At 45.5% G+C, this 144,179-nt stretch overlaps 8 protein-coding genes across 8 annotated transcripts; 7 read left to right on the top strand and 1 right to left on the bottom strand.

Annotated features, from left to right (window-relative positions):
• Positions 1 to 18,137: 18,137 nt before the first annotated feature.
• On the top strand, positions 18,138 to 20,137 carry PtA15_9A24 (uncharacterized protein; the record flags this gene model as incomplete). The annotated part of the gene is made up of 5 exons (XM_053172439.1): positions 18,138 to 18,296; positions 18,377 to 18,928; positions 19,018 to 19,550; positions 19,634 to 19,970; positions 20,060 to 20,137. 5 exons carry the CDS (start codon positions 18,138 to 18,140, stop codon positions 20,135 to 20,137), a joined length of 1,659 nt encoding a protein of 552 aa, XP_053023455.1.
• Positions 20,138 to 48,403: 28,266 nt separating this feature from the next.
• On the top strand, positions 48,404 to 49,093 carry PtA15_9A23 (uncharacterized protein; the record flags this gene model as incomplete). The annotated part of the gene is made up of 1 exon (XM_053172428.1): positions 48,404 to 49,093. The coding sequence occupies one exon, from the start codon at positions 48,404 to 48,406 to the stop codon at positions 49,091 to 49,093; it is 690 nt and encodes a 229-aa protein (XP_053023454.1).
• Positions 49,094 to 59,537: 10,444 nt separating this feature from the next.
• PtA15_9A22 (uncharacterized protein) lies at positions 59,538 to 61,940 on the top strand (the record flags this gene model as incomplete). Its single annotated transcript, XM_053172417.1, has 4 exons — positions 59,538 to 59,761; positions 59,885 to 61,025; positions 61,097 to 61,262; positions 61,360 to 61,940. The coding sequence occupies 4 exons, from the start codon at positions 59,538 to 59,540 to the stop codon at positions 61,938 to 61,940; spliced, it is 2,112 nt and encodes a 703-aa protein (XP_053023453.1).
• An 8,150-nt stretch (positions 61,941 to 70,090) lies between these two features.
• PtA15_9A21 (uncharacterized protein) lies at positions 70,091 to 70,327 on the top strand (the record flags this gene model as incomplete). Its single annotated transcript, XM_053172406.1, has 2 exons — positions 70,091 to 70,233; positions 70,315 to 70,327. 2 exons carry the CDS (start codon positions 70,091 to 70,093, stop codon positions 70,325 to 70,327), a joined length of 156 nt encoding a protein of 51 aa, XP_053023452.1.
• A 29,781-nt stretch (positions 70,328 to 100,108) lies between these two features.
• Positions 100,109 to 103,003, top strand: PtA15_9A20 (uncharacterized protein; the record flags this gene model as incomplete). Its single annotated transcript, XM_053172395.1, has 2 exons — positions 100,109 to 100,420; positions 102,620 to 103,003. The coding sequence occupies 2 exons, from the start codon at positions 100,109 to 100,111 to the stop codon at positions 103,001 to 103,003; spliced, it is 696 nt and encodes a 231-aa protein (XP_053023451.1).
• Positions 103,004 to 111,617: 8,614 nt separating this feature from the next.
• On the top strand, positions 111,618 to 112,420 carry PtA15_9A19 (uncharacterized protein; the record flags this gene model as incomplete). Its single annotated transcript, XM_053172383.1, has 2 exons — positions 111,618 to 112,100; positions 112,163 to 112,420. 2 exons carry the CDS (start codon positions 111,618 to 111,620, stop codon positions 112,418 to 112,420), a joined length of 741 nt encoding a protein of 246 aa, XP_053023450.1.
• A 291-nt stretch (positions 112,421 to 112,711) lies between these two features.
• On the top strand, positions 112,712 to 114,268 carry PtA15_9A18 (uncharacterized protein; the record flags this gene model as incomplete). The annotated part of the gene is made up of 6 exons (XM_053172372.1): positions 112,712 to 112,988; positions 113,065 to 113,195; positions 113,313 to 113,404; positions 113,474 to 113,873; positions 113,972 to 114,159; positions 114,232 to 114,268. The coding sequence occupies 6 exons, from the start codon at positions 112,712 to 112,714 to the stop codon at positions 114,266 to 114,268; spliced, it is 1,125 nt and encodes a 374-aa protein (XP_053023449.1).
• A 28,175-nt stretch (positions 114,269 to 142,443) lies between these two features.
• Positions 142,444 to 142,814, bottom strand: PtA15_9A17 (uncharacterized protein; the record flags this gene model as incomplete). Its single annotated transcript, XM_053172361.1, has 3 exons — positions 142,444 to 142,571; positions 142,698 to 142,776; positions 142,809 to 142,814. The coding sequence occupies 3 exons, from the start codon at positions 142,812 to 142,814 to the stop codon at positions 142,444 to 142,446; spliced, it is 213 nt and encodes a 70-aa protein (XP_053023448.1).
• Positions 142,815 to 144,179: the final 1,365 nt, after the last annotated feature.

The following is a 144,179-nucleotide window of genomic DNA, read 5'->3' as shown; positions in this document are numbered from 1 at the left end:
AATGAATATACCAACATTTTGAGGAATTTCGTCTTGTAGAATCCACATCATTTGCGCCTGGTATACGGCGACAGAATTGGTTGCTCCTTGTGGTAATCTGGTAAGCTGAAATCGTCCCAGAGGAGTTTCAAAGGTGGTTAATGGCCTAGATTCTAATGATAACTCTCTTTCATCGTAGCCTCCCATTATATCTCCCAGACCGTAGCAAGCTCTCCCGGTAAAAGATTCAATTAATTCTTCCGGTGAAGGCGGTATTCCAGAGTCCTTAATTGTTACTTTATTGAGTTTTTGTAAGTCGTGGACAATCCTGAGCCTTCCATCTTGTTTTTTGACGCAAAAGACCGGGCTAGAGTAAGAGGAATAAGACTGCTCATAAAGACCTGTTCGGATGCGCTCCCGTACTAACTCTATGAATTGATCTTTAATTGCGGCAGGAATTGGAATAGGTCGCTGCTGCCAAGGTTCGTGGGCGATGACGGGAATGATGTAAGGTTTCCCGTAAGTGTGTTTGAGAAGTCCTCTCTCTTCCTCCCGAAAAGCAAGTCCTCCCTGCCGCATTACGATGATATGTTTGAATAATTTAAGTTCTTCAGGTTTGAGCCACCCGGGTGGACCAAAATTAATGACTTTAAGGCGGTCTTCTGTGATTTTCCAAGTAGGGGTAAAATTAGGCGGGTGAGGAGTTAAAGGTGTTACATAAGGATCTCTAGATAAAGGAGGACTACATAAGGGTGAGTTTATGTTCTGCGGCATGAACTGATTTACTGGCTTGATTTTTTTTTGACGTTGATTTATATTTTGCCGCAAACACTAACTTTTCTTCTACACTATATTTGGGCACCTTCCAATCACCTACTTCTGGAAGGTGCCAGAAGCTAAAAAATGACTCGAAGTTGTGGCGGAATTGACAGGAAAAGTGGTCTCGTATTTTTGGTTTGATGGGTTTAAAATTGGAACCAGGTAAGTCTGACCATTTTTATTTATTGAGAGGGATTCCACACCGCTGTCCTTGAATTGAATAGTAGCTGAGACGTCTATCAACCATGGTTTTCCTAGTATAGGCTGTACCGCCGCAGAAGAGACCCAGAAATGCACTTCTTTCGTAATATTTCCTACTTTAACCGGTACATTTTCCGCAATTCCCAGAATGTCACTCTTGTGTCCGCCAATACCGCGCAGTTTCATAGGTTTTTGAGTAATTATAAGCCCCATTTTCCCCGCTAGATCCCTAGGTAAAAGATTAACTTGAGAACCGTTGTCTAAGAGCGCCTGAATTTGCTTCCCATTAATGGTGACAGCAACATATCCTAAGGGGCAAGCGTAATGCGCTGGACCGCTATCTTGCGCTTCCTCCTCTTCGTCTTCAGAGTTGACGTCGACAGCGTTGGTTGTCTTAGGTTGATCTATAGGAACTCTTTTAGGACTAATCTTCTTTTTGAATGCATCCACGGCGCCGTTAGATATGGCAAAAACTTCTCCAATGGTGAGTTGAATTTTCTCATTTAACATTTGTGAGACCAACTTCTCTTCCGTGTCGGGGAACTGTGTAGCTAATGGTCTTTCCACATAGGTTTTGCGGGCAGGTTTCTCCTTTGTTGGCGCGCTGGTAGAGTCCTGAGGCGTGAGGATTTTAACCTTCTTCGGTGCAGGGTTTTCTTTTCTTGAAGATGCAGGAAGAGGAACTGGGTCATAATCATCCTGTCGAGCAATCTCCAAGATCCTCTCGTCGTCGACGTCCATGAGCTCTTCCTTTGTGTTTCTGACTTTTTTTGCTTTCGAATTGTCTGACCCTTCAGGATATTCTGCACCACTTCTGGTTCTCTTTCCAATGTCGCAGTCAAAAGTGTCTTCCTCCGCATATTCAACCTCCTCAAGCTTTCCAAAAGAGGTCTGGACTTCTGGTGCGCTATCTTCCTTTTTTCCCGTATGCGTTCCTGGCGGTAGATTGATAACTCCCGCTGTTTGTGCTCTGCTTTGGTGATAAGTGTCAACTACGGTTTTAAAAGGCCTGGTTCTATCATAAGGTATTTGAGTTCCGTCTGGTAAAATAACATTGGTTCCTTCCTTCTTTACTAATCCGTTGATTTCGTCCAAGTTAACTTGATTGCACCTGTGGATGGTATGTCCAATCATGTGACAGTAATTACATTTATAGCTAGATGGGGACCGGTCTAGTTGGGCGGGTTTATAAGGAACGTGACTTGACAACACAAATGGAGACGGCTGCTTTTGTACATTCCAGCTAGAGAGGCTTTTAGTAAGTTGATCCATAGCATTATCTTTTGGTTGAGCTTTCTGCGCCGGTGGCTGAATTGTTTGAATTTCTTTCTGAATGTTTTCGTCGTTTAAAATAGCCATAGTCCTAAGTTCTCTATTAATATAGTCCAAGATAGTGTTATACGGCGGAAGAATGTGAGATCCATCCAAGGCCATTTCCATGTGGTTATCTCTTATGAGTTCGCGGTTTACGGCGATCCGGATAGGAAAAGATAAGCAATTTAGAACCGAGTGCCTGATTTCTTCCGCGCTAACCATGTGTCGACAGCGTACTAAGTAGGCTACTAAGTTTTCTAGCTGGATACTGAAATCCTGGAACTCCTTCTGGGTTTTGATTCCCTTCGCCATCGTGGTTGAAATAAGTTTGTCCAAATCATTCCTTGTGTACTGCAGAAGCGGAAGCATTTTTCCCCAACGTTGAACTAATTTAAGCTTGAGTTTTTCCCAGTCGTGTCTTTCCCGCTCTGCCATTTCCTGTACTTCTTTGATTAAAGATTCCCCTTCCAAGAAGAATATAATTTGTAGAGCAATATCAGATCCTTGGGCGCCATCCAATCTAGCCGCATATTCCAGGCGCTTAATAAAATCTCCAATGTCCATGTTTGTACCATCAAAGATAAGTCCTTTGGCGCCAGCTTTGATTTTAACTGGTTTCCTTCCAAATGGTTCTTGGTTATAGGCGGGGAGCTGAATGCTAGTTTGTAAGAAATGTGGCGTAATTTGAGCTGCTGCGCCTGATTGGCGAGTCTGGTTTACGTATTGCGGCGCAGGGCGGTATTGACTGTTTAAAAAGTTATTTCCTAGGAGTGGATCCAACGCTGCGCTTCCTGTGGTCGAAGGGCTAGTATTTCTCATTGGTCCAGGATTAAATGGCACTGAGGGCGCTTGATTTGATGAAAATGTAAGCCCGCTATTCACTATTGGCATAGCTCCGACGTTCCTCGGCGTAACTGACAATCCAGCGTTCCCCGGCGGAACCGACGATCCAACGTCCATCGGCGCAGGCGCTAATCCAACATTTGCTTGTCTAGTATTTCCTCCAAACGGCGGAATTTCCATATTAGATAAATGGAACCTAGGGTACGGTCCGGAGAAAGAGCTTCGTCTGCCGGCGTTAGGCATTTCTTGCGGTATTTCTACGGTTAAGTTTCTAGAGTCTACTAAGTTGATGATATAGTTATTTAAGGTAGAAAGACTTGGGTGCGTCGAGTTTAAAGGTATTTCAGAAGAATTCTAGGTCGGAATTTTGTTTGAAAAGATTTTAAACTAAGAGTAAGAGTAATTTTTCTACTAAGATCAATAGAATTTTTAGAGTAATTTTTAACTAATGTAATTATTTAGCCTAGAAATGACGAGACTATAAATCTAAAGATCTTCAGGCCACTGTTGGGACACCACTTGTGGAACTACTCTTTGGGGGAATAGAGCTTAGAGAGGGATGAGTGCGTGAAAAGCTGCCTCTCAGGTTGGGAGAGTAATATGGGACAAGAATAAGAGTATGGACTCTTGAAGAAAAGTGTGGCTGATGAAGTATTGAGAATAGTGCTTTCTAGACGAAGTCAAGGGGGAAAATATACTGTAAAATATGTGGTAAAATAGGCTATGTAATTCTTATTCTGTGACCAGGGATGCAAAGTGACAATCTGATGGGGGACAAACAGAATGGGCCAAAAGGCTCTACATTTATAGTGAGGGGACAACAGGTGGTTCTGAGACGAAGAGAAAGATGGGAACAGGGTACAAAAAGCCTCCAACAAGGTGACAAGGCAACAAACCAACAAGGCATCTACTACATGGCTTGGGATGACATAAGAGGAAAACAATAACCATGGCGCATCAGCCGCCATGCATCTGAGAAAGAGTTACGCCTTGCTGGAATATAGAGGAGTTAATTCTAGTGAACACTCAGGGTCCTTCCTAATAGTCTGGCTCTGTTTGATGGTGGACTTTCTCCCACTTTGACCTGATTTTGTACATATTTTATTACCCATTGTGGAGGGCCATCCATGAAAGTGAATACTGAGAAGTTGAGGCGCCTTGTAGAGATGGTTCTAGGCTATTATGAAGTGTCTGTGGGCGTTTGGCGGTGATTCCTTCCTGGTGAGTGTCTGAGTGATGTAATAAGGTTTTGATTAGGCTCACCACAGCGCACATTTGCTAACCACCATGAGTTGGAGGAAGCGGAGGCGGCGTTTTATTCGGCTCGTCAAGGCAACAAATCAATCAAAGAGTTTAACATCTTATTCAACTCCCTTTTGAGGCCTTTGGTCCTGGATGATTGATCGAAATGTAAAGCGTATGATAAAGCGATCGACAACAATCTTGTCAAGCTGGCGCTCATCAGAGGTCCTTGGAACGATGTAGTGGATTTGAGTGAAAAACAAGAAATAGCGGTTTTGGTTTCCAGGAATTTGGCCGGGGTGACCAAGATTCTTGACCCTAAGTTCAACCCATCTCGAGCTGCTAATCCTCCTCACCGACTTCCGACTCCGGCTCATCATCCGCCGCCTAAAGTTCCTGATGGAGATGCTATGGACTTGGATGAGGTGGCCGCCGCGATGAAGGATGCAAATTTCTCTTATGCCGACTTCCGACAAGAATGTGTTGATCAAAACGTCTGTATCCGTTGCGGTGGCGCCTTCGACGATGCTCATTATCAAAAACGGGGTTGTACGTTGGGGTCGGAAATGAAAATGGATATGTCGGATATGCTACAGTTGTGGAAAGACTGGGGAGGTTTGGTTCGAAAGAAGAAATCGGGAAGGCAAAGCTATTCTAAGTGGGCCCCAGAAAATCTCTCTTGTCGACTGCAGTCGGGTTATCGCTGCGAGAAGCAGCGGGCTCAGGTGGACGACTCTCGCTCATCTACTCCGGTCGAGCACCCTGATAAAGGGAAGAAGAGGCAGTCTTTGGCGGAGGTGGATGGATTGCCATTCAAGAAGCAATCTTCCGACAATTCTAGTCGGGAGAAGCTGGACAACCCCGCCTTATCGGCTGATGTTATCAATATGGATGATATGTTGGCGGGGGAAGTTTTCTTCAACTCCTGTATGTCGCAAAAGATGAGTGCAACGGACTGTAAGCAGACTCATTTCGTTAAGAAAGCCGCTCGGGCAGATAACCGCCCCTTCTTTAATGGGTCTTTACTAACTCGTGATAATAGTAAAACTGATGTTTATGTTTTGGTTGATTCTGGTGCTTCGGCTTCTTTTATTGACATTAACTTTGCTAAGGAATCGAAATTAAAAACATTTGATATGCCAATCAAGGTTCAATGTAAATCCTTCGACGGATCGGCGGCGACCTCCGGCGAGATAGTATCTTATGCAAAAGGGAATATTTTGATCCCCGCCGTTTGCGGTTCTTTTCTTTCTTCTCAAGTGACTCTTTATTTAACTACTCTAGCCTCTGCTAATGTTATATTAGGAAATTCCTGGTTAACAGATTCAGGCACGTTTGTTGGAGGGTCTGACAGTGATGTTGTAATGTATGATAGCGTGCAAGAGATTTGTGATTCCTCATGTAATGAAGCTAAGTTGCTTACCCACGAGTTTGCCAATGTTTTTGTCACAGAGAGTTTGGCACGCTTGCCTCCACACCGAGGGCAGTTTGATTGTAAGGTTAATCTGAAGGAGGGAGCAATCCCTCCGTTTGGTAAGATGTATAATTTGAGCAAATCGGAAAGAGACAAGTTAAAGACTTACGTTGACGAGAATTTGGCCAAGGGTTTCATTAGATTGTCTTCTTTGTCGGCGGCGGCGCCCATCTTTTACGTAAAGGTGGAGGGTAAAGCCAATTGACCGTGTGTAGATTATCAAATCCTCAACAACATGACGGTCCGGGATTCTTATCCTTTGCCGGTTATTGCTCACCTCCTCAAAAATCTACAAGGGTGTAAGTTTCTTTCAAAGATCGATCTCAAGGCGGCTTTTAACCTACTGAGAGTGGCGGAGGGACACAAATGGAAAACAGCCTTTAGAACCCCATGGGGGTTGTATGAATATCAAGTCATGCCGTTTGGTTTGGCTAATGCTCCCGCAACGTTTCAGCGTTTCATTCAGCACATGTTGCAGGAGTATCTGGATGTCTGTTGTTTTGTGTATATTGATGATATTCTTATTTATTCAAAGACAAAGGATCAGAATTTGTTGGACTTGCGACAAATCTTGCGGAAGCTGCAGGAGTTTTCTTTGAAGGCTTCTTTGCGGAAGTGTGAGTTCTTTTGTTCGCAAGTAACCTTCCTGGGTTTTGATATTACTGACCAGGGGTTGAAGATGAATAATTGTAAGCTTAATACTATAAATGACTGGCCTTTGCCGACGACGGTTCGAGGTCTTAGGAAATTCCTGAGATTTACGAATTTTTATAGGCACTTCATGCCAAGGTTCTCTTTGGTGGCGGGTCCTTTGACTACTTTAACTCAGGATAAGTACAGCGATTCAACCTTGCTCAATTCCAAAAGTGCCGTGGTTGCCTTTGAAGCGCTAAAATCTCTCTTTATAAAAGAGCCTTTACTGCTTCATTTTGATTTTGATAAAGACAGGGTGGTTCACGTGGATAGCTCCGGATACGCAATTGCGGCGGTCCTCAGTCAGCCTAATCTCAAGGGTGATTATCTCCCTGTCAGCTACTATTCTCGGAAGTTGTCGGACAGGGAGCGCTTGTGGAAGATCTTTGACTTGGAATTATTGGCAATTGTCTTGGCTTGCCAGGAATGGCGTGCCTGGTTGATGGGAACGGTTAAACCTAAGGTTCCGATCCGGTGCCCCGGGTTCGGGTATTGCCTTCCCGAGATCCGAACCCGGCGTATCCGGACCCGACACCGGGTACCCGGCGGATATCCCCAAAAATTGTGATTTCGAGGCTCTGAGGTGTGTTTGGTGGGAATCTGAGCTCTTCTGCGTGAATTAACGCTTGACCATTGCTTCCACGACCCAGAAATGGCCCCCAAACGCGCCGCTAGTGACTCTGCACCCATTGAGATCGATTCAGCCTCGGAAGACGAACCAACAACGCGGCCAGTTGATGCTGAACCCAAAGCTTCCGGCAAGAAAAGCTGGGTTTGGCAATATTTCAAGACGACTACCACGAACGATGCGTCTTTCAACGTGTGCCAGGTCAACAAGACCCCCGGAGGTAGAGACTTATGCCTTAAAAAGCTTGCCGTCGACGGGAAGGGATCAACCAAAAGTATGATCAATCACTTGGACCGCTGCCATAAAATACACAAAGGAAAATCGGATACCGGTGCAATCACGAAGTTCTTGAAAAAAGGGAAATTACCAACAAAACTCAACCGCGACTCCTTGACTGCCACAGTTGCCCGCTTTTTCATCAACTGTAACATTCCTTATATTGTTATCGAAGACAAGGAATTTCGCGAGCTCCTTCGACTCTGCAACCCAGAAACAAAAAATCTTATTTGTACTGCAGACACATTGGCTTCGTTCATTCAGCTAACCTTTCAACAGGGACAACAAGTCCTCTGCGAACAGCTCCGCGGAATCAAGTCCCAAATCAGCCTAACCTGCGACACCTGGACGTCCCTAGCAACCAATCAATCCTAGGAGTAACAGCACACTGGATTGACAAGAATTTTTCTCTTCGGTCGATTGTCTTAGCTGCTTGGATTGTTGATGGAACTCACGCTGGAGTTAATCTAGGAAAGCACTTAATAGAGGTGCTGAAGTCTTTTGACATTACCAATAAGGTATTCTGTATCACAGCCGACAATGCGACAAACAACAGCACAATGAGCTCCTATATATCGACTCAAATTCAGTTCAATAGTCAAAATTGTATGCTTGGTTGTATGGCGCATGTGATCAACCTCGCCGCGCAAGCAGGAATAAAATCTCTCTCCCAACCACCGCCACCACCACCCGAAGTTCCGCAGGGACTATCAAGCATCCTCAATGATGAACCAGTGGCAGATCCGATAGAATTCAAAAGCGTTGTTTCTCGAATCAGCAGCCTCACAACCTTCTTAAAGCGCTCCCCTCAAAAAAAAGCTGCATTCTTAGAAATCACTATTCGCTTGATGGGGAAAAAATTATTGATGATTGATGATGTAGCGACCCGATGGAATTCGAAGTTTCACATGCTCAGGAGGGCATATAGTCTTCGAGCTTGTATTGCGGAATTTTGCGAAGCCCACAACTTGAGTGAGAAGTACGACCTTACACCAGGGGAATGGGATAAAGTCAAGCTACTCTGTAATTTCTTGGAGCCTCTTGAAGAAGCAACAGATACAATCTCGCCCGAAAAAACTCCGACTTTGGTCCTTGCAGCACCGGTATACATTTGTTTTATGGAAAAGCTTACAGAGGTACGACTCTTTTCAATCTCGTCTAAGCTTGTATCAGTATTAATAATCATTGTACTTGTCAAACTTTTCCTAACGTATAGGCTTCTAAGAAATATGGCGCTCAGGGACTGATTCCGGCCGCACAAGATATGCTCGACAAGCTGAAGGGATATTTCAATTCAGCAATCAACAAACCTGTTTATCTATGCTCAACTTTGCTTGACCCACGCATCAAGATGGACATCCTTTCTCCAGAAGTCCTTGCAATGATGACTCGCAGCAGGAAATCAATTATCAACGACTTTCGGAGTGAAGCCAAGAAGTACATGAATAACAGATACAACAAAGACCACATAACAGACGAACCTTCCGAAACAGCGCCTAAGAACACATTGAAGTCTAGCCTTTTCAAAAAAAAGAAACGAAAGATGTCGTCGCTGGATGAAGAGGTCGATTACTATCTGAGCTCTGAATGCAAAGAGGAATCTTGCGATCCTCTAGTCTTCTGGAAAACGCACTCCAAACAGTTTCCAACCCTTGCGACAATGGCTCGAACATACCTCTCGGTACCTGCATCCAGTGCTCCAACCGAGAGAGCTTTCTCTGCCGGTCGATACATCCAGGACTATACACGAAATCGGATGAAAGTCGAAACTCTTGAGTCCCTGATCTGTCTAAAAGACTGGCTAGCTGAAGCCATCATCAATGTCAATACCATCAAATTACCAACTTTGTAGCTTTTTTTCTTTCATATATCAGTTGTCTTTGCAAACAAAGTAGTCAGAAAGTCCTCTCTTTTGAGAGGTTCCGCTGCCATGTTGCAGCAGAGGATTGAAGGCGAACAATGTCTCTCCTCTGCCCCTCTCCTAAGTATACAGAAATACCCGACCGGATACCGGGTATCTCTGGACCCATCCCGTGACCCGACCCGACCCGGTATCCGGTCGGGTATCACCGGATCATCGGGGTCCGGATCGGAACCTTAGTTAAACCCGTTACCATGTACTCAGACCACTCGAACCTCTTATACTTTAAAACTGCTAAGTACTTGTCACCGAAGCAGGCTCGCTGGGCTTTATTTTTGGATAATTTTAATAGGCTGATCTATCACATTAATGGTTCTAAAAATCCAGCGGATGGGCCTAGCCGTCGCAATGACTACTGCGAGGGGAGGATTGTAAGTGGAGACGCGAATTTGATTACTAAACGTATGGTTTCGTGCAGTGCAATCAGTGACGGAATGGCTGGCTCCCCCTTAACCTCTCATGATTTATTCTTCCAGCGGCCAACTCAGGCGCTGTTGTCTTATTTTTCTCCATTCTATACTCCCAAGGAATTGACTAACAGACATGTCTTGTTGACTGACGGTGTTTATTGGCACAACAGCAGAGTTTGCGTGCCAATCTCCTTGCAAGGCAGGATTTTAGTGATGTATCATGATACGCCCGCTATGGGCCATCCGGGCATCGCCAAAACGTTGTCAACCTTGACCAGGACGTTTTCCTGGCCGGGGGTGAGGTCATCGGTTATCCAGTATGTCAATAGTTGCGATTCTTGTCAGCGTGTGAAGGCCAGGCGAAGGGCCCCGGACGGCAAGTTAGTTTCCATTGTCGCGACTCCTAAACCCTGGAGCGTGATTGGGATGGATATGATTGTAAAGTTACCTCTGTCTGGGGGATTTGACTCTATCTTAGTTGTGATTGATTTGCTTAGCAAGCTGACGCATTTTATACCGTGCAAGGAGGCTTCTTCTTCGGCGGTTTTGGCTTCATTATTTAAGAAGCATGTTTTCCGTTTGCACGGTCTTCCAGACAAGATTTATGGTGTTCAAAGTTGGTTTGCATAATTTTATGCATGCATAAATCATAAAATCATAAAAATATTTTGGTGAGGAAATTTTGTATCACATAATCAGACAGTCATATCCCCTGCAAAAAAGATTTTATGATTTTATGATTTATGCATGCATAAAATTATGCAAACCAACTTTGAACACCATAATTGTGTCTGACAGGGGTTCTGCCTTTGTTAGCGATTTCTGGAGAGAGCTGATGAAATCTCTAAGTGTCAGGTCGGCTCTTTCCACGGCTTATCACCCACAGACAGATGGGCAAACCAAGCAAATGAATCAAGTGGTCGAAGATTATTTACACCATTTTTGTTCATACTCTCAAGATAATTGGGACAAATTCCTGGACATGGCGGAATTCTCCATAAATAATACGGATTCAGCAAGTCTGAAAATTTCACCTTTCTTCTTTTCTTATGGTTTTCACCCCTGATTTAATATTATGACTGAGAACACGGGCCGCAAGAGTTTAGATGACTTCATAGCTGACTTGCAAGTGACCCAGGAAACTGCGACTGAATGTCTGCGACAAGCGCGGATTAAACAAGCAGAATACTATAATAAAGGTAAGCAAGAGGCTCCGGTGTACCAGGAAGGCGAGCAGGTTTTGTTGTTGCAAAAGTTCATTCAATCACGTCGTGTTAACTCAAAGTTAGACTACAGATACATCGGACCATTCAAAGTTATTAATATGGTAGGCCCGAACGCAGTGGAATTAGATTTAGCCGCTGATTATCCTAAACTTCATCCTGTATTTAACGTTTCCTTGCTGACTCGTTATGTGACTCCCTCAAGCGTTCCAGGTCGGTTGTCAAATTTGGGTATTAAGGAAAAGTATTACACTGATGAACAAGTTGTAGACTGGACTAGGATTAAGGCCGTTCTCGATGTCAGGATTGTTTCTAAGGGTAAGCTGGATTATTTAATTGCATGGCACAATTCAACGCCGGGGGAAGACACTTGGGTGTCTCAGAATCACATTCCAGTGGCTGCTAATAAATTTCTGGACGAATTTCAAAGTTTGTCGGAGATAAAGAAGAAAAGGAATAACAAGAAGAGTAAGGTAAATGTTAATAAGGAGTAGTAGGCAAGGCTTATTTTGTAACGAATATCTTGTTGATTATGTATTAACACGTTCTTTACTTGTTATCCGTTAAAGCTGACTAACAGGATGATCGGCGTTGGATCTCCTTGGCTTTTGTAATCAGATAACATCGCGCATGATTCATGACGTCTTTTCATTAACATTCATGTCGTCATCGTATGCTTCCGCAAACTTTGTCTTTATCTTTTTCTCTTTGAATCCGGTTGTTCTTTCTTTCCTCTCTTTCTCCATTGGAATATTCTTTATCATCATTTCCTCAGAAATCTAAATTATCATTATCAACAAAATCAAGAACAAACGATCTGAGTTATCCTTAGAAGGTTTCTATTTGCACATTGCTTAGAACCTTACATCTAGTTACTATCCAAGCATTGGCGAGTTGTCCTCTTGGATTAAACTTCATAGCCAATAAATAGTGAATTGGTAGTAGCCTGATCCTCACACTTACCCCATAGGGGGGGGGGGGGGGGGGGTATGGATATATGTTCAACTTCCAACTAATTCCGATCTTGCCGACCTCAATCGACCCAAACCTGGCTTGAATCCTTGATCTGCAGCTTCAGTATGCCACCTGTTGGACCTGTCAAACGGCTCGTCTGATCCCGGTGCCACTATTTACTTGGACTGATTGATGTAAACAGCAGCTGTCAGATCGTGCCTCGCTGCCACCAAGGCCGTCGTTTGAGCTGGACGGCGTGTGCTTTTGCTATTATTCAATTCGGCCCGATCTGAAGTCGACCCTTGTTCGATGCCGTTGTCCGTGGGTCTAGCTGTCAGGGTGAATAGGAGTCTTTGTTTCGCGTTTGGGGTCTAAGTGAGTGGTCCTCTGAGGGACTGAGAAGGTATAAAAGAGGCCTCTTCCCAGTGCCTCTCCTCACTTGCTCATCATCCCACCCATACTATACTACCCTTGTGATGACAGCAATCCGTAATAGAGCCTCGACGTTGGGGGCTCTTCCCGCATTTTTCTTTCCGACTAGCTTATAGTTTTCGTATTCCATTACCGGCCGCTGCCGCCCAGTCTATACCGCGCCAGTGCATAACCTCATTGTGGCTCTGTTGAACTGAAGCCCGGCTTGACGCCTTCAAACAATTGGCGGATTCGAGAGGCCGTCGTGTCCACACAAGCTTTGGATGCTGGTTGATCCGGATCCGCCGTCAATCAGGTGAACAAAGTAAGTTTATTAATTTCTATCCGACCATGTTGGGTCCTGGTTGATCCAGATATCCGCTCCTGGGTACTGATTGGCTTGATCCCTTCAAACGATCCGCTGATTTGCGGGCCCGTCGTGCTCGCTGCCAATGCCCAGATACTGACCAGCGCCCGGATAGTGACCAGCACTTTTGTGATCGATCCGACTGACGCCGAGCAGTCCATCCAGCTCGAGTCAAACACATAGTTGTAGTAGATAGTATTGATCTAACCGTTGTAAAGTGACCTCTTGCCGAAAAAAAAAAAAAGGAATCCAAGACGGAATTGAAAGCCCCCTCCCCCAACTTAGCAGGTTGTCCTCAACCTTGAAGAAAGTGAGTTGAGAGTTGGGTCAAGAAAAAAAAGGGAGTAAAAAAAAGAGTGAGTTCTGAAGGAGTGAATTTAAGTTGGAATTTGTGATTGGAAAAGAGAGGTGGAGAATAGAAAAAAGTTAAGGAAAGAAGAGTGGAGGGAGGAAGGTGGGAAAAGAATGACTAAATAACAGGAGTGAGTTCCTCCCCCAACTTAAAAAAATGACTGATATGATGGTCTTTTTGCTTGTTTGGACAGTTTAGTCTCATGCCTAGGAGGTAGAGATTTTTGTGAAATTTTGAGGGAAAGTAGTATTGAGAGTGAAGGAAGGAGGAAGTTCATGAAAGAGTAAGTCGTGAAAGAATGGGGGCTCCTCCCCCAACTTGAAAGATTTAAGCCCCAAGAATTTGAGAATTTAGAGCTGATATCCAGTTTTGATAATTTTAGAAAAGAAAAAGAGAAAAATGAGAAATTGTTAACCAATTCCAACAAGGAGCCTTGGGTGGTTGAATGCGGCCTGAAGTTTTCCAAAGTGATCCAGTGGAATCTTGAGAGTTGGTTGAAAAATGAGCTTCTTGAGTAAGTAAAATAAGAGAAGAAATTCTTTGTTTTGTGATTTGGGTTGAGATAGGTTGTTAATGGATCTGTCCAATTCTTGTTTTGTTTTTAATTCATTCCTGGTGATATCCGGAGGAGCTGGGCCCAATGGATGGAGTCTTGAATATTTCTTCAGCAGGTGGACAAAGCGGATTCAGCTTGACTGAAATTTGTGGGTTTGTTGGTTTTAGATTGGTAGGATGATTATCTGGGTTGCATAGACTGATGATGTTTTTTTCCTTTGCTTCAGGGGCTGTAACTGCGGTCCCTGGGTCTTGAGGTAAGGGTTTGTTAAAGGATCCTTCATGTTGATCCAAGTGAGGTTTGAAAAGGTGCTTGTTGAAAATCTTGCTTTGAATTTTGTGAATATGTTCAATCCAACTGATTTCAGTGGAGCATGGAAATTGTGGATCTTGCTGAGTTGTTTCTGTAAGATGGGAATCTTCAATTTTTGACTTATATTTGTTGTTGAGTTGATGTGGCTGATGATCCAAGGTTTTGATTTTCTGAACAGATTGATCTGAGATTTCTTCCTGATTCACGCTGATAGCCGTATTCACCCTGTCAGAGTCAAATTCCAGTATCTCAATAACAGTGTGTTTAAGCTCCATTACTGTATCCATGAAGTACACCATTGATGGTTTCTGGTTTGTTGCCATATCTGATAGCTGGATTGTTGAAGCTGTTGTTTCAAAAACTGATTCCTGAGAGTAAGTCTGTGGTTCTGTTTCTGTAAGTTCTGACGTAGGTTTTGTAACATTTGTTATTGGTTCCACCATATCTGTCACAGGATTTGTGATTTCGATTGCCGGTTCCAGGACGTGTTTGAGTGGTTTTTCTGAGAATTTGAGGGGATAGTTGTAATCCGGAGATAACTTTAAGCCCTGAGTGTTTGCTTGTTTTTGGAGTTCAGTAAGCTCTTTCTGCAGGTGTTGGATTTGTTTCCGGAAAACTTCCTCTATCCGCATAACTTCCGTTTTGGCAGCGGCAACCAGGTGATTCCATTTGGTAACTTCATATTTCCCACTTTTCCCTTTTCAAAGCTGGCCGTTGTTGAATAAGGTTTGTTCGATGTTTTCCTGACTTTCTCTCGAGAAGGAACTTAAGAATAAAACACTGGCTTCTTCTTTCTTCCAAACCTGGTAGGATTCCATCATGTAATTGAGTATTGCGTTGAATTTTCCAAGGTATCTTCTGTAAGTCTGGTAGTTTAAGATTCCTTGTTGGGCCTGTAGTCCTGCTACCTTGAATAGATCCTTCTTGGTGTACAAAACTGAAGCATCAAATTCTCCCCAGGTGTCAATCATTGCCGTACGCAGGGTATCCCAGTCGCATTCTTCGTAACCGTCCATATCCTCGATTTGGCACTTCAGTTCCTCTGTTTGTATGAATTGTCCAATCTGAAGAGCTCTTTGAAATTTTGTTGAACCAAACCAATCTGCTCCCCTTTCGTATCTCCGTAGGAAGTCAAAGAATTGATTTCCATTGTAGAATAGTTCATTGTCCTCAATAAATCCTGGTGGGTAATTTGATTGTTGATAGGTAGACTGATAGTGTTGTTGTTTTTGAGGCCAATAATATGATGGTTGTTGATAGAAAGGATGATTTTGCTGAACCGGTATCCAAGGATGTGGTGACTGAGCAGTTTTTTGTTGTTGTGTCATTGTTTCTTGTGAAGTGCCTTGTTTTGGTTGAGTTTCATCTAAGTCAGGTAAGTCCTCTTCAGTGGGATATCTGAATTGATTATCTGATCTTGTTTTGCTTTCTTTCCTTGTTTGAGTTGGCATTGTAGTTATCGTATTCCCAATCATAGCCGGAGTTCTCGTAAATGGTCTTGTCCTTGAAGTGGTTCTTGAATTAATTGTATCCTCAAAATCTGTTACGCCAAACGCTATATTCATGTTGATTGTTGTTGATCTTGTAGTTTCATATTACAATGATCTGCTGCTAACTGTTACTATGCTCTGAAAAAGAAACAAGAATATCTGGTCTCTGGTCTCTTTACCAGGGCAAATTGGGGGTTTTCTTTTGATAATTGATATAAATAACTTTACCGTTCTGGGAGTGTTCTTCAAAAAGTATCCTAATTATCTGAATCCTTAGGTACGACACACCGTCTTTCAGTATATAATTGGCTGCTTCCTTTGAGTGGGTTCCAGAGTCTTTCTTCTAATGGTATCTAATTATCCGGATCCTTTGGTACAACACACCGTCTTCCAGTATATAATCAGCCGCTTCCTTCGAAAAAACTCCTTTCAGGTCCGGTAGTTATGTGTTCTTCTCTGAGGTTTGTGATTGGTCCTTTGGATGGTTCCTAAAATTTTACTAGTTGTCCAACAGAATAACTGAATATGCCATTGAGTTTGATAGATTTGGTGATGAATTTGATTCCTTTAGCCGCACAGAGTTGAGATCCGTTGACAAGGTTTTGGTATTTTGATTGAAATCGGTTATACGTTGTTGATCGAACAAGATTATCCTATCACGTTGGGGACTCCCTTGTAAGACTCAAAAGTGCTCCTGAGAACCTTTTGCTGAATGGAGAAGGGGATGATGGAGGTGCAAACTCTGCCCTTCTATGCTATCAGTCAACAAGACCCACCAAGCTAAGCTTGGCAAGTTTTAATCAAATGATAGGTCTGGTCTAGTTCCAGATGAAGTTGTTCGATGACAGGTATGTGAGAGTTGAGAGTGAGTTCAGTAGTTATTTGCAAATATGAGGGTTGTGGGGAGGTATAGATGTGATGGTAAGTGTGAAGGTGGTATGTAAATAACTGGGGAGTACTGAGTTGAGGAGCTGACAACTGGGGAGGAGAGAGCTCCTTATATAGACAGAAGTGGAGCCCCAGAGGGCTTGTGGGTTAGGGTTTCAGCTGATCTGGACAACAGGGTGAGGGATTTTAGCTGGTGGGAGTAGATACAAATGATGTCATACTGTGTCAGGGGTACATAAATGATGTCATAAGAATGCAGTAGGGCCGCATGAAGGCTGCGTAAAGTGACAGTAGACTGCATGATTTGACAGGTGGATGCAGGGTGTGCATAAATGAAGTCTGAGGCTGCAGAGTCAGTGTGTGATGACATCATAATATGGAAATAGAAGAGTACTTGATAATATGTAATGATTGTATTCTGATGGGGAGATGTATGTTTGTATCCTGTGATGTGTATAAGCATAATTCTGTGATCCTTGTCTTGAAGCTTGTGACAGGTTGGTGACTGGGTATGTTGAACGTGTGATGGGTGTCCCGTGTCCAAGGAAGTGTAGGTTCCAAACCAGAGGGGCTCCAGTGACGCTTCCAGTGGTGACTAGGGGTAAAATTGGCCATAGAATCCATTTGATGGTATCTTGAGGCCTAGTATGAGTAATTATGTGACTTAGAAAAAACTTTTTATTTTTCCACTTTTCCGTCTACCACACCGTGGAATCCTCGGGGCCATCACAAGGTGCCCCCATGATCCACTTGGTGGAGATCAGGTGAACGTGTGGACCAGCAGCCGCTGGTACAACCTTGTGCAGGGGCACTACGGAGAATTCACAAGGATTCCTCAAGATCTCCTCGTCAAAGGACTCCCCGGGTGTAGGAGAGGCTTATAATGAATAATGTCTGCAGGCTGGCAGACAAAGGAAGGATTTTCAATCCTAAAAACACAAAAACACAATTTAAAATTCACCAAAATATGTACAAGAAAAACTGAATAGGCAGTTTTCTTGGCAGTACTGATGGGCACCCTCCCCCAAGTTTTTGAGGCATGAACTCCAAAACTGATTGAAGGAATCCGTTTTGGAGGTCAAAGGAATCCTGGAGGATATTCCATTGCACTGAAGATCCAATTTTGGATTTTCTGATAATATGCACAATTGAATATCCTATCTGCAACAATTGGGTGGCTACAGGTGTAGGATCTGCAGATATCTGCAGGCTTGTGAATCCAATATCCACAAGGCATGATGGTTGTAATTCCTTGGTTTACATTCCTTTGCGTTTTTTTAATTTTAAAACATTAGCACAGCAAAAATGATAAGGATTGGGGAGATGAGACCAGTGCCATTTGAAAGCTGAGATTGAGAAGTGTAATTTGGCTCTGGGGCAGGTCCACAGGAGCTGAGGGGGAGGCTGGGTGATGCTAAGTATTATTCCTCCAGCCATTGGTGATTTCTTTCTCAGCCAAAATTTTGACTTTGTGCACAAGTCCCTCCCTGCGGGAGGGGCCGCTTCGCGGCCAGCCACAGCGAACCTCCCACCAGGGGGGACTTGTGTCAAGTTAGTGCCACGCTGAGCAGCTAAGAAAGGAGATTACGGACTGCCATGAATGTATATTCAGAGAATGCTGTCGAGTGACTCTGAAAGTGGGCATTTCGAGTGTGTGGATATCTCGGAATGTTTCAGCGTTGTATTAATCCCCCGAACAATTTTGTCCGAATAATTTGGACCAAGCTCCGGGCGGCGGAGAGCACTTGCAACCAAAGCTAAAAATTTTATCAAGGTGGCCTGAGATGCCTGTCAGTCTTCATTCTCACTCTGGCCAGTTCTGCAAACATGCCACCGGAACGCTCGATTCGGTCATCCGGACTGCTATAGACCGAGGTTTTATCAGTTATGGCCTTTCCGAGCATATGCCGCGAGATCGGGTTCAAGATCTTTATCCAGAGGAGGTTCGTTCGTCTCAAGCCAAGACTTCTGTTGCTCAGCCGGTGGATCAGCTCTGACCTGTCATCGTATCGATCCCATCCAGAGTGAAATACAGCCTTGCGAACTCAGCGAGCAGTTTGACCGTTTTATAGCCGAAGCTGGTCGACTCAAACAACTTTATTCTTCTAAGATCGGTCTTCTGGTTGGAGTAGAGACCGAGCTGATCGAACCGTCGAACACCTTCGAGCTACTCGACCGGACCCTCGCTCGGCATCGTGATATCTTAGATTATCTAGTCGGGAGCGTCCACCACGTCAACCAAATCCCAATCGACTTCGATCGGCCAACGTTCGATCAAGCCGTGCTGTCTTTTGACTCAAAAAATCACTCACTCGAGCCAGTCTATCAGCTTTGCGAGGCCTATTTCGATTCCCAGTATATGCTGATCAACAAATATCGACCTGAGGTCATTGGGCACTTCGACCTTTGTTTGCTCTTCAACCCTGACCTCGACCTTCAAGCAGCACCCGCGGTATGGACTAAGGCTGAAAGAAATATCAGACTCGCAATCTCCTATGGAGCTCTTTTTGAAGTCAACTCGGCGTCAATCAGGAAGGGGTGGTCGACACCCTATCCAAGTCCACCAATCTTGCAAGTAGGTTTCTTCACTCTATTTGCACTCTTCTTTCAGTGGTATTATCTTCACTGGAATCCAGCTTATCAAAAGCGCGATACTTTGATCAGTTAATCATAGCATTGGATGGCAGATTGACTTTATCTGACGACTCTCATGGATCCGACCGGGTGGGATTGAACTACGACAAGAGTTTCGACTACCTGAAAGCTCATAATGTTCCAACCCTGTGGTATCTGATTCCTGCATCTGAGGACAACCCAATCCTACAGCCAAGGGGAAAGGTTTCGGCGGTACGAATCCCCGGACTCTGGTGGCAGCATCCGTTTTGGTCCCATGTAACGTCACCAAATTATGTAACCGCAACTTCCGCCAGTGATCATTTTGAAGGTCTCAGCCAACATACATCTTCTTCATGCTCATCGATGCCAATCGAACTCGCCAGTCTGAACTTTCAACCAAGCCAAGATACCAACAAGAATCCAAAGGGCGAAAGATTCAAATGGAGTCAGTTCCCGATTGATCGATTCACAAATCAAACCTGGTTTATTGTTTCAAGTTCATTACCATTTTGGAAAAATAAGAAAAATGCAACAATCAGTTATTCCAATCTGGATAACGAAGCATCAAGCGTGATGTATGAGTAAGCATCTTTCTTAGAGTCTTTTGTGCATTGGACAGGTTTGGTATGAATTCTCAAACATACAACTTTACCACGGAAGCCAGTTTGGTCGAGTATCACGGATCCCTGACAGATAAACCTAGCTCGAAACGAAAGCAAATCGAAGGAATTGATCGGCCGAAAAGCGACAACAATGAGGAGGACCAATTAGTAGAATGGAGGTGGAGAGGGAAGGGACTGTTGAGATTGCTAAGTAGTGACTGGCAGGTGATTGGGTATAATCTGTCGGGCTCAGGGAACGGGTTTGATGATGGGAAAAACTCAGGACCAGATTGGGTGATCACATTTTTCCGCCAGACTTTGCTCACACCTACTGGGATCGATATTTATTCGAGAAGCCCGTCCTCTTTACCAAACCAATTGAAGGAACAACTGCTTCAAGTGAGTTCCTCTCTCAACTGTTTAGGTTTCTGTTCAGCTTGGACAGTCACATACAAGAACGGGTTTCTGATGTACAACATATTTGTTAGGCCATTCGTGATCACCCATGCAATGTCGTGTCGAGCTTAGTTGATTCGATGTTTGATATACCTCATGACCTCCCTTGACCGATACCTATTCTCCCCAGGGCGAGCTTGTCTTATTTTTGCTTGACCAGAACACCCAGAAACAGAAACATCTCGAGCTGCCCAGCCAACTAGACACTTTGAAAATTGTCCCAAAGACTGTCTGGCCGAAGGCAAAAGCAGAGAGATCCAAAGTTAGGCCCATGTTTGGAAATCTTCCTAGAAGTTCTTTTGATTCAAGAAGAGATCCATTGAAGCGAAGATGAGAATTTCGTGTTTGGCAGTGTAATGTTTAAAACACACTGCCCTTATATGTTATAAAACAAATTCTCTTAAGATAATATTTTGTAAGTAAGTTGTCATAAAGCTTGGCCAATGGCAGTATAATTCCAAATTATCAGGCCAAAAGATGATCTTTTACGTGATGTAAAGGGACATGCTGTGATTATTCATCCAAGTTACTTAAATCCACACAAATGTGGAAACCTAGATCTAAGTTTTGGTGTATTTCTAATTTAATAAGAACACAACAGAAGAGCACATAATTTGCACAATACACACAGCAGTTGAAAATATCCCCAAAGACCCAAAGGCCCTATGGATGAACCTCCAGCTGTGCCAGAGCAACAAGCAAAAAAGGGCCCGTTGTGATTGTTGCTGTTTTTGAGCGGATCACCAGGGGGGGGGGGGAATGGTGGCACTTTTCAGAGTGCCAGATGGGAATTTCTTTCAGGAAAACTGCCAGATATGAGTTGTGGGTCAGTTTGAAATCAGTCGTGTGCTAGCTTGATATTATTTTCAACTGATATCACTCTCTGCTGTAGCTGTGCTTGTATAATCTGGTGAGTTAACATCACAGCATGAGGCTGTGGCAATTGAGATACTTCTAGGCATACTTTCTTCGGTAACCATCAAACATGCCATCTGTTGTAGCAGTGTAATTCATGCTTAGTCATAGATATTGCACAAAGTACTCCTTGGCAACTACTCAGCACCTGTAGGGGAGTACTTTCCGGCCTACAACAAGTACTCATCTACAGGTGCCAGGTGCGGGTGCAGGTTCCAGGATCTTGGGCTGAACAAAAGGCAATAATTTGGTACAGGTACTTTCCATACACCTGTGACCCGGGGGTTTTCTTGTTTGCACCAAATTTGTACTGTTAGATTACACGTAATACAACAGGACAACTGCTGTGATGTGAGTAAAATTGACCTCTGAGGGTCTGGTTGTAGGAATCCCAACAATTGCACAGCTCTGACTGGAGGAATGCCTCCAATCACAGGCTGCCTCTTCAATTGTAGTGATTCCTCCAGTCAAAAATGTTGAAACTGAAACTGCCCAGGGTCCATTTCTCTCCCTTTCACACATCTGTCACTCTTTCTTCCTCCCTCCAGATGAATATGTTTGTTCACATTCTGCCCACAACTTGTCCCTCAGTTGTACTAGCTACAAAGTAGAGATGGCACTTAAGTACCCGTTTGCAGGTACCCGGTACCCGCTGGCAGGTACCTGGAACACCCACTCAGCACCCGCCGGCGGGTGCCGGGTGCGGGTGTGGGTGTCAATATTTTGGGAAGGAAAAAAATGGGTACCCGCCCCTCCTGGTGGGCCATTTTGGCCAGAGATATTGTGCACAGCACATATGTATATGCATCATATATATACATATTACATAATATGCCCGCCCGACCTGGTCTTGGAGTTTGGCTGAAGCTCACCGCTGCTACATATCAACTCAGAACCTCGCCATGGCCGCCCACACCAGGAAGCGTCGCAAGCCCCCCGGATCAACCAACTCCTCAAGCCCTAGCATATCTTCCCGATTGCAAAATCCTCACCCACAGGAACAACAAGGAAGGAAGACCTTAGTCGTCGATGATTCTGATGAAGACCCAACAGCCACCGATTGTTCAAAGTCTCAGGGAATGACCGATGAGCAAGGGCTAAGTAGGTTTTCTTCTTCTTTAAAACTGTCATTCATTGGAATATACAATTCGTGAAACAACAAATGGTTTTTTTTGCAGAAAGGGCACTGAGAGTGCATAGCAACCAACTCAGCTCGTGTTACACTTCCTATAATCCACCGCAACTGTTGAATCAACTTGACAAAAACAATCGCAGGATGATATCATACTCTTGTAAGATGTCAGTAGGTATTTCTAATTGTCTCTGGTTGATCAATTGGCGAACTGAATCTGCTGGATTCTTTTCAATTTGAAGGTGTGGTAGTACCATTCACCGTCCAATCCATGACACATCTCCGTCTAATCTCTTGAAGCATGTTGCAACTTGCCTCAAGAAACAACAAGATGCCAAGAAGAATGAACAAAATCTGGCCGCTGTGGGAGTCTTGGGCACTGGTGATATTGATCCGCAGGAGGCAAGTCTGGCATTTTGTTTTATAATCCATTCCCCCATTCTAGTCTGACATGAAAACCCTCACAGGTGCCACAACTCTGTGCAATCTGGTGTGCTGAGGCTGCTCAACCGTTTTTGGCTCTCACTGAAACCTTGCATCAAGCTCTCTTACACCCCAAGGTTTTCAAGAATTTACCAACAAGAAAGACAGTGTCTTGTGACATTGGCAGGTTATATACTGCAGTTCAGGAATCATTCATTGAAAAGCTTGAGGTATTTTCTCATTTCATTATTTGAATTTATCTTCCCCACCTGATTTGATCAATAATTTTTTAGAAGCACAAAGGGGCACTATATTTAGGTCTTGACTGTTGGCAGTCACCTAACGGTTTCGAAATTTTAGGGACAGTTGTATATTGCTTGGTTGAGGATGCCGCAGGTTGTTATGATCTAGAGGCAATGCCTCTTGACTTTGTGTTGTTAAAATAAAGTCATACTGGAATCTATCTCGCTGACACCGTCCGGCTTATCGTGGAGAAATTTGGGTTGCAGAACAAGGCAAGTTCATTACTTCACATTTCTACTTGCTACGCTGCTGACTGTGCAATTTTTGTGTCACAGATATGTGGTTTTGTCACCAACAATGCTTCCAATAACCAGAAAATGATCGACGAGATCCGAAAATTCAAATGGCCCCAAATCAAAGGCGAGGGGCAGTGGATTAGATGCTTTGCTCCCATAATGAACTTAATCGTTCAGGTGGTATTGCGTCCGTTTGGCAGCTACAAAGAAAATAAAAAGAACAACTACTTATCAATCAATGATGTTTCCGACGAAGACAAAGACAATGAGGCTGACGAGCAGATCAAAAGGTATTCTCTTGGTTCTTTCTTCTCACTTGATCTCACTTCATTGATTTTTGTTTACTCATTGCTCACAGGTTTAACATAGACGAATATAATGAGGAAGATGAAGACAAACCAGGCAATGACAAAGACATATCCGTGGATGACTCAATGCTGGCATGCAATCTTATCAATGATGAAGATATTGAATTGGAGGAAAGCGATGAAGAAGAAGATGACCTCTACACATCTCAATCGTGTAGAAAAACCCTAGCTAAGGTAAGCGCTCATTCAATATTGTCTTGTGTTGAATTGTAACTGATTGACAAATTTCCAATCGAAGTTTCGAGCAATTTCTCGGAAGCTCAATAAGTCCCCAAACTCAAAGGCCGTTTTTGTGGAGTTCTGCCGGGAAAACAAATGTCCAAAGCCTCACAACATCGAACGCGATGTGAAGACCCGGTGGAACTCCACTTTGGTGCAATTGAATGGTATCTTGCGATGTTCGGAAGCAATGTGAGTTCTTTTGATTTTTTTCCTCTAAGTTGTTGACAACTACCAACATCAAATCACTTGCACAGCATGGAATGGCAGAAGGACAGACGCCATGGACCTCCTTGAGAACATCAAATCACTCAGACCAATTTAAAATTAGCGCAAGACCTGGTTGAGGTCCTTGAGCCGTTCCACAAAATCACTCTTCAAGTTTCAACTTGGGGGGCCGCTCAAATATCGCAAGTTGTTGTTTTTATTGACCACATCACTTCCCATCTATCAAATGCCATTTCCAACAGGCAAGACGGCTACCCTCCAGCTTTGCAAAATGCCTGCCGTGCAGGGTTTCAATTAACAAATAAGTACTATACGCTCACAGACTGCTCTCCGTTGTATCAAGTGGCTATGGGTCGGTGATTTCTTACTTCATCTTTGATTAGATAGATAACTCATACATGTTTTGTTCTTTTAAGTTCTGCATCCATCTTTCAAAGATGAATATTTCAAGCTTGCCAAGTGGCAGCCTGAGTGGATCGACGAATGGATCCGGCTTACCCGGGAGATGTGGGAATCCTATTACAAGCCTGCAGCTCCGCCAATCTTATCCCAAGAGCCCAATACTCATCACAAGGTTAGTCACTGATCTTACCTCACCCGCCATCATCTCAGATCTGATTCCTGCCAAAACAGCCTCCAACAGGGATTCTTGCTGGGCTCAGCACTGCCTCCAAAGCGCGTTCAGCAAACACCTTGACTGATCCCTCAACATATGGCTTGCCGGCGGGTTGCATCTTCAGGATGGATCACCGGTTGACCCCCTGAAATGGTGGATTCAACAAGGACGCCCCGGGAACAATCACGGAGGCCTCCTTTGTAGAGACTGTAAAATGAAGATGTGTCTGGTGAGAGTCGAACTCACGACCTCAGCTATGCTGAGACACATACTAGAGTGCTGCCTTTACCAACTAGGCTACAGACGCTTGTGGCTGCCAGCTGGGTGGTTGGTTGGTAGTGCTCATGGGTCAATCCAACAGCCCTCCATACTGTGGTGATACATCATGGTAGCAGACTAACAGACAACTCAACACCCCCCCTTGCTACATGATGGGAAGTGGGGATTGACCCCAAGAGAGAGTGGGAATGAGACCCAGGAAAGATGATCAGCGTAGGGATTGAACCCGTGATCTAGATGTAGGCTTATAGGGGTTTGCGTGGTCTTACAAGTAAGCATTCACAAATTCATCAAGTCTCTATTGTAAGCGAGTAGCGCTCAGGTAGCTCTGGGCTCATAACCTGTAGAGACTGTAAAATGAAGATGTGTCTGGTGAGAGTCGAACTCACGACCTCAGCTATGCTGAGACACATACTAGAGTGCTGCCTTTACCAACTAGGCTACAGACGCTTGTGGCTGCCAGCTGGGTGGTTGGTTGGTAGTGCTCATGGGTCAATCCAACAGCCCTCCATACTGTGGTGATACATCATGGTAGCAGACTAACAGACAACTCAACATCCTTCAGATGGCACTCGACGTGCTCAGCTGTCCAGGTTTGTAGTTTTACTCATTGTTTTTGTTTTATTTCTTTGATCAATCACTGACTCAAGTTCATCTTCATCAGCTACAACTGTAGATGTTGAAAGGTCCTTGCAATTATGTTTTGGCTTGAAGGCACCGGCTCAACGCATCTTCAGTCACTCGGGGAATGACTGTAGCATTTTACTCGAGAAATGGTAAGATTAAACCCGGAATCTTGCATCAATGGAAGCAACAACAGAGAAAAAAGAGTCATCAGAATGAAGAGTAGTTAGTAAAAAAGTTGAAAAATTAAATAAATTTACTTTTGATATATTGCTAAAGAAATGAGAATGAGTTTTTGAGTCGAGTAGAAGGTGCTTTACAAGCAAGTACTTGCCCCTACACCCGGGTACCTGCCCCCAAGCACCCGGGTACTTGCCCTGGCGGGTGCGGGTGCGGGTGCGGGTGTCCAGAATTTGCAAAATTTCGGGCGGGTACCCGCACACGCAATGGGTACCCGTGTGCGAAAGCCCATCTCTACTACAAAGTCTGCTCATCTGGATAATCAAAACACCATCAGTTCTCTGCGCGCTGTGGTGGCCATATGGGTACAGGGCCTCAAGATCAAGGCACACGGACCACACATCAAGATCAGCAAGACCCCACCAACAGCTTCCATACCTCCAAGGATTCCTTCCCTCCCTCTTTTCTTTCTTTCTCTTCTATTATTCTCCCTTCTCTTCCTCACTTCTTTATTACTTTGGTTGTTTTCTTTTTCTTTTTGTCTTAGACATTTTGTCCTAGGTATCAGTGGAGTGGGTTGGTTTTTGTTTTGAGTTTTGCTTGTTTTTTTTTTTTTTTTTTTTCTTCTCTTCTTTTGTTTCTCATCCTCTCATCCTAGTTGTACGGGCGCGGCGGGCACGAGGGCTTGTTGCGCGGCATGTCGCAGGCCTGAATCCAAGTTCAGCTAAACTTGGAGGAAGGATCCGCATGGTATCCACCTCCAAACAATGAGGAATATCATCAAGTTTTGAGTTTTTGAGTCTATTGATCCGGATCGTGTTGATCCACTCCTGCAGCTTTCTGAGTTTGAGTACAGGAGTCTTTCTGAGTTTTCCCCCCCCACTACCAAGATGGATGAATTTGCAATGTCGTATATTGATCAATATAGTGTATATTGATCAATTTATATTGATCAATTTTTTTTTTATTATTCTTCTTGATACCTTTCTCTGTTTTCCATGTCTCCTTAATACCATTCTATAATCTCTCTCCTTCCCCTTGTGTTAGCTTCAAGCCGCAGGAATTTTTTTTTTGCCTGATAACATTCATAAATTTCTAAAAAGACATTGCTGTCAAATTTTCATTCAAAGAAAAAGGTGCGACAAAGAGAGGGACAATCACAGGGGAGCTTGGATTGGACCAAGGAGCTTTTAAGATGTGGGTCAAGGGTTGAAATGCTCTGACTTGATGATTTGATTTCAAATACAAGCAGAGGAAATATGTAGTCACAACTAGAGAGCCCCCTTGCAAGATCCAAAGGGGGCCTAAGTGACAAAACAAACAAAACAGACATCTCACATGAGATGGAAGGAGAGATAGACACATGTTAAAGAAACATTAACATGTGGAAGGCATTGTAACTTAACAATGGAAAGAGAAAATACACATCACAATCTTGTGATGGAAAGCATCAATAAATAATTGATGGAAATAAATACCACATCACACAGTGTGATGGAAGATGATAGATTAAGAAAAAGGGGGGTTAGGGCATCACTAATCAGTGATGGAAAAAGGAAGACTGTGAGCAAAGAAGATGAGCCAGAATTCTGACAATTGCAAGTTTTAGGATTAATCCAGGGTGGCTGAGGGGTCTCAATTTTTTTTTTCTTTTTTTTTTACTTCAACAATTGATCTGTTATCAGAAGTCTGCAAATTGACTTTTTTTTCAAAAAAGGAAAAACATTGACCCCTGACCCCTCTCATGATACCATCCTGCACACATTTTTAATTTGGTTGGTTCAACTTGCTCAAGATATTGCATATCATACTTGAAGTGTTACATGCATAGGAGGCCTTTTTTGAAATTAGTTTACCATGGTTTAGCATATTTTTGTCAGGTTCTTTTTTTTATCTACTTTTGTTATCAAACAAAGATTAATGAGGAATATTTCCACATAAAATTTTGTTGGACTATTTTTCTGAATATAAAACCCAGGAATAATGTTTTTGGGGTCAGATCCATTATGCAGCAGCTGCAATCTGATCAGTTGCCAAATCTCACTACTTTGTTAGTTTCTTGGTTTTTCTGCAACTATATCTCAACACAGCCTGGGAATTTTTCCATGAAATTGCTACCAAAATTTTGAAAAGCCCCCATAGATTCATTGTGTACCTTGAATGACCACAAAATCCCCAAATGTAGCTGCTACAATCTGATCAGTGGCCAAATATCACTAATTTGGTAGTTTCTTGCTGTTTCTGCCACTATATCTCAACACAGCCCAGGAGTTCTTCCATGATATTGGTTTCAAAATGATCAATAGTCCCCAAGGATTCATTGTGTACCTTAAATGACCACGAAACTCCCTAATGTAGCCCCTACGACCTGATCAGTTGCCAAATATCACTAATTTGGTAGTTTCTTGGTGTTTCTGCCACTATATCTCAACACAGCCTGGGGGTTCTTCCATGATATTGGTATCAAAATGTTCAGTAGCCCCCAAGGATCCATTGTGTACCTTACATGACCACAAAACTCCCAAATGTGGCAGCTACAATCTCATCAGTTGCCAAATCTCACTAATTTGGTAGGTTCTTGGTGTTTATGCCACTATATCTCAACACAACCTGGGAGTTCTTCCATGATATTGGTTTCAAAATGATCAATAGTCCCCAAGGATTCATTGTGTACCTTAAATTACCATGAAACTCCCTAATGTAGCCCTACGACCTGATCGGTTGCCAAATATCACTAATTTGGTAGTTTCTTGGTGTTTCTGCCACTATATCTCAAAGCAGCCTGGGATTTCTTCCATGATATTGGTACCAAAATAATCACATGCCCTCAAACATTCATTGAGTATCTTTGATGACCACAAAACCCCCAAATGTAGCAGCCACAATGTGATCAGTTACCAAATATCACTAATTTGGTAGTTTCTTGGTGTTTCTGCCACTATATCTCAGCGCAGCGTGGGAGTTCTTCCATGATATTGGTACCAAAATGATCACATGCATCTGAAGATTCATTGTGTACCTTGAATGAACTTGAAACCCCCAAATGTAGCAGCCACAATGTGATCAGTTGCCAAATATCACTAATTTGGTAGTTTCTTGGTGTTTCTGCCACCATATCTCAGCACAGCGTGGGAGTTCTTCCATGATATTGGTACCAAAATGATAAAGATGAATTGTGTACCTTGAATGACCACAAAACCCCCAAATGTAGCAGCTCCAATGTGAATGGTTGCCAAATATCACTAATTTGGCAACTGATCACAGTGTGGCTGCTACATTTGGGGGTATTGTGGTCATTCAAGGTACACAATGAATCTTCAGGGGAATTTGATCATTTTGGTACCAATACCATGGAAGAAATCCCATGCTGGCCTGAGATATAGTGGCACAAACACCAAGAAACTACCAAATTAGTGCAACTGATCACATTGTGGCTGCTACATTTGGGGGTTTTGTGGTCATCCAAGGTACACAATGAATCTTCAGGGCCATTTGATCATTTTTGTACCAGTATCATGAAAGAATTCCCATGCTGCGCTGAGATATAGTGGCAGAAACACCAAGAAACTACCAAATTGGTGATATTTGGCAACTGATCACAATGTGGCTGCTACATTTGGGGGTTTTGTGGTCATCCAAGGTACTCAATATATCTTTGAGGGCATTTGATCATTCTGGTACCAGTATCATGGAAGAACTCCCATGCTGCGCTGAGATATAGTGGCAGAAACATCAAGAAACTACCAAATTAGTGATATTTGGCAACTGATCACATTGTGGCCGCTACATTTGGGGGTTTTGTGGTCATCCAAGGTACTCAATGAATATTTGAGGGCATGTGATCATGTTGGTACCAATATCATGGAAGAACTCCCATGCTGCGCTGCGATATAGTGGCAGAAACATCAAGAAACTACCAAATTAGTGATATTTGGCAACTGATCACATTGTGGCTGCTACATTTGGGGGTTTTGTGGTCATTCAAGGTACACAATGAATCTTCAGGGGTGATTCAACATTTTGGTCCCAATATCATGGAACAAATCCCACGCTGCGCTGAGATATAGTGGCAGAAACATCAAGAAACCACCAAATTAGTGATATTTGGCAACTGATCACATTGTGGCTGCTACATTTGGGGGTTTTGTGGTCATTCAAGGTACACAATGAATCTACAGGGGCATTTGATCATTTTGGTACCAATATCATGGAAGAACTCCCATTCTGCGCTGAGATATAGTGGCAGAAACATCAAGAAACTACCAAATTAGTGATATTTGGCAACTGATTACAATGTGGCTGCTACATTTGGGGGTTTTGTGGTCATCCAAGGTACTCAATGATTTTTTGAGGGCATTTGATCATTCCGGTACCAGTATCATGGAAGAACTCCCATGCTGCGCTGAGATATAGTGGCAGAAACATCAAGAAACTTCCAAATTAGTGATATTTGGCAACTGATCACATTGTGGCTGCTACATTTGGGGGTTTTGTGGTCATTCAAGGTACACAATGAATCTTCAGGGGTGATTCAACATTTTGGTCCCAATATCATGGAACAAATCCCACGCTGCGCTGAGATATAGTGGCAGAAACATCAAGAAACCACCAAATTAGTGATATTTGGCAACTGATTGCAGTGTGGCTGCTACATTTGGGGGTATTGTGGTCATTCTAGGTACACAATGAATCTTCAGGGCCATTTGATCATTTTGGTCCCAATATCATGGAAGAACTCCCATTCTGGCCTGAGATATAGTGGCAGAAACACCAAGAAACTACCAAATTAGTGATATTTGGCAACTGATCACATTGTGGCTGCTACATTTGGGGGTTTTGTGGTCATTCAAGGTACACAATGAATCTTCAGGGGTGATTAAACATTTTGGTCCCAATATCATGGAACAAATCCCACGCTGTGCTGAGATATAGTGGCAGAAACATCAAGAAACCACCAAATTAGTGATATTTGGCAACTGATCACATTGTGGCTGCTACATTTGGGGGTTTTGTGGTCATTCAAGGTACACAGTGAATTTTTGAGGGCGTTTGATCATTTTGGTACCAATATAATGGAAGGACTGCCACGCTGCGCTGAGATAAAGTGGCAGAAACACCAAAAAACTACCAAATTAGTGATATTTGGCAACTGATCACTTTGTAGCTGCTACATTTGGGGTTTTTGTGGTCATTCAAGGTACACAATGAATCTTCAGGGGCATGTGATAATTTTGGTACCAATATCATGGAAGAACTCCCATTCTGCGCTGAGATATAGTGGCAGAAACATCAAGAAACTACCAAATTAGTGATATTTGGCAACTGATTACAATGTGGCTGCTACATTTGGGGGTTTTGTGGTCATCCAAGGTACTCAATGAATTTTTGAGGGCATTTGATCATTCCGGTACCAGTATCATGGAAGAACTCCCATGCTGCGCTGAGATATAGTGGCAGAAACATCAAGAAACTTCCAAATTAGTGATATTTGGCAACTGATCACATTGTGGCTGCTATATTTGGGGGATTTGCGGTCACAAAAGGTACTCAATGAATGTTTGAGGGAATGTGATCATTTTGGTCCCAATATCATGGAAGAACTCCTATGCTGTGATGAGGTATAGTGGCAGAAACACCAAAAAACTACCAAATTAGTGATATTTTGCAACTGATTGCAGTGTGGCTGCTACATTTGGGGGTATTGTGGTCATCCAAGGTACCCAATGTATGCTTGAGGGCATGTGATCATTTTGGTACAAATATCATGGAAGAACTCCCACGCTGTGCTGAGATATAGTGGCAGAAACACCAAGAAACTACCAAATTAGTGATATTTGGCAACTGATCACATTATGGCTGCTACATTTGGGGGTTTTGTGGTCATCCAAGGTACTCAATAAATCTTCAGGGCCATTTGATCATTTTGGTCCCAATATCATGGAAGAACTCCCACACTGTGCTGAGATATAGTGGCAGAAACATCAAGAAACTACCAAATTAGTGATATTTGGCAACTGATCACATTGTGGCTGCTACATTTGGGGGTGTTGTGGTCATCCAAGGTACACAATGAATGCTTAAGGGCATGTGATCATTTTAGTACAAATATCATGGAAGAACCCCCACGCTGTGCTGAGATATAGTGGCAGAAACATCAAGAAACTACCAAATTAGTGATATTTGGCAACTGATCACATTGTGGCTGCTACATTTGGGTGTTTCGTCGTCATTCAAGCTACACAATGAATCTTCAGGGGCATGCGATGATTTTGTTACCAATATCATGGAAGAACTCCCATGCTGCGCTGAGATATAGTCGCAGAAACACCAAATTAGTGATATTTGGCAAATGATCACATTGTGGCTGCTATATTCGGGGGTTTTGTGGTCACACAAGGTACTCAATGAATGTTTGAGGGAATTTGATCATTTTGGTACCAATATCATGGAAGAACTCCCATGCTGCGCCGAGATATAGTGGCAGAAACACCAAGAAACTACCAAATTAGTGATATTTGGCAACTGATCACATTGTGGCTGCTACATTTGGGGGATTTGTGGTCATCCAAGGTACCCAATGTATGCTTGAGGGCATGTGATCATTTTGGTACAAATATCATGGAAGAACTCCCACGCTGTGCTGAGATATAGTGGCAGAAACACCAAGAAACTACCAAATTAGTGATATTTGGCAACTGATCACATTGTGGCTGCTACATTTGGGGGTTTTGTGGTCATCCAAGGTACTCAATAAATCTTCAGGGCCATTTGATCATTTTGGTCCCAATATCATGGAAGAACTCCCATGCTGGCCTGAGATATAGTTGCAGAAACACCAAGAAACTACCAAATTAGTGATATTTGGCAACTGATCACATTGTGGCTGCTACATTTGGGGGTGTTGTGGTCATCCAAGGTACCCAATGAATGCTTAAGGGCATGTGATCATTTTAGTACAAATATCATGGAAGAACCCCCACGCTGTGCTGAGATATAGTGGCAGAAACATCAAGAAACTACCAAATTAGTGATATTTGGCAACTGATCACATTGTGGCAAAACACCAAGAAACTACCAAATTGGTGATATTTGGCAACTGATCACAATGTGGCTGCTACATTTGGGGGTTTTGTGGTCATCCAAGGTACTCAATATATCTTTGAGGGCATGTGATCATGTTGGTACCAATGTCATGGAAGAACTCCCATGCTGCGCTGCGATATAGTGGCAGAAACATCAAGAAACTACCAAATTAGTGATATTTGGCAACTGATCACATTGTGGCTGCTACATTTGGGGGTTTTGTGGTCATTCAAGGTACACAATGAATCTTCAGGGGTGATTCAACATTTTGGTCCCAATATCATGGAACAAATCCCACGCTGCGCTGAGATATAGTGGCAGAAACATCAAGAAACCACCAAATTAGTGATATTTGGCAACTGATTGCAGTGTGGCTGCTACATTTGGGGGTATTGTGGTCATTCTAGGTACACAATGAATCTTCAGGGCCATTTGATCATTTTGGTCCCAATATCATGGAAGAACTCCCATTCTGGCCTGAGATATAGTGGCAGAAACACCAAGAAACTACCAAATTAGTGATATTTGGCAACTGATCACATTGTGGCTGCTACATTTGGGGGTTTTGTGGTCATTCAAGGTACACAATGAATCTTCAGGGATGATTAAACATTTTGGTCCCAATATCATGGAACAAATCCCACGCTGTGCTGAGATATAGTGGCAGAAACATCAAGAAACCACCAAATTAGTGATATTTGGCAACTGATCACATTGTGGCTGCTACATTTGGGGGTTTTGTGGTCATTCAAGGTACACAGTGAATTTTTGAGGGCGTTTGATCATTTTGGTACCAATATAATGGAAGGACTGCCACGCTGCGCTGAGATAAAGTGGCAGAAACACCAAAAAACTACCAAATTAGTGATATTTGGCAACTGATCACATTGTGGCTGCTACGTTTAGGGGTTTTGTGGTCATCCAAGGTCACCAATGAATGCTTGAGGGCATGTGATTATTTTAGTACTAATATCATGGAAGAACTCCCACGCTGTTCTGAGATATAGTGGCAGAAACACCAAGAAACTACCAAATTAGTGATATTTGGCAACTGATCACATTGTGGCTGCTACATTTGGGGGATTTGTGGTCATCCAAGGTACCCAATGTATGCTTGAGGGCATGTGATCATTTTGGTACAAATATCATGGAAGAACTCCCACGCTGTGCTGAGATATAGTGGCAGAAACACCAAGAAACTACCAAATTAGTGATATTTGGCAACTGATCACATTGTGGCTGCTACATTTGGGGGTTTTGTGGTCATCCAAGGTACTCAATAAATCTTCAGGGCCATTTGATCATTTTGGTCCCAATATCATGGAAGAACTCCCATGCTGGCCTGAGATATAGTGGCAGAAACACCAAGAAACTACCAAATTAGTGATATTTGGCAACTGATCACATTGTGGCTGCTACATTTGGGGGTGTTGTGGTCATCCAAGGTACCCAATGAATGCTTAAGGGCATGTGATCATTTTAGTACAAATATCATGGAAGAACCCCCACGCTGTGCTGAGATATAGTGGCAGAAACATCAAGAAACTACCAAATTAGTGATATTTGGCAACTGATCACATTGTGGCTGCTACATTTGGGGGTTTTGTGGTCATCCAAGGTCACCAATGAATGCTTGAGGGCATGTGATTATTTTAGTACTAATATCATGGAAGAACTCCCACGCTGTTCTGAGATATAGTGGCAGAAACACCAAGAAACTACCAAATTAGTGATATTTGGCAACTGATCACATTGTGGCTGCTACATTTGGGGGTTTTGTGGTCATCCAAGGTCACCAATGAATGCTTGAGGGCCTGTGATTATTTTAGTACTAATACCATGGAAGAACTCCCAAGCTGTTCTGAGATATAGTGGCAGAAACACCAAGAAACTACCAAATTACTGATGTTTGGCAACTGATCACATTGTGGCTGCTAAGTTTGGGTGTTTTGTGGTCACACAAGTTACTCAATGAATTTTTGAGGGAATAAGATCATTTTGGTACCAATATCATGGAAGAACTCCCACACTGTGCTGAGATATAGTGGCAGAAACATCAAGAAACTACCAAATTAGTGATATTTGCCAACTGATCACATTGTGGCTGCTACATTTGGGGGTTTCGTGGTCATCCAAGGTACACAATGAATCTTGAGGGCCATTTGATCATTTTGGTTCCAATATTCTGGAAGAACTCCCATGCTGGCCTGAGATATAGTGGCAGAAACACCAAGAAACTACCAAATTAGTGATATTTGGCAACTGATCACATTGTGGCCGCTACATTTGGGGGTTTTGTGGTCATCCAAGGTACCCAATGAATGCTTGAGGGCATTTGATCACTATGGTCCAAATATCATGGAAGAACTCCCACACTGTGCTGAGATATAGTGGCAGAAACATCAAGAAACTACCAAATTAGTGATATTTGGCAACTGATCACATTGTGGCTGCTACGTTTAGGGGTTTTGTGGTCATCCAAGGTACTCAATGATTCTTTGAGGGCATTTGATCATTTTGGTACCAGTATCATGGAAGAACTCCCACGCTGTGCTGAGATATAGTGGCAGAAACACCAAGAAACTACCAAATTAGTGATATTTGGCAACTGATCACATTGTGGCTGCTACATTTGGGGGTTTTGTGGTCATGCAAGCTACACAATGAATCTTCAGGGGCATTTGATAATTTTGGTACCAATATCATGGAAGAACTCCCACGCTGGGCTGAGATATAGTGGCAGAAACACCAAGAAACTACCAAATTAGTGATGTTTGGCGACTGATCACAATGTGGCTGCTAAATTTAGGGGTTTTGTGGTCATCCAAGGTACCCAATGAATGCTTGAGGGCATGTGATCACTTTGATACAAATATCATGGAGGAACTCCCACACTGTGCTGAGATATAGTGGCAGAAACATCAAGAAATTACCAAATTAGTGATATTTGGCAACTGATCACATTGTGGCTGCTACATTGGAGGGTTTTGTGGTCATTCAAGCTACACAATGAATCTTCAGGGGCATTTGATAATTTTGGTACCAATATCATGGAAGAACTCCTATGCTGAGCTGAGATATAGTGGCAGAAACACCAAGAAACTACCAAATTAGTGATATTTGGCAACTGATCACAATGTGGCTGCTACGTGTGGGGGTTTTGTGGTCATCCAAGGTACCCAATGAATGCTTGAGTGCATGTGATCCTTTTGGTACAAATATCATGGAAGAAATCCCATGCTGCTCTGAGATATAGTGGCAGAAACACCAAGAATCTACCAAATTAGTGATGTTTGGCAACTGATCACAACGTGGCTGCTACATTTGGGGGTTTTGTGGTCATCCAAGGTACCCAATGAATGCTTGAGGGCATGTGATCACTTTGGTACAAATATCATGGAAGAACTCCCACACTGTGCTGAGATAAAGTGGCAGAAACACCAAAAAACTACCAAATTAGTGATATTTGGCAACTGATCACTTTGTAGCTGCTACATTTGGGGGTTTTGTGGTCATTCAAGATACACAATGAATGCTCGAGGGCATGTGATTACTTTGGTAACAATATCATGGAAGAACTCCCACATTGTGCTGAGATATAGTGGCAGAGACATCGAGAAACTACCAAATTAGTGATATTTGGCAACTGATCACAATGTGGCTGCTACATTTGGGGGTTTTGTGGTCATTCAAGATACACAATGAATCTTCAGGGGCATTTTATAATTTTGGTGCCAATATCATGGAAGAACTCCCACGCTGTGCTGAGATATAGTGGCAGAAACATCAAGAAACTACCAAATTAGTGATATTTGGCAACTGATCACATTGTGGCTGCTACATTTGGGGGTTTTGTCGTCATTCAAGCTACACAATGAATCCTCAGGGGCATGCAATAATTTTGTTTCCAATATCATGGAAGAACTCCCATGCTGCACTGAGATATAGTGGCAGAAACACCAAGAAACTACCAAATTAGTGATGTTTGGCAACTGATCACAATGTGGCTGCTACATTTGGGGGTTTTGTGGTCATCCAAGATACTCAATGAATCTTTGAGGGCATTTGATCATTTTGGTATTAGTATCATGGAAGAACTCCCACGCTGTGCTGAGATATAGTGGCAGAAACATCAAGAAACTACCAAATTAGTGATATTTGGCAACTGATCACATTGTGGCTGCTACATTTGGGGGTTTTGTGGTCATTCAAGCTACACAATGAATCTTCAGGGGCATTTGATAATTTTGGTACCAATATCATGGAAGAACTCCTATGCTGCGCTGAGATATAGTGGCAGAAACACCAAGAAACTACCAAATTAGTGATATTTGGCAACTGATCACATTGTGGCTGCTACATTTGGGGGTTTTGTGGTCATGCAAGCTACACAATGAATCTTCAGGGGCATTTGATAATTTTGGTACCAATATCATGGAAGAACTCCCACGCTGGGCTGAGATATAGTGGCAGAAACACCAAGAAACTACCAAATTAGTGATGTTTGGCGACTGATCACAATGTGGCTGCTACATTTAGGGGTTTTGTGGTCATCCAAGGTACCCAATGAATGCTTGAGGGCATGTGATCACTTTGATACAAATATCATGGAGGAACTCCCACACTGTGCTGAGATATAGTGGCAGAAACATCAAGAAACTACCAAATTAGTGATATTTGGCAACTGATCACATTGTGGCTGCTACATTTGGGGGTTTTGTGGTCATCCAAGGTCACCAATGAATGCTTGAGGGCATGTGATTATTTTAGTACTAATATCATGGAAGAACTCCCACGCTGTTCTGAGATATAGTGGCAGAAACACCAAGAAACTACCAAATTAGTGATATTTGGCAACTGATCACATTGTGGCTGCTACATTTGGGGGTTTTGTGGTCATCCAAGGTCACCAATGAATGCTTGAGGGCCTGTGATTATTTTAGTACTAATATCATGGAAGAACTCCCAAGCTGTTCTGAGATATAGTGGCAGAAACACCAAGAAACTACCAAATTAGTGATATTTGGCAACTGATCACATTGTGGCTGCTACATTTGGGGGTTTTGTGGTCATCCAAGGTACTCAATGAATTTTTGAGGGCATGTGACCATTTTAGTACCAATATCATGGAAGAACTCCTATGCTGCGCCGAGATATAGTGGCAGAAACACCAAGAAACTACCAAATTAGTGATATTTGGCAACTGATCACATTGTGGCTGCTACATTTGGGGGATTTGTGGTCATCCAAGGTACCCAATGTATGCTTGAGGGCATGTGATCATTTTGGTACAAATATCATGGAAGAACTCCCACGCTGTGCTGAGATATAGTGGCAGAAACACCAAGAAACTACCAAATTAGTGATATTTGGCAACTGATCACATTGTGGCTGCTACATTTGGGGGTTTTGTGGTCATCCAAGGTACTCAATAAATCTTCAGGGCCATTTGATCATTTTGGTCCCAATATCATGGAAGAACTCCCATGCTGGCCTGAGATATAGTGGCAGAAACACCAAGAAACTACCAAATTAGTGATATTTGGCAACTGATCACATTGTGGCTGCTACATTTGGGGGTGTTGTGGTCATCCAAGGTACCCAATGAATGCTTAAGGGCATGTGATCATTTTAGTACAAATATCATGGAAGAACCCCCACGCTGTGCTGAGATATAGTGGCAGAAACATCAAGAAACTACCAAATTAGTGATATTTGGCAACTGATCACATTGTGGCTGCTACATTTGGGGGTGTTGTGGTCATCCAAGGTACCCAATGAATGCTTGAGGGCATGTGATCATTTTGGTACAAATATCATGGAAGAACTCCCACGCTGTGCTGAGATATAGTGGCAGAAACACCAAGAAACTACCAAATTAGTGATATTTGGCAACTGATCACATTGTGGCTGCTACATTTGGGGGTTTTGTGGTCATCCAAGGTACTCAATAAATCTTCAGGGCCATTTGATCATTTTGGTCCCAATATCATGGAAGAACTCCCATGCTGGCCTGAGATATAGTGGCAGAAACACCAAGAAACTACCAAATTAGTGATATTTGGCAACTGATCACATTGTGGCTGCTACATTTGGGGGATTTGTGGTCATCCAAGGTACCCAATGAATGCTTAAGGGCATGTGATCATTTTAGTACAAATATCATGGAAGAACCCCCACGCTGTGCTGAGATATAGTGGCAGAAACATCAAGAAACTACCAAATTAGTGATATTTGGCAACTGATCACATTGTGGCTGCTACATTTGGGTGTTTCGTCGTCATTCAAGCTACACAATGAATCTTCAGGGGCATGCGATGATTTTGTTACCAATATCATGGAAGAACTCCCATGCTGCGCTGAGATATAGTCGCAGAAACACCAAATTAGTGATATTTGGCAAATGATCACATTGTGGCTGCTATATTCGGGGGTTTTGTGGTCACACAAGGTACTCAATGAATGTTTGAGGGAATTTGATCATTTTGGTACCAATATCATGGAAGAACTCCCATGCTGTGATGAGATATAGCGGCAGAAACACCAAGAAACTACCAAATTAGTGATATTTTGCAACTGATCACAGTGTGGCTGCTACATTTGGGGGTATTCTGGTCATTCAAGGTACACAATGAATCTTCAGGGGCATGTGATCATTTTGTTACCAATATCATGGAAGAACTCCCATGCTGTGCTGAGATATAGTGGCCGAAACACCAAATTAGTGATATTTGGCAACTGATCACATTGTTGCTGCTGCATAATGGATGCGACCCCAAATAAATTATATTTTAAAATATTTCTGGGTTTTATATGCAGAAAAATTGTCCGATGAAATTTTATGTGGAAATATTCCTCATTAATCTGTGGTTGATAACAAAAGTAGATAAAAAAAAGAACCTGACAAAAATATGCTAAACCATGGTAAACTAATTTCAAAAATCCCTTCTATGCATGTAGCACTTCAAGTATGATATGCAATATCTTGAGCAAGTTCAACCAACCAAATTAAAAATGTGTGCAGGATGGTATCATGAGAGAGGTCAGGGGTCAATGTTTTTCCTCTTTTGAAAAAAAGTCGATTTGGAGACTTCTTATAACATCAATTGTTGAAGTTAAAAAAAAAAGAAAAAAAATGTGAGACCCCTCAGCTACCCTGGATTAATTGTAAAACTTCCAATGTCTTTTTTTCAGGAAGAATTGAGTGGTGTATGTAGAAATTTATGAATGTTATCAGGCAAAAGAAAAAAAAATTCCTGTGGCTTGAAGCTAACACAGGCAGAAGGAGAGAGATTATAGAATAGTATCAAGGAGACATGGAAAACAGACAAAGGTATCAAGAGGAATAATAAAAAAAAAAAAAAATTGATCAATATAAATTGATCAATATACGCTATATTGATCAATATACAACATCGCAAATTCATCCATCTTGGTAGTGCCCCTTCATAAGATTACTTCCCGATATTCCGACGACCGCACCGGCTCCCTCTGAATTCCTTCTTTACTGAGCTTTTCCATCCAACCAAACCGCCAAGGGTATTCCATCCCCTCGTTCTTTCTCAACAAATCCCCCCCCTCAACCGCTATCGCATCTTTCAACCCGTACCAATACTTTTCGCAGGACCACCAACAAGGGCAGCACTCAGCACCATCCCCTCAACCGACTGCAACGGCTCAGACCCGACAGGAGTCCATAGCGCTGTTCCCTGAGACCCAGTGAGTCTCCTGTAGTGAGAAGCCTTTTTTCCTTCTCACAGCTAGCAGTTTAGACCCTCTTTCTGGGTCTCTTGTTCCCTCTTCTTGCCCCCGAGCTTTTCTCCTTGGACACTCTTTCCTCCTCCCTCCAATTTTGAGGCCACCGCTTCAACAAAAAAGGTGTACTTCCTATTTTACTGGCGGAATCCTTTGGCTGAGGATGCATACCTCCTTGGCCGGTGTGGTAGATGGAAAAGTGAAAAATCAAATGTTTTTTGCTATAACATATATTTAATCACCCTAGGCCTCAATATAACCACAAATGAACCTCAGAAATGGATTCTAAGGCCAATTTTACCCCTAGTCACCACTGGAATTGTCACTGGAACCCCACTGGATTGGAAGTTACACCCTCATGGACACGGCCAGCCTCAGTCATTAACCTGTCACACCCCTCAAGTCACCTTTCCCAGGTATACACATACTCAGACCCAGCCAAACACATACTCTTCTCTATCCTACTTATCTCCACTGCATATACAGGGGACCAACCCCATTTCTTCTGTATTTGACATGTCCCCGCTTCACTTATGCACCCCTTGCAGCTGCATGTAGTCTTCTGAGCCCATTTCTGCACTCTTTACATTAGTGTGACACCACTCATGCACCCCTTGAATGAAAGACCCCTGTATTTGACATTTCCCCACCTTGTTTATGCACTCCTTGCATAGTATGACATCATCTTTCATTTCTCACCCCACTTTTTGCCTGTATTTAGTATCTTCTGAAACCACTTGTACACAGCCCAACAGCTAAAATCCCTCATCCCGGGTCCCCCTTGTAGCTAAAATCCCTCACATTTGTCTATATAAGGAGCTCTCTCCCCCCCAGTTGTTTTTCCCTCAGCTCAGTACTCACCAGTTCTTTACATACCATCTGTAGCTTTACCATTACCATTACAAGCCTTATAGCACCTCATAACATACCTTACATTGCAAATAACCACTGAGCTCACTCTCATATTCTCAACTCTCATATCTTTTGGTTGACATCTTTCACGTACCTGTCATCAAACAACTTCATTTGGAACTAGACCAGACCTGTCACTTGATCAAAACTTGCCAATTGTAGCTTGGTGGGTCCTGTTAACTGATAGTATAGAAGGGCAGAGTTTGCACCTCCATCATCCCCTTCTCCATTCAGCAAAAGGATTTCACAATCAATTTTGAGTCTTACACCGGAGAGATTCCAGTCAAAGATCTATGTACATCTCTTTGAACAGAGGGATTCCTCCGTTCAAGCAGGTCTACATACCTCTTTAACCGGAGGAATCCCTGCGGTCAAGGAGGTGCACATACCTCTGACTGCAGGAATCAATCCCTCCTGTTGGATTTGTGTACACCTCTTTGACCAGAGGAATGCCTGTGGTTGAGGAGATTCAAACACCTCTGACAGGAGGAATCAATCCCTCCTGTCAGATTTATTTACACCTTGTTGACCGGAGGAATACCTCCAGTCAAAGAGGTGAGTCCACTCAGCAAGCTGGATATGGGACCAGCTTGTGGGGAGGACCTCCCTTGCCAAGCTGGTTAAGCTCACCAAGACAAGGGACCACTCCTACCAGGCCCGCTCAGCCCAGCAGGCCAGGAGGATGGCTCTTGGCAAGCTGACATACCACCCTGCAGGGATGTTATGAGCCGTAGCACAGGCTCCACAGTGCAGACTCACATGTACATAGACTACACGTCAATGTCACAAACCATGCTCAAGGTTTGAGAGCCTGGAGATCAAAGCATCTTCCTCATCCTGCAATCTGCCAACTATTGAGGCGCACATTGCCGCGGCCGCCAAAGCTCACCGCTGCGGAAACAGACCTAGTTGATGACAGATTAAACCTAGTTATGATGTACATAGTTAAACCTCTCCTTCTTACGTTGTACTCTATTCATCATTGCTTCAATCAATCATCAACTCATCACTTCATCTCTGCTCAGTCGTCTACCTCTCATATCTGTTCATTCTGGTCTCTTGTCTCACCATAGTGTTCTTCATCATCATCAGGTGTGCCTCCACCTGACCGCTGTCGTCACCACTGTTTGCGTAGCTCACAGTACTACCTGCTACATGTACTCTGTGGCTGACAAGGCTGGTGTAACACCACAAGCTTCCTCAGAGTTACCAAATGTAAACTTCTCACAGTTGACACAGTTTCTTTTTCAGTGCTGCTCTCTGTCCAGTGAGATGAGAGAGGGAGTGAGGGCATTCCATCCTTCCCTTTTCAAGTGGGGAGGATTAGGGATACAGCTACTGTGTGCCTCCCTTGTTCCCTCTCGGCAAGGAAACCTCTTGGCAAGAAGGATACATTGTATCCTCATCGCCGGGAGGTTTCCTCTTGGAAAGCCTGGGTTATGTGTCCTAACACCGGGGAAACCTCTTGGCGAGCCTGGATACAATCTAGGCTCGCCAGGAGCTCCTCTTTGACCGGCAAGATGGGAGAGGGAGTGTGGGCCTTCCCTCCCACCCTTTTCGAGCAGGGAGGAGGGGTGATGTGGCTACAGCTTACGCCGGGAGGAATCCCCTTGTTTCCTCTCGGCAAGCAGGATACATATGTGTCCTTGAAACCTCTTGGCAAGAAGGATACATATGTATCCTACTCTCCAGGAGGAACCCTCTTGGCAAGCCTGAATTATGTATCCTACGCGCCAGGCGGAAACCTCTCGGCGAGCCTGGATACATGTTATCCAGGCTTGCCAAGGGTTTCCTACAGGCAATTAAGAAACATAGATCCTGCTCGCGCCAAGAGGATCAAGGCTTGCAAATTGTTTTATAGCAAGACTTACTATGTGCTGGTCATTGATAGGAGAATGAGTCCCCTTGATGACCGGCACAGACCGGTCATTGAGATTTGTGACTCCCCTCAATGACCAGCACCAACAAAGGGTAGTTACGTTACGTTGCGTTATCCGCGCAATTTTGGTAACGTAACTACCCCCGTTATCCGGGTCCCCCGTTACTTTACTAGTAACGGGGTCATTTCAGGCCCCACGCGTAACGTAACGGGCCTGATTTTTGAGGCCTGTTATCGCGTTATCCCCCGGATAACGCGATAACGGACCATTTAAGGCTTTTTAGCCTCATTTTTTGCCTGTTCTCAAGGGCTCTGCGCGCCCGGATAACGCAACGAGTATAAAAAAAGCCGGCTCAACGTGTTGCGATAACGTAATCGCACTGCCGTTACGCGTAACGCGTAGATAACGACAAAAATTTCGTTACGTTACCGTTATCTACGCGTTACGCGTAGCGTAACTACCCTTTGTTGCCAGCACAGACCAGCCATCAAAAGTTGTGCATCCCCTTGATGACCGGCACAGACCGGGCCGGTCATGAGGAGGAGATCTGAGTCCCCTCGGTGACCGGTACAGACCGGTCATCAAGAGGTGTGAGTCCCCTAAATGACCGGCACATACCGGTCATGAGGAGGAGATATGAGTTCCCTTGATGGCCGGTCACAGTGGTCATCAAGAGGTGTGACTCCCCTCCACAACCGGTAAAGACCAGTCGTCAAGAGATTTGCAGACCGCAAAGGCGGTCAAAGTCTCCCTGGCCGCAAGCGTGGACACATTATGTACTCAAAGCCAACTTACTCGGATTTGGAACAATTCCAAATGAGAGCGGTCATCCTGAGGAATACACCTCTCAAGCTTACCTGTATACACTCGGATGAGTTTGTATGTACATACAGGCCAGTATGTTGTCTGCCCAGGACCCAGGTGCAGGGCCCTGGCAACACAGATGTGGTGTGCAAACGATGTCAGGGCCCAGGGTGTTGTCAACTTCTTCCATTTGTGAGCTGGTACCAATACTTAAAGGGCTAGGGGGAAGCTGTTTGTCCCCCCAGGGGATGTATTTTGTCCCGCCCCCTCCCTGGAGCCCACTAATCACTTGATTAGGGCCTCCTTGATTACATTTTTGACCAACCTTTTTTTTTGCCTGTTGCTCCAGCACGGGCTGGACTCCTGGAGGGTCAATTCAAGGTGTCCTCCAGGGTGTTTGGGGATTAATTTCAGCTTTTATGGGCTTTTTGCTAATGAGCACAGGCAAAAACTTTGATCTTGCTTTCTGTGTTTCTGTGATTTTAATAAACTTGGATAGCTCTGGTTATTTGTACATTTTGTAGCTATTACTGGCACCATGTGCAGCAAACTTGCGATTATGTTCTAAAATTGAGGAGAGAGTCAAAAGATGTCATTCAAGAGATGTTATGGAAGCCAAAAAACAAAAATGGACAACTCACATACCTCCTGATCAGTCAATGGTTGCAGGGGTGTCAATACAGGTGGCTTGCTTCTTACTGGAAGATCTTCTCTATTTCTGTTGCTGTCTTCTTTATCTTTTTTTATGTTGAGGCCGAGAGGAAGGTGTTGTGGATTCACAATTGGCTGGTTTGTTTTGATTTTTTGGGGAGCGGGTTGTTGGCATTGTGGCTGGTTTGGAGGGGAATATTATCAGATTTGGTTGGCTGATATCCAATCATATGGGTGAGAGCCAACCCCCATATAGGGGGGTTTGGGGGGTTTCTGAGCGGTAACTGCAGTGGTACCAGGTTACTGTGTGGAATCTTGGCCAAAAACAGGCACCAGGTACCACACCTGCCACCAGCTGGTGGTTACCATAACAAGCCAAGCAGTACACACCAGCTGGTGCCAGGTACCACAAGGCAATACCTAAAGAGTGCCATAGGCCCTATTAACAGTGCAAGAGGCCCTATTAAAAGTGGCAGAGGACCTATTAACAGCGGCAGACGCTATGTTAAGAGTGCCACAGGCCCTATTAACAGTGGCAGATGCTATGTTAAGAGTGCCACAGGCCCTATTAACAGTGGCAGACGCTCTGTTAAGAGTGCCACAGGCCCTATTAACAGTAGCAGACGCTCTGTTAAGAGTGCCACAGGCCCTATTAACAGTGGCAGGCGCTCTGTTAAGAGTGCCACAGGCCCTATTAACAGTGGCAGACGCTCTGTTAAGAGTGCCACAGGCCCTATTAACAGTAGCAGACGCCTTTCTGGGGGTGTGCTGCTGCTGTGCAGTTCAATTTTTGTACTTCAGAAGGCATTTGAAAACCAGAAGTGTTTCCTTTCCCAGATCCTCTCACCAACCATCACCTGCAAATCTCACTCCCATTTTTGTTCCAAACGTTTATCTGATTTTTCTCAGGTCCCATTCATTTGTGGACCTCACCAGGAGGGTGGGATCATCACCACTTATCCCTTCCAATCATGGCTAATGGCCTAGCACTGTTAGAATTTCACACAATTTGAATTTTCAATGCTATTTTGATGTCATAAAAATTTATGCATAAATATGATAAAAGTAAGGGCCTGTACCATGGGCCTCAATTTTGAAAAATTTCAACTTTTTTTGCCCTGTACACAAAAACGGGCGGAGGGTTCAAATGTTGAAATTCTTCACATTTGGGCTCCATCCTACATTTTGGCCAGGCTCAGTTTTTGTCCCAAGAAATTTTGAGGCAAATAAATTTGGAAAATTTCAATTTTCATGCCCTAATATTCCTGCAAATGTGGAATGGGCTGTACATAGTTCACTGTGTGGTTTCCCAATATACATGTGTGTATACACCTGGTCTTTAGCAGCATCTTGGGGACAAAAATGACTCAGTTTATCCAAGGGTGGGCAAAGAGACTGTAGGAGCAAAGATATGTAGTACAATATTACTCTTGTGGTGTGACCCGGGGGAGACTGATGTGTAGTCTGAAGCTGGCTGTGCCGCAGCCCAGAATACCACGTGACCTGGGTCACAACAGAGACCGGGATTAGCTGCCCTTCTGCATGTTGCAGTTTGTTACTTGACTTGAGTCACTTGTGTGCATGGGCGTACATTCCCCACACGCAGGAGACTCTCAGGTGGATCAACCTTCAAGTTGGGTTTGGAGTAGGTAGCTTTTTGGCCACCGTTTTAGCTGTTTTAAAGACGATGTGACCTAGACGCAGTGTCGCAACAGTTCAAGGAGGTTGGCAGACTCTGGCAGATTTTTTTCTAGCTGCTTGATATTCAGCCCGGAGCATGCTAGAGATCGCAGTTCTTCCCGTCGGCGAAGCACGTTATGAAGGGTGCATAATACTTGTTGATCAGGCGCTTCGGTTCCAATGCATGTTTCCGACCCGGACACATCAATACCGCTTCCTCACGCATCATCAATGTTTTTAAACCCAGCAAGGCGGGACGCGACAAGATGAGTGATGGCCCGATGGGGGAATGAATCTCTGACCCAGCAGCCAAGCCTGTATCCAGGATCCTGCTTACTGGCATGTAAAACCTCCTAATGTCTACGTAGTGGTTCCAGTGAAGTCTTATCGAGTCAACTGGTTTACAGAGTACTGAAGATCTTGTTTCGTCCGAAGCCTCAAGAGCAGTGTTGTACTGGAAAATAGAGCCACCAGTAAGACGAACTTGATGCATACCCGGCCGGCACCGGTGAGATTCGTTGGCATGCTCGCAGTTCGCGGTTTAAGCACGCGCCTGGCACCAGATTCCCCCAATTTTTCCTAATTCCTCCCACTTCTCTACTTTAGTGTTACCACCCCGGGGCTTTGGCTTGGCGAGAAAATCCGTTGTCATGCTTTCAGTCGTAGTAGTTACCATACAATTAATTGTGTAATTGTCGATGCTGCATAGAAGGTCATTTTGCTGGGACATCAACTAGCCAGCAAACCCGAATAACACATTCAATCATCAATTTCCTCGCCAACAGAAGCAACTCTTTGAACTCTTTAGCTCATCCATCACCACCTCACCGACCGGGTGTATCGATCAGTGACATCGCAGAATCCAGTACGCGCCACATCAACGAGTATCACGGCCGTTCAATACAGTCCCGCTTGAAATGAATTGCTGAAGGCCAGAAGACAGGGATAATTGGGTGTTTAATCGACTTCGGTTGACCTGCATGCATAGAGCGAACAGTTGCCATTGTTGCTAGAGCAGCGCATCTCATCAGAAATTAAATGTGCGCCTTGGTAATCAGCTCAACTACGCTCACACTCACAGCCACGAGGCGGACAATTGCATGTAGCTGTGCTCAGAGTGCTTGATAAAAGAGTATTGTTCCTGACTCAAGATCCCAAAGTTGCGAGCTCAAACCCCCTCCATACGTCCTTCTTTCTCTCACAGTATTACGGTTATCAGAGCCAGCATTACAAGTCCAACAAGAAATAATTCAAAACAAAAACAGCAGCAATAAGAGGAGGTGAAAACAACGAGATTCAAATTAACGTGTGAGCTTCTTATTCCTTCGATCTGCTCAGTCGACTTCCCACTTCTTTGTGTTATCATTTTTGTTCCAAATTCCTTGCTCCAGCCAACTGCATACTTCTCATCATCTGGCATACGCCGTGGGGTTGGGCTGAGATTCATCCTCTCCCTGAAAAGCGCGGAAAAATCCGCTGTTCAGGTTGCTAGGTCAACTGCTTCAAAATTGTACATACTAGTAGTGTGGTTTGCCCTTTGGCAAATGTTATGGAGCATATGATGGGCCCAATGTTTTCCTTTCGGTGTTCCCGCCTCCGTCAAGCAAAAAAAAAAAAAAACCACACATTATGGCTCAAAAGGGGCCCCAGCCGGGGCCGCCAGTTCGGACTCGGCTTCCGGGCTATCATAATGCTCTGAGCGGTTCATGTTCTTCAATTACCATGGTGCCAACTTGGGGTACAGTTACCCAGCTGCTCGCTCAGAACTCCCGTCGCAACGCCTCTTGGGTACCCAAGACCTATTGTCGCAGCCGCTCTACCTGCTTAAAATAAATACTGACGATGACGCGAAATTTCTTTTCCCTCGTGTCTTTTCATCGGCCTTACCGTCAGTCTAATCAGAGGTAGAAGTTCTTCCTCGGCACGTCTGGCCCATACTACATCGACTGAAATAAAACAGGTCACCCGGCCGATCCTTCGCCATCCACCTTCGGCGATTCTGTAAAGCTTTCATACGGCTCTTGCCCTACAGCTGCAATCCATAACCTACTACCTCCATCCCTTGGTAATCATCCGAAAGCAAAGATCATGTCCGCTGATCATCACAGTTACCAAACCGGCCCAACCTTACCACCACTGCGCCCCTCCTCCTTTCCGTCTAGTCATCCAGTGGCAAGACAGTATCCAAAAAAATCATTATCCCACTCATCGAAACGTCCCGCTCAATCTGCTTCTCCTATCCCTCAGTCCAACCAAACATCTTCACCCACCTCAGTTCATACTTTCAATCGAGCAAATCATCACAACTCTTATAATCCCTATCAACACCCAACGGTTTATCCCAGTCGAGACGAGCACCAAGACAAACACTCCAATTCAGAAATGGTACAACCTTCAGTCAATCAACGGAATAACTGTTCACCAATTTTGAGTGACCCGGGCAATGTCAACACTAAAAGAGGCTCGCACGCTCATCTGATCATCCCAGAAGTGTCTAATTCCAATTCCCGCGATCACAAATTGAAGCGCAAGGCCAGTCGGGCCGAGCTAGACCATCCGCAAGCATGTGGAGGAGACAAATTATTCCAATCAAAAGTGGCTCCTTGCTTGCCAGCTAGTCATAGCAAATCAAGACATGAGCACCCAAAGTCACATTCCCAAGTGTACGGATTTTTTACTTTTTTCTCCCCATTTTCATCCTTCATTCTACCTACAGAATCATCATTTACATGTGGTACTTTGTACACTCACATCTTTGCCTTTTACCCTTGCTTCTGACAGTGCTCCAGAGAATGATATTTTTGTCAAGTTGGAATATCACACTCCTCATCTACCAGAACAATCACTCCCATCTCAGTCAATGAATTCACCTGTCATTTCCCGCTCCAATTCTTTCGATAGCAATAGTGGACATCATTGTCCCAATTTGGAAGAAAACACAGGATATCCTTCCCTGACTTTTCCTGTCAACAATACAGCTAGTTATGAGAATGAGAAAGGCAATCCAATGAAAAAACAGCGGGTGAATCTTATGCATGAAGGGCTGGCCAAGCCTTGTAATGGAAATTCTTTGCTGAATTTGTCTGACAAGTCATCAAGCTCTCCAGACCCCCAAATATCCAGCCAACATTCATTGTCCAAAAATAAACATCATCAGTCAGTCAAAGAATCTGTTAGTCCCCTTGCTGTTGGATTCATCCAACCTCAACATCCAACTGCCATGCAGCAAGTAGCCCATACAATCAAGTTGAGGGAAGAGCAAAAGCGGTTGATTGAACAGAGGCGGAATTCTTTTGCTGGACATTCTTGCTTGAATCCAGGCTCATCCTTCAGCTTATCCAATCTCAACCCCCCTGTCAGCATTGACGCATCAAAATATACAAGTCTGGACCTTCAAAATTTACTTCAAGGCACTTGGCCTAATAGGACTTGCACATCTATTTCCAAGAAATTCCCACCTATTTCCAGCAACCACAACAAGAATGATTTTGTGAGACTACCACAGAATCCAGGCCATCCTGCACCATTTTCCATAAACCAGAATTCACAGCAATCAATATACAATCCACACCATCTAACCATCAAAACTTCCTCCAGGCGCAAATCTATTGCTCACCAAGAGCACCAGAAAGCTCTTCAAAACCAGCAGAATAATCAAAACCTTGCTGGCATTCATAAATTTTCAAATTCCACTTACCCCAAACACTGCCAATCATCTGGGTGTGCGCCAACCATTGCTAGTAGACGGGGTCAGGAAGTAGGAGAAAAGGTGGAAAAAATGACACTGAAATCTCAATCTTCCCAAGTCCACCTTCTTGAACAACCATTGGTCAAGTCTGCTCCAATACATAGCAGGTTCTTGCAAGTCCCTACTATAAATGGTGATAAACTTGACACAAACCAAACTTTCAAACCAGGATTCTTGGGAAAAAGACATTCAATAGAGCTTCAAAATCAATTTTCATACCAGGTCAACTCACTTCCCTCCAATAATCTCAGCCATGGAGTCAAAAATTCTGTTCAACCTGGTTACCCCACCAGATTTGCTCCAGATTGTGGTTCTGGATATCCTCATTTTGTCTCAGTTTCCTGCAGTAAAGGCCTTGAGCGACGTAGGACTATGCATGCAGATTCCTTAATCCAATTACCAAGCCTGAGGCTGGACCATCTGATGATTAAAACTGATCAGCATCTTGGACAACCCATTAACAGTAGGGCTCCACAACTCAATGATGCAACCAATGATGATCACAAATATTCACACATGAAGGCCTCTTCTATATCAAGACCATCAGATCAAAAAGAATCACTTAGCAAACTGGATAAACCTCAGTATCAGAAACATAACAACATGAATGGGATCTGCAGCACCAGCCAGCAGAGTAATGCACCCCTTTCCTCCAAGAAACCTCTCAAAACAAAAGATCAGACCTCATTTCCAAAATCTCCAAATCCTCTGCATGTTCCTGGCCAACAGTTTGGTGGATCAGGAGGTGGCCATAGGATACCACCCAAGCACATGTTCCTACAGCTTTTTGAGACCTTCTATGATTCCCTATCTGAAATCAAGATCCTGCAGTCAAATCTTGAGGACCAGAACCAAAACTCAGGCCAGTTGGTTAACCTACTCCAGCAGTCATCAGATGTATTTGAGAAAACCATTGAAGAGAGGATCGCAGTTCTTCAGAAGGATTTCACCAGTGATATTCAACTGCTTGAAAGTAGAATTGAAACTTTGGAGGCCAAGACCATTCCCAATTACTCATCCTTGGACAATGATGATCATACCAAACAAGATAAAGCAAGAACCATCACCAAAAGTACCCATCATCCTAATGACATGAATGCCAAATCACCAAAAGTGGCTTGTTCAAAGGTTAGTAACAAGATATGACTTGTTTCTGTGATTCAAACTCAGTGCTTAACTGATAAATATCTTTCAGCAGTTGACCCAAAATGAAAAAAATGGGCCAGCCACCAGGTACTCAGCAAGTGATAGTGGGGAGGCTAGGGAGGATATTACAATTAATGCAAGGCTGAAGAAGCTAGAAAGGGAGTTTTCCAAAAAAAATTAGGACCAAATACCAGTAGGGACTAACACTACAAGAAAAACTCTGGAAACTGCTAGCAGTTGAGATGCAGAAGCTCAAAGGAAGCTTGAGGTGATACTCAAGCATTTCTCAAAGTTTCACTGTGCAATGTGCACATTGACTGTGCATGAAAGGGCATGATGTAATTATGTGGAGTTACAATGGCAGTTACCCTGGAGTATGCCACATGTCAACTGCTGGCAGTTTCTAGAGTTTTTCTTGCAGTGTAACACACAGGGTCAAAGGTCTTGCATTTTAACATATATGTATTGGGGGGTTTTACTGAAAAATTGCAGTTACTTATATTCAGACCATCCATCCATCAATATTCCTGTGGTTTTGGTGTGTGTGTGTGTGTGTGTGTGTTTTTGTTGTCATTTTTCACTTTGTTTCACTTTCATTTTTTTTTGTTCTTTTTGTAGAGACTGTAAAATGAAGATGTGTCTGGTGAGAGTCGAACTCACGACCTCAGCTATGCTGAGACACATACTAGAGTGCTGCCTTTACCAACTAGGCTACAGACGCTTGTGGCTGCCAGCTGCGTGGTTGGTTGGTAGTGCTCATGGGTTGATCCGACAGCCCTCCATACTGTGGTGATACATCATGGTAGCAGACTAACAGACAACTCAACACTTTTTTGATTTGACGTGTTATATATATTTCCACAAAAAAAAAATTATGATTCTCTATTCACAATATACAATCCAGTATGATCTTTTATCAGCTTCTTAGTGTTTATATTTTAGGTATACTATGGTCAAAACAGAAAGCCACATAATTGTGTAGCTGTGTAATCTTATATAAAATAGTGGTTTCATTCCACCAGTCCCACCAGGGAAGCTTTGGGGGCACTCCTCAGAGAGTGCCAGCTGAATTTGGTGTTATTTTTTTGTATGAACTGAGGCAGAAGTCCTTACTATCTGATGTTTGAATTGTTTCATTACTTGGCAAGAACAATATGCCAATCTAATTTGGATTGATATGTAACTATTCAATGTGAACTATCATTCAACTATATTGAATTCATCTCAAATTCAAGTTCATTTCAATCCTAAATCATGTTCTACATGTTGGAATGTACTGGCACTCTGCGGAACACGGTGTGATATCCCATTTGGTACACGCGGGGACAGCTCACAATTTGTGGCGCGGCACGCGGAAAGCTTCAAGGCCAAATCTTTCCTGGTGTGGTGGGCATCTCACTCAAAGATGTTTCAGGAGTTTTTCTGTTGCTTTTTATTTTGATGTTATGTTTTCATTTCCATTTTGTTTCTCAACCTGTGATATGTTTTTTTTTTTTTACTATGCGTGTTGGATGGTTTCAGTGTGGAGGGTTGGTTTTATTTTTGTTTTATCTGTTTTATCTCTTTCTTTTGTGTGCACTGTTCTTTGTTGTTGTTGCGTGTGCAGGTAATGATGACTGGTCTGCAGCGTGTGGTGCCTCCCCAAGTCTGAGTTTGGCCTTGAACTCAGAGGGAGGGAGGCATGAAACATTCCTGATCCCAAGTTGGAATTTCATCCACTGCAAGAAAAACTCTAGAGAATTCTTGCAGTTGAGATTCAGCAAGCTTGAATCAAGCTTCAGCTCAAGCTGCAGTCAAGCACCCACATTCCGTGCTGGTGCACCTTGAGTGTGTACCCTGTTCAGCATCCCAATGCTGAACATACTGTAAGGCTCATGCAGTAGACTGAGGCAAATTTCAACCTTGAAAATGAGCATCTCCCTAAGCACCCTTTCATTTTCTTTTAGTAAACACCCCATGTGTTATTAGGGGGGTTCACAATTGGATTTTTGGCTCCTGGTGACCCCATAAAATCTTCCTTGCTGGTGCACATTTGGGCCATAAAATTACCACCAGAAATGGTAAAACTTTGCTGGTCATCCAACCAGGACCAGCAAAATTTTACGGCACCCCTTCCAATGACTGGTCAATACCAGTCATCACCTGGAATGCATAACTCCATCCAATGGCTGGTCCACACGGATCATTGGGTTGGGTACACACTCAAATCTTCCCCAACACCGGTGATCGGACACACGCACACACCCCACTCAATGACTAACCTGGTCATCAAGTGGATACACACTCCACTCAATGACCCGGGTTGATCATCAACTGCACACACTCCACTCAATGACCCGGGTTGGTCATTGACTGCACACACTCCACTTGATGACCTAGCCGGTCATTGAGTGGATATCTACATACTTGACTTGATAACCGGACCGGGTCATTGAGTGGGTACACACTCCACTTGATGACCTGATAGGGTCATCCATACCAATGTGGTGACCCATTTTGCGGTCAGCTAGTCAGGAGCATTGCCGCCGCCAGCAAGATCATCAAGATACTCAACAAGCATCAAGATCTAAAGAAACCATCAAGATTCTCACCCATCCTCAAGACTTCAAGATCCCTAAGAACTTTCCCCTTCCCCATCTCTTTCTCATCCTTCAAATTCTCTCCCCCCCCCACTTTTCCATTCCCATCCCCAAACCTCTTTCTTTTCTTTCCACTGTCTCCCCTCTCACCCACTTCCCTTCCATCCTTCTTGGTCCTAACACAGCATCTGCTGTGGATTTATTCTCTGTTTGTTTGTGATTTCCATTTCATCTTATTCTTCCTTCTCTTTCTCCCTCTCTGGTCCTGGTTGTTCTCTTTCTGTTTCCTCTTTTCTTTTCTTTTGTGTTGTGTTTTCTTTGTTCTTTGTTCTCTTCTTCCTTTCTCTCTGCGGTTTTGTTGTGTGTGTGTGCGCGCGTAGCGCGCGGAGGATGTGATGAAATGTATGTGACAGGTCGCCTCCCTGAGTCCAAGTTTGCAGAACTTGGAGGAAGGGAGTGGTATGCCATTCTGATCCAAGAATTAGGGCATCACCTTTTCGATCATCATCAAGAATCCCAAGTCCAAGTCCTTCATCCAATCCCCCAGTCCCTTCCAGAATCCTCACGCATCCAAACCAACAACCGCCGTTGAGACTCCACAGCTCGACGTTACCTCAAAACCACTTCCCCCCAGCTATCACTTCGAATCCTCACAACTCATTTCTGGACCATCCAAGAGGGCAGTCTCACAACACCTTTTCCCCTCCCAGTGCTGCCGCCGGCCTAGCACCGAGCGGAGCTCCATACTGACTCAATGGCCGGACCAGGTCATCGAGTGGACACATACACTCCACTCAATGGCCAGACCGGGTCATTGAGTGTATACACACTCCACTCAATGATCAACCCGGTCATCTAGTGGATAACTACTCCACCAATGACTGAGTTGGTCATTGAGTGGATAACTACTCCACCGATGACCGGGTTGGTCATTGAGTGACCCGCTCCACTTGATGAACCAAACAGGACATTGAGTGGAGTGAATATCCACCTGATGACCGGATCGGCCATTGAGTGGATAACTACTCAACTCAATTTCCTGGTCCGGCCATTGAGTGGAGTGTGCATCCACTCGATAGCCGGACCGGGTCATTGAGTGGAGTAGTTATCCACTCAATGACCAAGCCGGTCATCAAGTGGGGTGTGTATCCACTCAATGACCGGACGGGGCATTGAGTGGAGTAAGTGGGGTGTGCGCACTTGATGACCGAGCCGGTCATTGAGTGGAGTGTGTATACACTCAATGGCTGGACCGGGTTATTGAGTGGAGTAAGTGGGGTGTGTGCACTTGATGACCAAGCCGGTCATCAAGTGGGGTGTGTATCCACTTGATGACTGGACCTGGTCATTGAGTGGAGTAGTTTTCCACTCAATGGCTGGACCGGGTCATTGAGTGGAGTAATTGGGGTGTGTGCACTCAATGACCAAGCCGGTCATTGAGTGGAGTGTGTAGGTCTGGCCATTGAGTGGATACACACTGATGACCCGGTACGGTCATTGAGTGGATACACACCAATGAACCAGTCCGGCCATTGAGTGGATACACACTGATGACCAGGTCCGGTCATTGAGTGGATACACACCAATGACCCAGTCCGGCCATTGAGTGGATACACACCCCACTCAATGACCGGCTTGGTCATTGAGTGGATCGGGTAGTGGTGATCCACTCAATGAACCAAAGTCATTGAGTGGAGTATGTATCCACCTGATGACCGGGTTGGTCATTGAGTGGGGTGCATGTATGGGTGTTGGTTGACCCAATGATCAGCCTTTCACAGGTTGAGGTGTGTGAGATTGATGGCCGGTCTTGACCCTCCCAGGTTCATGGTGTGATGGGCACCAGTACGTTTCCTTTGCTCAGCCAGCATAAAATCCTCCTGGTGTGAGGATAAAAATTTAATTGTGCAGCATGCACATCTCTACTGGTGAGGTGATAAAAAGTTGCTGATGAAATCCAATTGTGAACACCCCTATTGAATCCAGCCAGAATAACATAAAAAGGGTGTGTACACATGAAAGGGATATGTACATATGAAAGGAATATTTAAGCATGAAAGGGGATTTTGAGAAGTTGTATTAACACATAAAAGGCATATTTAAACATTATGAAAGGGTTATGATGTATGCATGAAAGGGATTTGTATGCATGAAAGGGGTATGTGCAGTAAGGGGTATTTGCACATGAAAGGGATATGTAAACATCAAAGGGGTATGTAAACCTGAATGATGAAAGGGATATTGAAAGTGATGTAAAAAAACTTAAAGTGGACATGTAAACATGGAAGGGTCATGAACACATGATGAAAGGGGTATGTACACATTGTGAAAGTGATACATGCACATGAAAAAGGGATACACACACATGAAAGGGGTATGTGCACATAAAGGGGCATGGACACATTATGAAAGGGGTGAATGCATGCAAAAGGGATATGTGCACATTATGAAAGAGGTGAATGCATACAAAAGGGATATGTGCACATGAAAGGGGTATGTGCCCATGAAAGGGGTATGTGCCCATGAAAGGGGTATGTGCACATGAAAGGGGGATTTTCACATGAAAGGGGGATTTTCACATGAAAGGGGAATTCACACAGGTATCAACTCAGTATTTTGGAACCTGTACTCAGTATTTTGGAACTTACACTCACTCTTGCATAAATTATGCAATGTGAATGTAATCAACCAGTGCTTGATTCTTGCATGAGGCACAGCTTGCCTTGAGCTCTTGCATCTCAACTGCAAGAAGTTTCTAGAGTTTTTCTTTCAGTGATCAACTTTGTTGATCATATCTTTGGTGCCCTCCATAGCCCTTTGAGCCTATTTATCCAGATCCTTCTCTCAGATTCCCAAGCCTCTTTCTCCTGCTAGTGATCCCATTGCCAGCAGCATTCCCGTCTATCCCTTCAATCTAACTCTGTGGTAAGCCAATCCTCAATATGGCACCAAAATCAAAGTCTTTTTCCCCTCAATATAAACCACTCCGGACTACTCAAGGCCCCACCTCCTTCAATAATCAAGGTGTCAGCCTTAGAGTCAACACAGCTGACCTAAAGTCTGCCTTTTCTACCTTTTTACATATGAATTACTTCATATCTTTTTCACCTTAAGAGATATACTTGTTTTGACTTCATATTCTGTTTTCTCATGCAATTTTTACCCTAGTTAGAACTTACCAATTCTTTTTAAATCTACTCCTTCCCTGAGTTCTTGAGTTATGGTGTGTATGCGCAGTTGTGACGTGGCAGCACTACCTGGCGCGCCAATTACCACTTGTAAATATGTAATTATGTAAGCAAACTCTGAAAATTTTTGAAGCCAGGATCCCCCTTGCCTAAGGAGGATCTACTGACTTAGAACCACACCCCCAGATAACCCAGGATCACCCCAAAAAGATACACCTACCGTCACAGGCGCCTAGGATATTGACAGTGAGTATACCTTTCTTTGAACCTTGATTATCTCAGAGTGAAACTCTGTTGTCTCTTGAATGTTTCTCTTTCCTCTCATTTTACCCAACTCTCTCAAGATCAAAGGTTCCTCTGTTAAACCTAGACTTTGTCTAAAAATCAGAGCTGAATAGTTTACTGTTCAGTGTCCCCCCACCGTCTCACTGGTGCGCGCAGAGGCTGTTGAGATTACTCAGGTGAAAAGAATTGTGTGTTGTGGGATTTGAACCCATGAACTTCTACATTCATGAGACACAGCGGGCAATTGGATGTTGCACGCAGCCCGCAGTGACACCCAAGCCAAGGGGACCCCCTTTACGCAGGTGTTGCTGTGGGCTGCGTGTGACACCCAATTGCCCGCTGTGAGAGCTGCTCTTATACTACTGAGCTAAACACACAGTTGGGCTTACTGGTGATTTTTGGATATTAGATCATATAGCTTGGCCACTCAAATCCCACAACACACAATTCTTTTCACCTGAGTAATTTCAACACATTATCAGTACGGATGCTCTCAGTGAATTGAATGAAAGTTGGCTAAACCCTGTGAATACTTGATATTCATGCTTCCATATGCATATGCAATATTCAATTTCATAATTGTTATGCATTGATCATTTTCTATGATGCATGACACACCTACATGATTTGCATATGCAATATTCATAGTTTGTTCATGGTGCATGAAGCAAGGGGGTGTGTTGGAATATATGCTTCAAGCCCCATTTGAGTGGCCAAGCTATATGATCTAATATCCAAAAATCATCAGTAAGACCAATTGTGTATTTAGCTCAGTGGCATAAGAGCAGCTCTCATGAATGTAGAATGTTGTGGGTTCAAATCCCACAACACACAATTCTTTTCACCTGAGTAATTTCAACAAAACCCACATGGCTCATGTGTTAGGACCAAGAAATGAAAAGAGCCAGGAGAGAAGGACAAGAGTCTGGGAGAGATCTGGAATCTTGAGCAATCTGAGTCTTGAGATCTTGAGGTCCTGCACTAGTTTGATCACCACAGCGGGTAACCGCAACAGGTTTGCCAATGTTGTAGCCCAGAGGGGGCTACACAGCCTGAGCCTTGCCGCAGTCACGGTACTGGCTCTATCTTGGACTTCTGCCCGAGGTTGAGCCTGATCATCATCAATATAATCTGTTTTGCATCTACACCTTGTCTGTGCGACAAAAGCCAGGGCCATCTCTATCCATGACACTCTTGTTTGAGAGTGTCCATTGGACATTGTTTATTTGGTGTCCATTGGACGCTCTCAATCAAGATGACATTGCTTCTTTGGTGTCCATTGGACACTCTAGCCAGAGTGTCCAATGGATGCTTCATTGTTCAAACACTTGAGATGTCCACCGGACAATTTTGAGACCTGAGCATCACATGGATGCTTTCAAAAAGCGTCCATGTGATGCTCAGCGCACCTGCCATCCGCGTCAAAAGCGTCCGCCGAACGTGGGCCAATTCCAGGAACACAATCCGTGATGTAATTTCACAGGTGCTGGCAGTGGATGTCAAGTAACGCCTGCAGGACAGGGTAACCTGATCATCCACATTCATGTCACACTTTTGCACCCAATGAATGTTATGAGAGCATTGTTACCGGTCGAGCTAAGTTTGTGCAAGGTTTGACTCGCAGCTATTGCTAACTGAAGTAGCAACAGTGATTTGACCGTATCGGTCATGTCAAGTTGTGTGATGTGTGCATGGATAGCTAGCTGGTGAGCTAACCCGTTGCTAAATGTAGCAATGATTAGCTGAAATTCTAGCTTCCAGCTAATTTAGCTCAAGCTTGGCTGAGCTTGGTGAGGTTGAGTTTGGTTGCTCAACTAGCTAGCTGCAAGCCAAACTAGCCACCGCCGCACCAGTATTGTGTTTTGAAAAAAGCTTGGACACTTTTCCAAAACTAGTTCTGCACCGGAAAGTTTAAAAGCTACACTTTTGGGGTCTGGGAGGCATTTGTAGCTGAATACCAGTAGAATCTGTGAGTGAACCCCATTTTTGGCATACATCAAGTGAAGTTAGTGTTTTTGTGATGGAGGGGGGGATTACCCAAATGTCCAAGAATTATTCAAAACACAATATGTAAACATGCTCTGAAATATGTATCAGCGGATATCGTAGTATTCGTGTATGTCCGGAAGGTTTGGGAGCCTCGGATCTCCGATATCCGGTTTGATCCGCACTGTTTTACCACGGTATGCCGAATTGTCTATCGGATATCCCGCACGGGATACTGGCTGGGTGGAATTGTGCAGATCGGTCCTCTCCCTCTCTCTTAATCACTCATCATGCCCCCTTCAACCAACGTTCCTCCGATCGGCTCACCTGGTGCAGCTAGTGATGCCAGCTATGAGTCGATTCAAACCGATGAGGAAGAGAAACCAAGTGACTATGATAAGGGTGGTTATCATCCCGTCACTATCGGCGAAACGTTTTGCGAGGGTCGATATCTGATTGTACGGAAGCTTGGCTGGGGTCACTTTAGTACAGTCTGGCTGGCTCAAGATACTCAGTTCAGTAACGTTCTCTCTCTCCCTCATCATCACCGGCAAGCCAGGCACATACACTAGCCACTCTCAAAGGGTTTTTTTCATCGTGTACTCATCCTCCACCTGTTTCCCCGATCTTCCTTCAGTCTCAATCGTCACGTCGCCCTCAAAGTCGTAAAATCGGCCCACCATTACACCGAGACTGCCGAAGACGAGATCCGACTTCTACAACGTGTCGTGACTGCGAGCCCTAATCATCCCGGTCGCCGTCATGTGGTATCTTTATTGGATTCGTTCCGTCATCGTGGTCCGAATGGCTCACACGTTTGCATGGTTTTTGAAGTTTTGGGTGAAAACTTGCTCGGTCTCATCAAGCGATACCAGTATAGGGGTGTTCCTGAACACATCGTTAGGCAGATATCTAAACAAGTATTGCTCGGCCTGGATTATCTTCATCGGGAATGTGGCATCATACACACCGATCTCAAGCCGGAAAACGTTTTGATCTGCATTGAAGATGTCGAGAGCGTCGTCCGGGCCGAATTAGAAACCTGTCCAGCAGCCGTGCCCACCAAACTAGTCGGTGTACCCCCAAGCCAAGGTCGTGGCGGTGCCCAAACCCCTCGCAATGGGATCTTCATCACCGGCTCGCAGCCATTACCAAGCCCATCGGGTAGTTTCGGAACCAGTCCGGTGATTGAAAAACTAGCATTTCAGATGAGCAAGATATCCGATGGGGCATCCAACGAGCAATCAACCAGTGAATCTAACACAAACAAGCCCGGATCAACCGAAAACAGCAACTCATCATCGTTTCCTAAAGTCAACCCTGAGTCATCCTCCCAACGCCCCGGCCCATCATTACTCTCCCAAACCGCACCGAATTCTCAACAAAAGCCGAATGGAATCCTTCCAAACGAGCGTAGCTCGAATCCTTCCAATAACTCTCAAACATGTCCGCCGCACGACTATGCCAACCTCTCCCAAACGCCCGCCAATCAATCACCCACAATATCACCTATGCCTACTGGCACTGGCCGAACCGGAGGGGCGGACTGCGCACGGCCCGCCGGCGAAAGCGCCGATCGAACCCCCCTACCGCCCGAGGCCCCATACGACCCCCGCAGTCTCGAACGGATCACCGTGAAAATTGCTGACTTGGGAAACGCCAGCTGGACCAACAATCATTTCACCGACGATATTCAAACCAGACAGTATCGGAGTCCGGAAGCCATCCTTGGCTGCAAATGGGGCACGCCGGTAGATATCTGGAGTGCTAGCTGCATGGTCAGTCGATCGTGTGATTGGCCACAGGAGCTTTCCTTTATGAATACTGAAACTTTTGTTCCCTTTTCTAGATATTCGAACTCCTGACGGGGGATTATCTATTCAACCCTGATGCAGTAGCCAAAAGGTACACAAAAGACGATGACCATATCGCTCAGATCATTGAGCTCGTGGGCCCCTTTCCTACACCTGTGGCGCTCTCTGGGAAATTCAGCTATGAGATTTTCAACCGGAAAGGTTAGCACTTCGTTTCTCTCAGCGTGTTCATCAGCCAGCTGTCGTTTTCTAAAAAAAAGTGATGAATGTTTGAATGCCAAAATATTGAATTTGACAGGCGAGCTGCGACATATTCATAAACTGAAACATTGGCCGTTGGAAGCCGTTCTGAAGGAGAAGTACTGTCTAGACAAGCAAGCAGCGATCGATCTGACGAGCTTCCTGGAGCCGATGTTGAACGCGGTACCAGATAAGCGGGCGACGGCCGAGCGGATGCTGAAGCATCCCTGGCTAGACGGTGTGGTGGTGATGGGCGAGCTAGAAGCGGCGGCGGCGAGCGAGCAAAAAAAGAAAAGTCTTGAAGGGACGTCGAAGGCAGCAGATGACGGGGGAGGATCCGAGCGGCCGTCGCAGTCCGCCCCGTCATCCTCGCCGCGGGCGCTCGACTACTCGCGCACCTCATCCGTCTCCACCCGCCGAACCTCGACCGCCGGCAGCAGCAGCAAGCTCAAGCTCACCGGCAGCACCGGTGCAGGACCCGCCAAGGGCACCCCCCTCGGAAAGGCCCCTGCAGCCGTCGCCGTCAGCACCGCCGACTCGGCGACCAGGAACGTCGATGGATCCCAGGCCCCCAGGAGCGTCTCCGGAAGCCACAGTCGATTGAAGGCCGGCTCACCGACAACCGTCCTTGTTGGATAACTTCTCTCTCTCTCTTCGGCTAAAATATATCAACACACAATTACATCAGGCTTCTGTTTTTTTATTGTTACCAAGTCTAGTGGGAAAAAGAGAGCAGCCAACTCTCCATTACTGTATAGGCCTGAAAAAATTACACATGATCTTTTTTTTTCTCGATCTATCTTTTTTTTTCCTCTGTCTCTTCTAACTTTTGAAACAAACAAACAAACAAGAACCAAGAACCAAGACAACAACAACAAGAAATGACAACACTTGACTCGACAAGACACCTGACTATTTGCTTGTAGAACAACACAATTCATCATCTTCTCTGCTTCTATAATTTCCCCCTCCATCCATCTCAACAAACTTAAATTGCCAAAGAGAAGGAAGAAACAAGATAAATATTTAGGTTGCTCAGCTTGGTCTGATCACAACAAAACACAGAAGCATGTAACAGGTATTTTTCCTGTCTGCTACCCTGCCTTCTTTCTGTGTTGGATTTTCAGGGTTGTTTTAAGGATTTGGTTTGTTTGTTTACATCCAAATAAACAAATACATACATTCACACACACATCATGCATATTTTTATTTTCATTGTCTGAGTATGTTTGATTATATGCACTTCCTTATCTTGCAACTTGGGCAGTTATCTCTGAAAACAGTTGCATCAGCTGCTAGAAACATGCAACTTAATTTGTTGTGATCTTGAACAAGTTGATAGTATTCCTAACATATTTTGAGTTTTATTTACACATTGGCCAACTGGCTTATTTTGGATCATTCACTTTGGCAGGTCTAACTACAGTTTGTTCTTCAAAAGATGAGTTGACCCTTGTTAATCTTGAGGCAAGGATGAAATCAAGTTCAGATTCATATCAATTGGAAATATATTTGATGGCAGAGGACCTCAACTACTGTTACCAACAGGGTATCCATATCTTGCTTGATACACTCTTCTAGGCTCTTCTGTTCTCCCAGCACCTTTTTGTGATCTATATTGCATGCACATTTGTAACATTGGGAATTTAACCTTTTGAGATTTTAAATCAATCATTGTGACCAGTTCTCCTGTTGGTTATCTCTTCTTTATTAATATAAAAAAGCTGTTGGCTTAAGGAGTATGATTACTGCATGTTTTAACATGATAGATCTGTTATCTGCATGTTAAAACATGCAATAAGAGAAGGGAGATATAAAACGTGACCTTCAGATTTCTCAGCTAGGTCCTACTCATCATCCCCATCAGAGAGATGAATAAATGATTGGGATAGTGGTTTGAGCAGACCTTTGTGGGCAGAAATATGACAAAAATTGTGCTGGGGTGTCAGTCCATAGGGAACATAGCAATCAGTTCAAGGGAGGAACATAGAAATCAGTTCAGGGGATTTGACACAGGTTGATGCAAGCACTCCAGTTCACTCTTAGCTCAAAAAACCAAAATGAAAAAATAAAATCAAAATACTACCATCCATACCATAGTTTCACATTGATTTTATGGCTGAAAATCAGTAAATTTGGAAGTTATGGTGAGGGAAATGATGGGAGCTAGATCAGGTGGTGGTGGCAAGACTCTTCATATTCTAAATTTTTCTTGTCTGTCTTGTCTTGGAATAAGAACAGTTGCTTGAATTTGATGTGTTCAGTTCCTGCTAGACTTGCTGCCATATGACATCTAGTACATGGATTGCTCCAAGACATATAGCAGAGCATTGCCAAGAGATTTGAGGGTAAAGTGTGATAACATATTTTTAAGAAATTAGGCTTGTAAAACTGTGCCCAAACCCAAGCAACCATCACATTGGGTTGGGCCTGGGGCAGATCACACCAAGAAATGACAAAACCTGCTCAAAACTACCTCAACTGAAAAATGGTGTGGTATGTTGCAGTTGATCATCAATATTAGCCCTAGCGCAGGTTTGAAGTTGTGCTGGATGCGGATATGCTGTTGTGTAGCGCACAAGTAGAACATTTGAGCCACTGTGGACTTTTGCTGCTCTATTTTTTAGCTATAGCGCACAAGTAGCACATTTCATCCGCTGCGGGATTTTGCTGCGCTATTTTTTAGCTATAGCGCACAAGTAGCCCACAAGTCGCACATTTCAGCCGCTGCGGAATTTTGCTGCGCTATTTTTTAGCTATAGCGCAAGCTGGGCGCTGCAATTTTGCTAATGGCCTGGGGGGTGAAGAATTTTGGACTCGGAGCCGATGGGAAGAGCAAAAAACAAGCCTGAGGAAGAAAGCTCGAGGCGGAAACACAAAACAAGGAAGCCCTAAAAGAGGGCTAGGCTGCTAGCTTGTGAGAGGAAAAAATGCTCTCACTACAAGAGACTCAAGCGTCTCAGGGAAAAGGCGCAGGAACTCATCATCTTTCATTCCTAGTCTGTCTTGATATTTAAGCTCTTACAAATGTGGGACAAGATGTGGGACAGAAGGTGGAAATGAATATTCATCTGGAGGAGAAGGAATGAGTGACAGATGGGTGACAGGGGAGAGAAAAGAGACGGAGACATGAAATTCCAACAGGGGGGAAATTGTGGCTGTGCTAAATTTAGCGCTAGCATAGCGCTCTGCGCTATTATCCTGCTATGTTGGCGCGCGCAGTAGCACAGGTGTGCTATGCTACTCAAAAAGCACACTTTTTGTAGCATAGCGTATCACTTTCACCATTTCCTGCAAGACCTATTGCTGGCACACACGTCTACCACAGCCTTTTGCGGTCTTTTCAGTCCTCCAATTCTGGGAAATCAGATTTATCCAGATTTTGTGGGCGTTGATAAGCGCACGCCCCCCTCCCGGGGGCATGCCCACACCCTTCAAAAAAGGGTGTGTGGAGGGGTACTCTCACACACACCCATTGTCAGGCATGTGCAGGCTGACTAAAGGCGTGGGAGGGGCGTTTGGGGGCGTGAAGGTGTGTGTGAGGGAGAAGGCAAGCTGGTACATATACACATACCAGCTTGCCGTATAAGATGTGTATGCAAATGGGAACTGGACAATACAGCCCCATTGCTGTTAGCTATCAGCACTAGTGGGTCCCGGTCTGCAATCTTGGTTATGCTGAAATTCCAGTGGTACTCCAGAATTACTCCCATTGAATAACAATGACCCCTTTGTCATCATCAGAGCTGATGGAGGCCTTAAAAATTGGTTCAAAATGGCTAAAATGGGTGAAAATCCTGATATTTAGGCTGCAAGCATGCACATTGGGGTGGTGAAATTCCACAACCAAAATTTGAATGCTTCCCAAATGTTGATTTTCAATGTATTTTGGGCCACTACCACTTTTCCATAAGTGTATGGTTGGAGTTAAGGCTGGAGTTAGCTTCACATCACCTACCACCTAGTCCCCTCAAGTTTTTCATGGTTTCCCATTATTCTGGGAACCCCTTCCAGACCCAGATCTGAGCCAAATTTTGCAGGGAAATCTAGGCTTTGGGACACTTGGAGGCTCCCAGATTGCAACAAGTCCTCCATTTCCTTGCAAAATCTGAGAAAATCTAGGTTTCCATATTGACATGGGAATCCCTCCACTGGTGGTTATTGTTAGACTTTGATATTTACCTGCCGTTGCTTTCCAAGGATGAGGGGAGAGAATTTTGAAAGAGGAGCTTGGGACTTGATTCTCTTGATGACTTCTTGAGGGTGGTCAACAGAAGAATGAGCTCTGACTCAATGATTTATTACCAATGACGTCAGAGAAGACTATAAACCAAGCTCACCTTTCACACTTGTGACAGATGAATAAAACAGCTTGAGAATAGAACTACATGTCTCAACTTGGCCTTCAGTTCTTTCCGCAACCACAAAAGATTTTCTAAAATCTACCCCCACCCCCCATACCACAAATCACCTCTCACTGAGACAGGAAAAGTCCCCCCCCCCAAATACCTCCTGGCGACCCCCGCCCCCCCCCCCCCCCCCCCCCCCCCCCCCCCCATGGACATCCCACCGGACTCAACCCACCAATTGACGGGATCAATCCACAACATACAGGACACTTTGGGTTCATCAAACATGTCTGGAGACATCACAATGGAAACCCCACAGGCCCCCGCGCAAGTCAAAGCCAAAGTGGCTCTGCAGATCCTCAAGTCATTAGTGGCTGATCCTGCCAAAATAAGTTCTGATGGTTGGATAAACTTCCATCTGCAAACAATGGCACTACTGATCCAAATGGTAGAAAGTGAGTTGGATCAAAAACACCAACTCAAACTCATTGTCAAAGAGCTCCAAAGTCTCCAAAGTAGCTTCCAGGAACTTTTTGAGTTGTCTGTTAGTCTGCTACCATGATGTATCACCACAGTATGGAGGGCTGTTGGATTGACCCATGAGCACTACCAACCAACCACCCAGCTGGCAGGCACAAGCGTCTGTGGCCTAGTTGGTAAAGGCAGCACTCTAGTATATGTCTCAGCATAGCTGAGGTTGTGAGTTTAACTCTCACCAGACACATCTTCATTTTACAGTCTCTACAGAGCTCCAAGATCTTTGAGGTCCCATCCAAAACATCATAGCAGGAAAACTTACAAGACAACCAGCAATACTGAAAAAGTCTTATGCTTCCACCACTGCTTACGCCTCCAAGAAGCAAGCCCCCCCACCCACCCACCAAGAATGACATGCTGATGGCCAGACCAGGCCATTCACACCAAAACTGGGGCAGCTCCCCTCAAGGATGCCAACGCAGGACAGGTAGTCAGGAAGACAAACAAGATCTTGGAGCTGTTGAACGCAATGGTAAATGGAGAACAAGTTTTGATCAAGGCAGTCCGTTTCCTACCTCCTGGCAATGTATCATTTTATTCCAAAAATTTCCAGCACAAGACCTGGCTGAACCAGAAAAAGCACATGTGGAGCAAACAAATCCACCCAGATTTAGAAGCATCACTAAGCACATATTCAATACTTGTTCACGGCATCCCAATTGGCTTTGACATAGACAAGGCCAAAAGCAAGATCAAAATTGCCTTGGATAACTCCTTTATGGCGGATCAGATGGCTGGGCGGGAGCAGGTATCCAAAGGACCCGTGGAAGGCAGGAACAATTGCTGTATCCTTCATGGACTTGGGAATAGCGGACCAACTCATCAAGCAACACTATTTATGGCTGGATTGGGAACACCATTGGATCGAGAGGTTCAAGAGACTGCTGCTGCAGTGCTTCAAGTGCTGGTCTATGGGACATTTTGGGAAATGGTGCCGCACGGTGCCCAAATGCAAGTGTTGTGGCAATGCTCACAAGACGCGTGAATGCCCTGTCTCTGAGGAGGGGGGCAGGAAGATCTGTGTAATGTGCCACAATAGTGGAAAGGATAAGGAAGTATGGTCTTTGCACACGCCTTTTGATAAGGCGTGTGGGATCAAGCGCAACTGACTTGTTTCCAAAAATCACTTACCTCATGATTTATCTAGACCCTACGCTAACTCCCCATGAATTCCTCTTTTATTGTCCCTAGAATTGTCTCACCTGGTAATTAACACCTTTCTCCCTCTGTAGCTTTGCAGTTGAGTGGTGATATTAAGTATTCTCAATGATGAGCTGGACTCCACAATTTTTCTCCTCCTTCTAGAACCTTGGATCAACTCACTGACGCTTCTATCTCCGGATCATGAGACCTCGTGGAATTTCAGAAGCCCTGAACATCAACTACCCAACATTAAGCATAAGCACTGGGTGGTGAATTATATAAGGCAGAATTTCCAGTCTCAATTAATAAATGTATTGTAAACTAACTCAAAGTTTCTTCTCACACTGGATTTCAACCCAGGAACACACCGGAAAATTTGACTCATCAATCTCTATAATCAACCCCAGATATTTGAAGGCGTAAAACAGCTGAAGGCCTGGCTGGCAAGCTCCAACAACAGGAAATTGGCCAGTGTGATTGCAATGGACACAAATCTCCACCACCGCAATTGGAACCCAGTAGGGTATGATCACAGTCAACCAGAAGCAACAGATCTGATTAAGATTTGCTGCAGAAGCGGGTTTTGCCTCAATATTGACCAAGATTCCCCAAACTTCATGTCAAGCAGGGGCACCAGGACTATCATCAACTTAACGTGGACAAACTTTTTGGGTATCAAGATTGTCCGGGCAGTGTCTACCAATTCTAATAATCACGGCTTCAATCACCAGAAAATACTGATCCACTTGGATTTCTCCCCCACAGTCTTAAATATGCGCATTATCCCGCCTCCTTGGAGCAAGGTGGACATAGGGAAGCTCAGTGATGTGCTGATTAGCACATTAAACCAGCTAAGTGCCCCAAGATCCACTGGAATCCAAATTTACATCTGCAATACACACTGCCTGGATGGATCAGGGAAGGATATTTAAAGACAACCCAACCAGAGTCAAAAAGTGGCGGGACAAGGAAATCCTTGACCCACTAGTCAAAATCTGGAACTGATGCCGCCAACTGATGCTTCAAACAGGGACACAGGAAGATATCCGCCAAGTAAACCACTGGAACACCCAGTTCAAGGAGAAGGTGGTGGAGCTGAAGCAGCTACCCTCACGCCGCTTTATGGCAGGGAAAATGTCTACCACAGCATTTCAAGTGTTCCGGTTCACCAAACCAAGGAGCGGCACTGGAATTCTACCGCTCCGGAACAACACCAGTAATCTCACATCAAATAAGCATGAGCAAGCCAAGCTTCTCTTTGCAGGTACGTCCATTGAGGATAGTGCCTGTGATCTAAGCAAAATTGCCCCACAGGAGGACTCGCGTTTTTTAGTGTACCCAGAGATCACGGAGGAGGAAACACCAAGGGTCCTGGCAGGTCTGGCAAAAAAAATGTGTTGGGACCAGATAGGATCCCAAATGAGCTGCTAAGTTAGCTTTCTGGAACATTAGCACCCACGCTAACAACACTTCTGAATCAATATCATGTTGGACTATCTCCTGCATGGAAGCGCGGAGGGCTGCTGTGGTACACAGAAATGTGAGAAATCATATGTTATTTCTAAATACATATAATTACCCATACTAGGCCTCAAAATTACACCAAATGGACCCAAGGAATGGATCCTACGCACTGCCAGCATATTTGGCTGGGATGAAGTCATCCCAGTTTAACTGGGATGCACTCAACCAATTTAGAATGGGTTGATCTCATCCAATGAAATATAAAACCAAGGGGGGTCCCTTGGATTTATATTTCATCAGTTGAGATCAACCAAGTTTAAATTGGTTGAGTTCATCCCAGTTTAACTGGGATAACCTTAACCCAGCCAATTATGCTGGCAGTGACGGCCAATTTCACCCTTAGTCACCAGTGGAGGCGTCACTAGAGCCCCGCTGGATTAGAAGTTACACCTCTTTGGACCCCACCAAACACCTATCACATGTCCAACACACCCAGTCACCAGCTTGTCACTAGCCTCAAGTCAAGGATCACGGCATTATGCGTATACATATCACAGGATACAAACATACATCTCCGCCAACCCGCCCTTGCCGAGTCCTCCAAGGTCCGTTTTGATACCTCCAGCTGGTAGGGTGTGTATCCAGATATCCAGGTTCATATTCTTTTCTTTGACTGACAAGCTTCTTGATTTATTGCCCAGGGAGAATACCAGGTCATATCCTCCCCCAACTCGATTCCTTGACTTCGCCGTGTAACAAAAAAAAGCCTCCTTCCTTCATCTTTGAATCAGATTGCCCATCAAGATCCTCGACCAACCCGCACGTAAGTTATTCTTTTCCTTGTGTAGAACTTCTTTTTACGTTAGCTGACCACCATCTCTGTCTGTGATCCAGACAGAGATGTTTGTTCTTTGACCTCCTGATCCGTTCGCGGAAATGGCTCCCCTCAGGAGAAACTTGGGGACAAAGCTTCTCTTGCCGGTCGGCCTTGTCTTCTCAGTGGTGGTACCAAGCCCTGCCAGTTGAGTTGATGGGCTTAAAGGTCAGAGGCTTCCACCTCTTCTCTCTTCCCTTCCCCCAGCTTGTTCCCTTAGCTTTTCTGGGTATTCACATACTTCCTATTTCCTCAAAAGCTCAACTCCTACCTGTAGCTTCATCATGAGTAGCCCCATCCCATTCCACTTTTTTGTCCTGAGTCTCCCTTAATCCATTGAATTGGCCCCCTTCCCAGAGAACAAAACTACCCAATCTCTGTAGCTTCCTCAGCTTCCCTCTCTGGGCGGGGGGTTGCTGGTTATGGCGGACAAGGAGGACGTGGTGGTTGAGGTGGTCAAAGCGATCACGGTGGTCTTCATGGCAATGGTTTGCGTTGTGGTCATGCCACCCGTACATACCGCCCACCCTTTTGCAGAGGAGGATATGCCCCCAATCACAACTCGGTAAGCTGTCTTCTTCATAGAGCACGCACTCTTTAAATCCCAAACTGAGAGTGGGCTATACTAGTTCATGATGAACAACAGAGCCATCATCTAGGCTATGCCTTGACTCCCCCCGCCTTCTACTAGTAACCGTTCTACTACTCCTTCTAGTGGGAGTATTGTTACCCCCCTCTATCCTAGCCGCTCCGCCTCTGTTTAATAGGCAAGTCGTGTCGCCACTGCGGAAGATTTCCTGACTCTGCAAGCTCGTGTTCCATCCCCAAATCCCCGGGGCTTCTATGATCCGGCTGACTTCTACCGTTTGACTTGTGACCAAGTCGTCTCTCTTCTATACCGTTGATCCCCTCCCGAGTTGTTTGACCGCTACATGTTTGTTCCTCAGTACATCAACGACCTCTATCACTCCATTATGAGCGCCTTAGTCCATCACTTCCAGCAATACCCGGCCGCCAACGCCAAAGAGCGCGCTAGTAAATTCAGTCTCTTCCGCTTCATCACCCGCCGCTACCGTACCATGACTCCTTGAACTGTTTGAGGCTCCTGATTCCGTAAGTTCTTCTTTCCCTTCTTTTGGCAAAAGATATTCTTTCTAAGAATCTCGGCTTTTATTTCCTTAGTCCCAATCACCTCAATCTTGATGGATGACCAATCTTCAAGGGGTAAAATTTCCAGCAAAGCCAAACAAATTGCCAAATAGTATAAAAACCTGAAAAAATCTTTATACCTAAAAAAACTAAAAAAAATTGTCTTTTAGCCTACCTTACTGTTATTTTTAGTTAAATTAACCCAAACCCCCTCCCCCAACTTGAAAAAGGTTGTCCCCAACCTCCAAAGTGAGAATGGGAATCTTGAGAGAGGGTGAGAATAAGAAAGTGAGCTCAGGATACCAATCTGAGGGATTTGAGAGAAGTAAGAGCACCTCCCCCAACTTAAAAAATTTGAAACCATTGGGTTTTTGTCTTTTGATTTATGTGTTGATTTTTGAAGTGAGTTGTTGGAATTTTATGATCTTGAAGTGTTCAATGCTGATTTTTGATTTGATTTTTGAGTGTATCTAGAGTTGTACTTGAGTTATTGAATTTTAAGAATTTAACCAGTTTAAGTGTTGACAGTTGAGGTTGAACAGTTTAGTCTCATGCCCAGGAGGTAAAGCTCAATCAGAAGAATCAGAGTTTTCTTCATCAGAAGAGTGATGACTGTCTTCATCTTGACTGTTGAGTTCAGGGTCCTGTTCATCTCCAATAACTTGATCCAGGGGTTGTTCTCAAGGATAGAACCGCTTGATATGAGATGCCGCATAGTTCCGGTGAAGTTCTGTCCCATCTAATTCTTCCAGTGCATAAGATCCTTTATGTAGTTGTTTCTTGATTCTGAAGGGACCATTCCAGCGGTTCAAGAATAATTTTCCCCACTGATCCTCCAGACTTTTATTGTAGATGAGTACTAGTTCTCCAGTGTCCAACAGTCGTTGTAATTGAGCTGCCATTTTCCTATCCCAGTATCTGACAGAACCCTCTCTGGCTTTCATCATCTTGATGTGAGCTTTTTCCAGAATTTCTTCCTGCCGTTGTGGTGCTCCATTCCAAACCATAAGTAGTATTTTACTACCTCCTTTTACATATATTCATCATTACACTGCCTATTACCCCACACTCCTTCACAAATACCTCTTTATTATTGCATATTCAGATTCTACGCTTCTCACATATAGTCACTCATACATAGTACCCCTTTATCTTCAATGGTTCAATAGTTATAGAGGATATAAGACTTACAGAAACCTTACAGTCTTCATTAGTTACGATACTCATTTCATTAGTAACTTAGTTGAATCATTACATCACATTCTTTTTATAGATATTTTCTCACATACTAAACTCTTTACATACATTGCTCATTATGTACTATGCCTATTGTACAAATTACATCATTGGATCTGTGCTTACCCCTTTCAGTAGTGCTCATCATTACAAGCTGTTGCTATGTTCACATCACTCTTCCTCATTTGTACAACCTTCATTCCCATAGCCAGAACTCCTGATTGTCTGTGCTCATCCTTCCTTCATATAAGAACTGTCCTTCCCCCCCTCACTTGTGCCTTATGCAGAATTTTAGATACAGAAATTATAGTACCCATTCTCATCAACCCATTACTGTTGAATCATTGCCATTGCTTTACCCCCTTCAACCATTGCCCCAACCCTCTCATCCTCAGTAGCCAAGAAGTAGTTAAAGCTCATAGTACTAGCTCCTAAGATCAAGTAGAAATCAGCCATACCTTTTCTTTCTTTTTATTAGTGTTACTCTCATCCCCTCAGCATTAGTCAGGAAGGCAGCCTCATCAGCACCCTTGCATAGCTTACATTAGTACTAGTGTTGCTATCCATTTCCCTTCCAAGCTCTATTCTCCCCCTTGAGTAGTTCCACACCGTTCAAGTTGCATTGCCTGGGCTTCCAAAAGTTGTTCTGTAGTTTTGATTTCTAACCAATCTATTCCCAAAGGGTCAGCCTAAATGCACCCCAAATATTTACTTCATGTACACCAACATTTTGGTGTACCCACATGTGCACCCCAATATTACTGGGGTGCACTTCTGGAGTACCCCAATTTATTGGTGTGCAGACCTGCTTACCCCAAAGACATTGGGGTGCAGGTGTTAAAACCCCCAGACTGCTTCAATCTTTGGGGTGAGGTTTAATATACACCAAATGAAATGGTGTGCATAAGTAGCGCACCCCATTGAGGGGAGTTAATCCCCCACCCACCCACCCGACTTGTTAGACTTGCACACATCGGTCATCAAGGGGAGTAGCACCCCTCAATGACCATTACAGACCGGTCATCAAGGGGAGTAGCACCCCTTGATGAACATTACAGACTGGTCATCAAGGGTGCTACTCCCCTTGATGACCAACAGAGACCGGTCATCAAGGGTGCTACTCACCTGATGACCGGTGTGGTGTTCTGTGCCTGTTGCAATGCCAAAAGGACATATGCAAAGGTATTGGGATAGTACAGTTACATACAGGTGGAACCCATTGCAAGAGGAGGAGATAATCTTACACAACAGTTACAACATTTACATACATACACCCTTTGGTCACTGCGGCGGATTGGACGGAAGAATACATGACGTGGATACAAGGACGAGGGAGGAGGAAGGAAGGAGGACCAGAGAGAGGCTTTGACCCCCAGATCGTGGAAAGGAGGAGTATTCTTGCTGGGTGCAGCGTGCATGGAAGGTGGCTTGGTTACATAGCAACATATTCTGAAGGATATGGAAGGTGGCTTGGGTACATAGCAACGCATGACATCAGGCAGCGCAATATATGCAGGCAGATAAGGTGTACAAATAGTGTCACTGCAGCATAATTCCCTCATTGTTTGGGTGGCTGTGCAGTACAGGTGTACATATGCTGTGCAACTGAGATCCCCTGCAGCTAAATTCCCTCAAACACATTCCCCTGGAGCTAAAATCCCTCACTCTTCAACATAAAAGGAGATCTTCTCCCCCCCATAATTTCTCTTTTGGGACCATCAACCTATAGAGGTCTGGTCACATATGGTAGTTTAGCAGTAGTAGTCACCAGGGAAGAAAGTGTGGCACTCTCTAGAGAGTGCCCAACCATGACTTTCTTCTGGAACCCTGTGGTATATCAACTGTGGCTCCATGAGTGACTCATGCATGTGTCAATGATGTTGTTGTTTTGGCAGCAAGCCAATCTCATCTGTAACTTCACCTGCAGCTATTTAAATGTTCACCCTTTGGATTGCTGGTTCACCCTGGCAACCTAATGACACCCAAGCAAGCTGAAATTTTGGAGACGAGTCGTGAGATGAGCATCTTTCTCAATCCATGTTCCTGAAGCTAGTAATGCCCACGGAACCTGTGACCTACTTGGTAGTCATAAACACCATTTCTGGTCCCCAGAGACTCACACACAAATTGTCAAGGCTACCTGGCGGATCAGACTGAGAGACCTGTTAGCATTCATTCTTTCAAGATGACATTGACACACTACCAGTGGCACAAGCTGAACTGAGGCACTGCCAAATAAGTGGCACAGCTGGACCATGTTTGCACACTCTCCTCTACTGAAATTCTCCTTGTCTAAATTCAGCTTTTTGGGCCTTACGTGTCCACCAATGACATATTGTCATGAGGAGTCCTTCAAACTCGTTGTAGCATGTTTCAATCCTGTTCATTGGCACCTAGGAAGCCCTAGATTTTGAGCTGGTTAGGTTAACCACCATAATTGCATGAGTATCAACCTCCAACTTGGGCCGGATTTTGTACCAGACCAGCCAGATACCAGTTCCACTTGTCTCCCCATCTGTCTGCCCTGTTTGGGTGGGAGTTGCTGTGATGGAGTGGGTTAGATTTCAATACAGATGAAGAATAAATACTCCTGCCACTGCCAAGCAAATTGCAAGTTTCACTCCCGGAGGTTTACAGTGGCGGGAAAAATGATTGTTTTGTGATGGCAGCATGGAATGAGCACACCTGAACTCCCCAACTTGTTCTGCCTTGAAGGCAAATGGAATGTCCTTGAGCATTGGGTTATGTGCTAATGGTTGTCCTTTTGAACCACATTTCATGGGATCAAGTAGAAGGCTTCTTGTGTCTCTGTTGTAGGTTGAATCTTTCCCGGGCTTACTCCTTGTTCCAGAGTGGATGACATGAATTTCTCTAAGGGCACAGAAACATTTTTCAACGGTGAAGTCAAACTCAGGGGAAGAAGTTGCTCCTGAAATCTGACAGACTCAGCAGGCGCAATCATGTAACTCACATCTCACACTACACAGGCACCTGGCACAGATTTACTAATTTTGGATGAAGCACAATGGTGAAAAATGATGTTGCCAATTGGGCACAAAGAGGCACATCCTTTCATGCAGGATGGTGCCCAAGAAGCGGTGTGTGCTTGAACACCCAACAGAGTTATGCCAGTTTAAAGAAAGTGGTTTATTTCCGGAATTTAGAATGGGTATCAAATGCATGGAAATTTGACCTTGAGACCGCACTTTCTATCAGCTTGGCCTGCTTGACCAATTATCTCAGAGTCACAGCATGTAAATTCCCAACATCATCTAGGAGTGTCTGCCCAGACCTGTGGTGTCATGCTCCCTGCAGCTGTCCCTCTAGACGAGTAAACTGCCACCACAGGGTAAGCTCAATTCTACAACAAAGTCCCTTGCACATCACATGAACAGCTAATTTGTGCAATGTTTCACTCATGTGTGTTTTCCTGCTTGAAATCCAGCATGAAAAAGGGAGGCCAGACCTGCATGCCTTTCACAGAATACTCACAACCATCCCAAAATTCTTTCAGTCTCATGGGCAACACAAATTGCCAATCTCAGATATGTTCCCTCTTTGGGACCACCTGAGACCAGTGTCTACTCCCAGACATACTATGCCTGAAGTCAAAATTGGTGGCAGTGGCACAAACAATGGCACCCCTGAAGTGAGGCACATTAGTGGGTATTGTATGGTGCACTAAATCAAGACTACCCGCTTTAAGGTGGTGTTGAAACCGTTGTGCAAAACCTGTGGCACAGCTGAGAGAGCATTTATTGGGTATCAGGGGGGTTGTAAGGGTCCGATGGACCCTCACTGGAAACGACGTGGAAAGCGGGGGCGAGGGGACGAGGCCAGAGCCTGAGGAACTTTCTAGTTCCAAACGGTGGGCTGAATTGCAGATGGGCTAGCCGGGAGAGAACAGATTCTCTCCGTAAGTACAACCAGAGAGAGAAAGAGAAGGGAAATGAGAAGAAGGCTTACCTAGCCGGGAGAGAACAGATTCTCTGCCGGACTAGGGAAGATGGGGTTCGAGCACATGTATCTGTCTGCGCAGGGGTTACATAATCCTCTGGCCCTTTGTGTGAAGCCCCCTAGGATAGGGGACTTTACAGTCTTCCCCCCTATAAAGAAATTTGACGACCTTAGGGAGGGAGAATTTACAGAGAAGGAAAAAAAAGGAACGGAGCCAAGATTTAATTGTAGTATGTGGTGGCGGATCAGGTCTTGGAGAATGACAGTAAGAAGTATTGTCTGCCACAAGTTTTTTTTTCTGGACAGTCGGCAGGTGGTCAAAGGGCAGGTTGATAAGGGGGAAGTTGGTACTGAGCAGAAAGTTGATTCGGTCGCTGGGTTAGATGGGGTAGATAGGAGTAAAGACACTGGTAATATGGTGGATGTAGCGGAATGCACAGGGGAGAATGAGGATAAGGAGTAGTGAATGGCTGGAATGTGGATCGGCAAGTCAAGAGAGCAGATAGATGATGATGATGTCAGGGATGCCGGAGGGCTGGGCTGGGGACTGGAGCAAGAGGTAGAGGATGTGGTGGTCAAGTGCAGCTTCATCTTTGCGTTGGGGACCGCAGAAGCAGTCGGCGAAGGGTGCGAGATGTGTGGGGAGGAGAGAGCTGGCGATGAGGCGGAGGAGAGGCTGTGGTCGGGCAAAAATTCGGTGGTTTGTGTGTAGGGATGGGGATGCTCGGATGGCGGGGTGGGGGTGGAGCTGGCGGGAGAGCGTCCCGCTGTCGGGACGGCTGGTGGCGACAACGGCGAGCTGGGCAACAGGCTGTTGCAGGAAGCGGTAGGTGGCGGACAGGGTAGGCAGGTGGCGGAGGAAGATGAGCAGGAAGGCGTCCGACGAAGGGACGGGACGGGCGGCGGCGGCAACAGCAAAGAAGGTCTGGATGTGGCGGGCAAAGGGCGGGATGAGCTCGCCCGACGGGGTGCTGGTGTTTGGCAGCGGGTGTTTCTGGGTGCAGGCGCGGTAGCGGGCGAGTGTGGTTGTGTCTTTCTCCAACTAGCCGCGAGAGACCTCGCTGTATTCCTGGGTATCAGGGGCTCAAGGCCCCGTTGAAGTGAATATCGGAACGACCCAAAGGGCGGCAATGGCAGCAAGGATGGAAAAGAAGGAGGTGGTGTGGGGGACTTCGAAAGCAAGGACTCGGAGGGGTCGGAGAAAGGTCTTGCATGCTCCGTCTTTGCTACTAGGTCACGCAAGGTTCTTTCCAGTCGGACTATACGATCCTTGTGGTCAGTAACGGTTTGGTTGGAAGGGAAGGAGGTCGAGTTGGGGTCGAGGTCAAGAGTTCTGGCGGATCGAGGCTGAGTGGACTGCTTTGGTTGGGATGTGATGGATTTAGTCCACTTGGATTTATTTCCTAACGCCTCTGGGGCAGTAGGAGGGACCGGTGTTGATGTTGGGAGGTCGCTAGTGGCAGTGCTCTGCCTGGAGAAGGAGGGTGTAAGTTTTCTTCCAAAAGCCGCCTCGAAGGGGCTGAGCCTCGTGGCGGGCTTGGTTGACGAGTTGAAGACGAGTTCCACGGTCGGGAGTAAAGATAGCCATGCACTTTGGCGCCTGGATGTGAAGTTGTACAGGATGCCTGGAACCGTTCTTGATTTAACTTTCATTTGGTCGGCCTTCGGCAAACAGGGGCATGATATCCTACGGATCCGTACGCCGAGCTTCTTCACGAGTGTGTTTGAGAACAGGCAAGTCCAGTGGTCATCGCGGTCAACCTGGATTGTATCTGGGGCTCCAAATAAAGTCAATAAGTTGCCAGAGAGGTGATTTGCCGTTTCCTCGGCCGTGTCAGATTGTCGGACAGGGATGAGGCGGGTGAGCCCCGAAAGCCGGCAGATGCAGGTGAGAATCATGTCAAAACCATTGATTGGCCGAAGTGGACCAACAAATTCAATGGCCAAGTGGGCAAATAATGCCTGGCGCGACCGAGGCAATTGTATTGGCACAGAAGTTTGTTTTGTTGGGGTCGTCATCACCAATGAGAGGATGATATGGGTTGCCTTGAGCGGGAAGCAAGGGTCAAGCAACGTTGGAGGATAGCCTCAATAGGCGAGCGAGAAGGAGGAAGGGGGTGTGATTTATAGTCCGGTTGGGGACTCTGAAGACGATGCAGCAGGGGAGGCGACGATGAGGGTCGTAAGTGGGCCCCACGAAATTGCAACTGACAAAATGGAAGGCCCCGATTGGGCTCCTGAAACGAGGTCCGTACTGAGGGCAAGAGCGAGCTGAACGAGATAAAAAGGGTCCCGACTGGACTTCTGAGAGCGAGATAAGTCCCGACTGGACTTCTGAAGGCGTATGGAGAGTAGAAATTGGGGTCGACGACGATGGTGGTTGTAGTCCTGAGTGGACTCTAAACACGAAATTTTGAGACGAAAGTGAGAGAAATCCCGAGTGGATTCTGAGACCAATATCGATCTTGGCAAAAAAATGGCTTGAAGTGCGTTTGGAATGAGAAAAAAAAAGTGTAAGGGTCCGATGGACCCTCACTGGAAACGACGTGGAAAGCGGGGGCGAGGGGACGAGGCCGGAGCCTGAGGAACTTTCTAGTTCCAAACGGTGGGCTGAATTGCAGATGGGCTAGCCGGGAGAGAACAGATTCTCTCCGTAAGTACAACCAGAGAGAGAAAGAGAAGGGAAATGAGAAGAAGGCTTACCTAGCCGGGAGAGAACAGATTATCTGCCGGACTAGGGAAGATGGGGTTCGAGCACATGTATCTGTCTGCGCAGGGGTTACATAATCCTCTGGCCCTTTGTGTGAAGCCCCCTAGGATAGGGGACTTTACAGGGGTGAGAATTTAATTCACGGCTGAAGGTATGGCAGACTCCTGTTCCATGATGGTCTACTGAATGTCATGGGGCAGTGTGTGGTCCCAGCTAGAAATTTTCATAGCGTGCTACTGGACCCCTACTCTGCTTATTCAGTTAATAAACAGTCAAAGAAGTCCCAAAAAGGGTGATTGAACTTTTTTGTAATTGTGGCGCTTCAGAATGATGAAAACAGTCACGACAGGGATGTGAGGTGTGCAGGAGGCAGGGGGATGCTCACTCAGCTATTGATCCAATATGCCCCTCAGGAAATGAGCACATAGGCCATCATCCTGGGCTTTGTTTTCTGTCAACCTGGGCTTTGTGTTGCACGGCAGATTTTCCTTTCTGCCACCTGACATCATACTTTTGGTATCTTGTGCTCCAGGAAAACAAGTTCCTTTTGTAGAGTGCAAGTTCAGAGGTTGAAAGATGGCAATTTGTTGATGTGGTTAAAGGTGGAAGGGAATGAAAAGATGACAGTGTAGAACCGTGCTGTTCTGAGCACATAGTGATGAACGGCACTGAATTGCCCGTTGGAAGTTCCCTGGCAGATTATGGAAGAAATGAATGCCTTCACAAATTTTGCGGCATTCCATCAGAACATGTATGACAAAGGAAGCCAGACACAGGAGATAGGCACATTAAGTCACATCTGGGGATGTCCACCCTAATGAACGGCCGTACGTTAAGGTGGACATGCCTCATCAAACCAGACCTGACATCATTCGCCCAAACTACACCTGCATGCTGAAAACTGATGTCCGACTTGTTCAAGCAAAGAGTTGAAATTTGAAAGGCAAGGGGGAGAGTAGAGATTCACGGCAATCCAAATCCCGCACAAATCCGGGTCAATAGTGGGTAAATCCATGGTGAAGGCAAGTATTTGGACAGTATTGGTACACCCTGACTCAAAGGGAAGTGGAGACGACTGGACTCCTGCACTTATCCAACCACATTCAATAAAAGCAAACACAGTTCTGAGTTATACAGACCCCCTCAAAAGTGCATTTCCCTTTGATGCCCATGGACAATCAAAGGCCCCACTGGCACCAACAACTCCCATGGGTCTGTGTTGTCTTGTGGGGGAACTCGTTCTAGGTATCTGTTTTCAACTGCTTCCTTTTAAGCTTGACAAGGAGAGGTAGAGCCATTCTGAAATTAGTGTCCGCTCATTTCGAAAAAATGATTGAGGTTGCTGGTAACATTCATCTTTCTAATACCAATCCAAGAAACATCCAACTAGTAGGAGATGCAATCCACATTATAACTTGTATCACTTCCTTTCAGATCCCTCCAGATAAACCATTGTTGGCCTACCAAGAGTACGAAGTTTTCCTAAAGTCTTCAGCGTCAACGATTCCTCAAATACTCTACGACATGTGCACCCAAGTCTTCTTTTCCGGCCAACTTGTTGTTTACCCTGATCCTAGTCACCCTGTAATTCTTGTAGAGCGCTCATCTTGGCAAGTCCACCGAGGCTACTTTCCCCTTGCTCACAAATTCAAGAATACCCATGCGTTTGGGACAGTCTACGCCATTAAGGTCCACATGAATGTCGCGGTTGGTTGCGTGAGGTGGATTGAAGTTGTGGATCAGGAAATGAACTTAGTCAGTATCTTCCTGTCCCCCGTCAACGACATGTGTACTGAGTTGATTTTGTCGAGTACTGACATTTTGTGATGAAGTCTAACCTTGGTCACATAAAGCTTTCAGCAACCCATGGACAAGCTCAGGAGTGTTTTCAGTTGCTTCGACGTGGGGATGGCGTGAGGTTCGGAGGTGTGGCAGCCAAAGCGTCACGTTCTGGCAGTACAATGCTTGCCTTGGGTGTAAGCTGAGTCTCCGCAGTGATTTTACATGCTCTGCATGATGTTTCTGACTTGAGTATCTTACAGGTTGAGCATGCGTCCATACTCCAACAATTCGAGAGAACCAGATACACCCTGAGGCACAGTCCAAAAACCCGCTTTAATCTCCAAGTCAAAGATTGGAAGGCACCTGCAAAGATCAGACAAAAGCCGCGCAAGAGAGCTCATCAGAAGAATTTCTAACGCTTCACAGCCCCACATTTCATCATTCCGCCGGTGCCTTTGTGTCTCTTTTTTAATTAAATGATGTAGCTTCTTCTCTACCAACCTATTGCGTGTATTGAGATGCCGGTTGTGTGAATGATTAGTCTCAGCGGCCCCCGAAAGCCAGGAATTTTACCACATCACTAGTACCCATTCTTGATGAGACATTGCACAGAATTTTTTCATCCTCACAACACCACTACTAGGGCAGATACACGGAATCAGTCCTGTTTGACCCACAGGAACAATACATAGTGGATTGATTCTCCTGGGCCAGTGTGCATGAGGCAATCAACAAGTTAGAGTCCCAGGTGGGGCAACATCGAGGTAGCATGGAGTGCATAGGAACCACATGGGTTTGGTTCACCAAAGCTACAGTCTACTTGAAAAATACTGAGAAATCTTAATTTGATTTGCACTTGAATATACAACAACTTGGAAGGAAATAACAGTCATTCATGGTGGTGTAATTTCGCGAGATGTGTACGGGAGAAGGAATGGGGAGCTTGGGTTCCAGGTCCTCCACTGGTTCAGAAAGTCATTCGTGATGGAGTGAGCCAGCTCCATCTTGATTGGGACTTGCATGCTGGCCAGTGGGCAGATACTCCCAGATGACTGAAAGGCAGGGGTGAAGATCCGAACAAGGTATGCTGAGAGGTTCTTCCATATCGGCTTGTCTGGAGCGTGCGGTGTGGTGGAGTGCTGTTTAATAATGGACATTGCTTGGATCATAGACATGCATCCTGAAACTCCTGCGGTTCGATGGTCCCTCGAGGTGATGAAAAGCCCGCGAACCCCACCGAGGACAAAGTAAACAAGGAGCTGAAAGTTTTGCTTTTGTTGGTATTGTTGGAGACTTTGAGCAGAATCTTCTGAAATCTTGGACAATTCTGATGAGTTTTTCTCAACATTGGAGATGATGTGTGTTGATGTGGGTGAGGGGATTTGATTGGCACGGGTGATTCTCTTCTTTTTGGCCTGAGTTAAAGGTGCGTCGCTCAGAGAATGTGTTTGGAAGATTATATATGCCATCAAGACATCAAGAATGATCTTGCAGAATTTGTGTAGAACATCTACCAAGTGCAAACGCTCAGTGGGTTGGGAGGAAGAGTCCTGACGTTCTTGCGGCAGATCAAAGCTTGATGACGAATTTTTGATGGCATCAAGATAAGAGAGAGCTTCAACCCCGCGAGTGATGTGATTGGTTTCACAACTGGAGTTGACTTGGCTTGGCTTGAAAATGTTGTTGGCCATTAGCTCTACAGAGGCAGCAACCAACCTCACCCACTCGGTGCGCGCATGTTGAGGAGGGTGAAACAACCGATACAAGAAACAAACAATGGTAGACTCGGGATGTTGGGTCTTATTGATGGGGTCGATGAACTGTCCCGGTGCTAGCATTTTTTCCTTGTTTGCAAAGCTGGTAAGAAGCGGAAAATCGAGAGAATCGGGGCAATACCATTGCTTGTTGGTAGAGTAGGATAGGAATTGGTTGGCTGAAGGGAAAGATAATTGGTCTCAGTGCTTTCACACTGCCGGAGGGATGGATGGAGATGGAGAGAAATGGCATCTCACCGTGGGAGCTGACAGTCTGCATCCAGGATGCATAGGAACACAATGTTCTTTGGAAATTGTATGTTGGAGGCTCCGGAGGTGCATTGTTGGCGGCCCTTGCACAGTTGCAAAGAAGGGACAACAGAGAGTTCCAAGTTGTCTGGTATTTTTCCCAGTTTGGTTTGGTTCCGTCGACATGTTGGTTGATGCTGACCACTTGCCGTCGTATATTGTCTGATTTGATAATTGTCAGCAAAAGACGGCCTGGGCAGTGATTAGCCTCCTGTGTCCCAGAGGGGTTGGAGTGAGCTGTTCCCGATGTTGCTTGACTGGGAGCTGTGCCAGGAGCAGTGCCGTCGGAATCATCCGGAGTGAAGAGAGGGGTGGGATTGGGTCCGGCTGGTTTGTCTTCTTCAGGTATCGGAGCAAGGTTCGAACTAGAGGAGTCGTGTGGTTGCAGTGCAAGCTCTTTGTCTGGCAAATTTGGCTGCGGCGCCATGTCGGATGGACCGGACTCGTCAACGTTGGGCCAGCGTGCAGGTGACGGATCAACAAGAGGTGAACCCCAGCCTTCCGTTGGTCCGGTGGTGGTGGCGTTGTGTGCCAGTGGCCTTGTTGCTGCGTTAGCAGTTGAAGGTGAAGCGTCACTTGGCGCTTGAATCGCCATACTGCCTAGAGTTGTTCCTGCGGCAGGAGGCTGGCTCTGATCTGCATCAATGTTGGTGTTGGATTTTGACTTGACAAGGAGATCCACGGGCTTAAGGCCTTTGCCTTTGTCAGATCGTTTGCGTCTGTAACTTTTGCGGGGTAGTGTGACCTGCTTGGATGTTGAAGCGACAATGTTGGATGAGGGAGAGATTTTGATGTCCTCCTTGTCTGGCAGAGCCCCGGATTCTTCCCACTCTGCTCAGAATGGCTACTGCGTCAGTTGTGCAAGAAGCGTGTTATTCTGTGGATTCTGGATGGGTTCACTGAAGATGCTTACTTCGTTTGCTCTTGGTGAGCGACAACGCTAGCTCTTTGGCCACAACTTTGCAACTACGAGGAAGTTTGAGAGCCAGGATCTCTCCCGCTGATTGGTAGGCAGCTTCAATCAAACGTCCAAACTCCTCTGCGCTGATTTCTTGTATTTCAGTAGGAAGGACGGCTTCTGTAGGACGCAAGGAGGCCGGCGGCACTGAGGAGGATTTCTGGAAGGCAAACTCTGCAAACAATGGTGCGGGAAGTGGCCCTTGCAAAAGGTTCTGCTGGAGTTCCTGTTGAACTGAACTTTTGGGTCAGCTTCCGTTCAAGGTTGTTATAAGGCTGCTTGTTGCTCTTACTAGGAGGTGGGGTACCAGCCAATGATTTCAATGACTCGTCATAAGGTTTGGGCGAACTGGGAGGATTACTGTCAGTTTCCATGGTTCAGCGAGAAAGTGGTGGAGGGGAGGGATGAGGGGATTTGGGAAATCAGATGTTCTCAATTGGGGGTGGAGGGTGGGACAAACGACCCAGAGCTGAAATCGGTCGGTTTTTATGTGACAGGAGAAATATAGGGCCTTTGTGAGGGGGTGTTCACATGGCCTTTGTACATATTCACGGTTTCAACATCGCCGTTGTTGCATCCTTCTATCTTCATTTGGCGCTCAGGTAGACCACTGGCAGATGACCAAATCTGCTCAGGCGAGCACTTCAAGATGTGAAAGCTGACGTGTGGCTGATGGAATCGTCCAAACTCCCAGATTTCTGTGCTTCAGCAATCTGGGAGCTCAAAACTATGCTGATGGCGAGCAGCTAATGTTATTGGTTGTGATGGGCAGTAGAAGTGTACATACTCGATTGTCTGCTGCGGAGGGGAGAAATTCACATGAAGAGTGATTATCTGGTTGTAGTTCATGTAATGACGTGACCGTCATTGCTAAACCCATGGGCCTGCATGTCCACCGCAACGTACGGCTGTACGTTAAGGTGGACATGAGGGCCCCCAGGGTTGCATTTTGGATCTAGGCTCACCTGCCTTGGGTTGCCACGCCTGGATATGGTGAAAGTCTTGATGATTTCAAACACCACGCAGAAGCGCTAGTGTGAGGCCGAGTGAGAGGTGGCCAATCCGCGCAAGAATCTGCACTACATTGATCTCACGCCACGAGGCGTTTGGGGGATACCTTGGGGCGGTGAAGTCAAGCTGAGGATTGATGTTGATTCTGGTGACAACACTGCAGGCTGTTGTCCACCCTAACGTACGGCCGTACGTTAGGGTGGACAAATCTGGTGCTCGCACAGTTTTTAAATCTGTGCAAGCCCAATTGCACAACAGTGCATACCTGATTCAGGCCACAACACAGTGGGTACAATGGTGGTCATGAGGACATGTGTGGGACGGTCCTCAACTGCCTTCCAGTCATCAACTCTTGCCTGCCATGAGTCGGGCTTCTGGATCGGCTCGCAGCGAGGCCTTCTCAATGGGCCCCGCGTAGGCTGCGGCGCGGATTGCGGGGCTTCCTGATGTCCACCCAAACATACAGCCGTACGTTACGGTGGACATCAGCAATCATGGTCCTCGCTGAAGACAGCTCCTTGGTTTGCCCGTGACAGCGCCATCTGCACCCACTTTTTGAGGGCTGGCAGGCGGAATCCTCTTGGGAGGATCGTCTATGAGTCATCATGACTGCCACCGGATGTCCCAGATGGCGATCTGGTTGAATGGAACAGAGTATTGTTAAGGTCCTCAATCCACATGTATCACAGGCCATGGAATTTCACAGGCTAACAACATTTCCGTCTTGAACACAAGGGGGACACAAATTTTGAATACAAATACATGGTGTCGAGGAGTGGCAGAATCTTCACGCATCTGTGACTGTTGAGCACACACAATATTTAAGGCAACTGGGTAAGAGTGTCTCAACGATCTACTTCCATTGACCCCCCTGGTACTGGTGCGGAAGAAGCACCTTGACCGCTTGACCCACTCGGCCCTGAATTTCGTCCGGTTGTGGAATTTGTGGCTGAAGGTGCACTGCTAGATCCGTGATTGCCGTTGTGACGGTGACAGAGTTTCTGCATGTTTGCGGCAATAGTTTTGAGATTTATGGCAGGGACCTTTGAGACGGTACCTTGCTCATAAGAGCTGAGTTGACTCCAATAAGCCTGGCTGTAGCAATCAAGCGGCAACCCACGCGGAACGCCAACAATGCCCTTGGTGTGTTTGAAGCCACATCTGGAACGTGTGTAAATGAGTTGGTTGGCGGCAATGGTCTTCGGATGCTTGGCGCGCGCAATGAACATCTTGTCGAGGCAGTGTAGGACATTCGTCAGATGGTCGCTACGCCAGTCCGGTATCATGGAAACAGGGGCAGTGCCTTTCCCACCATCCTCAATGTCAGAGGAGCAGTCTTTTTGTTTGACAATGCTGGCCAATGGAATGTTTTTGTCAAGCGTTTTGTTGATTATTTTGCATTGGTTGTCCTTGATCTGCCACGTCAATCAACCGCGGGTGAGTAATTTGGCAGTACCTCTTGGTGCAATGATCAACAAGGATGGAACCTACCCTTTTGCGCCATCGTTGGTACTGCCCTTTTGTGGCTTTCTCTTCCTTCATCTTGTCGTAAGTTGCAACGTCCATCTTTTGAAATTCGTGTATCTCTCGGGATTTGGTCTTGAGCCATCAGCGAATGATGGCGGGAGCTTGACCAGCCTGCTCGTCAGTAACCGGGGTCGTTCGTCAAATCCATCCAACCGCCTTCAAAGCCAGGACCTCTGTGATTGTCAAGTTCCAAGCAGAGCTGTCATCTCCCACAGTTTCCCACTGGAAGGTGACCCGTGATACTCCCGACAAAGCCAGAGTGCTCTCTACATCAGCCTTTTTTTGGATGTTGACGGGCTTACAGCATCTCCCAGGGCCCTTTGAAACGGCTGGGGTGAACGGTGGTTGGGGCATACTTTTGCGAATTTCTTTCTCAGCAATAGACACATAGTAGTCGATCTCGGCAGGCGTCTTGTCAGCAAGAGCTGCTCGTACCCGGTCGAGTTCAGTGATGATGATGGCACTTCTCTTCTCAATCCAGTATAGGTCCTGGAGCTCACGTTCAGTCGGAGTGGAGGGATAATCATGCGGCTTTTCCGGATTCCCAAGGAAGAATTTGACAAAGCCTTGTATCTTCCTAGAGTACTGGTCGTAGTGCTCTGCCAGCAATCCCTTTGGCGCGTTGGTTCAATCGCCTCTGACCGTCCGCATGGTCTGCTTGTTGTCTGGCTTGTCTCGCCTGCGAGACCAAAAACTTTGGGTCCAGGTGTGATTCGTCGGGGATCTCAGGGCTCATTTGTTCAGCCGGAGGGACACCTACAGAGCCAGGAGGGCTGTCAGTATACCATCCTTCTTTCAATGTGCGCATCGTGTGTCACTTGCCTTGATTGTCAGTATTCATTGCCCCATCTCCGCCGCCGGGTGATCCATTGGCCTGAAATTGGGGAACGAGCTTATCAACAAGCAAGGAAATCCACCCATCTGCCGGATCTCTCATTGGTGGACTATCATCTGTGTCCACCGCTGGTACACCTGGGGGGCCCCTTTTGCTATTCATGACCGTCTGGTCTCACTAGAGGGAACGTGAGGGAGCTTGGGAGTACAATATCTGGTTATGGATGGGGCGCAAAGAATCCTCCTATTGAGTGACGCTGGATAAAATTGCTGCTAGTTTCTAGGGATAGGGTGTTGAAATGATAAGACAACCAAGTCACAACAGATGAAAAATCTACAAATCCAACACAATTCGGACTGAGATGCCTCTGACTTCAAACATAAAGGGATCTTGGAAATAGATTATGTGGGTATACCCCAAGAGTTGGTTTAATGTGTGTTGCTCCTTTGTTCCCCACCCCACGCTTGCCGGCGGCCGAGGCACAGCACACACCCTTTCAGAGATCCCTCAAATCAGTTCTCCGCTAGTCCCTCCCAACCCTGCCGCATTGCGTGACCAAAGAGTGCCCCTCAGAACAAACACACGAAAACAGACTGAGTTGTAGCTGAACAAACTGACCGCAGTAGCTAATCCAACAGCACTGATTGTTTCACCAGGCAGTCCAAAGGTCCCAGCTCCGTGTTGCATAATGGCAACATGCCCAATGACATGCTTGCTGTCTATCACCACTGGGCTGTCATGTTTGGCCTTCACCAACCAACAGTTTAGGTCCGGGTAATTGCCGTAAGGATCCTCATCTCTTCGTAGCTCATCAAACGGATTGATGACCATCCAGGTTTTGTTTGGTGTTTGGTTTGACCGGAAAATAATCTCTGTCTCTCCGAAGCGTTGACTCTTCCCTAGGACAAACTCAACCAAGCAGTTGCCACGGTGCTGCTGCTTGCAAGTGAAGGATTTCCTGTTGAGTAGTACACTTTGGACGCGTTTGACTGCAGGGTTCAAATGCAGATCCGACTGAGCCAATCCCCACCTGCCCCTGGAAGTTCTGTTTCCCACCACTGCCCGCTGCCACTTCTGGAACAAAGGCTGATCAAGTGTGAAAGTGACCTCCTCCTTTGTATCTGAATCATCTCCCCCTGACAAAACGGGGAATGTTGGGTCATTAAGGGCAGAAGCAAGGTTTGAGTTGATGTGCCATTTGGTAATGAGAGCCTTGGGTATTTGGTCTGTCACGTCAACAACCAATCAGCAACCATCCTATTCCCAAGTCAACTCACGCAGATGAGCAAAGAGCAGATACTGACCGAGGTGGTGGTTTGTGGGTAGCCTTTGTAACATCCCGTTGACCCTTTCTTGTGCCCAAGCTGCCGTTGATTGAGGCGGACCAAATCAACGGATTACTTCACTGAAATGTTGTGTGAGATGCAAGTTTGGTGTGCTGGTTTCTCCAGGCCACCCCCTCTGCAAACATTGTCTGTACTTCAATATCAAACCATTGAGTTCACTCAGATCCTTCAACTTAATTTTTGGGAGAGTCAAAAAGTGCGTGATTTGAGAGAGCGTGGAGGTTGATTCTAGCAGTAATGAAATTTGCCTCCTGCTCTCTTCCGTGGCAGCGTCCCGGAGTCCTTTGACCCACAGCGGAATCAGAGCAATGGTATAGTACACCTTGTATAGTATTAACCACTCAGCCGCCTTCAAGGAGCCATGGTTGGCTGCTCCTAAATTGCGCGGCAATCTGTCAATCCAAGAGGGCAAGACCGTGTGTAGAATGGTTCGTCAGACAACATCAAGTTCCTCTGCGGACAAACCGGGAGCTTCTGTATCTTCATCTCGGAAGTGTCGGGCGCTGGATCTCTCTTGGGCACCTTGAATAGTGTAATTGCTTCGGCAATCATCTTCAGTCTCAGCTTCCTTGTCCGCAGCGTATGAGTTGTATAGGTTCTTCTTCCTTATACGCAGCGCATATGAATGTGTTGAAGTCAATGAAGCTTCTGGATTGGATTGAGTTTCAGCAATAGCACTGCGGGAAGGCGCACCCAGGCTGGCTCTTTGGCGGGTTCTTTTCTTAGGTCGGTCGGCAGCCGAAGTGTCATCAACGGGGTCTGCCCGCTTACGTTTCATCCTTGGATTGCGGACACGGTGGGTATGATCTGCGAAGGGAGGCTCGCCATATGATTGGGCATTCTGCCACTGCTTGTCCTGCTCCTGCGTCTTCTTGAGAAGGGCTCCCGCTGAGGCCAGATCCAAGAAACGCATGCTGTGGTCTTTAAGGTCACCCAGGATCAGGGCGTGCATCACTTCAATTGAGCAGTGTTGAACCGGTCGCCAATACGGAAGCTCATTGAGAATGCTCCATTGTACGCCGTGTGCTTTCAAGAACTTCTTTCGCTCGGTGAAATTGGTGAGTTGGAGCCACTCAGATGCACGTTGCAGATGTAATTCATCCGTCCGACGCGGAAATTTCAGCGGATTTTTCTCTTCTACGCAATCCTTGCTGAGGAGGCAGAAGGAACAGAACAAAGTGGCAGCGTGACTCCCAAATCCCGCAGTCTTGCGCAACGCTGGTAAGTCCCCAATGAGCGGAAAAATAGCTACTTGGATCTTCCTGCCTGTTGGGTGCATACTTGTGGAGTCAAAGGACACTCCCCTCCACAACTCTTTCAGCTCGTCAACCAAGGGCCGCAATACATGATTTATCTCCTCTAGCCTTGGTTCCTTTGGACCCGGAATGATGCCAAATAGAAAAATGTTTTCTGGCTTATATCGATTTGTTGGCGGCAGATTGAGACAAACAAGCGTGATTGCCCCTACAGATGTGTGCTTTCCAAGATTTGAGCTTCCTTTGGGGCTGAACCAGTCAAGATACAGGCTGAAGACCAGATTCCCCAAACATTGTGTATACACTCCCAAACCGTCGTCAGAATTCGGGAATTCACACCAAACACTCCCGTGCCAAACATCCTCCATATCTCGGTCATCATTCCAATCGTTAGCAGTGAGGCTTGAATCTAGCAAATTTTCAAATGGACGTTCCAGGAGACGGTTTTTTAACCAAGACTTGAGAGACACATAGGTAAATGTTTGAACTGGAACCGCTTTCCGATTCTTGTTGAACTTGAAGAGTGGTTCATTGCATGTTGGACTAATGTTCTGGGATTTAGCCCACTTGCAGTAGCCTTGGCGAGCCGAGAGGAAAGGCTGGGCGCATCGGCGACGACTGTCACGGTTGTAATTGTCAATCGAGTAAAGCGCAAAACATTTCTTGCAACAAACCTGCATTGTCAAGTTTGGATTCAAGCCGGGGCAATGGAAGACCGCCTCTGGAGTCTGCGGGATCTGCTCCACTATGGGGATTGGGTCTATGTTGGTGGAATTCTTCATGCTCCAGATCTTCCCAAGAAGGTGAACATTTGCCCACGCAGCCTTGAGGAAATCCACGGCACCAGCTTTACTGAGTTTGTTTGAAAACATCGACAACACCAACTGAGTCATCACCTGCTTGCAAAATGATTCTTCCAGAAAGACCTGCGTTGTAGGGGTGCGCGCAATTTCTGACGAGCCCAACGGGTCCGCCATTGCAAGACTCTGCTGAGACTGGAAATCGTCAGCAGCATTTATGTTTAAGAAGTAAGTATCATCAATTCCACTGACAGCATTACTGGTTGACGGTTGTGGAATGGTTTCAGATTCAGTTGCCTTGTGTCGTGACCTTTCAACGTCTATCTTCCCCTGATGCTTTTGAAAAGTACGCTTAGACAACACTCTCCCTGCAACCACGCCTCTGCCTTCTTCTTCATGTTGCTGCAGATTGCAACCATAGGATTCACAGTGACAGACATGAAGTGGCCGTTGGACCATGTTCTGTTGTACGTTTTGCTGGCGGAGAAAGTTGTGTCTGAGTCAGAGTAATCTGGACAAGGAAGCAGGGAGGGCGCGGCCTGCCAACTGGGGATGTACATTAGGGGGTTTCAATATTGATCCAGGAAGCGTTCCAGGTCAGAGTTTCCAGGAAAAATGACCAACCTGGAACGCTTCCTGCGGACCTGATCTCCTTCTCCCTATCCCCTTCCAGGACCTCCAGGACCGCAGGAAATCAGGAAAAATTTAACCAAATAAGAGACCAATCGGACCTTTTTCTCAAACCCCGGTCCCCCGGATTTTTTTTCGACACCCATCAAACACCCGGCTCACCAACTGACACCGTCTTTGCCGCTACCTGACGCCAACTCTAACCACATACACCACCCGCCATGCCACCCAAGAAGCGACAAACTCAGTCAGACAACACCACCAGCCAAGCCAAGAAGAAGAAGGCCCCGGTAGCGTGGGACAAGGACGGCGAAAACAGTGGAGACTGCAGCATTCGCATCCTCCTTGACTGGCTCGCGGTCGAGGGGAATTATGAACGTTGGCGCGGCAATAACAAGACCGGGTCAACAAAGTCTGCTTTAGCGAACGAAATCTTAGGATTGATGGCCGATGCTGGTATCACCCACCGAGACAACAAGGGTGTGCAGACTAAGATGCAGGAGCTTCAAAACTTGTATTCAAAAGCTAGCGACTTCCTCCGCAATAAGGGCTCTGGCCTCCAGGAGGATGACATAGCCAACGGAACAACTACCCTTCAAAGTAAATATTTACAATTCATTTCATGGTTCTCCTCCGCTGCAACTGACTATTGAACGACCGTCAGTTGCTTTGACAAAAATTTGCAAGTACTGGGATGAACTTAGTTTGATCATGGGTACACGAACTGTTGCGACCCCCTTGCACACCATTGCATCTCATCAAATGCTTGTACCTAATCTTCTTCGGGATGGCTTGCCCTCGCCTGAGATCCGTGATTCCGAGGCCTTACAAGCTTCTTCCAAGAAAAATGCTTGTGTCAGCTCCGAGCCAAATGATAATCCAACTGACGACGACGAGCAAGACGATCCTGACACGGGCCGAACATCTTCGCCTGGTCCAACTACTACTGGCCGCCGCGGCGGGACCAAAAAGAAGGCAGGTGGCAAAAGTTAGTATCATTTCACTTACTTTGGCTTTGATTAGCTTTATCCTTAATGCTGACTTGCCTTGGATCTAGAACTTGACCCCCTTGGCTTGGAGAAAGTACTTGCCAAATCAAACATCTACTGGCGTGATTGTTATGAAGCGCGCAAAAAACGCGATGAAGATAAAAGTGCGACGGAAAAGAAATGCGTTAAGTTGGAAGATTCACGTAACAGGGAGATGCTTGAGATCAAAAAGAGGAGGGTCCGTGTTCTTGAAATGGAGGCTCAGATGAAGGCACGACGAACAGAGCTGGATGAGGTCTGTGAGCGCATCGCCATCATGAAGGAGCTAAGCGACATGGGCCACTCCAAGAAAGAAATTGCAAAGTTCATGAAAGAGCAATTCAAACAAGATGAAGGCAGTAGCAAGAAAAAACACTCAGACAATGCAAATGCTGGAAAGAATGACTCCGACGAAGGTTTGGACAACAGTTCTGATGGTTCAAGCGATGATATGTCTAACAACTCGAGCAATGATTCAAACTAGATATAATTGTTTTTTGCTTGCTTCTCTAAATATCCCTTTTGGTTAGTTCCTACACAATTTTGTTTGATTGACAATCCTCCATGTCCACCCCATCAATTAGAACGTGATGAATTTCATATTTTCCCACCACTTGAGATTCTGGAGAGTGTATCTTTGTGAGCGCCTCAGAATGCCGATTGTGTTTTTATTGGTACTCTAAATTAGTCTATATGTCACAGTGTCTCAAAGAAATTATTCCAAGAAGCTGTACATGCTGAAACGTGTACAGGATCTTGTGTTAGCTACCAAGTCCACTCGGAGTTGAGTACGGCAAAATCCTAGCTGAATCCACAAGATCCATACAGTCCATCGCCACAATGCCAACATTGTTGCTTGACTTAATCCGCTACAATTTCAAGTTTGAAGAGTCCGTTTCGCCAAAAAAACACCAAAAGAAATCAAAGAAGAAAAACAAGAAGGAACTCGTTCAATCTGGATTGATCCCGCCGACAGAGACAAGCAACTCCGTGGATTCTACACCAATCCTGTCGACATCCTCCAATCGCAAAGGTTATGATGATACTCCAATTGGTGATCAACAAGCACCTAGCCTTGTTGAACCCTTGCGTTCTGATCTCCCAGCATTAAGTGCCCCACTGGCTGACGTCTCAAAAGGACCTATGTTGAACCTCAGGAAAGAAATCCATGATGAACTCATGACGCATGGAATTTCAATCAAGGCGCAAGATGATGAATCAACAATTCACCCAGCTTTCCGACCTCGAACTCATGGAAAATTGCATACACTAGCTCTTGATAACGATCTTGCGGAGTTGGAGAAGGAGCTACATGCACCTAACCCAGGTTTGTTCTCCCAATGCTGGTTTTCCAGTTCGATTGCACCTTTTTCTAATGATTAAAATATCACAGATGATCTCTGTACCTTTTGCAACAAAGTATTACCAAAGAACCCATCAAAAATGCTACTGGACTTAGGAAACTATCTCAAGGGCCGTCGAGATGTCTGCAAAAGGTATTCGCTTATAAACCCAAATGCATTGCATCTACCTGTGAGTGTTGTCATCTACATGATATTGCAGCAGTTATCTCAAAAGTTTTTTCTCTTTAGTTTTCCGTTGTAGCCAATTACTGCCGCCGCCATCAGGATGAGATTACTGTTATCCCAACAGGCCTGGAAAGAGGCTGGCCCGCGGAAATTGATTTCTCTAATCTTCAGATGTGAGTTGAATCCGTGTTCAGATAGCAAAGTGATCATTATCTCCTGCTGATAATCTTGTTACAGCCGCTTGAAAACCATCAGTGTTCACCTGTGGTCTGTAGCACGACAGCAAGTTCCATCAGACTTTCTAGATCAGGCATTGACCGTATGGAAAACTCTCGGGTCTAGGAAATCTCAGAGTGTGTTTTATGACATTGATACCTTCCAAATCAAGCAGCCTGGATAGTAAGTCACCCATCCAGTGTGCAGTGCTGATTTATAAGCCATATTACTGAACTATATGATTGAAGCTATGGGCCCCAGGGATTGGATATCATATACCAAACACTATACAAAGAATTTATCTCCTTGAATTTGGACTTGACCACACAGATCACACATCCACTTTCCCCCGAATATTTCTTGCGGAAGGTCTTGCTCCCAGAAGCTGCGCTTGGCCTGATTGCGCAGGATTTAAACCTACCAATCTCGCATCCCATTGTGCAACAAACTCTTGATGAAAGTAGAGAATTTGGCCTTGCAATGTTTCCCGACAATCAAGAATGATCAGTTATAATTTTGATAGATACAAAGCTAAACTTCTAGCAGTTCTTAAGGATTAATACCATCCATTGTCCTCTCAAAATTCCCGTGCCAGTCTTAGAACCTCCTGTCGCCTTTGTTTCCCTGCAACAGTACCCTTTTCCGCAGCATTTCTGTTTCCATATTCTTCATCAGGATCATCGGTTTCTGGTTCAAAATCCTCGAAATCATAATCTGCACCTTGATTTAGAAAGTTATGCAGAATTGCGCAGGACTGTAAACAAATAGTTAGTCCAATCTGACTGACAACTCAATGTAGAACAATGAGTACAAACCATGATCCAAGCTGTAGCACGAACCATATCCTTTTTGCTGGAGATCCGTAAGCGCAAGCCTTTCAGGCTTTGAAATCGATTCTTTAATAATCCAATACAATTTTCAATCCCAACCCTAACACCTGAGAGGTGACAATTGAAATCATGCTGCGTGTCCGTTAGCGGTTTGTTTTTCTTGCGTCTGAAGGCGGGTACAGTATTTGCTGTTGGTACAAAGGCTGAGTCGGCCAAAAGGTACTCCCCTTCCAAGAAAAAATCCGCTGGACTTGTGGTGAGAGCGCAGTTGGACATAAGTTTTTGATCGTGAGAACATCCGGGCCATCCGGTATAGACGTAGATTATGTTTTTGTTTTCATCGCAAACCAGGAGGGTGACAATGCCGTAAAAACCCTTGCGGTTGTAGTAATCAGGACCATCCTTCTCTGGACAGGTAGACAGCACAACTAGTGTGCCATCAATCAGGCCAACACACCCATCAAAGCCAACTTCCTTGAAGGATTCTTGAGTATTTTTGCGTGCTTCATTGTTGGGCCAGGCAATTAGTTGGGATTGTAAGGATAGTATGGCCATGATGCACCAATTTGTGTAGAGTTCTACGGTTCCGTCGCCGATCCGATAATAAGTTGCAATGATTCCAACAGCAACACCGTTTCCGAAGCATCCCAACCGGTTGAGCGTGACCATCAGTTGTTCAATGACCGGACGCTGAGGGTGGTTTGAATTGTTATGGAACACTGGGTTGCTTTCAATTTTTTTGCATAGCTTGATGAACAAAGATCGTGACATGCAAAAAAACTGCTTAAATCTACTTTCTTGCATCCGATGCAAAAGAAAATAATGTGCATCTGGTCCCTTTTCAATACGTTGACGACGTCCTAGATAGTGCTTGCCTTGAATGGTCACGAGTGCTTTGGCCTTTGCTTCTAGTTCTGCCATCGCAATATCTTCATCTTCGTGCTTATTGTCCTCATCATTGGTATCAATTTCGGAGCCAGAGTTATGTTCATCACTATCAGCTAAGAGAAAATCAAGTGCCATGGCTGTTAATTGGTCGTTGATTGAGTTCTCAAGGGTCAAAATCAAAAGCTTCCTATGAGATGTGCAAACCATTTTGGTTTTTTGAGGCTGAGGGCAAGGGACTCAATGCCGTGTATCTCAACTATCCGCACTTCAACAGCCATACAGGTTTTATAACCCAAAAAGATTTGTTATTGGTTTTATTCAGGTTAATTCCAAAGGGCACAACACAAAACTTCAAGCGACAAATTTATACCTTAGGAGCACAATCTGTGCTCCTACAGCTTCGATCTCTCTGGAAATTGGATGATTTTTATTTTCCAATCCGGCTCCTGTACGGAAAACCACAAATTGCATTGATTTGTATGATTCAATGAAATATAAAGGTTTTTTGATTTTATTTTAGAACATGTCATCCTCTCGAGCTGGATGAGTTCCCATGATGGGATGGAGTCGGTCCCAGTATCTGCAAAGCAAGCGCACATATCCTGGTCCAAGTCGGTAAGCTGCAATGATGATAAACAGGGTGTTATTTGCTTGGACGCAACTCATGACTTTGAACCGTGTTGGGGAGGTCATCAAAATCATTTGCCACCATTTCCACAGAGCCAGAACACCTGAGATAGTTACAAACATGCTTGTAGCTATTTTCAAGTTGCACTATCTTCATGGAAATGCCTGCAACAAACAAATGTCAGCAAATGCGCAACATAAGCCAAAAATTAAGTGCTACCTTGGGCAGTGCGGTGATTGATGCCATGATGATTCATCACGGCAAGTATTTCAGCACCGAGTTGTGTCCTTACATGTGTTGTGCGCCACTGAGCATAGTTGTCATTCATGGCAAGCCAGTCGAGGAGGATGGTGATGCTGTCTGGCCAATCATTAACACCGTCGGCGTCCCAGGGGATTCCGCGAGGTCTTGACGGCATTTACGGGTGATGAATTTGAGGTTTGAAACTGATGAAAAAAGGACCAGACAGTACAATGAGGTGAGATGAACTTGTGGTTGCGTGGGGGAGGAGATGGGCCTTCCGGGCCCCCAAAGGCATGGGACAAAACGTTTTAAACCTGATGATGCTTTCCAGGTGTTGTTCTCCTGGGTTCGAATGCACGAAGGTCCTCTTTCTGGGGGTCTCAATGTAGAACCGCCAGGAATTTTTTTTTGGCTGTGTTTCATTCTTCCTGGAGTTTGGACCTGGAACGCTTCCTGGGGCAATTTTGAAGCCCCCTATTCACTGCCCCTGGAGGACGCACGACTCAATCTAAAACAGTGGACTTCTTGAAAGTACTTGAGAGGAGTTGGATTGGCTGTACACGCTGCCATCGTCATATATACAATCTGTGTCACATCTTTCCCTCAAGCAGTGCAGCTCGGCTTTAATTACGGTGTGGTAGATGGAAAAGTGAAAAATCAAAAGTGTTTTCTCATACATATATTTACTCATACTAGGCCTCAAGATACCATCAAATGGACCCCAGAAATGGATTCTACGGCCAATTTTACCCCTAGTCACCACTGGAAGCGTCACTGGAGCCCCTCTGGATTGGAACCTACACGCCCTTGGACAATGGACACCCATCACACGTTCAGCATACCCAGTCACCAGCCTGTCACAAGCCTCAAGTCAAGGATCACATTATTATGCTTATACACATCACAGGATACAAGTATACATCTCCCCATCAGACTATAGTCATCACATAGTATCAAGTACTCTTCTATTTCCATATTATGATGTCATCCCGCACTGATCCTGCAGTTCAGACTTCATTTATGCACCCCCTGCATCCACCTGTCAACTAATGCAGCCTACTTTCACTTTACGCAGCCTTCATGCAGCCCTACTGCATGCTTATGACATCATTTATGTACCCCTGACACATTATGACATCATTTGTATCTACTCTCACCAGCTAAAATCCCTCACACTGTTGTCCAGATCAGCTGAAACCCTAACCCACAAGCCCTCTGGGGCTCCACTTCTGTCTATATAAGGAGCTCTCCCCTCCCCATTTGTCAGCTCCTCAGTTCATCACTCACCAATCACAGTCACCCCAATATTCACCTTTACCAATCATAACCAACTCTTATATAAATCATCAGCTCTATACCTTGTCAATCAAACAACTCATTTTGAGCCAACCTACCCTATCACTTGAATAAAACTTGCCAAGCATAGCTTGGTGGGTCCTGTTGACTGATAGCATAGAAGGGCAGAGTTTGCACCTCCATCATCCCCTTCTCCATTCAGCAAAAGGTTCTCAGGAACACTTTTTGAGTCTTACAACGGTGTACCGAATGAACCAGAGATTGACATGCATTCCAAAGACTGCACTTGTTCTCGTTGGCCAAGAAGACAAGCACAGTTCATCCTTCTTGAAACGTTCCGCACCCAATTCTAACCGCCAGCAAAGCCGTAGTTCAATCCTCGGTCGGCTCCAACATCAGATTACCAAGATTGGACCAGATACGCCACTGAAAGCCAAAGAGGGGTGGACCCCAGGAATGCTCCTGTTCATATTTTACCTCTTTTGCCCCTGGGCAGGTTTGTCTTTCATCTGCCTAACACCTCAGTCACAGCCTCACCGCACTTGGGTTACATCAACCGTCAAGAAGCATCATCATAGCCACCCACAGAAACCCGCACAATGCCGAACAATGCTACCTTCACTTCCGCCCAACTCACCTGGCTGAAAGAAAGTCAGATCCTTGTTGACACCAAAATGCAGCGTGTGGTCAACAAATCTGACAGCAACATCAATCAAACAACCAACCGCAATATGGCCTATGGGTTTCAAGGCAAGTTGTTTGCCGATGCCATTGACATGAAGATCCCACACTGGGCTGTTCCAAATGTCCACGCAACTTGGAATGCTATTTGTTGTTGTCAAGGCCAGAGTGAGTGCCATGTTTCCTCACTCATCCCTCATGTCATGGAAATTCTCAAGATCTTTTGCCAATGGCTGCTCCCAGGTCCAATAAACTTTGGCAAATGTGGAGCTATTGAAGGAACCGCAGCTAAATCAGGGAGCTCCTGAATTCTTAAATGTGATCTTCACAGGTCAGAGAGCCCTTGTTGTTGTTGAGCAAGACAAGGACTGAGAGCAGCGGGCACGATGCCGGGCGAGTGAGTATCATTGCACACTAAAGAACAAAAGAAACAAGAGAAAACAACACAGAGAGAAGGAATGAAATGAAAAGACATATGATTGTACCTGAGAGCAGCGGGCACGATGCCGGGCAAGTGAGTTGTGGAAGGATGGGGAAAGGGAATCCTTCCACGCCCGCTACCTCAGGTATACAATGAGAAGTGTGACATGAAATGTGGAGCTGTGACATGTGTGAAGCATAGAGACAGAGAAGAAAGAAACATGAGAAAGAAATATAAATATGACTATCTCAACACCCCCCCTTGCTGATACCATGGAACAGAAAAGAACACAAAAGATGTAAGAAAGAAAGAGAGGAAAAAAAAAAAAAAAAAAAAAAACAGAAAAGAAGAAGTGAGGAAGAAGAGAGAAAAGAGAGATAAAGGGAAAGGAATTGGGATAGGAAAGGAGAAAGGAAGATGAAGGGAGTAGGAGGAAAGAGAGAAGGGATAGGAAATCACAATGAGTGGGTTTTTCAGACAATACCAAACATTGAGCGGTGTTTTTCGAGGGCCACCCGTGGTAGAGGCTTAGTTAGCATTGAACTTAACACAAGTCCCTCACACCTACGCTCGGGGGGGCCCAAAGGGCCCGCCTCCCGAAGGGAGGGACTTGCATCCAAAGTCAGCTTACGAGGGGGAGAGCTACCAGCCAAATGGCTGGGAGGTGATCTCACCCCCTCAATTCATCACTAGCACTTCAAAATACATCCCGCCGCCGGCACCATTAGAAGCGCAAGATTCCAAGCACATTTAATCCAGCTTAAAATTCCCAAATAACTTCATCCCTTCGAATAAATCATTATGTCAATAAAATGCCACTGTAAACAATCCGACTTCTTCAAGCCCGGATATCCCAACGGATGTATCTGGTGTTATATACATAAAAAACAAATACATATTATCATTCTAGATTTTTTCTCTGTGTATGACTATGTATCTACAACAATACATGACAGAACTCAGCCAGCTCTGCTTCAGCGAGTTACAAGTGAAGGAATCGAAGAAGTGTGGTCATTTTCTATTAAGTACTTCACAGCAAACATCGTAGATTCTAGTCCTCAGACAGCTCTGCTTCAGCGGGTTGCAAGTGAAGGAATCCCAGAAACGTTGTGATTTTCTCGGCTCGGCTTCAGCGAGCTGCAAGTGAAGTGATCCAAGAAACATTGTGACTTTCTATTACTTCACAGAACACCGTAGATTCTTGTCCTGTGCATTGTCTAATGCAAGTTTCCCCTTCTAACGATTCACTGGTGTATGATTTGATTCCCTCTTCCCTTGCAGGCACCTTGACAATATATACATAAGCTGCTGTGCCATCTCTGTCTCAGGCACTAGGACCAAATAAACATTCTAAGATTACCTTATCTTTTCTTAACAATAAGATCAATCGCACCACTTCAGTCTTCATCCATCACCAAATATGAACTTTGAAACGGCAGCTGATGACCCCGCAATTTTACTAGACACCCAACGTGCTAACGCGGCTCCTCGCCTCACCGAAGCAGAAAGAGTTCTTTTCATCTGTGGCAACCTTCAAAAAATGAACATGACTCCAAAGCAGTTCCTCGTGTCATTCCTCACTGAAGAGGATCCTGCGCTTGCTTTTCGCCGACGTTTTTGGGGCACCGCAACCGGTTGGGCTTCTACCCAGGAGATGCTTAACGCAATTAAGGATGAATGCACCCGGACTCAATATGGAGCAGCTCAATGGAGGCAGTGGATTCAACACGAAGTGAGTAACTGATTAAAATCATCAATCCTACTTGGTATTGAAAGCAGATGCTAATTTTTGATTGATTGACTTTGTGAAATAGGCAATTGAAATCCTGAATGTCCAACAACCACCAAGGGGTAATTTTCCGAATGGTTCATTCCATAGCACGCGCACCATTGAACCCACTTTCTTTGGAGAAGATGCAGCCCAAAGTCGCGAACAGTCACTCACTAGGGACCACATGCCCTTTCTGTTCAACATCCTTCTGGCCACATTGGATCCCAATGCGGATGAGCCTGCCAAAGAGATCCCAGACCAAGCTGAAGAACCTGAAAACATTAATCCCGATTCCGAAGAGGAGAACATACTGCACTCGGAGGAAGTGGGCTACGAAGGTACCTCTAGCGTTCGTATTCGGAAGGAAAAGGTATGCTTTCCCTTTCAGGAAATAAATGGAATCCTTAGAAGATGGCTAAATACATGACTTTTTTTGTGAATACGCAGATGGCCTCAACCATCTGCTCCATGGTTGCTTTTGGAAGGAATTGTCGAGTTAATGGCTTACAGCTATTTAACAGTGTACGCTTCATAGCGGGTGGCGTCTCGGAAAGGATTAACGACTACTTGCACCTCATCGGGTTGACTTCCTCCCAACAAAAAGCTTTGAGGGCTCTGAGACGGCTGTCAGACACGGCGGCGCGTGACCTTAGAAATGCTATGGCTATTGAGGAAGGAAGGCCACTACGACCAGGGATTTGTATTGACAATCTTGATATGGAGGAGCATATTCATACTAACTCTGTCGGCCATCGATCTATGATGTTTCACGGTACATGGGGCTATATCCTCCATCCCAACCCTGCGCTGCTCCAGTCACTTGATCATTCCGAACTTACTCTTGCCTCGTACTACAAAGCTCTCAGTAAAATTCCGAAATTGGAGATTGTCCCGCGAATGTTTCTGCCAACTCACCAGGACGACCTGCACTTCGAAGCCGTGTTGAAAAGCCAGATAGCTCGTGTAATGATCCGTTATATTGCTGAACCCTCCAACAAGAAATCCTCGATTCCCTTAAATCCCCCACCAATCGATCTGATTGATTGCTCTGCGCCTTGAATCCAGATGCTCAAGCTCATGGACGCATCTGACAATTCAGCGGAAGGAATTGGTCAGGTTATCGATAGCATAATAGGACAAACTGGTCTCTCTCCTGAAGATTTCTGCTCGCAACTACAACTGATGGATGGCGACCTCGGTACATGTCAGAATCTCAACTCTCTTTGGGCCCTAAGGACACCTAGCTCTCATGCGGATCACAGCTTGCTCAACCTCTGCATGCAACTTGGCTCGTCTCACACATTGTGGAATATATCTCAAACGATTTTTGAGATGCATTTTGGCGATCCCAGCAAGACGAATGACTTAGGAGCCTGGCATTATTTACATGCCCTTGGCGTACCATCTGAGAAGGCTATACCTAAGAAAGACTTCAACTCAATGATGAAAAACATTGAGAAGGTACATGAGGCTTCTATTGTTTACTGTCTTCGGTATGTTTAATCTAATTGCATTGAGACCGTCCAGTCGGAGGCACTGAATTTTTCTACTTGTTTCAGGGTCATAATGAAGACCGAACGCGATCCAGTCCCCGATGAGCTACCAAAAATCCGATCTAATCAATGGAACATGGTAGTAGAAGAATGCTACGATCGATTTTTCTCACCAGCGGCTCATTGATCCGTCTCTAAAGAAGATTTGCCCAAATTACATTCTCTGATGCAAAGGTTGCACGACTTTGGGACTGTTGTTGAGGCCAACCGAGCCATGAAGGCGGGTGACATTGGACGACTCATGAATATGTGGAAGATATGGTCTGTTATGTCGCAAGCCCTTCCTGGCCTCGTAAACTATCGATCCTATTTGCCTCGCATGGTTCTCCTCCTCACTGAGGTGTTGCCACCCGCACTCCGAAAATACATACTTCACAGTATGCTGTTCTCCCCTACTGGCCGGCCCGATCACTTTGTAGCCAAAGATTATTATCTTGAGTTGCAGAACTATTTGCTGAAGTTTTTATATAACCGAAGTGGGATTGGTACGCAAGTCACCCGGTTGCAAGAGATGTTCTCTTTGAACATGCCGATAGTAAGTTGTTGACCTCTGTCCCACTCATCATGTCAAAGTATGTTGAATTGTTTTTGCCAAATGTGATTTCAGCTCCGCTCAGCATTCCACAGCTTAAAGACCAAAGGAGGCTATAAGGTCATTTACCAATCGCACAAAAACCACATCCAAGCAAGGTCGCTCGAAATGTTCCTTCAGATGGCGCGGAACTATGATATTCTTGATCAGTTCCCTGGCTCGACCGACTACACTATTCCCGATTGTGAAGATACACTTGTTGTTGGATTAAATAAGCTCAAGTCTGAGATTGCGGAGAAGGGTGAATTGTCTCGCTTCAAACTACATTTCATGTGGGGCACTTTACCGGGTGAAATTAACAACAGCTTAGTACAAGAACATGCAACTACTCTTGATGATGAATTACAAGAAGAAGAAGATAACTCCTCCGATACCCCCGGTTCACCAATGGAAATGTGATATCAACTACTTCGCCATTGTTCTATTGTCATCCAACTTCCCCCCCTGTCCCACTTGCAACCCTATCGCCTGTTCCTCCAATGTTTCACTTGATGATTTGTCCAAAATTGTTCCAATGCCAGCGACTGACCCTGGATCCCCAGCCCCCAAATTTCGCGCCGAATCCACCTCCGCAGCCGCCAGGTGCCTATCGTCCTCAGAAACAGATACTCCGCTACCCAATCCTGCCACATTTTGTGACTTTGCTGCTGCTAGGTCTCTGGCTCGCTTGTTTGCCCGGTATCGAGTGTTGGCCTCCTTTTTCTTTTGTTTCCTCATCTCCTTGGTTTGTTGTCCCTGTGGTTTTCCTAGGTCCTTGGCCAAAGGCATTGTTCCAGCAGGTTCGGTTGCTGAAGCCAGTAGAAGTCTAGATCGTCGGTTTGCACGATATCGAGCACCAGCTTCCCTTTTCTTTTGTTTCTTGATCTCCTCGGCTTCTTCTCTCAATTTCCTTTGATAATCCAATTGCTCGTGATACAAAGGATCATTGTGAAAATCTTGAATTAAACCCATTAAGAAATCAAGCTGTCCATCAATTGTTTCGCCACCAATGATTTTGTTGAGTTTAATTGTGTCTGGAATGTCAGACAAGTTTGTAACTATGGCTTGGGCTTCCTTGTTGCTGAAAAGGTCTGCAGCTGATAAACATCCCAATATTCCCATCTTATCCTCATGAAACTTGCTGAACATGTAAATCATGTGTTGTTTGTACTCGTCCATGGTTCCCAAATCACTTCCAGCTGTGTCCTTTTGGGTTGTCCGAGTATATTTTCTCTTCTTGACAGTGTCAGTAATTGCAAAATCCAAGCAATCGTTGATTGCATCATCAAAATTACTTTTATTTAACTTGTGCAAATTATTTATCAACTTTTCGCCGGATTCAACCATGCAATTGGAGCAACGACAATCCGGAAACCGTGCTTCTTTCTGTCGGTTGAGTTCTGCTATGTAGTTAGGGTCGTCCTTTGATAGTGGGATGTACCCGTGCAAGTTGTCCATGTTGTACAAAGCAACCCTCAGACAGATCGGTGTTATTGCAAGCGCATCCATACGGTCATCGTCCGACTGCTTGGTGGGGTTATTGAAATCGGCTATACTATTTTTTCCTCCCTTGCGCTTTGATTCCACAAAGAGGATAGCCAGTCCATCCTTTCCATCCCTCCCGCATCTGTGTTCGAATGGAAGGTTAGTTAATAGTGTTTTTGCAATTTGGAAAGTGAACAACGTCACAATTTGGCTTACCTCCCTATCATCTGACATATATTTGCGGGGTCGCCTCTTCCCATGTGGATTACACTCCTCACCCGCTTCCAATTTTGGCCCAGCCCAAGCGCCATGGTTGATGAGATTATTGGAAACTTCTCTTCAGAGTAACTTTGGATAACTTCTTCCTTGTCTTTGTCTCCTGTGCATGAGTGGAACCTCCTCGAAAAAGAATTACACGGATCTAAGCAGGCCCCAGGTGTTCCTCGCGCTATATCCAACACCTCCAAAAAAGTGAGTGTCCGTGCTCGGGTTCCACTGTAAATCAGTGTAGGTATCATGTCTTTGTCTGGGGTCTCGTCTCTCAGCGCAAAAACGTCCAATAGGTCAAGATTTGATTTCAAAGATTTCGACATAGTGATGCGGATGATACGAATTTTGGGCCGAGTCAACTCGCCTCGAATTATGTTGATCAGCTTGGTTGTCAACTTCATGCTTCTCAAAATAGAATCAACAGCAATCGGCCGGCATGTTGCAGAAAGCAAAAGGATTGGAGCTTTGTTTTGGCACTGTAGATGTATGCCTATTTTACCATAACATGGACGGAATATTGAAAAATCTTGATGCCGTATAATTATGGAAAATGACTTCTTTCCATGCGAGCTTTCAACCAGTCCCCATACATAGATCATATGGGCTTCATCGACAACAACAAGGCCCAGACGTCGTTGAAACTCCGAACTGAAGTAAACCGAATCCCACATTTTGTTGTTCATGAAAATCTCAGGACTGAGGTACACAAAATTGTACACTCCGGACTTGATCTCCTTGGCGACCTGCTTATTGAAGGTAAGCTTTGTCAGATTGATCACGGTAAAATTAGACTTCTTCTTCTCTTCCACCTGGTTGTTGCCCAAAGCATCCAGTGGGTTTAGTACCAAAACAACTGGGCTGGCGGAGGAGGGTAAAAGATTAAAATAAATCTTGGAGATCCTTGATTTTCCGAATCCTGTGCCGGCCAACAGGAAGGTGTTTTGTCCTTGTACCAGGCTGGCTACTGCCTTGATCTGAAGTTGCTTTGCCTCTTGACCGCCGTAAAATCTCTTTGCTTGAGTGGCAATTTCCATCTCCAAGGATTTGCCTTTCTTCTCAGAGACCTTTTTCAGGACATGGATACCAGTAGTTGAACTATCCGCGCTCAGTGACTGTTTGGGTTTTTTTGATGACTTTCTCGGGCTAGATGATGATGACTTGAGCGGTGATTTTGCTGAGTTGATCGGGCTTTTGGATGACCTTGTAGGAAGTTTGGAGGGAGTTGTCGAACTTTTCTTTCTTATCGCCATTATTTTCTCAAACAGTTCTTGTGTTGTTTGCAAAGGACTTTCAACGCTTGGAGGACTGATTATTTACTGTGATCTCAGGCATGAAACAGATCCATTTTTCACCATTCCGTCTAACAATCATGATGAATTGATGATCAGATACTAGTTTGTATGTATTTAACATCAGCACCTGGATGCAGCGAGTCAAAAAACCGTGAGAGGGTTTATGGTCCGATGATCCGAACAGTTCCCCACCTGTCAAGCTTTACTTCGCAAAAGGAAGGAACAAGACCAACTGCAAATCGCAAGCGACCTGCTATTTTGCACCTTTTTTTTCCAAAAAACAGGGAAAATGTGCCTAAGAAGCAAAGCTACAACTTTGCCGAATCAGAATTGTTCTGAAGGTCTTTGCTTTTGCTCAAATGATCCTTGAGCTTAAGAATGGTGAAAATTTCACCATTTTCTCAAATTGCTCAGGCGACGCGGGCGACTTTGGAGGTAAGCCTCTCCTACGGAGAGTCCCTTCGGGACCCCCGTTTGAGAGGCTTTGTTAAGCTCGAGTTAGCATATCTGCCAACATCTCCTTCGTTGAGACATGAAGGAGTGTGATGTTGCCCTGTTGTACGCACTTGCGAATGAAGTGATACCGTGCGTGAATGTGTTTTGTTCTGGCGTGGTGGGCGGGATTCTTGGCAAGAGCTTCAGCGCCTTTGTTGTCAACGTGTAGAGGGATAGCCGTATCTGGGCAGAGACAAAGCTCGGTGAGGAGATGTTGAAGCCATAAGCCCTCCTTGCATGAGTCAGAGAGGGCCTTATATTCAGCTTCTGTGCTGGATAAGGACACTGTTGCCTGCTTGCGGGACTTCCAGGAGATGCACTACAGGGATGGATGAATTTGCGATGTTGTATATTGATCAATATACACTACCAAGATGGATCAATTTGCAATGTTGTATATTGATCAATATAGCGTATATTGATCAATTTATATTGATCATTTTTTTTATTCCTCTTGATACCTTTTTCTGTGTTGCATGGCTCCTTAATAGTCTTCTATAATCTCTCTCCTTCCCCCTGTGTTAGCTTCAAGCCACATGAATTTTTTTTTTTTTTTTTTGCCTGATAACATTCATAAATTTCTACATACACCATTTGATTCTTCATGAAAAAAAGACATTGCAAGTTTTAGGATTAATCCAGGGTGACTGAGGGGTCTCAAAGTTTTTTTCTTTTTCTTTTTTACTTCAACAATTGATGTTATCAGAAGTCTCCAAATCTACTTTTTTTCAAAAAAGGAAAAACATTGACCCCTGACCTCTCTCATGATACCATCCTGCAAACATTGTTAATTTGGTTGGTTGAACTTCCTGAAGATATTGCACATCATACTTGAGGTGCTACATGCATAGAAGGCCTTTTTGAAATTAGTTTACCATGGTTTAGCATATTTTTGTTGGGTTCTTTGTTTTATCTACTTTTGTTTTCACCCACAGATTAATGAGGAATATTTCAACATAAAATTTCATCCAGAAATTGTTCTGCATATAAAACCCAGAAATATTGTGTTTTGGGACACATGCATTATGCAGCAGCTACAATCTGATCAGTTGCCAAATATCACTACTTTTGTAGTTTCTTGGTGTTTCTGCCACTATATCTCGTCACAGTGTGGGAATTCTTCTGCCATATGGTAATCAAAATGTTTAAATGCCCCCAAACATTCTTCGTGTACCTTTACTCACCACAAAACCGCCAAATGTAGCAGCTACAGTCTGATCAGTTCACAAATATCACTACTTTGGTAGTTTCTTGGTGTTTCTGCCACTGTATCTCATCCCAGTGTTGGAATCCTTCTGCCATATGGTTACCAAAATGTTTACAGGCCCCCAAGGATTCATTATGGACCTTAAGTCACCACAAGAACGCCAAACGTAGCAGCTACAGTCTGATCAGTTCCCAAATATCACTACTTTGGTAGTTTCTTGGTGTTTCTGCCACTATATCTCATCCCAGTGTGGGAATGCTTCTGCCACATGGTTACCAAAATGTTGAGAGGCCCCAAAAGTTTCATTATGTACCTTTACTGACCACAAAACCCCCAAATGTAGCAGCTACAGTCTGATCTGTTCACAAATATCCCTACTTTGGTAGTTTCTTGGTGTTTCTGCCACTATATCTCATCCAAGCATGGGAATACTTCTGCCATATGGTTACCAAAATGTTTACAGGCCCCCAAAGATTCATTATGTACCTGTGATGACCACAAAACCTCCAAATGTAGCAGCTACAGTCTGATCAGTTCCCATATATAACAACTTTGGTAGTTTCTTGGTGTTTCTGCCAGTATATCTCATACCAGCGTAGGAATCCTTCTGCCATATGGTTACCAAAATCTTTGCAGGCCCCAAAGATTCAATATGTACCTTTAGTCACCACAAAACCCCCAAATGTAGCAGCTACAGTCTGATCAGTTCCCAAATATCACTACTTTGGTAGTTTCTTGGTGTTTCAGCCACTATATCTCATCCCAGCATGGGAATCCTTCTGCTGTATGGTTAGCAAAATGTTGCCAGGCCCCCAAGGATTCATTATGGAGCTTAAGTCACCACAAGGCCCCCAAATTTAGCAGCTACAGTCTGATCAGTTCCCAAACATCACTACTTTGGTAGTTTGTTGGTGTTTCTGCCACTATATCTCATCCCAGCGTGGGAATCCTTCTGCCATATGGTTACCAAAATGTTAACGGGCCCCCAAGGATTCATTATGGACCTTAAGTCAACACAAGACCCCCAAATATAGCAGCTACAGTCTGATCAGTTCCCAAATATCACTACTTTGGTAGTTTCTTGGTGTTTCTGCCACTGTATTTCATCCCAGCGTGGGAATCCTTCTGACATATGGTTACCAAAATGTTGACAGACCCCCAAAGATTCATTAGGTACTTTAGTCACCACAAAACCCTGAAACGTAGCAGCTACAGTCTGATCAGTTCCCAAATATCATTACTTTGGTAGTTTCTTGGTGTTTCTGCCACTAAATCTCATCCCAGTGTGGGAATCCTTCTGCCATATGGTTACCAAAATGTTGGCAGACCCCCAAAGGTTCATTAGGTACCTTTGCCGACCATAAAACCCCCATATGTAGCAGCTACAGTCTGATCAGTTTCCAAATATCACTACTTTGGCAGTTTCTGGGTGTTTCTGCCACTATATCTCATCCCAGCGTGGGAATTCTTCTGCAATATGGTTACCAAAATGTTTAAAAGCCCCCAAAGTTTCATTATGTACCTTTGCTGACCACCAAACCCCCAAATGTAGCAGCTACAGTCTGATCAGTTCCCAAAATCACTACTTTGGTAGTTTCTTGGTGTTTCTGCCACTATATCTCATCCCAGCGTGGGAATCCTTCTGCCATATGGTTACCAAAATGTTTACGGGCCCCCAAGGATTCATTATGGACCTTATGTCACCACAAGACCCCCAAATGTAGCAGCTACAGTCTGATCAGTTCCCAAATATCCTCACTTTGGTAGTTTCTTGGTGTTTCAGCGACTATATCCCATCCCAGCGTGGGAATCCTTCTGCAATATGGTTACCAAAATGTTAAGAGGCCCCAAAGGTTTCATTATGTACCTTTACTGACCACAAAACCCCCAAATTTAGGGGCTACAGTCTGATCTGTTCCCAAATATCACTACTTTGGTAGTTTCTTGGTGTTTCTGCCACTATATCTCATCCCAGCATGGTAATCCTTCTGCCATATGGTTACCAAAATGTTTCGAAGCCCCCAAAGTTTCATTATGTACATTTTCTGACCACAAAACCCCCAAATGTTGTAGCTAAAGTCTGATCAGTTCCCAAATATCACTACTTTGGTAGTTTCTTGGTGTTTCTGCCACTATTTCTCATCCCAGCATGGGAATACTTCTCCCATATGGTTACAAAAAGGTACATAATGAATCCTTGGGGGCTTGTTAACATTTTGGTCACCATATGGCAGAATTATTCCCACACTGGGATGAGATATAGTGGCAGAAACGCCAGGAAACTACCAAAGTAGTCATATTTGCGAACTGATCAGACTGTAGCTGCTACATTTGGGGGTTTTGTGGTGACTAAAGATACATAATTAATTATTGGGGGCCTGTCAAAATTTTGATGACCATATGGCAGAGGGATTCCCACGCTGGGATGAGATATAGTGGCAGAAACACCAAGAAACTACCAAAGTAGTGATTTTAGGAACTGATCAGACTGTAGCTGCTACATTTGGGGGTTTTGTGGTCAGTCAAGGTACATAATGAATCTTTGGGGGCTTTCTAACATTGTGGTAAACACATGGCAGGATTATTCCTAAGCTGGGATGGGATATAGTGGCAGAAACACCAAGAAATACCAAAGTAGTGATAGTTGGGAACCGATCAGACAGTAGCTGCTAAATTTGGGGGTTTTGTGGTCAGTAAAGGTACATGATGAATCTTTGGGGCCTCTAAACATTTTGGTGACAATATGGCAGAAGTATTCCCACGCTGGGATGAGATATAGTGGCAGAAACATCAAGAAACTACCAAAGTAGTGATATTTGGGAATTGATCAGACTGTAGCTGCCACATTTGGAGTTTTTGTCAGTAAAGGTTTATGATGAATCTTTAGGGCCTCTAAGCATTTTGGTAACCATATGGCAGAAGGATTCCCAGGCTGGGTAGAGATATAGTGGCAGAAACACCAAGAAACTACCAAAGTAGTGATATTTGGGAACTGATCAGACTTTAGCTGCTACATTTGGAGGTTTGTGGTCAGTAGAGGTGCATGATTAATCTTTTTGGGCTTTTAAACATTTTGGTAACCATATGGCAGAAGGATTTCCACGCTGGGATGAGATAAAGTGGCAGAAACACCAAGAAACTACCAAAGTAATGATATTTGGGAACTGATCAGACTGTAGCTGCTACATTTGGGGGTCTTGTGGTGACTCAAGGTCCATAGTGAATCCTTGGGGGCTCGTAAACATCTTGGTAACCATATGGCAGAAGGATTCCCACGCTGGGATGAGATACAGTGGCAGAAACACCCAGAAACTGCCAAAGTAGTGATATTTGGAAACTGATCAGACTGTAGCTGATACTTTTGGGGGTTTTGTGGTCAGTAAAGGTACATAATGAACTTTTGGCCGCTTTTAAACATTTTGGTAACCATATGGCAGAAGAATTCCCACGCTGGGATGAGATATAGTGTCAGAAAAACCAAGAAGCTACCAAAGTAGTGCTATTTGGAAACTGATCAGACTGTAGGTGCTACATTTGGGGGTTTTGTGGACAGCAAAGGTACATTATGAAACTTTGTGTGCTTGTCAACATTTTGGTACCAATATTAAGGAAAAATTCCCAGGCTGGGATGAGATATAGTTGCAGAAACACCAAGAAACAACCAAAGTAGTGCTATTTGGCAACTGATCAGATTATAGCTGCTGCATAATGGATGTCACCCCAAATATATTATTCCTTGGTTGTATATGCAGAAAAATTCCCCAATGAAACTTTCTGAGGAAATACTCCTCATCAATCTGTGGTTGATAACAAAAGTAGATAAAAAAAAGAACCTGACAAAAATATGCTAAACCATGGTAAACTAATTCCAAAAAGGCCTTCTACACGCCGGGGGTACTTCCTGGCAAGCGAGATTGTGGATAAGACGCGTGACACCGGTTCCGTGAAAACCGCGTGGAATTCACTGCGCCCCACGTCGCCATCACCACCCCGTCAAAAATGGGTGGTGACGATGTGATATCCAGTCGGCTCCACCCTCCTGGGATCTCCTCGTGATAGAATCACGGTGAAGCCGACAACTGCGTAAAACAGTGCATCCTTGTGGTTCCTACAGATGGGGAATCCACGGCCGTTGCTTGGATGCCCGGTGGAGCCGATGGGAACAATTCCATGGCGTTTGTGGGTTCCACGTCGAACCTTTTGAGCCGTGAGAGGCAAGACTTGTGTTTGTTCTTAAGTCCCTCTTAAGTCCCACAACAACCAGCAGCCCTCCCACTCAAAGATCATGTGTCATCCTGCAGACCCAGCCACCATCACCACCCCCGCTTTGACCAGATCGACCAATGGAAAGATATCAATCGGTACCGAATACGAACTGTTCGTCAGGGTCCAGAAAAACGGCCAATCCGATACGAAGATGATGCGGATGTCGTCAAAGGGTCGGGTCGTCCCCATGGAGCTAAACCTCGACAAGCTGGACTTTTCCCTGCTCAAAACCCTGGTAATCCAGCACCTAGGAAACATCAACGTGCGGATTTATCCAATTGAGATCATTGCCGCGCAAGCAGACCGGGCATCTGCCCTTGAGTGGTTGTACATCATACTGGAGCCGGGCGAGTTTGACCGGGACACATCAACATTGGCCAAGGATAATGGCTCGTTTAAATCGTTTGTCAATGCCGCGCACAAGTCCTCTAAAGATGCGGAGATCTCCTTGATCCTCAACATGGAAAAGGACAATCTTGCCACTGTGACTGTGGTAGTTAGTGTATGTCAGATCCGGTTGAATGCTGCAAATTTTTGTCTCTGCTCATCGTGTGCTTCACACAGGATTCGCCCCGCGAGCCTGCCGGCGGCGCCGCGGTCTCCTTCAACTTGAACGCCAAATCAAACAAACGTGCGAGCGCCGACCATTCTGCCAATCGTCCTCCACCTCCGAAGAGGCAGAATCCTGGGCTCCGGCCCCTTGAACTCACAGCTTGCCTTTTCACTCCTCCTTTCTCCATGTCTCAATTTCTGTTGTTCATCCGGGGATACTCACTGAATCGAAATTTCATCGCTGGACGACATTTTCAAGCATCGGTGTAAGTCATACCATTTGCTAATTGTAATCACAGTAAGGCTCTTTGAAAAAAGTCAGAAGGGTTAACATATCTAACTTGCTACTTCAAAAACCTTAAACCTACGATATTTGTTTCTTCTTACAACCTGCGCCATTTTCTAGAAGCCTGAGGTCTCTAGCTAATAATATCCACATAGCAGGTTTGGTTTGTAAGTACTTCATTCTTGCCAACTACAAAGAGTTTGCCGCATAGCTCGAGCTCACCTCACAGCCCTCACCAGCAGAAGTAAAAGAAACTGGAAGAAACAGAGTCCGCCATGCGAATAGGAAATACGACACATGCAACTAGGGTTGACCTCCTCACAAGCGCCACGCCAGCAGATCCTTTCTCCCCGATATCGGCCGCTATAACTTATCAGTTTACTCGGCCTTTGTCCAAGACGACAATAGCCCTCTTGGCCACTTTCCTTGTCTTCCATGCGTTAATTGCGCTGTTCAGTCTGGTCATCTTGCTCTTGCCTTACGTTGGTCAGAAGAAGCGGTCTCATTGGATCTTTAGGACGGCTTTCATCCCAAACCGGCCGGGAGAACCAGGCAAGCAAGAAGTTTCAAGCTGATCATCGAGAACGTGGATGGATGCTCACAACAGTCGGATGATCTGTGCCTCAAGTTTGCAAGACTCCTCTTTACCTGATCAATACCGGTTTCTTCATGTGTATCGTGCAACTGTTGGGTTCTCTCAGCACTATCTTGTTCATATGCCTTCAAATCAATCCAAGTCGTTTGTTGGATTACCAAGTTGTTTGTTGGATTATGCCTTACACGCTCAGCCCCTGATTGCGTGAGTTTCAAATTCCATCTTGCCTTAGTTGGGGAGTTCTTCAATCTCTTCAATCATCCGTGTTTTTTTTCTGATAGATGATCATTGGCTGTCCGTTCTTCAGCTTAGGTCTGATGTACCTCTTTGAACATCTTGCGTATTGGATAATGGCACACTGCTTTTTGGCACTGTTAGTCCCCTTGAATTGTTGCAAGATACTCCCAATTGTCACGCTAACAAGCAGCGTTCTACATCACAGCTCCTACAGCGCCTGTGAAACTTCTGGGTGGACCTCCAAAGGGCTGATCAACTGGGCTCCACCGCCAGTCTTGGTGAACGTGATATTTTCTTGCCTTCCAATTTGCTTTATTGTTGCAATCACTGCTGCAATTGCACGTGCAGCTATAGGTTATGGTATCATTCTAGAACAGACAAGAAAGACACTCGACTTTCTCAGCCAAGGCACATCAGTTTGGAATCAGCTACAAGATTCATCTCGCTCTGCGGAGCAAAAAGCCCTGCTTGTGTCCCACCTCGCGCGAATCCAAGGGGAGCTAAAAAGTTCAACCAAAGAATCTGTGACCAATCTGAATAGTACGATGCGTTATCACCACAAGACTCAAATTTTGTACTTGGTTTGCATCTGCGTGACTTGTCTGGTAAGCCTTTTTGTTCAAAAATCAAATCCAAGTACATTGGATGTTGAGGGCTTCACTGATGCTGATTGTTGGGGCTATACCACTTACCGGAACCTTAGGTTTTCATATTGTCCTTTTGGAAATTGACTCAAAAGTTGGTACTACAGGGCCAGAATTCAGTCTTCCATCCAAACGGTTCTGCCCAACTAGACAGTTTGCACAAATACCCCACCTCCCAAAAAGAAGCGAAAGCGCCATTTGGTACCACTGGTCGAATCTACTTGGGTGCTCTGCTATTGCCAACTTTGTGAGTAAGCAAGTCAATGCATCCCAAGCAACCGATCCGCATTTTTCGGCTTCTTTGTCCGATACACTACAGCTACATAGATCCATTCGCTGAATCGGCAATTATCTAATTATCATGTTTTCATGTTTTCTTTTTTTCCTTTTTTTCCTTTTTATGTTGTTTGTTTTCTTATCATTCCTTGTCCCAGTTCTCCTCCATGTCCCCCATGCAATGCAGTGCGTGGTACCCAGGCGGTACCACATTCTGCTGCAGATATAACCCGCGGATTTGATCCGCTCCGCGCAAGGCTAACCGAGCCACTGCACCCCCCAAAGGTGAATGCGACGGACCGGTGAGCCACGTGGAGACCACCGCTCGAGGTGTCGCTGCCTCGTGGGCTCGACCAACCCGTCGTGATCACGGGTTTTCCTCGGTGGAATCGCCGTTGGTGGTGTGGTGGGGCCGGCGTGGACCCGACCATCCCGTCGGTGCCACAAGAAATCCACGGGGAATCCATGGAGAGCCAAAAGCCCACGTGGATTCCTCGCCGTGCCCAGTTGGTGGAGACCCCGTGAACGTGTGGACCAACAGCCGCTGGTCCAACCTCGCGCGCGGCTACCACGTGGAGTCCTCGTGGATTCTGCGTGATTTCCCCGTGGATGGACTCCCCGGGTGTAGTATGCATGTAGTACTCCAAGTATGCTATGCAATATCTTCAAGAAGTTCAACCAACCAAGTTAAGAATGAGTGCAGGATAGTATCATGAGAGAGGTCAGGGGTCAATGTTTTTCCTTTTTTGGAAAAAAGTAGATTTGGAGACTTCTGATAACATCAATTGTTGATGTAAAAAAAATAAAAAATAAAATTTGAGACCCCTCAGCTACCCTGGATTAATCCTAAAACTTGCATTTTCAGGAAGAATTGAATGGTGTATGTAGAAATTCATGAATTTTATCAGGCAAAAAACAAAAAAGATTCCTGTGGCTTGAAGCTAACACAGGGGGAAGGAGAGAGATTATAGAAGAGTATTAAGGAGACATGGAACACAGACAAAGGTATCAACAGGAATAATAAAAAATTGATCAATATAAATTGATCAATATACGCTATATTGATCAATATCCGACATCGCATATTCATCCATCTTGGTAGTGATGGCCCCGCAACCAACGCGGTAGGTGTACGCCGACGTAGAGTGTTGATCATCTCGGTCTTTGGCCCAGTCGGAGTCCGAGTATCCCGACAGGACAAGCTCACCTCCGAGGCGGAGGCGGAGATCCTTTGTTGTTACAAGGTAGTTGAGGATTTGAAGGCCGGCATGCCAATGAGCGGCTGACGGATCCCAGAGATATTGGGACAAACGATTAACCGCAAACGAAATATTTGGTCTGGTGCATTGAGAGACCCAGAGAAGGGACCCAATTAATTGAGGGTAGGCCCAATTAATTGAGGGTAGGGTCCCGGAGAGGGCGGTTCAGAGATAGATCGATGTTTGATATTCTTGAAGTTGATATCGGTAGGAGTTGAGACCGATGTGTGTTTGCCGTCCAAGAATCTGTTGCAAACTTCATTGATGTAGTGAGATTGATTTAGAAAGATATGTTTGTTTGGAATGTTACGAGTTATTTTGAGAGAAAGAAAGTGGCTGAGCTCCTCGTAAGCTCCAATCTTAAAACGTTTACCCACCTCCGTAATGATAGAATCAACCAAGGTTGGCTTGCCAACAATGGCTAGATCGTCAACATGAGTTGTCAGTGCCCCCACAAGAGTTCCGGAGTTCAGCTTGAAATACAGATTTGGGTCGTATTTCAAGTTAGTGAGACCAAGGTCAAGAAGAGCTTTGTGGAGTTTGATATTCCACTGGCGAGGGGACTGTTTCAAACCATAGAGGGACCGATTGACCTCACAAACCCAGTTGGGGTGCTGAGGATCCTTGAATCCAGGGGGTTGCTCCATGAAGACGGGCTTGTCTAGGTGTCCGTTGAGTAAAGCGGTTTTAAAGTCTACCTGCCGTCCTTTCCAGCCCCGCGTTGCTAGTAATGAGAAGATCAGTCGGAGTGTTTCCAGTCTTAGCGTTGGCAAGAATACCTCATTGTAATCAAGGCCTTGTATTTGAGAATAGCCCATGGCCACCAGACGGGCCTTGAGCTTTTGGATGGTGTGGTCAGGGTGACGCTTAATTTTAAAGACCCACTTTGATTTAATTATGCGTCTCTTTTCTGGCCAAGGGACAAGCCTCCAGGTCTGCATCCCGAGAAGAGAGGCAAATTCCTCTTCCGCTGCTTTAAGCCAACGGTGCTTGTTTGGCGACTTCAGAAGTTGCCGCCAAGTCTTTGGGGTATTGACGTCGGAATCCACTGTTGCATTCTTGGCCCAGTTGCTGTAGCAGTCAGGAGCCTTGCGGTCTCTCCCTGACCGGCGGCAAGGAGGCGTGGACGGTACAGGCGGGGGAGGAGTAGGAGATTTCGGCAGCAGGGTAGGAGATTTTGACGGGGAACTGTTCGGCAACGGGGCTGGAGACTCGGGAGAGCAAGGAGATGACGAAGGAAGAGGGGGAAGGGGGGGGAGAGAGATTATTGACAGATCAGGAGTCGACGGCAGCGTAGGGGAGATCACCGGAGGGCTGTAGGTCAAATCCGAATCCGAACAAAATGGCGACGGGTCACGCGGGGCGTTCCCAGGGGCATGTATAGATGCTGTGAGTCGTCGATCGAAGCGGGGTCAAAGATGAACCTGTAATGGGGGAAGGTGTGGCGTTGGTATACGAGGAGGTGGGAGAGAATCTTGTTGGGACAAAGGGACAGAAAGGGGGGGAGGCGGAACCGTTGGTGAGGTACTGGCAGGGGCTGGATCATCTTGGGGAGGAGCTGGTGGAACAGACTCCCATGACTGTTGGGGCCAATCAATTTCCACTGTCTGAGGGGCTGGGGAAAAGTTCAGTTTGCACCCGTAGGGGAACAATGAATCATCAAAGATGACATCCCTTGATTTTATGATGGACCGTTTCTCCAAGTCCCACAACCGGTACCCGTTTCCGTCGGATAGGTATGACAGGAGAATTGACGCACAACCTTTCCTGTCTAGCTTCTTGCGGTTTGCTTCTGGGACTTTATACCAGACTAAGCATCCAAATGGGTGAACAGATTTGACGTCAACCGGCTTTTCCTTTAGGATTGAGACCGGTGGTTTGAAGCCTACGGGGTTTTGACAAGGAAAGGAGTTGTAAGAGAACATGAAGTGCCGGATTGCATCAACCCAGAAGGATTTAGGGAGGTTAGCGGTCAGCAGGGAAGATCAGACCAGATTGCTTATTGTTTGATTGGTTCGCTCGGCCACTCCATTTAGCTCTGGGGAATGAGGAGGGCCTGGTTTGTGTTTGATACCCGCCTGGGATAGGTAAGACGAGAATTCAATTGAAATGTACTCGCCCCCGTTGTCCGTTCTCAAGGATAGAATTTTGTGGCAACCGTCTTTCTCAAAGAGTGCACGAAATATTTTGAAACAAGCGAAGGAATCGCTCTTGTATTTCATGGGGTAGATAGAAAGAGATTTGGAACAGTCATCCACAAAAGTTATGAAATATCAATATCCCTCCCTTGAGACTGTCTCGTAAGACCCAACATCGGAGTGGATGATTTTGCCAGGGATAGAGGAACAATGAGAAGCTCAAGATTTGAAAGCCTTGCGAGGCATTTTTGATTGAACACAGACAGGGCAGCGTTGGACCTTGATTTTGTTCATCACAGTCGGTGTGATGTCGTGGATTTTTAGGAAAGCTTTCAGAGCTTTAACGCCGATGTGGGAGAAGCGAAGATGGTAGGCCATAAGAGAATGGTCCGAGGGCTTTGGGGAGAGGGATAGAGTGGAATTGGAGCTTACAGGCTCCGAGGGGAGATAATACAGGTTCCCTTGGCGGTACCTGCGCCCCGCAAGGTCCCCATGAACTTGAGCGGATTGGGTGGTGAGGAAATCGCACAACGATTTCGTGAAAACTACCGTGAATCCTTTGTCGCACATGGCGGCGACAGACAGGAGCGGCTCGTGGAGAGTTGGAACCACCAGGGATTTAACAGATTTTCCGCCGGTGAGAGGGAGTTTGAGAGATCCCTTGTGAGATGCCTCGACGGCAGAATGATCCGCAAGGCGAACAGGAGTTCGATTGGGTTTCGGGGAGATCAATATCCGTAATATTTGGTGACATCGACATCGAGCAGCCGGAGTCAATGTTGATATCCTCCCCTCGCGGGAGGTCGGAGGGGATGGAGAGAGAAACCACCGCATTGCCGGCCGTTACCTCAATCTCGGACCCGGAATAGTCTGAGTCACCGTCCTCTTCATATTTGTGATGGGATTGGCCTAAGGTTGCAGCCGAGGTTCTGCCCGCTCGCGCCGCAGGTTTGGTGGATGGTGGGGCTTTTTCCTGTTGGCTGGCCTCCCAACGCGCTTTCTGGGCCGCTTTGTGGTCGGCAATGAGTTTCCTTGTGTTGTTGCACGAGTTGAGATCGTGCGAGTCACTGTTGCACAAGGGACATTGGCGGGGCTTCTTGGTGGTGTTGTTTCGGGGGCCATTGGAAGAGGTAGATGTGGGCGCCGGTTTGGCAGAGTGCACCTTGGTTGAGGAGACCAAAATGATGTCGCCTTGGGACTCACGGCGAATAGCCTTGTTTTTCAGGGCGGAGATGATAGTCTCCGTTGTAGGGACTCCAAAGGGAATGGATGAGTGGTAATCGAAGTTCCGTTGAGGGGGAGATAAGTTGTGAATAAGATGAAAGCCTATTACAACTTACGGGTGGTTTGAAAGACCTGCCCCTCTGATGGTACTATGCAAATAACCAAGAGTCTTGTAATCAATATTTAAATGGTGTGGCTGATTCCAAAGATAGCTCTTACTTTTGTATAGTAATCTCTATCTGACCTAGATCACTTGCATCAATAGTTGTGGTGAATCTTTTGTAACTTGGTTTAACGTGGTGGGTGAGATAAAGTTTGATTTATGTTGTAAAATTTGTGATGTTAAATTGCTGACACTATGTTGTTGTAATAATCTGCTACAAAGTAAATATATATATATATGGGTTGGATGTTGGTTGTTGGTTCTACTACTGTTCTTAACACACACTAAAGTTCTCTACACTAATCCACTACTAATAACCACAATAAACAGACCTTCCTAGGCTGCTACAAACTAGAAACTAACCACAGTGACCAACCTCTCTAGGCTGATCCTAACTAAACTAACTAACCACTTGTGACCAAACCTCTGTAGGCTGATCCTAACTAAACTAACTAACCACTTGTGACCAAACCTCTGTAGGCTGATGGGGAAAAAAGAAAATTATAGTGGGGAGAGGCCCTCCTTTTATGCTGGAGGATGAGGGATTTCTGCTGCAGAAAGCTCCTTGTGAGGGATTTCTGCTGCAGGGGTTCTCACCTACACAGCCTTTCTACACAGCCACAAATACAAACAACACAGCTTTGCTGTGCTAGATACACTTTAAATCTACAGCCAAACATCTATGATATACAAACTAACAAACAAATACACAGCCTTCAGCAGTAGATTCCTGTGAAGGCTGGACCAGATACACCCTATCTCCACCTCCAAACAACGCAGCCTCCTGATAGATACCTTCTAAATCCACCTCCAAACAACACAGCCTCCTAATAGATACCTTCTAACTCCACCTCCAAACAACACAGCCTCCTGATAGAATCTTCCCTGAACAAACAAATACAAAGACTCCAGCCAAAGATGCTGTTCAGCCTGTGTTAGATACCTTCTAACTCCACCTCCAAACAACACAGCCTCCTGATAGAATCTTCCCTGAGCAAACAAATACAAAGACTCCAGCCAAAGATGCTGTGCAGCCTGTGTTAGATACCTTCTAACTCCACCTCCAAAACAAACACAGCCTCCTGATAGAATCTTCCTTGAGCAAGCAGATGTATAGATTGCCACTATCCGTGACCATTCTGGATTCTGGGGGTCTTGGCCTCTCCTCCTCTTCCTCCTGTTCCTTCCTCCCTTCCTTCTTCCTTTGCGCTCCTTCCTTCCGTTCCTGGTTGAGACTATTCCTTACTACAAATCCTTCTTTGGTTTGTATGTGCCTTGACTGTTGATGTGATAATATCTCCTCCTCTTGTATGATGACTGTACTGTCTCCACCCTCTGTTGTATCCTTTTTGGCATTGACACAGGCACAGAACACCACATCCCCCCCCAACTTAATGCTGTCCACAGCATTACTGTGGCAATGCCAAAAAAATATCCTTCCTTGTAGTGCTAAACTTTGAAAAATTTGAAGAAAGACTAGTCCTCCTGTTCTTCTGTATTGCTAATCTCCTCCTCTTCTTCTGTATCCTGATATTCTTCGCCCTTTTCCAAGCTTTTACCCCTTGGATAAAACCTCTTGATGTGACTTGCTGCATATCTCCGAGTCAGTATTGTTCCATCCAATTCTGACAAAACGTATGGTCCTTCGTGTATCTGTCTAACCACCTTATATGGCCCATGCCACTTACTCGCAAACAACTTTCCCCATTGTGTTTCCAGGGCCTTATTATAAACAAGAACCAAATCTCCTGAACTTAGTGGTTCCCTTAGTCGATGTGCCAATTGTTTATCCCAATATCGCACGGAAACTTCCCGTGATTTCTTCATCTTGTTGTAGGCTTCCTCTATTTTATCCTCCCTTGCTTCCAGCTGTTCCGCGCGTGCTTCGAGAAGCTCTGCTGTTGTCCGGACCCTGTCCCAATCCACTGTAAGAAAGCTTCCTAATTCACGATCAATAGGTAAAATTGCTACCTGCCCAAATTGTAACTCATAAGGTGAGTACCCAGTGGTACGTTTAGTTGATATCCGATCTGCAAAAGTCACTAATGGCAAGAAATCCTTCCACTTACGCCCGTCCTCCCCACACATCTTTGTCAAAGCATCTTTTATTTCCTTATGTCCTCTTTCTACCATTCCTTGCGCTTCCGGATAGTATGGCGTGATGGTTCTGAGTTTGGTGCCAACTTTCTTCATTGCTGACTGCAGCTCCTTTTTGAATTCCGCCCCCCCATCTACAGTTACCTCCTTTGGAACCCCGTATCGATATATCCATTCTGTTGTAAACCATTCGGCAATCTTGCTTGACTTTAGACTTGTCAACCCTACTGTTTCTGCCCATCCCGAAAAATCATCCCTAGCCACAACTAAATATTTCCACTTCCCAGCCTTGATGTGCACCGCGTCCATACTGACCCGTTTGAAAAGAGTAGTTGTACATGTTGCCTTTCCCGTCTCCTTTTGAAGTATTTGACTCCGCCTCTGGCAGCTTTCACAGGATTGAACCCATTGCCTGATGCTTTTCTTCATTCCTTCCCACCAATACCTTAGTCTAATCCGCCTGTATGTTTCGCCCATTCCTCGGTGCCCTAAATCCTCATGTAGCGCCTTCATTATCTTTTCCTGTACCTTTGGGTCAGTGACGATCAGTTGACTATAGGGGTTGTTTCGTTTCTTTAGTTGTCCATTCTCAACAAAATAGTTGGGCGAACGCCTCTTAAGTTTCTGAAATTCCATGTCAGAAGATCCTGCTGGTCTCTTCAAGGTCCCCAGATATTCCTTCATGCGTTGCCAGAATCCTGTCAATATGTTTTCAATCTCCTCATTCGTATTTTCTGCAGCCCCAACAACCTTTGTTCCAAACCCTGGATGAGGTTTTACCCAGTTTTCTTTGTCATTGAACTCCTTTAGAACTTCATCCTTGTCTACTTCACGCCTTGATAGACCGTCAGGCATGGTGAAGCTTTTGCCTGGTTTGTGTTGAAGATCGAATGAGAATAATTGAATAAACGCCACCCACCGTGTCATGGGTGCATCCGGTAGACTAGGAGAATTTATCATCTGGATTAGTGCTTTGGCGTCCACTTGTAATTCGAAATGTTGTCCCCAAAGTGTTGTTTGAAGTTTCTTCAGGATTTTTGCCACTCCGCACAGTTCCAGCTTGGATTGCGCATAGTCAGCCTCTGTGCGTGTGAACCCTACTGACTCGTAAGATACTGGTCTAGCCAAGCCTTCCTTATCTTCTTGCATAAGTACAGCTCCTGCAGCAATAAAACTTGAGTCTACTGCCAATATGATTTTTCCTGCCGCACTACCATAGTCAAGTTTTATTAACACAATTTCTTCCCCCACAATTCTTTTTAGATCCTGAAATGCCGTTTCACATGCTTCGTCCCACCTGAATTCCACATCTAATCTTGTCAACCGCCGTAAAGGTGCCGCAATTGTTGAGAAATCCTTAATGAACATTCTGACATAGACGCAAAGCCCCAGGAAGCTGCGCACGTCTTTTTTGCTCCTTAGAGGTGGCCAACTCTGTACCTTGTTAATTTTCTTGGCTGAAATGGTCCTACCTTGATTTGAAACTACATGTCCTACTATATCCAATGCTGGCACACAACAAGCAAATTTTTCCCCTGAGATTGTCAAGCCGGCCTCTTCTATTCGAAATAGAATACGCTCTAGAGTGATTGCATATTCCCAGATGAACTTTCGTATTTTAGGATTTTCCGTCAATGGGGCCCCACCGTAATCCGTTCGAGGTCCTTTGATTCCTCCATCATCAATAAATATGCCCACGTTTTCTGGAAGTTCTGGTTGCAAAATCCATGTCATTTGTGCTTGATAAACTGCTACTGAATTGGTTGCTCCCTGTGGTAACCGGGTAAGCTGAAGCCGTCCTAAAGGTGTTTCAAATGTAGTTAGAGGCCTTGAAGCTGGGTCCAATTCCCGTTCGTCATACCCTCCCATAATATCTCCCAATCCATAACATGCTCTCCCAGCAAATGACTCAACAAATTCTTCAATCTTTGGTGGTAATCCAGCGTCCTTAATTGTAACCTTATTGAGCTTCTGTAAATCATGCACTATTCTTAGCTTCCCGTTTGATTTAGTAACACAGAAAACTGGGCTAGAGTAACTTGACGTCGATTGTTCATAGAGCCCCGTCCGAATTCTTTGCCTTACTAACTCAATAAAATCTCCTATAATTGCTTTTGGGATAGGAATGGGCCATTGCTGCCAGGGTTCGTGAGGAATGACCGGAATCTTATAGGGCTGCCCATATTCATGCTTGAGTATCCCTCTTTCTTCTTCTTTAAATGCTATTGCTCTTTCCCGTATTACGATGACATGTTTTAGTAGTTGCAATTCCTCATCTTGAAGCCATCCCGGGGGTCCAAAGTTGACGGATTCAAGTCTTTTTGCCGTAATTCTTGCTGTCTCTCTAAATACCGGTGGAAATGGAGTGAGAGGTGTTTTGTAGGGGTCTCTTGATAAAGCAGGTCGTCCAAGTGGGGAATTCAGGTCTTGTGGCATTGGCTGATTCACCGGTCTAATTTTTTTTTCCACACCTTTGTATTTGGCTGCACTAATTCTTCTCTCCATCTTGCCTGCAAGCCTAAAAAATGTTAGCTACCCTTCTGCTTAATTCTGTAAAAAAAAATGAGGTCAGTTAATTTGATTTTTGATCTGCTTAAATAATCTGTAAATAAAGTTTTAATCAGCTGTTAAACCAGTTCACTTGAGCGCATATTCTTTCCTTCTTATATCTGTACTTAACTTCATGAATTTATTGATGTTACCCACCCTAACCCTCGGCACACAAACCTAATTGCTGCCTACACGTCACATTTTTCTTTATTCTTTTATTATTACTTTTTTTTTTATTTTATTCATTTATTTTATATATATATATATACTTGCCTCTGTCCTAGCCTATCAGTCTAATCCATCGCCTCGGCGCCAGGTAACAGTGCGCAGGCGCAGCGCGGCGTTGCTCCGGGGCTCGAACCACTGATACTCGATCCCCGAGCCTTCTGCCCTCCGGGGTCCCGCACTGCCTCTTTTGATCCGTCTGCTTACCCTTTGATCCGACTTTTTTTTTTGAATGATCCGGTCCTACTATTCGCCGCCGCCCAGCTTCTCCTCTTCTCCGATCGGCGATATATATGTAATTATGGAAATAAAACCGACCAATTCATTGATCCTTGGCTCCACCACACCAGTGAAGCCTCGACTGCGAAGGCGCCAAATGCCGCTCGATGCCGTGCCAAAAGCCACCAGATCTGATTCAAATATCTTCGTCACACTCGCTATTGTGCCGTTCTTTTGAATTTCAAGGGTAAAGTCATCCATGCAACCTTCTTCGCGCCATACTTATTCCGACTTGCAATATTCTCTTCTTTAGTTTAGTAGAAACATCATGTCTCCTTGTCCTCCCCCATGGATTCCGAGTCGACAGCATACTTCCTCCTTATCCATAGTGGGTCCATTTGTTTTCTTTTTCCCCTGCCCTCGAGTAGACCCTCCTCAGCTGCAAGACTCCTCCTCAAACAATAAGTAGCTTACGCGCTGCTTCGCCTGTACCTTGATCTTATTCAGCTGTTTTCCAACCATGAGCAATTCGCGCCAGCCATCCGCTAGACCTCATGATAACGCAGCTCGCCGTCCCCCCGTAAGCTTTGTGCTTAACCCAAAAACCAGAGATGTTCTGTATTCACTAAAAACCGTTACTTTCTTTTTATTACCTTTATTTATGCAACTTAATGATGGGCCAGCCTATTGTGACTAATCGGGTTCCTGAGGTTGGCCCGGATGCTGATCCTCCTCCTCCCTACTCGGCGTCGGCCGTCCCTTCGAGACCTAGTCTCCAAGCTACCCCACGCGTTCGTTCGGGCTCGGTCGCCACCCCAGGCACTCGGCGTTGGCCTCCGACTCCTGCTTTTGCCATGCAATCACCCCCAGCCCCTCATCCTTACTGGGCTACTGCCCCGATCGCTCGTCGATCCTCTCAGCTAGCTAATCGTCCTCGTCGTGACAATGCTCCTCCTTTCAATACTGGTCGTCTTCCACCTACACCGACCCGAGGTGTTATGCCGCAAGTACAGCATGACTTCGGTTTTATACAGCATAACTTTGGATTTAACAGCGCTTTTGGTCCTACCCCCATGGTCACCGATCCTCCTACCCGTCCTGATCCTCCCGCCCGAACCAATGCACAATACAGTGCTGCCTTCTTGATCGCTAACTTCTCGGGTTTTCTCACCTCCCTCAACCTATTGCTTGCGTCCTTCCCGCCTAACCATCCGGATGCTGTACACCATCAAACGCTGCGCAAGGACGCTCGACTCCTAGAGGCCTGGTTCTCTTCTCACCGCAAAAATTTGTAAGCTCCTTTTTCCTTTTGCTGACCTTAATTAAGCCTTATCTGATCTGCAATCTGCCCTGCCTAGCCCTGACCATAATCTTTCTTCTTAGGGAGGAACTTTACGCTGTTCCTAATCCTGACTCCCAACCTTTCCTTGTGTATCGCTTCCTCCTATCCTGCATACTTCGCCTTGATAGAATTGAAACTACCCACACTGGTTATGACCCAACTGCTCCTGCTCCTTAGATTCCCTTTTCTTCCCTGTTTTACAATGCTCAAAACATAAAAAAATCAATAGATAAATATCATCATAAAGAACCAAAAAAAATCACTCTGTTTTATTGTTACCTTACTTTATTTTATTTTTCTTACAGATAGGCCTACATGAGAAAGAAACAAATTGTGCTTAGACTACCTTAGCCTACCTACTGTTCCTTTTTTTTTTTTTATTAGAAAAAAGCTACTGTACACAGAAAACTCTTCCCAGCACTGAATGAAACAATTGGTCCAACCTTTGAGATGAGATTAAAGTCATTCAGTGATAACCGAATACTCCCAATCCTTCCAAAAGGTAATGTACCCCACGCCACGTAGTGCCTGCTCATCCCTTAAAGCCCATTTAAATAAGTCCCAGTCAAACCTACCAAACAGAAGTACCATTTTTGCTATGGTTTCTGCCAAGAATGTCTCTTCCTCCTCCCGCCTATCCTGCCAATTATAGTAGGTTTCTTGCTCTGCCGTAATGACCTTACCTACTGTATTTCCCCAGTACATATCCTGTCAATCATCTAAGGTAATCCACCAAGATTCTGGCCAAATATTGTCATTCCTCAAGTATCCTAGTGTTCCTTCGTGATTTAGCAACATCATGAATCCTATCCGACCTGTCCAGTATCCAGGTAGCTCATCCCAACAGTTTCCTGCAATGGAGCTATACGTTTCCGGAAACATTCGCAAAAATTCCTTGACCGGGTATCCTTGGTCTATATAATCAGCTTTAATTGGGAATAACCGGGGTTCCGGGCCTACCGGGCCTTTCATGAATTCTGGCAACTCGTTCCAACTAGTATCCCACTTAACCTTGCTGTCCAGTTCATCCTTAGAGATCCATGTTTTGCTCTCAATGGGTGCCAGTTCAGAGTTATTCAGGCCAGTCCTTTCCAGGTAATCTTCACCACCACCCATTTTCCCATCGTCCTGATAGCGGTATGCTTCTGCGGAATCCCCTAACGTAATCTCTCCTCGTTCTTGAATTTTGTACTCTGGTCCTTGCTTGTTTTTCTCTACCACTAGCACCCCATTGCTTCCTACGTTACCGTCCTTTTCACTTATGGATTGAACATTGTTCCCTGAGCATGCACTCTTGCCTGTAGAATACCCATCTCCGTCCAATAACACCACGCCAATGTCTTCCCCACCTGATGTCGTGTTGGTTGTTGGCTGTCCATTATTATCCTTGTATGTCTCAGTTCAAATACTAAAACATTTATCCGCTATTCTTTGTGGAGGTTCCATTTCCCATCCTGGAATTTCTGGTGCGCAGATTGGTATACACAATCTCTCTCCATCCAACATCTCATAGCTCAAAATTTCTCCTCGTGCTTTTGACAACTCTAGTTGCACTTTGTGATCCGCCAAGAAAGGTCTTCCCAGCACCGTATATACCCTGCCTTGAACAATAAAAAAATTTGCTGCTTTGTTGTCCTCCACGTCTATATGGAGCGGAATAGATTCTGCTAGGCCCACAATGGGTGAAGAATGACCGCCAATACCCGTAATATTCATACTGATTTCCCTGGTAGGTAGTTGCAACTGCAGAGCAACAGTTTCTGGCATGATATTCAATTCCGCCCCACTATCAACTAACGCCTTAATTTTTCGTCCATTAATATTGATATTGACAAATCCTAACGGGCATGCATACGCCAGAGGAGCAGCTAGGTGAAGTGGTCGACCCTGGCAGTCAAATTCTTCCGCAAAGTCGTCCTGGTTACATCTTCCTGAATTCTGTTGTCGATTTGCCATCTTAACCTCTCCTGCCGGCAGATTATTCAAATCTTGTAGAAATTTTGGGGCAATTAGCAAGAGTTCCTCTAAGGTGAGTGTGAAACTTTGCTTCAGTATTTTCTTCCTTAATCCCCCCCCAACTTTGACCCTATCCACATTCTTCTCCATTGATTCTTTTGCTGATTCCTCCTCTTTGCTTTCCACTTCTTTCTCCAGTAGCTGCTCCTGTTCCTGGTTTTCCTCGCCTTCGCTGCTTCCTTCATCCAATGTTCCTTCCACCCATGCTCCAGGATAACTTGACCTCCTCTTAAGTACTGCTGCTGGCCTCTTATTGGCTTCTTGATTTGGTGCTGGGGGCTTAGGTACAGTTTCTTTGGGTTTTTCCGCTTTCTCAGGTTTGGATTGGGTTGGCTGACTTTCTTTTTCCTTCTCCTTTTCAGCATTCCTTGGAGATCTTCGTAGGCCAAAACCAATCTGAATTTCCTTGTCCTGCTCGCCGTAATGCATCTCTGGTGGACTCCACATCTCCCATCGGTTGGTTGAAATCATGGTTGCCGTTGGTTCCTGTAAGTTCACTGGCCCCATTTTTCCTGCGGCCATATTTGCTCTCATTTCCGCTCCTTCCCTGCTTATAAACTCAACCCGCTCTGCGTATCGCCGTACCAGTTCCCGAATAGAATCCCCTGTGTCCGATGGAATTGGTTCCTTGTTGGGATAGTAATAGTTTGGACCTGACTTGAATACTGCCCGCTTGGTTATGTCTTCACTCAGATGTGAGCAAAACATGACTGTATGGTCCATCTCCTTACAGTAAAAACACTGAATTGGTGGCCGTGGAAACAGTGGTCCTCCTGGTCCTGCTGGTCTAAATCCTGGTGCTGAATGTCTTGGTGCTGCTAAATGAGGTGGGAAAGGTCTAGAATTTGGGTTAGTATTCAAGTTAGTATTCAAATCTGTACGTAATTTCTTGATTTCCTCCTCTAATGCCTTTACCTTATCATTCCCCTCCTCTGGCTGGGGTTTTGCTTGAACTTCCTTGTTGGTTTCTGGATCCTTGCTGACATTCTTACCTTTTGTGGTACCCACATCCATATCCAATACCGCCAATGATGCCTCCACGTATTCCTTCAACTGTTCCAGCTTAGGTACCAGTGCCTTTCCGTCCTTGGTCTTGCGTAATTTCTTATTATGCGCCATATCACGTGCCACGTCTCGCCGTATCTCCGTTGAAATTGCCTTCCAAAGTGGTTCCCCACTCTCCGTGTTAACGTCCTCGTATCCCATCTTCTTCAAGTATGCCAGTATTTCCTCAAGATCACCTATAAACGACCGGTACTCCTCCTTTGTTTGGATGCCACCCTTGTCTGCATACTTTTCAACCAAGGTGCCTATTGAGCCCTCATTGAATCGCCTTTTTGGTGTTGCCCCTCCCCATTTTCGAATGAGTTCCGTCTTCAGCAGCTCCCAATCCCGTTTCTCATGGCCCTCTATGTTCTCAATACATTCACTAATCTTCCAGTCCTTCACCAAGAATGGCAATTGTAAAGCCACATCTTGTCCACCAGCTTTTTGCATTGAAGCTATCTTTTCCACACGCTGAATGAACAACTCCACTTCAGTCCCATCAAAATGTAAGTTCATCTTCTTAGTATCTAGTAAAACACCCTTTTCCTCGTCCACTAACTTGATCTCTGCTCGTGATCTGAACTGACTAGAGTTTGGTGATGATCCAGGTGTTTCCCCCACGCTATCCGTAATTCCTTGAATGGTTGTGTCCATACCCACTGGTCTTGGAGTGAATGGAGTTGAAGTTGCGAATTGGAGTGACGGTCCTTGTTGAACTGGAGTTTCTGGTATAGGTACGTTTTCTGGTGCCTTCTTCTCTGCTAGCCATGCTGCCATCATTTCCTTTAGCTCCTTCATAGCTGCTCGCTGTTCTTGAATAATTGCAGACTGCTCTTGAATTATAGCTGACTGATCTTGAAGTGGTGGATCCATGATGGGTAATCGCTGATATCCAATCAGTTGCTCTTCCAAATCTTCTGACTTCTTCCTGGTGACTTGATCACAGTATTCACTCAGAAATTCTCTCTCTTGCTCGGTCAAATCCCCGTATTCCCACTCCCTGGTGTTGTAATCCAGACTTAAATCCAAACCCCACCACGTACGCCAAATCCTATCCCGTCTTTCACTTGCTGATGATATCCTATCCTCGTCCCGATCCTCGCCGTCCACTCCTGAGATCCTGTTCTTGCCGTTATCCGTTCCTGAAATCCTGTCCTCGCCGCCGTCCACTTGACTATCTTGATCCTCCGTTAGTTGAAGTTACTGATGATCTTCTTAAATTTTTTGATGACTTGATGATCTTTCCAAAGGTAATCGGCCACTGTTGGGACACCAGATGTAGGGACTCCAAAGGGAATGGATGAGTGGTAATCGAAGTTCCGTTGAGGGGGAGATAAGTTGTGAATAAGATGAAAGCCTATTACAACTTACGGGTGGTTTGAAAGACCTGCCCCTCTGATGGTACTATGCAAATAACCAAGAGTCTTGTAATCAATATTTAAATGGTGTGGCTGATTCCAAAGATAGCTCTTACTTTTGTATAGTAATCTCTATCTGACCTAGATCACTTGCATCAATAGTTGTGGTGAATCTTTTGTAACTTGGTTTAACGTGGTGGGTGAGATAAAGTTTGATTTATGTTGTAAAATTTGTGATGTTAAATTGCTGACACTATGTTGTTGTAATAATCTGCTACAAAGTAAATATATATATATATGGGTTGGATGTTGGTTGTTGGTTCTACTACTGTTCTTAACACACACTAAAGTTCCACCAGGGGAAATTTCAGGGCACTGGTCATGCAGTGACTTCAATTCAGAACTGTGACACTTTTAGGGATTTGGTAAAAAAGACAAAAATCACCAGAAAGATCAAGGATAGAAAACAAGTTTCACTTTAGAATCACTGGGTTGGATACTGAGTTTATTTTTAAATTCACAAGTTAAGATTATGAAATTCCCCAACATTTCCTCCTTGTATCCACAAGGATTTCACAACAATTTCAAACTATTTTTATGATGAAATACTAAAAAAATTAAATGTATCAGCAGCTTTTATCAAGTCAACATCCAGATATAGATACATAATTTCAGGTTTTTATATTGAGGGGATGCATTTGAGGACTTCCTCTCCTCCAGAGATGGCAAATTTGCACCCACCACCTGCTTTCAACTGGACAGAGCATGTGGTTGAAAGTGCAGGTGTCTGAGATTCCAGGAAAAAGTGGGAAGGTACCTGGGTAATCAAATCCACACCCACCTCTTCAGCTGGGAGGATGCATTCCTTCCGGTTGCCAAGGTTTTACAACCTTTGCAGCTGGAAATTCCTCTTTTTCACCAAGGTCTTACCACCTCTCTGACCAGGAGGGATTCTTTCTGGTTCCTGGGCTATATCATAGCAGCCAGAAGTGAACCCTCCTGGTGGAGGAGGTTAGAAAACCTTGGAAAACAAGAGGCAATGTGTCCTGGTTGCAGTGGTTATACAATTAACAACCTTGTCAACCAAGATGGAATCCTCCTGGTTGTGGAGGTATAAGTAAAAGGTCGACTTTCACGGGCCTCCTGGTTTCAGAGGTTATACAACCTTTTTGCATAGCCAGAAGAAAACCTCCTGGTTGCAGAGGGGAAGCCTCCTAGTAACAGAGGTTCTACAGCCTCAGTGTTAAGAAAGAAGCCCTCCTTGTTGCAGAGCTCACACAACCTTGGCAACCAGAAGGAAACCCTCCTGCCACTGATTTCATTGTCATATTCAGCTGATGATATTTCAATATGGGATAGTTTTAAATCAAATATTTTAAGTGCTTTTGGGAGTCATTTGTTTGAATAATACTGTTTGATTGTTCCATTCTTGAGTAGGCATATCCCAAAATTTTATCATTTATATTCTTACAGATTCAACAAAAAAAAGGAGGAAGATGAATTTCATTGGAGTACATAGGGCTCCATATGTTAATGTGATGAACTTGAAATTTACAACAGCATTCTCGAATTCCTGGTGGTTTAAAAAATTTCTATTCTTTGTTTATGCTATAATACATTCCCTAATTGGCCTAAATGGAAACAAGTCAACATGTGGTGCATAGAATTCATCACTGGGATTACTGACTTGAACAATGATAAGGCCCAAAAATTCATCAACTCCTTCAAGGCTTCTATAGAAGTTTACTTGGTCTACTTCTTTGAGAATTGTTCTTGGTGAAATTCTCATGTGATTGTTGTCCAAGAGGTACCTGGCTTTCAAGGTTTTAGCATGGTTCTATACTAGGATGTTAGTGAAAATTAAATTGATCAAAAATTTGAATGGACACTTAATTTCACCTGGTGCCCTACAATGAACTCAAAATCCATGCGGGTTTTTGGCCCTGGTTAAGGGGCTGTACATTTTTCAGGGTTTGGACTTTGTGTCGCTCCAACCCCCTAGGGAAGCCCAAACACTGCCCTTGCAGTGGTGGGCAGTTATCCAAATTAAAATCTGCCTGCAACTGGCTGTAAAAAGCTGTAGAGATGTGCAGTAGAGTTGTGATTGTATCCTTGGGTTGCTTGATAGTCCTTCCAACATATATTCATTGTATTCGCGTATTGGCTAACTGGCTGCTTTTTAATAATGAAATCCAGGTCAAAAATTCAGTTATCCATAATTATTTGCTTGGATAACTAATTTCAGGTTTCTTTTCAGGGATAATTTTTTTACAGAGGTAAAGCCTATGTCTCCAAAGTTGGAAAAATTCTTCATTATAACCACATAAAGCTTTGTTTTATTTGAATTGCCAATAAGCAAAGATGTAGGCCACTAAAATCTAACTTACAGATAAAATTAATGGATAACTTGATAACGTATCTGCCCACCCTTGGCGCTTGCGGGTGGGGTTCCAGGCTTCCCAATGTGCGGGTCTACTGCGTGAGGAGACCCTCTCAACTGGAGAGATTCTCCAATCTCTATCCAGCGCGTCCGCACGTGCTGGGCGCTTGGGGCGCTGAGTGAGGTCTTGACCGCGACACAGCTCTTGAGCGCGCAGAATGCGGCTTCTTAGGAGGGCCTAATGTGAGCCCCTCTACGGTTTGACTGAGAAGCGGTTTTGAAGGGTATCTCTCTTCTTCTCTTTTTTCTTTTCTTCTCGTTTTCTTTTTTTTTTGTTTTGACGGGTGGGAGGGAGGCTGAAAAAGATTGGGATAGACAATGGCGATACGCGCTGCTGAAGGAGTGGATGAGGGGACAAACCTGTAATTGGTGGTCCAGTGGTATAAATACCTGGTGGCTTTGCCTAGAGCCTATGTTGTCGTCGCGCCTGACTCCTAGGCCTAGGGACCGTCCTTAGTTCTGTGGCCTTGCCGCGCGTACTCGCTTCTTGTACCGCCAAGGCCTCCGTGATTGCGCGTATCTTTGCTTCGCCTACTTGGTGTGGTTGCGCCTTGAGGTCCCCTGGCGGGGGCCTCTGCGGCTAGGGGGCGTGTCACAGCCATGGACTTTAGCCACCTCTGCTGCGCGCGGGTAACTCTCAATCAAATTCCTCCTCATTTTCTGTCCTGTCTGTTTGCATGCAAACGGACAGGACAACGATTTTGTGGTTGTCCTGTCTGTTTGCATGCAAACAGACAGGACAGCGATGTTGTGGTTGACCTGTCTGTTTACATGCAAACGGACAGGACGGTGATGTTGTGGTTGTCCTGTCTGTTTGCATGCAAACGGACAGGACGGTGATGTTGTGGTTGTCCTGTCCGTTTGCTTGCAAACAGACAGGACAGAGGTGTTGTTCTGGCTGTCCTGTCCGTTTGCTTGCAAACAGACAGGACAGAGGTGTTGTTCTGGCTGTCCTGTCCGTTTGCGTGCAAACGGACAGGACGGCAATGTTGCGCGCGGCGTAGCCGTAGCTCGCGCGCGGGGGGGAGGCCACATCCGCTGCGCTCCTGTAAAGATCAAACAAGGTAGGCGACAGCCACAGCATCGCTGTCCTGTCCGTTTATTGGAAGTTACTGGCGCGCAGCAGAAGGGGCTAAGGTCCATGTAAGGTGCCCCTCCCCTAAACCCCCGGCTAGGGTCGCTCCCAGAACCTGGGTACCAGACACCTAGCCGGAACTAAGCTCCACGATACGCGCACTCACGACGAAGGCGGTTCTACGCGATAGGGCCTCGGATCGAGTACCGCGGAAGACCAAGCCTCGCACCAGAAGACCGACCTTAGGGATACCCATAGGCGCTCCAAGGTCCCTAGGGCTCAACAGGTGGGTATTTAAGCCGTCGACTCAGCCAGCGGCTTCCACCTCACCACTCTCACTCATCCAGTCCTTTCCACCCCTGAGCGCGTATCGCTAATTGTCAGAAATCTTTTTCGTTTTTTTTTCACCTGAGGTCAACCACTATCCTTTTTGAGAACATTACCAACCCAAATTCCAATCCTTCCGCCTTACGCCACTCGACCTCAACCATCTTACACATATCCCTGTTTTCACCAAACCCAAACCAGTTTCCCTACTTCCTACAGCCTACACCATGTCCGAATCAATCCCCAAGAGTTCTGCCCCTAGAGCAGCTGACAAGAACATAGCTTCCCCTACCCTTACCGGAGGCATGGTTAATCCGACAACCTTAGCGGTACAACAACCTCAAGATATTAGTGACGACTTACCTCTCACGATGACTGGAGAAGCCTCACAAGCGGAAGCACAGAGTGTTGAGGAAGCATTAGTCCCTCAGGGTAAGTCACCAACGAATGATATTTGTTCCTTTATCGGTCAGACAATCTCCTGACATTTCGTTGCATGTTAGACACTGTAACAGTTGAACCAACTGCAGGCCCTGCCAAGAATACGAGGGCTAAAGCAAACCCAACAGCAAAGCTGAAGAGGGCCGCGAAGAAGCAGGCAGAGCCGGTCGACAAGCAGCCAGTGCCCAGAGCCCCCAGACTCCCTACCGACAATCACGTCGAAGAACCAGAGCCAGACATCATGGAGTTGCTAGGAGATAGAGACTGTCAACCGACCGTGAATCCCCTTGCTCCCATCGTCAAAACCTCTCCAGCTGAGAAAAACCCCCCAAGCGACAACAGAGAGGCCATCAGGATGAAAGCCACTGAAGCTGATAATGAAGGAGATTTTGAACGTTCAAATTTCTTCTACAACATGTTCGCTTCAATTGTTAACAATAGAAAAGCTCCAATCCAGCCTGCGATAATCAACGGGACTAGCGTCAGACCATCCCTCCTCTCCAACTTAATTGCCGCAGATTCAACCCCAGTCCTTGCCCCTTCAAAAACCATTCCCAACCCTTCACAAGACAATCCGTCCACCGAAGTCAAGACAAAGCAGAAAGGCTTATCCTTTAAGATAGGATGCTCAAACCAGCATGTCAGCATCGGCTTCACACCTTTCTTTGACAAGAACCTCAAGGAACTCAAAGCCCCGATCCCGCTCACTATCTTCAACCGCAAATGGCAAGCCAACACCATGTCCTATCACGCGGTCAATCGCTCTTGCTCTGATGATAATAGCTCAGAGAAAGGCCTCAGATATTTCGGTTTTCCCTACCCGAGCAAATGGTCTCTCTCTTTAGGAGCATGGACGGTAGCTCATAGGGAGTTTCACGTTTGCATTCGAGATGTCTACGGATTCAAGATTTTCGCTGATTGGCTCCTAGCCCACAAGGCCAACTGCGACAAGATTCACTCCAACGTGTGCTTCCTCGCAGAACTCCGATACGACATTCAGATGAGAGCAAACACCTTTGCCCATCACATCACCATTGGAGAAGAAACTTTTGTTCCAGACATCTCGGTCTTTCGCCAGGACATTGCTGACCAATGCTATGAAGATGCAAGAAAGAAGAACGAGATTGATTTTGAAGATAACCCTTATCGAGTTGGCGGCAAGCAAGGGGGATGGGACCCAGCAACTGGTGCTCCGAAGGGCCGATCCGTCAACTTGCTCAACCTTTCGGACCCGACTCAAGCAAGTTCAGCTCAAGGTTCCTCAAGAGGGGGACACCCGAGATCCAGGGGAGGACGCTCTAGGGGCTACTATGTAGGAGATAGGGCCTTCTACAACCCTACTGGCGGTAGATCAAACAACCCCCCGGCTAACTTTAGGGATTGGAAGAGTGGCCACACTAGCGGTAACCCAGCCCCAATGTAGGCCCACCTTAATTTGCTTCCATCGTTACACAGTTTTGCTCTGTCAGACATTTGGATCCCTGTGTTTCTTTGTTTGCATCTTTTCCGTTTGTACGGCCCGACGAAATCCTTCTCATACTCTCTCTGATCCTCATTCACCAACCTAATGTTCCAAATTTTATGAACTATCCTTTTTGGCATTGGCTTACACACATGTTTTTGTTTGTCACCTTGTCTCGTTTTTCGCGGCAATTGATATAAACCTATTTGTGTACCAGACTTACTCCATTGCACGAGCGTCCCACCTCCGATATTGAGAAAACAGACCCTGATACAAGGGAGCAGGGTAAGAGAGCAATGACCAGCCACCAAGACATGGGTTGCTCCGGTAAGTACCAAAAAAAAAAAAAGAGAAAAGAGAGAGGGGGATGAGAGTTGATAAAGATGAGAACAAATTGGGCAGATACACTTTCCATTGACCCACGCCAAAATACATCACTGACAGGTGATTGCTCCTAAATTTCTCATGCAGAGCTAGGACCACCATGGCCCACGAGCGTGCGATGCGAGATGAATATCCCGGAGTGGGAATCAGCTCTAGACAGAGCAGGCCTCCTACCCGAATTCAAAGACGTCTTGATCGGCTTCAAAGAGGGTTTCGACCAGGGCATCCCCCCCCACCGCCTAGAGGACGACCTACGCTGGTATACACCACCAAACCATTCGTCATCCCTGCTGGCTAGAGAGAAGATAGAAAAATCATTCAAGATGGAGCTCAATAGCGGTTGGATGCATGGCCCTTACACCCATCAGCAAGTCGCCAGCCGATTTCCATTCTTTTGCACTAGTCCGTTAGGCGCAGTGGTCAATGGAGATGGGTCAGTAAGACCCATTAATGATTTGTCCTTTCCAAAACATGACTCCCGCATTCCCTCGGTAAATTCATTCGTTGATAAAGCCGATTTCACCACAACTTGGGATGACTTCACGGTCGTATCCGCATTCCTCCGTGCCCGGGAGAAGCCCTGTCAATTAGCTCTTTTCGATTGGGAAAAGGCTTACCGACAAATCCCGACAAACCCGGCTCAATGGCCCTTTCTCATGACTCTAACGTTCGACGACATGCTCCTCTTGGATACAAGGATCACATTCGAAGGCGTTGCCGGCTGCGGCTCCTTTGGCAGACCAGCAGACGCGTGGAAACACATCATGATGCACGAGTTCGACCTCACCACGATCTTCCGGTGGGTCGACGATAACCTATTTGTGAAAGAGCCGGAGTCCGCGGTCTGTATGGACGACGTAGCAGCAAGATCAGCGACTTTAGGCGTTCTGACAAACAAATCCAAGTACTCACCCTTTGCCGACGAACAAAAGTTTCTTGGCTTCATTTGGAGTGGCAAGGACAAGACAGTCCGGTTACCAGACGCGAAAGTCGATCTCTGACTTTCCCAAATACAATCATTCCTAGACGTGACCCACCCGTTTACGTACGACGAAGCTGAAATCATGGCAGGCCAATTAGGACACACGTCCTACATCTTCCCACAGATGCGCTGCTACATCAATGGATTCTACCGATGGATGAACAATTGGATATTCCGACACCACCCCCGATGCCCACCCCCACACGTAGTCGATGACGTAGAACGCTGGGTACACGTCCTAACCACCCAACGACTAACCAGACTCATCGCCAGCCCACACCCAACTGACGTTGGCTGGGTAGGCGACGCATCGACATCCTTTGGCATAGGTGTCATTGTGTCAGGGCGATGGGCACAGTTTAAGGTCACACCGGGTTGGAACCAAGATCCAGAGATGCCAAGAGATATCTCGTGGCTAGAGACAGTGGCGGTGCGCCTGGGCTTAATCATCCTCCTTTCAATGAACGCCAGACCCGGGAAGGTATTCTTCGTCGAGACAGATAACTCGTCCACGAAATCGGTCATTCAGAAGCGCCGCGCGGGAAACGTGGCGGTCAATGAGGAATGGAAGATGATTCAAGACCTCTTGATCTCCCACGACATTGACTTGTTGGCCCGGACAGTCGCATCGGCGGACAACCGTGCAGATGGATTGTCACGAGGAGACCGGGCAGGTTTGCAGGCAAAACACCAGATCCGAGTGATAGTTCCCGCAGACTTGACCCCCTTTGTTTGTGAAGTCGTGTAATACACCTATCCGTCCTTGTATTTAGGAGCGCGTATGACCCAAGGGTTTTTTCCATACTTCCTCCTTCCCATGCACTATTGTACCCGCGTCTACCGTCCGCACCACAGACAGCTCCCGACAGATCACTCCCGTATTACTGTTAATAGTTCCATGCCTGCCCAGTACCACCTCCCAGCCATTTCGGCCTTCTTGTCCGACGGGGTCACTAGGAAAACACCCTCAACCCTAGACTTGCACACTCTTTACGGGTGGAAATGGAATACACTATTACTTTACAACGCTGGCGTGAAGAAGTATATCCGCTTCAAGCGCGAAACGTCATCTGCTCAGTCCCTGTTGCCCGCCTCATCGCAAGACATTTACCTTTTCTGCTGGTGGGCAGGACGGGCTATCGGCAAGCACGGCTCGAAGGAGGTAACAGCAAGGACCATCTCTTGGTACCTATTTGGCATCAAAGCATGGCATATCTACCACAACAGGCGATACCCATACGAGTCATCCGCGAAAGTCGTCGTAATCCTCCAATCCTCCGCATGGCTTGATGCCGCCTCTCCTGCCCGGCCCCCCAAGTCGGCGATGCAACTCCACCACCTGCTCTACTTGGCCAGTCACCTGCGAGGTGGCCCCCCTTTCTATACCGCGTTATTCGACCTCGCGGTGGTAGCATTCTGGGGGATGGCGAGACTCGCCAAACTAACTTCCACCGCCGGAGTTAGTCACGCCCCCAACGAAGTCTCACTCCTCGCGCGAGACGTCCGGTTCCACACGTCCCCGGGCTCCGACGCCCCAGACCGCGCGACCCTCATTCTACGGACCGCGAAGACTGCCAAGCCAGGAGAGCACCAGCTCATCCACCTGAAGCGCATCGGAGGGCCGCTTTGCCCGCTAAGAGCAGTTTTGAGACGGTTGGCGGATGCCCCAGCCCCCGACGACACACTCTTCAGCTACTCCGACGGACAGAACCGCCATAATTTGACTAGATCTGCCGCGGTGCAAGCCTTCCAAACCCTCTTGCAGGCCGGCGATTTCCACGGTCTCTCGGGCCACTCCTTTCGGGTGGGGGGAGCGTCTCTGCGACACGCCCTCGGCGTCCCCATCCCCCAGATCTGCCGGCTGGGGAGGTGGACATCTGGCTGCTATGAGCTCTATATCCGACACTACTCAGTAGCAGAAAGGTCCTCAGCCTTATCTATCTTAAGGAATTCTCTCCTCTAGTAGTCCTTTTTGTGTGTGGTCGAACATTCTCATTTTTCTTGTACTTGGCGCGTAGACAATTCTCTTTTGAAAGTCACCTTCTTAGAGTAACGGGCCTACCTAATGTCTCAGGCTCTCAGAAGCCGAGTTTTTGGGGCTTACATTAGGCCCTCTTCAAGAAGCCTCCGGCCAAGCGCTCAAGCTGTCTCGCGGAGGAATGGCCACTCGCCGCCTGACACGCTACGCGTGCGCAGGCGCGCTGGGCAAGGCGCTATGGGTAACCCACGCCTTCGCTCAGCCTTGAGGGGCCGCCTCGCGCAGTCGACCCACACATTGGGTGGCCTGGAGCAACTCGCAGCAATGCGACGCTCGGGTCACCCTAGGAGGACAAGCTCGGGGAACCCCCTGAAAGCTTGGTACTCCGAAACATGTACAGCTACGGGCGCCGCCCTCATGGACACGCAAACGGACAGGACATCCACGACACCTCTGTCCTGTCAAAGGCGAGCTGGAGAAATACCAGCCCGCCGAGAGGGATGGATCCTCCCGGCCAGCTGGTTCATGTACCAACCCGCCGAGAGGGATCCCTCTCGGTGAGCTGGCGTATACAGCCCGCCGAGAGGGATAGATCCTCTTGGCGGGCTGGTACATATACCAGCGCATCTGGGATACCCGCCGAGAGACCCCCTTGGCGAGCTATGTACCAGCTCGCCGGAGACATCCTCTCGGCGAGCTGGTATATGTACCAGCCCGCCGAGAAACATCCTCTCGGCGAGCTGGTATATGTACCAGCCCGCACAGGCTGGCGCCCCTCGCACGAAGCGCAAGCCTCCAAAGGAGGGACTTGGGAGTAAGCGGGGAAATTTGGGGTGAGCGCTGAGGACCGCCTCAACCCATTTGGCTGGTGTCAAACTTTGACACCACACCATTATAGCATCCTGTGAGCCGAATGGGCTGGCCAGGTGCCAAATTGAAGCCCTACATCTGGCCTTCAAACCTTCAGACACAGGCCACAGATTTTTAACTTGGACGGTGTTGAAGTTACAAAGCTTGTAGAATCATGCTTCAGTATTTCCTGCTTGTAATTAAATGAAAATGCATCAATTCCTAATTCATGATGGATACATAATATAATTATACATATTGGTATGCTTGATGTACAGGAGTTGAAAAAAAAACCTTGATTTGTTGGAGCAAGGTCAGCAGCAGTTTTGCCAGGATTTCAAGCAGCCATCTGGGGCGATAAAAAGCTGATTAGTTGATGGCTGCCTGTGCAAGAAGCTAGCCTGCAAGGCCGCACCACACATGTCCCTATTGGGCAAAAAAAGGATGTGAGATAGTGTATCAAAGGAAAAATGGGGGTTGGTTGGGCCCCAGGCCCGTCAGCTCTCACACCAAAATTTTCAGCTTGGGGGAAAGCCTCTCTGTGGGACAGACACCCTGCGGGGCTCTCCTCCACAGAGACTTGGTTGAGCTTGCTGTCCTGTCCGTTTGCACGCAAAAGGACAGGAGAATCACAACAGGGGAAGAGCTGCGGGTGTGGGGTCTGCCCACTCGCGCAACATGGCAAGGCCCGCCCCGAGTTCCTGGCCACGCAAGACTTGGAAAATACAAGCCATCCGCTGGAACTCTGACAACCAATTTACCAAAACCTTTCACGGCCACAGAAACCACCAGGGAAATTTTCGCCCTGCCCGCCCGCCCAGTTGTGGCTCCCACCCGCCCGGTGGGCTCCTGCCTTTTTTGGAATCTCTACACCATGGCAAGAGAGACTAACCTATTTATGAGTCACACCCCAGTGCAAGAGAAACACATCCACTCACACAGGCAACATCTCCTCAGACTTTCCCAAGAGGGGAAAAGTGAGAGGAAGAAACTGACTCCCCTCAGCCTGTACCAGGCAGACTTGGGGACCTACAGGAGTAGCTCCCGGGTTTGCCCACACAGACAAGTAGTTTGACTTAGATGTCATGGGATTTATGAAAGAAAATCCCAGGCAGAACCGCCTGGCACATGTGTGAATGCCTAGCCGTGGAGTGGACCGCTTGCGTGCAAAACAAAGTCCCTTGAGACATTGGGCCCCCGGGGGGTAGGTTGACGTGCAAACGGACAGGACAGGGATGCTGTGGCTGTCGCCTGGGACGGCAATGTACTTGTGGTTGTCCTGTCTGTTTGCGTGCAAACGGACAGGACGGCAAATGTGCTTGCATGGTTGTCCTGTCCGTTTGGGTGCAAAAAAAAGTCTCTTGAGACATTGGGCCCCCGGGGGGTAGGTTGACGTGCAAAAAGACAGGACAGTGATGCTGTGGCTGTCGCATGGGACGGTGATGTACTTGTAAAACGGACAGGACGGCAATGTGCTTGCATGTTTGTCATAAACAATTATGACTATTCTAGTACAACTGGTGACTGAGTACAAGTGAAAATGTTCAATGAAGCTTTTGGCGCAGCAGCAATTCAGTTGATTTCTGAGTGAAGCGTTTGTTTGTGTCAGGAGCTCTGGGTCGTCAATTGGGTGGTAAAGGTGGGCCAAGATGGGAGGGCGGCAAGAACTAGAAGGAGCTGTTTGTCTTTGGATCACAACTTCTACTCACACACAAGGTTATCCTGATCAATCACCGGATTTTCCCCGAGATAGTCTGATCTGACTGGCTGATCAGACCACCTTCTAGACAGACTCGTGTTACACATGTGAAATGTCCTGCAATGTAAGGGGCGCCCGCGAGGGATTGCAAGGGCAATTGACCCCTTCTACATAGGCTCAAAACTCCCTTGACCTAGGCTATGTAGTAGGGGGAATGTAGTTGGTTGGGGTGCCAACACTTCAGAAGAGGAGGATGACCCATGGCCAGCTCCAGCCACAGGCAAAACAAGGTTGCTCACCCTTCCAGAATCAATCACAAAACTAGGCCCAGAGGCCTTGTACCAACGGTGCAACAAATACAATACATGTATTTGTATATGGCATTCATTGTATTGTTTTGTATAGCATATACAATGTACTAGAGGCCAAGGCGGCTTTGCCGCTGCACGATCAGGTCCCAGTAAATCTACACCCAAAGAGTGCGCCACACCCAGACCCCGCTGCAGGCTCAGGCCTCCACCATCCAAACTATTTGAGCTGTTTTCTGCAGATGGGCTCGGGGCTTAGGCTCTGGGGTTTAGCTCAAGCCTGAAACTCAATTGAAATAACCAGCCAACTCCAAATCAGCTCACGCATGCATTATATGACACAAGCATAACCAGCTACACCACAGCCGTCCCTCGCTATATCCAGAATACTTATGTCTCCTCCTTCTACAGTTCCAGAGAGTTTACATTAGGCAAACCTTGAGCTAGTCAGATGTTTCAATAATTACAGTAGGCTATCTTAACGAGTACTTTGCGCTTGCTAACTATGAAAATATTAATATCACACCGATCCCCACCACCATTCACAGATGAGGAACATGTCACAAAGCCAACAGACCCGCCACACACCAACAAACGGAAATTAAAAACACATGGGGCCTCCGCCAAAAATAACCATGTCATAACCAACAGACCAAAGGCAAAAAAGAGCCATCAGGGACTCATGACCCGACGGTCTAAAGGTGTCACAAGTGGCGGGTGGGGTTGATGGTTAGGACTGGGTCTGATCTCGCGGGGCTGGCTGGGCGCAATGCGGTCGGGCGTAAAATGGGCCGAGGCGTCTGCGATTGAAGTGGAGTAGGCAAGGCGATTAGCTGGGCGCGACTTGAATGTCTAGGTTACATGATCCCTGGCTTGGCCAAGGTCACCGTATGAGTGGCTTGGCCTTGGTTGGTCAGATTACGTACAAAAGTCGATATTGCGGTTCTGCAAACCCTTGGCAACGGGCTTGCCGGAAGCGAATATCTTGTTGTGGGTGTGACGGGGCTAGGTGTTTGGTCGGTTGAGCGAGTGCGTACAAGCATGCGTGGTTACCGGGTTAGGTTGGGGATGTCATGGCGGCAGTTTCAGGTTGGATGTGGTTGTTTCGGGTACAGTATGAAGGAGGAAGGGTTCAGCGGGCGATTAGGCGATTCGGGTGTCGGATAGATAAATAGAAGCGGCCGCTCGTCGGTTGTTCCCCAGGGAGTTTGGTGATGCTGAATTTGAGGCTATCCTTCTCCCTCAACCCTTCCGCTGTTGCATGTGCGCAGTTTGAGGGGCGAAGAGTTGGCCCCCCACTGGTTTGCAAGCTTTGCTGCGGGCCGGGGGCCTTCATGTCCAGTCCTTTTGACCCGTGCGCTTGACGCGGGCTGGGGGCTGAGCCTGTGGCACAGCACTTCTGCTGATGTTGGAAGGCTATTACGATTATGAAATATTTGTTTTTGTTGAAATAATTAAATTGTAGACTATGACAGTTGTTCTGGCATTTGAGCATACCCTTTTATTTTTATTTTGGAAAATAAGAGGCAAAACACTTGAATTTTTTTTTGAAAATTCTGGTAAATCTGTGTCTTTAATAAACTTGGATTTGTATTGCATTTTTTATCCAATACAATACACTGTATTTTTTGCATAATGTATTGCCCCCATCATATGTCATATTTTGTGGATTGGCTTGGTCAATACTTTTTTTTTGATTGTATTGTATTGTATTGGGTAGTCAATGCAATACAAATATGCCAAGACATTTTGTATTCACAAAAAAATACAATACAATTAAGGTGTTCAAAGTTGACTTTCATGAACTCATAACACCATAAAATCATAAAACTTTAAGCAGAAAAAATATGTACCACCCAAACACTCAAAACAGAGCAATAGTTTGAAAATGGTACATAAAAAATTACGGACTTACTTTGCGCACTGCGGAAAACTCTTTGCGCACTGTGGGGGTTGTCATCTCAACGTCCAGCCCCCAGTGCGCGCTTCTGCCACAGCTCTTCGCGCACTGCATTTTCCGCCGAAAAAACGGCTTGCATTTCTTGAGATATTTTTTGATGAATCAATAGAATGGCTTTTTATGATCCCCCTAAAAAATAATCAAGTCATTTAGGGGTCTCCTTGAGCCTAGAGAAAATTGACATGAAAAAATCATATTTTAACGCAGCAGGGACCTGTAATATCGCTTCCTGTGCCCCAGTATCCCCAAAAATTTCATTCTCACCAGCTTTCCTTTAGCCCAAATAGGTATTGCGTTTATTATTTTGCGTATATGTATAACTTTTTTGTTACACACAACAAAGCTACAAAATTTTGAGAGCACAGAAAAATATGCTTCAAAATTAATTCCCTGAAATTCCTAGCAATAGTGTGTCATTATAAAATGAGATATAAGGGGTGCGCAGCAG

The sequence above is a fragment of the Puccinia triticina genome, chromosome 9A, assembly GCF_026914185.1.
Source record: "Puccinia triticina chromosome 9A, complete sequence".
Taxonomy (NCBI): Eukaryota; Fungi; Basidiomycota; class Pucciniomycetes; order Pucciniales; family Pucciniaceae; genus Puccinia; species Puccinia triticina.
The sequence above is the reverse complement of the archived record's forward strand: the minus strand, read 5'-3'. Positions and strand labels throughout refer to the sequence as shown.